This window comes from Desmodus rotundus, chromosome 7, assembly GCF_022682495.2.
Source record: "Desmodus rotundus isolate HL8 chromosome 7, HLdesRot8A.1, whole genome shotgun sequence".
In the NCBI taxonomy this organism is placed as follows: Eukaryota; Metazoa; Chordata; class Mammalia; order Chiroptera; family Phyllostomidae; genus Desmodus; species Desmodus rotundus.
In genome coordinates this window covers 8,454,257-8,595,531 of record NC_071393.1, presented here as the reverse complement: position 1 = coordinate 8,595,531, position 141,275 = coordinate 8,454,257, and the positions used below count along the sequence as shown (strand labels likewise).

General features: G+C 50.7%; 3 protein-coding genes, 1 long non-coding RNA gene and 1 pseudogene across 8 annotated transcripts; 3 read left to right on the top strand and 2 right to left on the bottom strand.

Annotated features, from left to right (window-relative positions):
- Positions 1–1,809: 1,809 nt before the first annotated feature.
- HRK (harakiri, BCL2 interacting protein) lies at positions 1,810–20,084 on the top strand. Its single transcript, XM_053928016.1, has 2 exons — positions 1,810–2,255; positions 15,449–20,084. Exon 1 carries the CDS (start codon positions 1,924–1,926, stop codon positions 2,197–2,199), a length of 276 nt encoding a protein of 91 aa, XP_053783991.1. The 5' UTR covers positions 1,810–1,923; the 3' UTR covers positions 2,200–2,255; positions 15,449–20,084.
- A 3,470-nt stretch (positions 20,085–23,554) lies between these two features.
- RNFT2 (ring finger protein, transmembrane 2) lies at positions 23,555–78,280 on the bottom strand. Of its 3 annotated transcripts, none has more exons than XM_045200745.3 (11): positions 77,994–78,275; positions 76,145–76,323; positions 75,580–75,638; positions 71,671–72,149; positions 69,432–69,508; positions 66,329–66,429; positions 62,673–62,826; positions 32,165–32,314; positions 30,778–30,843; positions 30,530–30,631; positions 23,555–25,722 (listed from the first exon to the last, which is right to left on the bottom strand). In XM_045200745.3, the coding sequence occupies exons 2-11, from the start codon at positions 76,172–76,174 to the stop codon at positions 25,588–25,590; spliced, it is 1,353 nt and encodes a 450-aa protein (XP_045056680.1). In that variant the 5' UTR covers positions 76,175–76,323; positions 77,994–78,275; the 3' UTR covers positions 23,555–25,587. The 3 variants fall into 3 exon arrangements, with proteins under 3 accessions (XP_045056680.1, XP_024422860.1, XP_045056679.1); XM_024567092.4 differs by having other exon boundaries at positions 78,186–78,275; XM_045200744.3 differs by lacking the exon at positions 76,145–76,323 and having other exon boundaries at positions 77,994–78,280.
- A 296-nt stretch (positions 78,281–78,576) lies between these two features.
- Positions 78,577–94,590, top strand: SPRING1 (SREBF pathway regulator in golgi 1). 3 transcript variants are annotated; one of them, XM_053928013.2, is made up of 5 exons: positions 78,577–78,805; positions 86,676–86,832; positions 90,459–90,610; positions 90,997–91,110; positions 92,945–94,590. In XM_053928013.2, the coding sequence occupies exons 1-5, from the start codon at positions 78,689–78,691 to the stop codon at positions 93,026–93,028; spliced, it is 624 nt and encodes a 207-aa protein (XP_053783988.1). In that variant the 5' UTR covers positions 78,577–78,688; the 3' UTR covers positions 93,029–94,590. The 3 variants fall into 3 exon arrangements, with proteins under 3 accessions (XP_053783988.1, XP_053783990.1, XP_053783989.1); XM_053928014.2 differs by having other exon boundaries at positions 78,597–78,869; XM_053928015.2 differs by lacking the exon at positions 86,676–86,832 and having other exon boundaries at positions 78,577–78,869.
- On the top strand, positions 86,880–89,265 carry LOC112310407 (ATP synthase-coupling factor 6, mitochondrial pseudogene; annotated as a pseudogene).
- LOC139441031 (uncharacterized) lies at positions 90,219–92,177 on the bottom strand. Its single transcript, XR_011651402.1, has 3 exons — positions 91,612–92,177; positions 90,944–91,161; positions 90,219–90,465 (listed from the first exon to the last, which is right to left on the bottom strand). It is a non-coding gene; the product is annotated as an uncharacterized lncRNA (long non-coding RNA).
- Positions 94,591–141,275: the final 46,685 nt, after the last annotated feature.

The following is a 141,275-nucleotide window of genomic DNA, read 5'->3' as shown; positions in this document are numbered from 1 at the left end:
TTGGAAGGCTCCAGCGGGCAGTGGATCAGGTCCCCTCAGCAAAGACCAGGGGGGATTAAGGAGGTGAGTCCCAGGAGAAGGGGGACGTGGTTCTGGCCAGAAGCAAAGGGAAGCAAGGTTTATCCAGGGCCCACTGCATGCCAGGTGCTTGGCACACGTTTCTCCCATTTAATCTCTGCCCCGGTCCTGGGAAGGAGGTGTTATTACGCGGAGATTACAGGGGGCGGTATAAAACCGTGGTTAAGAGCTTAGAGCCCCTGCAGACCGCCCTAGTTTAGCTCCGGCTTCATTCCTCACTAACTGAGAGTTTGAGCAAGAGGCCTCACCTCCCTGTGCCTCAGTTTCCTCGTCTGTAAAATAGGATACTAATAGCCCCCCACCCCCACTCGTCGGGAGACTGACTTTCCGCAGCTAGGCAGGGACCTTAGCCCAGGAATCTACGCGCAAGGCACTCAGTGCATGCTGACCAGGATGGAGAAGGGTGAAGAACGGGCCTGGGTGCGTGTGAGGGCCGTCAGGATCACACGGCAGAGCTGGGATGTGAGCCCTGGCCAAGCTGCAGGCCAAAGGGAAGGCTCTCCTCATAATAAGCCCAGACCCCAATTAAGTTCACTGTCTTGAAGAATCTTTTCCAAGGGACCAAACCTGCTCATCAGGCCTTGGCAACGCCGCCCGAGGAGAGCTGAGAATCAGAGTCCTCGTCGGGTCCCAGGTCGCCGGCTTGGAGCCAGCCTTCGGTGTCCTCCAGTTTTCTGAGTCCCAAAGTTATCAGAATCAGAACGGATTTAATATCGGAGAAGGTCTCACTCCCACCCCACCCCCAGAGAATCCTGAGAGCCCCCCGCGCTCACCTGTGACTTCCCTAGCAGGGACAACTCCACACCTAGTCTGGAAGGACATAAGGCCGTCGGTTTGGAAGGACAGGGCTCAAGTCCCCGGGGGCAACCCCCGCCCCAGCCCCGGCCGACCCCTTAGGATCTCCAAGGCCATTAAATCAGGATCGCCGCGAGAAACTGTAACCCCAGCAGTAAAATAATAGTCACAAAAGGCGCAGACAAAAATAAGTTTCCTCCTAGAGAGCCCCTGGCGAAGGTCTTTCGGGTGCGAGTGGGGTGCGCCGAGAAAGCCTCCCTCCGCGCCCCGCGGAGGCTGAGGACCCACCCCTCCAACCCCCACCCTGCCTCCGTAGCTTCCCAGCGGCGCGGAGGGCGCTGTGGGTCCCGCGGCGCAGCGCAGAGGGGGGTGGGGAGGTGTGTCGGGTGTGTTCAAATCCGAAGCCTACAGGTGCCTAGTCAGACCCTCAAGTAGGCAAGTTGGGTTGTATCTGGCCCTCTCATAAGATTTTGAACCAACCTACCTCCCCCAGACAAAACAATAGCCTCGGAATATTTTTGAATGGTACAGCTGAATTCGATATCAGCTTCATCCAAAACAGCAAACAAGCCTGCTTTCCTGGCCAAATCGGAACTGGAGCTGGATTCAGGAAAATAATGAAGAAAACCTTTCCTGGCCCTCCATGCCTCCGCGGGGGTGCCCCGCGACCCCGTAAGCTCGAGACCTCCGCGGCCCGGAGCCTTGTGGAGTCCTAGCGCGCCACGCTCCCGGGCTCCCGAACAGTACACCCCCTCCCTGCCGGCGCTGCTAGGGTTAAAAGTTACCTCTCGGTTTCTTCTGCCTGCAGCCCCCCTCCCTCCCGGGGCCGGATGATGTAACCCCCCTCCTCAGCCCTCCCCGCCCCCCTCCACCATGTGACACTTTAATTAATAATAGCGCCGTCAGCACAACAAACGCACAACACCGGGAGAAACTTGGTGTCCAGGGGAGGCCCCCGGCGGCTGGAGCGCGGCGGAGGCAGGCGCAGAGGCCGGAGGGAGAGGAGGCGAGGGGCGGCCCGAGCGCGGGGAGGGAGCTAGGCGAGCGGTCATGTGCCCGTGCCCCCTGCACCGCGGCCGCGGCCCCCCGGCCGTGTGCGCCTGCAGCGCGGGCCGCCTGGGTCTGCGCTCGTCCGCGGCGCAGCTCACCGCCGCCCGGCTCAAGGCGCTCGGCGACGAGCTGCACCAGCGCACCATGTGGCGGCGCCGCGCGCGGAGCCGGAGGGCGCCGGCGCCCGGCGCGCTCCCCACCTACTGGCCCTGGCTGTGCGCGGCCGCGCAGGTGGCGGCGCTGGCGGCCTGGCTGCTCGGCAGGCGGAACTTGTAGGAACGCGGGGCTTCTTGGTGGGGCCGGAGCCGAGACCCAGCCGGAGCAAGCAACAGGTACGCGAGCCAGCCAGCGAGCGCCAGGGCGCGGCAGCTGGGGACTGGAGACGCTGGGCTGGCCTGGGAGCTGGAGGACAAGTTTGGCTTTCTTCCCTTCCCATCTCCTCCTTCCTCTGCTTTCTTCTCTCACAAGTATCTCCGTGTCCCTTCCATCCAGTCCCCGTCTCTCCTTTCAAGTGTCAGGCCCACTGATTCTGTGCCCTTCTCTCCTTAGGCACATCTCGCCACTCCTTCCAGCGGGGTGGCTTTGGGAGGACTTCAGCCTCCACAATCCCCACCAGCCCCGCAAGTAAACACACAATACAAGTAAAAAGTGTGCTTGCTCTGACAACGCAGTTACAAGCCACGCCAGATAATTATAATCTTTCGCTGTTTCAAGACAAGTCTCCCATCCTCTTCCAAGCCGCCTGGCGGTCCTAAGTCGCCACCGTCTCCATCACCTCCACTCCAAACGCGTTTCTCACTAAGTGTCACTCCCCCCAGTTTCTGTTGCCCATTCTTCCACTCCCGGAGCGCATCTCACTTCTTCCCCCCCCTCCAGATTTCTGGCTGGCTCCCGTTTTCCCCAAGGCCCGCGCACTTTGCAATTTTCTTTCGCTCTGGCAACTTCTTCGCTCCTCCAGCGAGGTGCCCCGTTTAAAGGAGGTGGCCCACCTTTCCCCCAGACGCCTGGAGCTGAGCCGGAGAAGGAGACGTCCCCGAAGGAGTCTGGGATCTGAGGCTCTTAGGGGAACTCCATGGGGAAGCCTCCGTGAAAGAGCGTTGATGGAGCTCCTTCTGGGGGCTAGGCCCAGTTTAGGAAGGAAATGTTTGAGAGCTTGCAGAAATGCTGGGCACTGCGCGGTGGTGGGGAGTGAGTCCTGAGCGCCTAGTGTGTTTGGTACCTGTGGGAGAGAGGTACTGATCACCTGCTGTGCCCTAAGCCCTTGGGATTGGGGGATTATTGAGTACCAGCTGTGCGCCTGGCACTGCGTGAGGCTGTTTGAGGGACCAAACGTGTAAGGAACACCTTTTCGGATCGAGGAATAGAGAGGAGAGCTGCAGAGAACGGGGTGGAGAGAATCAGGCTGAGCCCACCGTATGTGGGTTTAGGGCCAGAAGGTGAAGGTCGAAGGTGAGAAAGCCAGCGATACCGGGATGCCACGGTCCACGAATGCCGCCCGCACAGGTCCTGGCCGAGTCCCGCTGGCATGGTGCCCGCAGGCGAGGCCCAAGCGTCTGCGCCCTCGGGGAGAGGCGGCAGCCGGAGCGTGGGGGGTGGCAGCACCCGGGGAGCTGCGGGGGTGCGCGGGGTGTGAGTCGGGAGCGAGGGCGACAGATGTCGCGTGGGCCGGCGCAGCCCGGGCTCTGGCGAAGAGAGGTGCGCGCTTCGGGGCGCTCTCTGCTCGACTCGCGGAGGTCCGATCCGCTATTCCCCACCCCCACCCCGGGAAGAGGGGCTCCATCGGCCAGCAGCGGCCAGGCTAGAGCTGCCAAATCCCAGGGGCGGGAACAACATTTTGGATTGGGCGCAGGGAGAAAAAAAAGTGGGGCGCTGGGGGGGGGGTCGAGAGACCCGAAGCCCAAAGCGTGGAATTTAGGAAAAGGCAGAAAGAAGGTGGGGTGAGAGGGGAAGAAAAGCGGGCGTCGAGGCGGGGAAAGAAAGGAAGGTCGGCGGAGCTGGAGAGAAAAACCTGCCCGAAGAACAAGTGGGAAAGTGGGTTGGAAGGAAAGGCAGGAAGCGAGGGTAATCCTTTAGAAATGGGGAAGAGGGGGAGGACACGGCTTCCTCCGGTCTTGGGATCCAGGTGAGGTTTGGGAAGGCGCTCCCTTCCCAGGACCAGGCGGGGCAGGATGCTGGGCGCCCCGCCCAGGGGGCGAAGAACGCCGGGCCCGAGCCTCACCGGGCGAGCTCAAGGTGGCCCGGTGCTCTGGGGGCCCAACGGAGGAGGCTGCGGGCCGCGAGGGGGGCCCGCCCCGGCGCGGGGGAAGGCCGGTGCAGCAGGCGAGGGGAGCGGGAAGGAGTTTCTCTGGTGCGGCGTCGGCAGATAACTGTCGCGGTAGAGTTCATTTTCCCTTCCTCACCCGGCTTCTGCCCCAGAGTTGCGTGCTGCGTCCTGACTCTAGGCCACCTCCTCACCACACCCCTGGGTTCTCCTCCCGGCTGCTGCGTCCTGCCTGGGCGTCCCCAGAAGCCGCATTCTCCAGGGTTCTCCCGCCTGGGGTGCCCTGACCCCAGGATGCCCCTTTCCTCCAGCGCCGCCCCTCACTCCCTCAGGTCTCTGGTAGGTTTGTGCGCCGCCCCCTCCCTGCGCTCCGTCCCGGGGTTCGCCGTGCTCCAGTTCCCAGCCTTGGCCCCTCTCCCGGGGACTCCAGTGTTCTCCCCACCGCAGCGTCACCTGCGCCTCAGGCCGTGTGTGTGTGTGTGTGTGTGTGTGTGTGTGTGTGCTTTTGGCTTCACTGGGGGAACCCATCTTTCTCCAGCCTCCGGTAAGTTAGGAAGAAGTGCAAGGAAATCCACAGGAGAAAGAGCCTTTCGTCGGGTTCTGTGGGTGGTCCTCTCCACTTTTCTGCCCTACAGGAGAAGCGGGAACGCTCAGAGGGTACTTGCGGGGTTTCAGGGAGGCCTGAGTCAGCCGCATAAGGCAGGCAGGTCTTTTAGGCTTTAAGGGTGAGCTGAGCTGTACTTGGGACAACAGTTTCCACAGTCTAGTTTTGAGCCTCTACTGTCAGCAAGCAATATTTTTCTCAGAAGTCATAAAAAAAAAAAAAACCCAACCCCGGGACTCAGTTTTCCCATGTGTAAAATGGGGACAATTACAGTTCCTAATGCATACATGTTGTCAAGAGGGTAAAATGCGTTCATACACAGAAAGGCCTAGAACTGTGCCTGGGGCATGAGAAGGGGATATAATGGGGAGCTATCGTGGTGGATTGTGTATGTAACATTTTTCTTCCCCAGAGTAGACCGCATTGTGCCACAGTCATTGCCGCCAGTTCCTACCTGCCCTTTCGGAGCATTGCGGCCAGATGGGCTGGGATAGCGCAGTGGTTAAGAGCATGGGTTTGGGAATCAGAGGGAACGGGATTGAAGTCCCAGCCCAGGAACATGCTGGCGGTGTGACCTTGGGTGCCACCCGTAACCTCTCTGAGCCTTCATCAGTACATGGAAGCCCCAGGGTTGTTGGGGTGATGGTGGGACAGCGTCCACTTAAAGTGCCCAGCACAGTGCCTGGCACCGAGCTCACCCAACACAGGATGCTATGAAATGGCTAATGCCGTTCTGATTGTTTCAAAGGGGAAACTGAGGCAGAGAGCGTCCACCTGAGTCATCCCAAAGGATCAGAGGCAAAGTCAGAAGTGCACCTGGAGTTTCTGTCTTTGAGGGCCCGCAGCTTGCATCCCCCCACCCCCAGATGATTTGGGGGGTGTGCCGGGGATGGGAAGATACTGGGCAGCAAGCAGAGGGGATGGTGAGCCTTGAATTCCTGCATTGGGGAGATTCCCTTGCTGAGAGCCTGGGTGAGGCTCCTGGGAGCCTGGGGAGGCCAGGAGGAGGATGGGTGTGACTTAACCAGTCTCTGCTCTAAGATACAGGAGAGGGAACAAAAGATGCTTTATGGTGAGTGCTGGCTGGCTGAGGCGTGGGAGGGAGGGAGAAGTGTGCCTTGGGAGGGGGTGGGAAGGGAGAGAATGGAGTCAAGGAATCTGCCTGGGAGAGGGGGCCAGGGGTGAGCAGAGTCTTGCCTTGGGACTGAGGAGAAGGGGAGAAAGGTGGGCTTTGCAGGCCCGAGAGGTGACAGGGTCAGGGGCAGGGAATATAATGGGCCAGCAGGAGCCTGCTTTAATGAGTTAATGAAGGCCTGGCCCGCCAGCCAGGCTTGCTAACTGGTTCTTGGCAGGTACTTTGGGGATTAAGTGGTTAAACCTGGAGGCGCATCCCTCAGGCCTCCCTTCCAGCCGGCTGCACCCCTGCCAGCATTACTTTTAGAGCTTGAAAGCCTAGGCGAGGGGAGGGAGAGAGCAGAGCAGACGGAGACAGCTGTTGGGGAGGAACCCCCGGGAAGGGGCCAGATGTGCAGCCTTCCTGCCACATGGTCCCTGTCTGGAGTCACCCGCTTGCCTAGTGAGAGGCCAGGGCACAAGCGACTGAGCTGTGGATGTAAAAGCCGGCACACCCAGGAATAATTAAATACACCCCCAGATGTCGGCTGGGTGGATTTGGCAACTGCACCTCTGGTTTTTGAAAAGTCAGCTTTTCAGATCTGCATTGGGGGTAGGGAGGAGTGGATTGAGGGGCTTCTGTTTCCACTCTGGTCATCACCATAGGTGATGCTAGAGTTGCCCTACAGTGTCCCTAGCCCCTGCCAACTTGCTTGTCACATAGTAGGTGCACACTGCGCAAATGAATACCTGAGTCAGTCAGAAACTATGCAAGATGGGTATTATTTTTTCCCAAGTTCAGCTTCTTTCACTTATTTACCTAGTAATTATTGAGTGCCTACTGTATGCAGGGCACAGTGGACACAGGAAGGACCCCCTGCTCTCGTGAAGCCTACGTTTTAGTGGGAAGAACCAAATGACTTTGTCAATAAAGATTGTTTCGGTTACCATGGCTGTGTAACCAATTACTCCACAACTTAATGGCTTAAAACAACTACTTAATTTTACTCATAATGTATGACGATGGCTGTACATTCTGTGAGGTGGGAATTCAGACATGCATAGCTGGGTAACCCTCTGCTCCAGGCTGGCCGAGGGCTGGAATCCTGGGGATGGGAGGGATCCTCATTTGCAGATCTGGCTGTTGATGCTGGATCGCCCACACTCAGCCTTCTCCTGTGGCCTGGGCTTCCCCACGGCATGGCAGCTGCCTGGTTCCTGGATTCTCACCCCGTGACTCAGAGCTCCAAAAGCAAACATCTGGGGGAATGGGTGGGCAGCAGGTGGAAGCTGTGTGGCCTTTCCTGACCCAGCTTCAGAAGTCACTTTGGTTAGAAGCAAGTCGCAAGACTGCCCCTGTTCAAGGAGGCTGGGGTCAGATGCTGCCCCACTGGTTCTAGAACAGCATGTGGGCAGGGGGTATTTTTGTGGCCATCTTTGGATTATGCAGTCTAACACAGAGGTCATTTCAGAAAGTGCCGAGGGCTTTGCAGGTAATTCTCGAAGGTAATGTAATAGGGAGAGCCCACAGGACTCCCTACCTGCAGCGGTTAGGGATGGCCACTGGGGAGGACCAGGGCACTGGTGCCCTGACTGACAAGAGGGAGCCAGCCATGTGAGCCCCTGCAAGAAAGATGTGCTGGGAAGAGAGACTAGCACACCCAGGGACTTGGGGGTGAGACTTTGCACAGTGTGTCTGAGGAGGAGAAAAACCAGCAGTGTGGCTAATGGCATATGAACTTGGGGTAGAAGCCATCAGAAGGGTAGGCAGGGGCCAGATGGGGCCATGGTAGGGAGGCGGAGTTCTAAGCACAATGGGGAAGAAGGGGATGGAGAGGAAACCGGGTTCAAAGAGGTTTTCATAAGTGATGGGATTCACAAATGCCTACAGCACATGAAGAGACACTTCACGAGAGAAGAGTTAGATGTGATGCAGTAAAGGGGCTACAACATCCCATCATCGTGGTCTGCAAACACACACGGAGCACCAGCTCAGGGCTGGGCAACAGGATGCAGGGATACAGAGCCAGTCCCAGCTCCTGGCTGTAGATGCTCCTAGACTACAGGGACGGGAAGCCCTGGCTCTGACCCCCAGCCTCCCCACGGAAGTGAATTTGTTTACCTCCGGCCTGGATCTGAGAGGTCCTTGTCGCTATACTGATGATGCCCACACCTGGGAACGTTGTGGATATTGGCTGGGCATCCATTGCCTAAGAAATACCACCTTTCAACCCAGTAACTGCCCTCTCTCTCTCCTTCCTGCCCTAGACTGGTGCCTCTGCTGTTAGGTGGGGACCTCTGGTTTAGCCCACCTCAATGAGATGCAGCCTTTTATTACCGCTGGATCCCCTGGAAAAGGGAAGCGCCTTTACCTCCCCGTGTAGAGAAAATTGGGGGCTCCACGGGGTGTACTCATCATCCAGCCTTAGTTCTACTGACCATAGACTTGGGCAAGATAGAATTAAATTGCTTTGGGAAACTTTATGTAATATCCCCCCCCCCCCCAAATAATCCTTTCTTTGATTACAAAAAAGTTGCACATTCATTATCCAATATTTGGACAATGCTGAATAAAAGAACATTTTAGTCAATTGTTTTCATTTCAGTACCCATTGTTAATGTTTTGATTGATTTCCTCCCATTCTAAAAGTGGACTGATAGATACTTTAACAAATGGAATCACTCCAAATATAGTCTCTGAAACCGACATTTTCGTTCTCTCGTAAAGTTTCCCATGCCTTGTATTTTCTCTGACTCACTTCCTAGAGGCTGCTTAGTGCTGTATTACTTGGCTGTTCCATCGTGAAGCCTCCCAGTCCGCTCCTGCTGGGCATTTTGATCTCTTCCAACATGACGAAGAGCATCCTCACGTAGAACTCTTTGGGCCCGTTATTAAGATGGTTTTCTTAATAATACCTACAAGCGGAACTTTGATTCCAAAGCCTGTGAAAACATCCTTTCCTCAAAAAGCTAGTCTGAAGAGGATAATGTCTTGTTCTCAAGGTCCCGAAGAGCCTTCTAGACAACCATTGTCATTTGTCCCCATTTCTCATGCATGGCGCTGACCTCTGTACATAATGTGGTTATCAGCTTGGCCCTGACCATCCTCAGCTGAGTCCGTGCTGACCTTTTGTGGCATGTTCTTCGTGGATGGCGTCTCTAGCCATTGTTGGAGCACCTATAGGACAGATGACTCCTTGTGTGCGAGTCCTAACTTCAGGGAAAGGCTCCAAGTCCTAGCCGCGCTGCCAGGGTTTGGAGAGCATCCCTGCCTGCCTGGCTGTGCCTGTCACCTTGTACCATGTTCACCCGATATTCTTGGGTCTAGCACATGGTACTTAATAAATACCACAGGAGGCTAACCTACGGGTGATGGGGGAGCTTGACAAAGTGGCTCTAGAGGGGGTGTCTTCTGAGAGTGGGAATGTGTCAGGGGCAATGCGATGGATTCACGAATGATTTAAAATGTTTTAACCTGTTGGCACATAATGGGCTGAATTCTTGATTCAGAAAATTTAACCACTGGTAACATCATTTATCGTATTCATTCAGATTTCATGCCGAGTCGGGCTAGCTGGGTAGAAAGTGGCATGAACTTTTTGGAGTGAGGCTGATTTTTGGATTAGGTCCCGATCTGCCACGGACCAGTTGTGTGACTGTAGGCCGGTCCCTTTACTCTCTGAGCAGCATGAGGTACATCACCGACGTTCAGAAAGTAGTAAATGTTAGTGTTGTTCTTCCTTGGTGTAAAATTCAGTCCGTGACCCACATTCATAGTATGGTGGGAGTACATAGGGGACTTCTCTGAGCCTTTTGCATAAAGCAGTTGCTATTCTGCCTCTCCCACTCTGTGGCTTACCAACAGCCTGCTTAAGCCACTGTACCAGGGCTGGGAGCACCTCCGGGATAGGACTTCCCAATGTGGGTGACACTGGCCTCCAAGACCCATAAGGATGACAGCCAAGTCTATTTTGCCCACCACTGTATTCTAGCACTTGGTGTGGGGACCAGCACAGTGTGATCATTCGCTAAGTACTGAATGAATGAATAATGGGCGAATCTGCGGACACCTTGGGGAATTTGGGAACCCCCAGATATTACACATATAAGTGGCTGATTTCATACTCCTCTGCCTCCCCCACTTGAGAGAGAAGCCGTGGCTTTGATCTGGTTTTTAAAAGACCTATGACCCTAAAGGTCACTGTTCTAGAAACAGCCAGAGCTACACAGGACTTGAGAGACCACCTGACCCAACTCCCTTACCTTACAGATGGGGAAACCAAGGCACAGAGATAGCTACTGAAGGTTAAGATGAGGTGGGCTTACCTGCCTGCTCACTCGAAAGGTGTGCAGGCAAGGGCTGAAACCTGGTGGTCTGCCCACTGAAAATGACCTGAAGTTGACTTTTGTTCAACTTGCATTGTTCAACTTGCTTCCCTCCCCTCAACACTTAAAAGTCAGGTACTTTCCTAATACTGATTCTTCATGCAGAAGACTGGGTTTCCAGTTTTTCTTGGAAAAATGGAAAGATCTGACAACCGTGAGTCTGTATTTCCCTGTGGCAGAACCAGACTGGAGGTGAGCGTCCCCTTAGGTGGGACGTAAACTTTCCAGGTATCCCGGACCCTCCTGGGTACACTGTGCTGGGCTCACTACATTCGAGTTTGCGACCAGATTTGGGGGACCACCCTGCCGGCATCTCTTGATGCACACCCACACCCTATATGTTGCACACACGTATCCAATTTTAAATAAACGAGGTCATGCTGTTTTTGCTGTTTTGTCACCTGCTTCCCCACCACCCCAGCTAAAGTTAGGTTGCTGAGATCTTGCCATATCAACAAGGAGAGGAGGCTGAATGGTGGTCCATTGTTGGGTGGACCACGATTTTACTTACTGGGTCACCTCCCTAGGGAGATTTATGCTCTTTCCTATTTTCTGATAGTGTGAACGATGTTTAAGGAACACTCTTGTTTAGACAACTTTGCAAAACAAAGTGAGGTTCCTAGAAGGGACGTTGTCGGGTCAGAGAATGTGCAGGTTCTAACATGATGTGACGGCGAGGTTACTGTAGGAGGTGTCTGCCCGTCGGACCTGGTGTCCATCTGTGCTGAGCTACTGCCTCCCAGCTCAGAGCTCACCCTTCCAGGGTCAAGTTTGCTTGGCATTCAAGCCCCACCTGCTGTAACTTGGTAGTGGGTGGGAGCTGTGCGTTCCCTGGTTTCTCTTCACAGGCTTTACGATCTGTAACTATTCATGATAGCATGAATAGAACTAATAACTCATAACAGCATTGACACAACTGCTCACTGATAACACACAACTATTCATGATAACATTGATAACTAGTCACTGATAGCATTGATTACTATTGAGACAACAAGGGGCTGGACAGAGGGGAGCAAATGGCCCCTGCCTTTCTTACACATGCAAACCAGACTTCTGCTCCTTCAGCCCCCTCGCCCCGGTCTTCTCAGACCCAGCCTCCTACCTGGGCAGCATGAGTTACATGACGGACAGTTAAGCAATGGCACAGACCAGAGCAGTGTTTTCTCTCGGAAGATTCTACATGGAGAGTTTTGTCTCCGTGAGTCTTAGGCACCGGGACCGACCACTGGTGCCATCTGAACTCCGTAGGCAAAGTCAACCCACCAAAACCAAAGATGGAAGAGTGGGGAAGTTGCCGCCATAATTCCTGTGCTCACTTACTCTCATTCGGCTTGTTGAATTGAGCACTTACTACGTGCAGGCATTATGCTGGGCTCTGGGGACCTAATGATGGGGTGCGGAGAGATGTGGTATCTGTAAATGCACAGAATATATTCCGGAAGGGTTAGGGGTAGGTTGAAGGGGGCTTTCCTTTTATTTTTATATCCTCCATTGTTTGAATTTGTAACATCAGTGGTGCAAATAGCAAGAGCAAAAAAAATTTTTTTTTAATTAAAAATTGTGGCCTCTTAGGAGGGAACACGAGTGTCCTAACTCTTTTCAGTTAGAGGAGAGAGGGAATGGGCTTCCTGCTCCATCTAATGTGAGAACAGTGGGGTTCAGGGATTGGGCTTCCCACCTTCGGCGCCCAGATGCAGCCCGGGGGTGCAGGGCCTCGAAGTCTCTCCTTCCCCCCCTCTGCCCACCTGTGCCCTCCATTCTATGGTGAAAAGTGGAAATGGGACACTTTCTAAAGGGGTTTTATGAACCTCCTCAGTCAGGAGCTTTGGTTGTGAGTTAGCATTGGAGAAAGTTCTTTATGAGCCAAGTTTACGGGAAAACATCCCGGGGCAGGACAGTGGTTCACAGGTTGTGGGGCGGGGGCGGGTGACTTAAGGTTTTGAAAATGGTTTAAAATTGTACAGCTGTTACTTGCTCCTTGAAAAAAAACAAAAACAAAAACAAAAACTATACAGAAATAAAGCATAGAAAGTAAAGCACCGTTTACCCCCTATGTCAGAGTACATAGTAATGATAATAACAGACGCAGACCTTACTATGTCCCAGATTTCTAAGTGCGTCCCATACGATAATACTTGTAGTCTCTCCCCTTTTCCATCAAAGAAAGCTGAGGCCCAGAGAGGCTAAATAACTGGCCAGAGGTCACACAGCTTTTACGTGTCTGAATCAAGATTCTAACCCAGGTGTCAAACCCCAAAGTCTGTGGGGGGGTTTTTTGTTTGCTTTTTGTTTTTGTTTTTTGAGAGAGAGCCAGAGGGGAAGGGAGAGAGAGAGAGAGGGAGAGGAACATCATCAATCAGTTGCCTCTTGTACACGCCCTGACTGGGGATCAAACCTGCAACCTAGGTATGTGCCCTACCTGGGAATCGAACCCAGGACCTTTTGGCTTACGGGGCAATGCTCCAACCAAGTGAGCCACACCAGCCAGGGCTAAAGTTGGTGCTCTTAACCATTATAGTATTCTGCCTCTTTGCCACACAGTCATTTGTATGGAGGTATGCACACAGCCATTACTGAGAAAATGAGCGGGGACCATGTTGTTTGGCCATTTGCTCTTTCCAGTTAAGAATCATAGCCATCCTTCCGTCTCAGCGTACTTAGGTCTGCCTCTTTCTAATAGGCACGTGGCTTCATTTGGTACCCCGGCCTCCTATCAATGGGCACATGGACTGTTTCTAAATTGTCGCTGTTACAAATAAAGGCGAGAACGTCCTCGAACCCATTTATGTGACTACTTACTGTGGGCTAGGTCCCTAGGCTAGGGTGTCCAAGGCAAGATCCCCAAGAAGGCATGCACAGGCCCACTCCTTTTGGGGGAACGTGGTGACATGGTGCCCACTGGCTGTGGAGTGGTGTGTTTCACTCTGGACACCAACCCATAACCAGCACGTGAATGGACGTGGGGCTTCATCCAGGTGGCGACCCTGGAAACCTTAGAGATACAGAGTCACAGGCTCAATGACTTACAGGAAACGTGTGAATCAGTTGCTGGTCCTACCTAGTTTTGCAAGAACTGCCATTCCTTTCATGGATGAAGCTGATCACAGCTTTAAAAATACCATTTCTTTAAAAAAAAAAATAGTTTCTCTCATTTCTCCTGATGCCGTTGTTGTCTTCCCTTCGTCGTGTGCACTCAGCTCACATATCGACACAACCTTAAGGTGTGAAGGTGCTGACGGGCCCTCGCGACCGTCACCCAGTGCAGGTATCAGGTCCCGTGTGGCTAATGCTGATGGTGAGGTCTGTGTTTATCACACACCTCTTCCTTGCTGTCACCTGTATTGGTCGGGGTCCAAGTAAGAGGCAGAGCACACCCCCAAACCGAGTAATCAGAGGAAAATTTACCAGAGTGCAGGCAGGGCTTAGGAAGCCAAGCACGGAGAATACAGACGGTACTTACTGCCGGGCTGGCCACACCCCTTGACCTGAAGGGCTAAGAGGAGGATGTAGCACCTGGAGCCTGGAGGGGTCTGGAGCTGAACCAGAGAGCCGCCTGCTAGTCACCGACGGGTCCTGCTGCCCCGTTACTGCCTTCTGTTGACTAGGCCTGGTAGGAAGCCGGAGGCCAAGGGAGCTTACTGGTGCAGTTCATACAGGTCACTGTCCTGGACTTTCTCCAATTTGGAGGAACTACGGTGGTCTCTCTCCCACTCTCTCTCCTAAACCACTTGGTCTGCATTACTTACAGGGTAGCTCTTATTCCACTCGCTGTAGAATAACGTGTGAAATGGTTTTTATCTCCTCTGTTAACTTGCAGTTCCTGCTAACTCTACACCCTCCTCTCTCCGCCTCCTACTCTCTTCCTCCTCCCTGTTCTCCTCGTCCTTCTGATATAATTCACCTGCTATAAAAAATCCACCCTTCTAAAGTACACAGGTCAATGGTTTTTGTCGTATTCACAAGAGTGTGCCACCCTCCCCGCGATTAATTTGAGAGCATTTCTGTTTCCCCAGCAGGAGCCCTGTACCCATGAGCAGTCACTCCCCAGTTCTTCTCATTCCCCCCAGCCCTGGGCAACTACCAATCTACTTTCTGTCTCTGGTAAAGATTTGTGTCTTCTGGACATTTCATTTAAGTGAAATCATACAATATTTGTGCTTTTGTGTCCGGCTTCTTTTAGTGCAATGTCTAAGTTTCGTCGATGTTGTCGTATGCAGCATCAGTACTTCATTCCTTTTCATGGCTGCATAATATTCCATTGTGTGGACATACCCCATTCTACTTATCCATCCATCAACTGATGGACAATTAGGTTGTTTCCACTTTTTGACTGTTATAGATAATGTTCCTATGGACATTTGTCTGCAAGTTTTTGTGGGAGCATATGTTTTCTATCTCCTGGTGATGTGCTGTTTTTTCTGCTCTGTCTGGAGAGCCACCCCTTATCCTGGCTAGTTCCCTGGCCTCCTTCAGTCCTCAGCAGGGGTCTACCTCCTTCCCTAAGGAGCTTTCTCTGACTCCCCTTCTCCCTCACGGGCTCCCTGTCCTCTGGGCTCCCATGTTTACCCAGATTGCACGCTCTTCACAAGCACACGACACCGCCATGATCAATGTCTTCCCATCTCCCTCTGTCAGCCCCTGAGCCCCCCAAGGGCAAGACCTACGTCACTGTAATACTTAGTATGGTGCATGGTCTGTTTGGCAATGGATGGATGGATGGATGGATGGATGAACGAACGAGAGCAGAGACCATCCTGTAAGCCTGCCTTTAATATGGATCTATGAATTGAATAGACGAAGATCCTCTCCCTGATGTGGAGGGGCGAAAAGGTAGCGTGGCAATGCAGTCTCTTTTGTAACCCCCGAAGATGCCAGTGTAAACATTTAGGCCAGAAAATGGGGGTGGGGGTGGTGTGCGCCCAAATATGTGTTTAAGGAAGGCTGCTATGTGGTCTGCGCTCAGGGTGGGGAGCCCTAAGACTAGCTTTTGGGGAACCTTTCTTTCAAGAGCAGAGCTTGGTATGTAGCAGCTCTGACCGTCCCCCACCCCCCCGCCCCTCCTCACAGGCTGGTGGTGCAGAAGCCCAAGGCACTGACGTCATCCCCACTGGCTGTCTGCACGTGACGACTGACCGAAATACAAATCTCTATTTCTGCAGGTTGGTGAAAACCCTGTGTCCTTGGAGAAAGCTGGTTGCCGTTTTCCCCAGGGGGAGCCCAGAGCTTGAAAGGCGGCGGTTGGCACTTCAAGAAGGAAGTGGAGAGTAAGAACAGCGCCTGGAGCACTAGAGCAAAGCGGAATGGGCCTGGGGAAGCCCTCTGGATATCCAGCTGCAGAAACAAACACCCCAATGCTATTTACATACAGCTCGCTCTCTATATATAAAAAAAGAAAATATGAATATTGCTACTCAGTGCATGCCTTGTTGAGGACGTGGTCCCCTCCCTTCTCTGCACCTCCCGATGTGAACTTGACTCTTTCATGTCTGGGGCACCGGAAGAGAGATGCCTACCAAGTACCGAGTGTACCGAGAGAAGTCGCCAAGACTGGTGGGAATTAGCCTCAGAGCCGACCAACCACCTGGGGAGGGATGCTGGTGGAGTCAGAGGTGAAACGGCAAAAGGCAAAATAGAAAGAAAAAAAAAATGAGGAGGATTTGAGGCCAGTTTGTAGGGGCAGTCCGGGATACTTCCATTTCCAAGTCGTGACAAGTCCTAGCCTCTCTGTCCCTAAGAAAGATAGGTATAGTCCCGCTGTCCCATCGAGACAAACTGGATTCCCCCCTGCCAATCTGGAGTTTCTGGTGCTTCTCCTCAACTTTGCTGGTGCTAAGCGTGTTTCTGCTGGTGCTGCCTTGGCGTTCTGATGCCAGACCTGCGAGGCCAGGGGACGAGAGAGATTTCAGTTTGCTGTTTCAAATCTTTTCTTCTAAAGGGACAAGGGGAAAGTGTTACTGGAGAGTCTCTTCTCTTTCTCTATATGGGGACGAATGTCCAGAGGGGTGTGGGAGCAAACCTTGAGGTCTGGGAGGGAGGAAGGGCATGCTGATTATGAGGTGGAAAGCTGACCTCATAGATGACTTGTTTGCTGTCTCTTCCACCCCTGAAAAAGTATCCTGGGAGTTCAGCCCACAGCCTCCTCCACGCCCCAAGGGAATTTCAGGGATTAGGTTTTATGGATTAAAGAGCTAAGAAATGGCTACTCTCTAGTCAAGGGCAATTTATAAGCAAGGTACGTTGGGGGAGGGCATGGGTCACTTAAATGAAATGCACCAGCATCTCACTGACTGACAGAGGGTCTAATTGCAAGCACCTCCCCCAATAAGCTCCTATTTTCAGAACTTTCTAGAAGGGCTAAAAAAAAAAAGTGTGTTGGATTGAGACTTGGCTGCAAAGACTCTTCAGGGAACGATTATTTTTTGCTTTCATTTAAAAAAATCCAACAAAAACAGGCATGAGTCCTCTGTGCAGGGTATCACACTGCCGTTTCCAAAGCTGAGATGCTGAGGGGCCAGGCTGCAGGTTGAGTCACTCCACAAGGCCGGGTTTGCAGGGCACCAGCCCGTACCTATAGGCAGGGCGTCTGCTGGGCTGGTGGAAGGCGCCGTCTAGTTCCAAGAAGCCGGCAGAGGGTTGGGCTGTTGTTAACACTGACAGGGGGCCGAGTGGGAATCATTCCCCACAGGCTGGGCTGAAAATTTCCAGGTCCTTTATGGGTGCAGGACTGTTTACTGCTGCAAGCTGTCTTTCTTTAAAAAAAAAAAAAATCATGCCCGATGTTTTCCTAAATAACCCTTTAAAGAAAAATGCAACGCAAACTGCTGAAGGCAAGGGCAACTCCTGCCCCCTTCCTTGCTGGAGTGGCCCCCCACCCCCGCAGTTAGGTGTGTGGGCGTGGTCTGCAGAGAGCAGCAGGCCACATCTCCTGCTTCCGGCACCCCCACCCCCGACTTAGACACAGCAAATTAATTAGGATATGAAATACAGCCTCTGCCTGTAGTTAGGCACCAGAGTCCAGCTCACCCCTTTTGAGGGGAGAGGTTTTTCATTATTATAGTTGTATGTGATCACAGGCACCAGAGCGGGGACATGCCGACCACCTAGACACGGGGGAAAGGGGAAAGGTCAGAGAATCCCTTTTTCAACCCTGACTTGCCTACTAGCTCATGACTTTTCTGCTGGAGGATCCAAGCTCCGAATGCTGGGGCTGGCGTTTGGGGCAGTTTTGATTTCAATGAAGCCACATCGCTGAGAGAACTGGGCACCCATGACCTCCTGGTGGAGCTTTGCAGCCAAGTCCCTTGTACATACTCTCTTGTATTATTAGGAACCGTGTATTTATCTCATCCTGGCTTTTTCTTGCACATCATTAATTTGAGTGCACTTCTCAACTGCCCCGATTTTTGACAAGGGGTTGTTTTTAATGCTTGTTTTTATATGAGATTTGACTTCTTGATGGACATTTGTATTAGGAAATTGAAGCATGATATATGTATATATTGCCTCCACCGTCTCTCCTGTTGCATTACTTGGATTGCATGAGATAGTGGGGTGGTGTTCTCTTTTCTTTTTTTTTTTTAATATTTCCACAGTGTGCAAAGTGCTGGCACTATTCCCCCCTCCCCCCCTTTTCTCCCGCTGCCAAGGAGTCATTGATTTTGATTAGTTTCACTGCAGAGCGTCTGTGAAGAGAGAGGGAGGGAGGGAGGCTTTGAAATAAATTTTAAAAAAGACCTCATATCGGGTTTCAGCAGACAGCGGAGTGTGTGTGAGTGTGAGTGTGTGTGTGTGTGTGTGTGTGTGTGTCCAGGCCTGTGAGATCATTGTTTAGGTAGCTCGCTGCATAATGAGGTGAGGAGCAAGCGGAAGGGCCTCCTCCTGAGGGCTGGTTGCTCTCAGAGGGGGGTGGGGTCCGGGAGCCATGGGGACTGGAGCCTCCTGGGACTGTAAGGTTCCAAAGCAGATCCATTCCCCACTGGAAGCTTCTCTCCCTTGCCCCAGCCTCCTCAGTCTCTTTTCCCCGTTGCAGACTTGGGGCTCCGTTTCCTATTCCATTTGGCACAGATGCAGCTCGAGTAACAGGTTTCTTTGGGCGAGCCCCTGTGCCGCTTTGGCTGCTGTCCAGGGTCCTGGGCCATGAGCGTCTGGGAGAACCCAGTTTCTGTTTCTTCCTCTTTCCTCGGGATACTGGAGACTTCCTCCCCACTCCTTCCAGTGGTCTCATGTTACAATTCTTTTCTACTGTGATGGCAAATGGTGATTGAAAGAATGCTGTCACAGAACAATGGGGCTGTGACTTTGATGTCACAATTTATGTAGCTGATCTCATGTTCTCCTGGCTCTATTTTATCATGTTTCTGACAGCGATAAAAATATCTCCTCGCTGTGAAATGGGGGTGGGGGGGTGAAGTCCTTCTCTGATGCCACATCTTCTGGTGACACTGCCTTGCCATTGTGGACTTCCTGAGTGTCCAGCTGGTATTAGAAGCTGCAGTGACCAGAATACAGGTTTTGTTCTTCTATGTTGAAAACAGCTCCTCTTCTGAATGTTCCCTTAAGTGCCCCCAGGCCACTCAGGAGGTCTGAAGCTTTGGGGGGAGTACATGGGGGGCAGACTAGATACCCTGGCCTAGTCCCATGGGAGCTGATAGAGGAAATTGATGTCAGAGTGTCCTTTTAAAGCTTAAACCGAAACTTTCTTTTTGAAATGTTAATTCCTTCCTTCAACACCTGTTGATCGAGAACCTACAGCGTGCCAGGTTGTAGAATCCCATCTGGGGAGAGACTCACTTATTCATCGCGGAGGGGCAGCCCCGCTTAGAACAAATGCGACATGCCCCTTCCCAGTCTGGTTCCCAGTTTTTAACAGATTTGTGGGGTCATCGCTATGACCCCAAGCCTCGCTGGCAGATTGGTCTAGAGTATGTGTATTTACAGAGCACCACCTATCACGAAGGCCATGAAAAAGCCTGCGATCTCAGCTCACTCCCAGCACGGAGGGACGGATCACTGCTGCTCCACACAGGAAGGAAACAGAACCCGCCGTTTAGGGAGTGCTCGCTACTCCGCGGAGTGCTTCTCACACGTTGCCCCCTCGGTTATGCCTCCCCCCTTCTGGAAGACGGAACTATTATCATTCTGATGTTACAGTTTAGGAAACTGAGGCTCAGAGAGTGAAGTGGCCGGAGCCAAGATCTGAAATCATGTCCATGTGGCGCCCCCCCCCCCCAAGCTCATGAGCTGATTGCCCTGTTAATGCAGGATTCCTTCCTGAGCTGGTTCCAAGGGCATTGCTAGTTCAAGGGCAAGCCCAAGCCAGGGGCCCAGCAGGGAGCGGGGGAGCCTGACTTAGGTCCACTGCAAGTAGTGTTGCATTTGGGGACACCGCAGGGCGGGCTGGATGGTTTAGTTGAGGTTCTTTGTATTTGTCCCCCGCCCTTTGTGTTCCTGGTTTCTGTCAGGTGCCTGGGAGGAATTTGTAATTTGTAAACAGGGCCTGTTTGACTTACTTCCTAGGATGTGGGAAGCTTTTCTGACCTCCTTCCTGTCCCCTCCCGGATGCGATCCCCAAGTTCCTCCCGAGGTCTTTTGCACTGTAAGCGCCCGGGAGCCTGCGTTGTGGTGGGGACAGCTGCGGGGCGTTGGGAACCTTAGGGGGGCCTCTGGCTCAGTCAGAGAGGCAATAAGCTTGGGGACATTCCGTTCTGGGTTCTGCCCTTGCTGGTTCGTTTGCTCTTTTGTAAGAGGAATTTCATACCTTGGAGATGCTTTGTACATATTTGTAATGACTTTATTAAAAAACTGGTTGTGCACTTCCAGCTTAAGGCCTTTGCGTTTTCATTTCCTTGTGGAAGGCTGGTCCCCAAAGACTGGGAGGATCTGGCCGCGCACCCATCCTTCCTGGGGGCAGAAGGAAGGGCACACACTCACCTCCCTTCTCTGTCTCATATTTCTGAGAAGCCCCCAAGGGGATGGTGGGCCCAAACAGTACCCTTGGACTGGGCAGTGGGTTGGGGGAACTTGCCCAACAGTTCAAGTTCAAGGTCCTGCACAAAACCATGACTTACTTATGTAAGTCATCAGGTAGATACACTAATGAGCCTGCACACTGATACTCCAACTGTGGGCAGATGGGCCATTCTGGTGAGGTACTTGGCCCTGCGATTACCTGGTCTCAGTGAGAGGTACCGACAGACCAAGTTCTAGTCTCTCCCTAGGAATAGTGGGTTGAGGACAAGTTGTTTTTCTAGATAACAGATCTTTTTTCTTTAGAGACCTACCCCACCCCCACTCTCATGTGCTGATTGCCCTGTTAATGCTGGATCAGCCCAGGTGACTCAGAGCCATTGAGGACTCCATCCTCCCACACACCTCTGTTCCCACCTCCAGGGCTCAACACCCTACCCAGGGGACACACTAGGGAGTCAACCTCCGACTCCTGCTGGAGCTCTGGGGAAGCAGAAGTTCTCTGCTGGGCTGGGGAAGCTGGAAGAACCTAAGCGCCACGTGGGATCTGACGGCCTGAAAATCAAACCACCTCCGAGGAAACAGCACTGAGGGCTGGGAAGGCGGGGTTCTAACACTGTCCCCAGAGTCTGACTCTAGCGGCACCGCAGGCCTGTCCCATCATGAGATACAAGTCCAGTCCTTCTATTTAAGCCATGTTTGAGGTGGTTTCCAAGTAGCTGCAACCCAAAAGCTCTGCCTGACGATGTGCTTGTGGCGGCTTCATAATGTTGCCCCGTGAGACACGAATTGTCACCTAATGCTGTCAGTGACACCTGAACAACTCGGGTTTGAACTGAGCCGGTCACTTACACGTGGGTATTTTTCCGTTCTGTAAATGTATTTTCTCCTCCTTATGATTGTCTTAATAACATGTTCTTTTTTCTAGCTTACTTTATTGTAAGAATACAGTATATAATACCTGTAACAGGCAAAATACATGTTAATCGATGTTTATGTTATCAGTATTCTGGTCAATAGTAGGAAATTAGTAGTTAAGTTTTTTAAAAAATACTTTTTTATTTTCAGAGAGAGGAGAAAGGAGGGAGAAAGAGGGAGAGAAACAACAATGTGTGATACAAACATCGACTGGTTGCCTCTTGCACACCCCAACGGGGGACACGGCCCGCAGCCCAGGCATGTGCCCTGATGGAGAACTGAACCAGGGACCTTCTGGTCTGCAGGCTGGCACTCAGTCCACTGAGCCACCCCAGCCAGGGCGGTAGTTATCAAGTTTTGGTGGAGTCATATATGTAGATTTTTGACTGCACGGGGGAGAGCGGGTGTTGACACCCTGAACCCCTGTGTTGTTCAAAGGTCAACTGTAATTTACATTTTAATTTTTTTTATCTTCACCAGAGGCCATTTTTTCCATTGCATTTAGAGAGAGAAGTGGTGGGGGAGGAGGAAGAGATAGACAGACAGACAGACAGACAGAGAAACAGCAGTTGGCTGCCCTCTCACACACGCTTTGACCGGAGATTGAACTCGCAACCTGGGAATGCGCCCCAGCTGGGAACTGAACCTGCAACTTCTTGTTCTATGGGATGACGCTCCAACCAACTGAGCCAGACCCACCAGGGCTGTAATTTACATTTTAAATATCCCTCACGATCTGGCACCCAGAAAACCCTTCTTACACCAGCCTCTACATTCCAGGTCCAGAAGGCCTGTAGTTAACCCCTGTGCTGGGCACTGTAGGTGCCGCAGCCACACCTCTTCTGCCAGGTCTGAGCTCCGTCTTGTACTTTGTGTGCTTTGTGGTACCTGGCACCTTCCGAGGCTTGGGGCCTCGCTAGTGGAGTGCCTGAGAGTCCCCCCTACCCTGCCCCAATCAACCCATTGTCAAGGACGGAGCACGGGAGTACAAAAACCTCAGGGTGGGATCAACTCTTCGATGCAACGGACACTGCAGAGCCCCTGGGGGACCCAGCTGAGGACCCACTTGTCGGGAAGGCTCCCTCTCGCTTATCCCCTTTCCCTTCCCTCTCCCATCTCATTCATCCCCTTGCTGGTTTCTCCTGGAGCCACTTCCTGAAACTGTCACCTGCCACTCAGTGGGACTGCTCTGGGGAGATCCAACGTCAGGGGCCACCCACCTGGCCACCCAGGAGCTTCCTTGCATTTTTCCCAAACGGTCCCACCCGGCTTCCAGAGGTGACTGAAGACTCAGGACCACGAATGTTAGGTTTTGTCGACAGATGATATTTATTGGCAGAAAGAAACTTCGGGGGGACATTAAACACACCAGAGGCGGCTGTCTGGCCCAGCGCAAAAGTACTGACAGATTCCGGGACTCGCTTCACATCTCCTCTTTCCAGCCCGAGTCTCAGCAGCCCCGAGGTGTCCAATGCCTCTCGACCCTCCTCTTTGGAACGCGAGGAGTCTGTTACATCCAGGCCCGAAGCTTGCTGTTTTAGTCCCTCACATTCATTATACTCAAGATATTTTACGTTCAGAGGGCCAGTTCCAAGGACTTCATGGAACTTGAGTCAGCGAGTCATAAAATATTAAGAGCAGGGTACTCCGCTCTGACACTTGATGAATCCCGCTCCTGATAAATGAGCTGCAGAGCCCAGATGGGTAAAGGAGAGCAGCACCGTGCTTTTCGGATGGCTCTTGGTGGCTTCACGCTCGTGTTGGGGAATACACTTGGCTTGGCATTTGGAAAACCCGGCACCGGTCACTGTTCCTGCCTAGAGCAGAAGTTAAATCCTCCCACCCAAAAGGAAGTTTCTAGACAGGACTTTCCCTGGAGGATAGGGGATGAATACATAAAATCCCACCTTACCCTGCGTGTCCCCCACATGTGACACCCTCCATTGTGTCAGAGGCATGACTTGTCATGTGCAGAATGTCAGAGAATTGTGTGTGTGTGTGGGGGGAGTTTGAGTGTAATGGACTAAATCACTGATGTATTCACGAGTAATCCACATTGTGAGTTTTCCTGGTCCAGTAAATACTACACTAGGTTTGATCACCATGGAGATGGCTACAGGGAGGTGAAGTGATTTCTCAAAGCTTCACAGAGTTAAGAAAGTAAACAAACAAAATAGAAACAGACTCAGAGAACAGACGGACAGCTGTCAGGGGGGAGGAGGGTTGGGGGAGCTGGGTGCAAAAGGTGAAGGGATTAAGCAACACAAAGCAAAACAAGAACAAGTTACAGACACAGACAACAGCATGGTGGTGACCAGAGGGGAGGAGGGGTGGGAGGAGGAAGAAGAAGGTAATGGCGGGGGGGGGGGGGGGGGGTTGGGGGGGGCGGGGGAGAGGTGATGGAAGGAGACCTGACTTGGGTGGTGAACGCACAATACAACATACAGATGGTGCGTTATAGAATGGTACACCTGAAACCTATATAATTTATTAACCAAGGGCACCCTAATAAATTAAATAAATAAATAAAAAGAATCAGAACTCCAAGCCTGACGCCCACAGACTGCTCTAGCTGCTTGGCCACCTCCTGCCACTTTAGTAAATCTTTTTTAGCTCCAATGTCTTGTGCCTCTTTGACGGCACCTGCAGGCAGGGAGATCTGACCAAAAAACAAAACAAAACAAAACAAAACAAAACCCAAACAAAACCAGTTGCAGAAGCTTGTATTCCTTCCCTTCGGTTCTTTCTCAATGTGAGGGGAGCAGAGAAGCCACGTCCACTGGGCTGTGTTTCCCTCCACTTCCCTTTCCAACTTGATTATCCAGGCAAGTGGGATTGTAACATCGCAGCCATTGCCATAGTAACAGAGCTTGAAAGATGCCACGCAACCCTGGAAGGGGTATCTTGCTGGGTACCAGGAAAGAGCCAGGACGTCAGGGAAAAGAAAAGGTCCTGGCTTGATAGCACACAGGAGAAAATCTCCTGAATCTGCTGGGGATGGGCCGGCCACGTGAGCACTGGGCGAGAGCTGGCGGTCTGCAAGGTCCCCACCACGTGCCCTGCGGCTTTCTTGCTAATCTGCTCACTAACCACCCAGACTGCTCTCTCAGAAATGCCACTGGCGCCAGCCCATGGTGCTGAGGTTGTCAATGCGAGAATAGGGTTGGCAGAAAGGGTGGGGCAGGCACGAGTCCAGTGGCTTCTACGGGATCACCTGTGCCACCTCCTCCCAGATCTCAAAGCAGGGAGGGAGTGGTTCTGCTGCAGAGATTAGTGGCTCTGACGGAGAGGTTACAGGAACACTGATTGCTACTGTGCTCTTTGCCACCACCCTGGCTTGTGGGCCAATCCCTCACATGGATTGTCTCTTTCAGGTCTGAAGGCTACCAGGGGAGAGGTAATGTCTGGGGGGTGGGGGTGGGAGGCTGTGCTGTTGACAAATCTGAGGCTTAAGGGAGGGAGGGGACAAGGACGGAAAGAAACTCGGATGGGGGTGGAGACTCAGTGCTGTCTGCATCTGGACCAAAGCTGGCCTGTCTTGCTACTCACACTCGATTCTGCATCCCGGCCCAGAGCTTGGGCAAAAAGTGATTTCTGGACAAGTCTTTCCACGGACCTGGCCTCAATCATTCACCATTCGCATTCTCGACGCAGTCCAAAGGAAATATGCTATGCGCCTGGGCCACCGGGGGCATCAAGATCACCTCTCGTGCTTTTAAAACACCACGTCTGCTGGGCCCCACGCCTGCAGCGTCTGAGCAGTGGGTCAGCACGCTGGTTAGGAGCGCAGGCTCTGAGGCCAGACAGGCCTGGGCTGGCAACTCAGCCCACCTCGGTGAGCGGGGTGGCTCTGGCCTAGTGGCCACGCGGAGCTCTGTGCCTCTGCTTCCTCAGCTGTGCAATGGAGGAAACAACAGTCCCTCCACCCCGCAGCTGCTGCGAGGGTCCGAGGTGTCCATCCTCCAGGCAGGATGCTGGATGTCTCTAGCAGAAGACTTCACAGTGATCCTCACCTGTAGACCTAGGCCACCCGGGGGGAGGCAGGGATCTGCAGGCCCCTCCCCACTTTGCAGCATTAGGTATTTGGCTACCTCGAGTTAAAATAATTAACAGGCAGGACTTTGTCTATTCCAGCTTCCTTGACTTGGAGTGGGGGGAGGGGGCAGACCTACCTGGGCAGAGAGCAGGTCTGGGTTAGGCTTCCCCATTTGTAGGGAAGGACGCACACACCATGCCATGGAATGGGACGAAGGTGAAGGTGAGGAAGACAGGGGCCTGGCTTTAGGGGAGGAGGTGGAGAGAGGCAGCAGGCAGGACAGTACATGCTTGCGGCCTGTTTTCCAGGAAGTCCCCGGAGCTGGACCCAACGACACTGACCCTGTGTCATCTCCCCACGCGTGCCAGAGCTGCAGTCCTAGTACACCTGGAAGTGTGCCGAGGTGGCCCCGTCCTTCCAGCAGCGCAGGGTGTCCACAGCAATGGAGCGGCACAGTGGGCAGGTGCGCTCGCGGTCCAGCCAGAGGCAGAGGCACTCCTCGCAGAACACGTGCTGCAGGGACAGCAATCAGCACAGTCAGGACGCTTCACGGGGCACCCGCCATACGCCCACCTTGGTCCTAGGAGCTGGGGACGCAGCAGCAAACAGAACAGACGATTCCTGCCCGCCTGGAGTTTGCACGCTAGCTGGCGTGACCACTGTCCAAATGAATCTTTAACATGTAGAGTATGTCAGTTGTAAGTACTGAGATGGAAAGGCAGGGAAGGGGGAGAGGACATGCTTGGGCGGGGGGCACTGCAATGTTAAACAGGGTGGCTGGAGGACTTCACCGAGATTCTGACATTTGGGCAAAACTTGAGGGAGGGTGAGGAGCTAGCCCCGGAAATATCCGGGAAGAGTGTTCCAGGTGGTAGAAACAGCATGTGCGAAGGCCCTGAGGCAGGAACTGTGCCCGGCATGCTGGGGGACATCAAGGAGAGGGTGGTTGGGCCCCGAGCGTGGTGGGTGGGGGAGCAGATGAGATCAGAGAATGGATGGGGGAGGGCGCAGACTGTACAGGGTCTTGCGAGCCATTGTGAGGGCCTTGGCTTTTGTTCTGAGAGAAGCAGGGAGCCACCGCAGGGCTTTCAGCAGAGGAGTGACGGGATACGATTTGCATTTTAAAAAGATCCCTTTGGCAGCTGGGTTGAGAACAGACCACAGGGGTCAGGAGAGATGCAAGGAGATTGGAAATATCGATGAGTTCCCCCAGTTTCTGGCTTTAACTTGGACCAGGGATTTAACCTCCCTGTGCCTCAGTTTCCTCATCTGTAAAGTGGGGATAACAGCACTCCCCTCACAGCAAGATTAAAAGCACTTAGATGTGACAATTCAATGCAGAATATGATTCTAGATTGGACCTTGGATAGGGGGAAAAACCTTGGCTATGGAGGATGTTTTGAATACAGTCGGAGAAATTTGAATATTGGGACTTTATTTCCATTTCAAGTTTCCTGGGCATGCTAGTGGGATTGTGGTTATGGGAGAGAATGTCCTTGTTCTTGGGAGATGTAGGCTGAAATATTTAGGGATGAAGAATCAAAGTGTCAGCAACTTATTCTGAACAGGGTTAGTGGGGACAATTTACATAAGAAAAGCAAACGCAGTAAAATGTCGATGGTTAGGAAATCTAGATGAAGGACAAAAGGGTGTTCATTCTACTATCCTCCAACTTTTCTCTACGTTTAAATTTCTCAAAATAAAACTTTTAGGGAAAATAATATAAACTGTTGTTTACAAAGTAAAAGAATAAATAAACCAATAAAAAAGGAGGCACTTAGAACTATGCCTGGCCAATAGTAAGTATTCTGTGAGTGCTGGGTAACATGCATGTATTATCATATACAGTAATAGGGTTGTGTTCTGCCTACTGTCTGTCTATCACCTGTCTCTCTCTGCCAGACCGGAAGCTTTTTGTAAACCCATTCCCAGCACGGTATGCAGTAGGTGCCCAATGATGGAGTATTCTAAAGGAGCTCAATGGTATTATAGGGGTATGTTACAGGGGGGCCAGTTTGACCTGGGGGGTCCTCAAGGAAGGCTCCCCAAGGTAGGGACACTTGTGTTGAGGCCTGCGGAGTTAAGGGGGGCAGTTAAGGGGGAAGGGGTGGGGCAGAGCACTGCAGGCCGAAGGGAAGGGCCGAGCCAGGGCAGCCACTGCTCAGAGACACAGAGCAGGCTCTCTGAGTTACCTCAGAGTTGCTCCTTCCCCACCACGGAGTCGGCCAGGATGGAAGCAGGGAAGGCCCATCGCAGGGCACCAGGTGTGAGGCACTGCACAGCACAAAGGCGACGGGAGGCAGCCTCCTCCTGCTTTCCTTTCCTTTCGGTCGTCAGCACTCTGAAGAACAGACTCGGGGTGGCCGAGGACTGGGGGGCGGTTTGTTTCCCAGGCACACTCTGACTCTTCTCTTTGGCAGGGAGTCCTTTCCACAAGCCAAGTTTCTGTCTTTGTGTTCGAAATGCCTCTTCCCTCGCCCTCTGGGGGCTGGCAGGCAGCACGCAGTGAACTCCGTGGGACCGCTAGCTGTGGGGCAAGTGTGTCCTGTCGGAGCTACAGCGCGAACCTCCCAGCTTGCCCAGAGTCTGCCTGACCGGCTTCAGTGGCAGTCTGCTTCCCAGGCCCTGGCCCTGGGGGGCGGGGGTGGCTGGGAAGATCCACAGGGATCTATTAGCCACAGAGCTAGGAGCACCAGCGAGTCTGGGGAAGCAGAGCCAGGGAGGCCTTTATTAAGACACATTTGACTCATACATTCATTTCTTCACTCATTCAGTGCATTTAGGGACTGACAAGGCCCTTCCACCTGGGGACATCCTGTCTGCCATTCCTGGCCTGGCTCACAGCAGCGAAGCGAGACAGAGGCGTGTGCTCCGCCTGCCCATGGTGGTGGGCTTCCACCACCTTGACTCCTGGGGACAGTGGTGTCTTGTGCAACCCCTTCCAAGAATTCTAATCCAGCTATGGGGAGACGGCATGGTGCCAGGAGAAGAATGCGAGAGAGACAAACGGACTAAGGCTGGGAGAGACTGCCAGAACGGAAGAAGAAAGACTTTCACCTCGACACCAAGTTCGAACACTCGCTGCTACCGAGAAGGAAATACGGATGGCTTGGAAGCATAGGAAAAGATGCTCGTAATTAGGGAAATGCACGTTAAAACTACACTGAAATAGCATTTGTCACCTGTCAGATTGGCAAAGCTCAGAAAAGACTCGATAATGCAGCGAGTCGATGAGGGCAGGGAGCAGGAGGTCATGTCACACTCGGCACTGGGCGCGTAAGCAGACTCGCCCCTTATGGAGGGCAGTTCAGCAACATCTGTCAAAACTGTACACCCTCTGACCTGGTGACACCGCCACCAGGAATTTATCCTACCAAGAGCTCACACGTGTGTGACACGGAAGGCTTGCCAATGAGAACTAATAGTTATTGAACCCCAGGCCCGTGCCAGGCGTGGTTCTAAAGGCGTCACTTGAATGAATGCATTTATTCCACATGCTGGGCCCAGGCAGGGGTTAACCCTTGCCCCATTTCCGAACTCTCAGGGCAGCCACATCTGTGACGACAAAAGAGGACCAGCCACCCAATGTCCACCGGGAGGAGAATGGTTGGACAACCGGGGGGCTATCCAAACACTGGGATGAGAGGTAAGTAAGCGGCAATGTCTTAAGAGAGTTTTAAGTCAAAAAGGGAAGATGCAGGATACAGCTTGGGTAGAATATGCTCAACTTACATCTTTTTGAAAAAGACGTACGTGTGTGTGTGTGTGCATGCGTGTATGTTTATGAAGTATCTCTGGAAGGATGGAGGAAAGTGGTAACAGTAATTGCCTGCAGGGGACTGGGGAGTTAGGGACAAGGGTAGGAGGCCTTTCACCACTTTCCTTTTTATGTCTTTAAGGCATTTTTAAAAATCAAATTTCAGTTTTGGAATAATTGGAGACTAACTGAAAAACTGCAGTTAGTCCTCACATATTCTTCTCCCAGTTCCCATTCTGCCTAACATCCTCTCGCAACTCCACTGTCCGTTTGTCAGGGCTAAGAAACCCACTGTGACGCATCCCCATCGACTGAACTCGACTCCATCAGGATTTCGTCAGACTAGCTTTTCTACGCGTGTCCTTTCTCTGTGCCCGGATCCAACCCGGGTCTCAGGTGGATTCAGTGGTCACGACTCCTCTCTCTTGAATTCCTCAGTCTGAATTTTGGATCATGCAAACATATTCTCAATTTGAAAATAAAATAAAAAATGAAAAACAAACCTGCTACACTCCCCAAACAGCAAAAGCAAAAAAAAAAGTTGTCAATGCCAAAAAAAGGACCCCACCTCCTGTCTTCTCACCCCTGGAAGGTGGTGCTGGTGGGAGAGCCATATGCTCTCAATTCCTCCTAGTCTGCAGGCTCTGCCTCCTCCCCAAAGCCTCTCCAACCTGGAGCTCATCTCCGCCTTTCCCGGTCCCCTGGGGTGCTGCATGAATCTCTCTTACACAGCACTTATCACCGCCTGCCTTGTTTCATAGTTATTTATGTATGTGTCTGTCTCCCCAAGGGGACCGTGAGCTTCCAGAGCAGGGGACAGGGCCTGCATGCCCTCTGCCTCTCCTCCCTGGTGTCTGATAGGATGCTTGACTCATACACATTTGCTGAATTGACATCTTAGCCCCTGATGTCAGGAGGAGGAGGAGGAGGAAGAGGAAGAAGGAGAAGGAGAAGGAGGAGAAAGAGGTGGAGGAGGAGGAGGAGGAGGACTACAATCAGGAAGTTAAAAGGGACTACCCAGTACTCACTGCTAAGGGTTGGTGACCCACAGCTAATAATAATGAAAACAAGTGGTAATGGTATTATAATGATAATTCTATAAGAATAACTTTTAGGACTAAATAATTCAAATTTAGCTCTTTCCAGAGATGATCTCATTTCATCATACTAGCTCTCTGAAGTAGCTATGATTGTGACATTCGCTGTATAAATGAGAAAAGCCAGGGCTCAGAGAGATGGAGTGGGCCACTCCAGGTCGAGAGTGCTGCTGGGTTGCACAACCGGAGTATTCTGATACGACGCCATACCGAACTGTTCATTTTCGCCACTGAGTCTGAGGTTCGGGGAGGACCAGTAACCTGCCCAAGGCCACCCAGCTAATGAGAGACAGAGGTGAGATTTGACCACGGATCTGACTGACTCCAGTCTAGACCACACTGCTCAAAGACCCATCCCAGAGCCTCAAGGTTTGGTCTAGGGACAGGCACTGGAGACTTTTGCCTGGGCTGGGGCCTGCTGGTCCCCTAGCCACAGTATCTGGGGTCCCTGCCCAGCTCTGCTCACCTGGCACATGAGGATCAGAGGCTCCCGGAACTCAGCCTGGCAGATGGCACAGATGTCACCAGCTTCTGTGCACTGCTGCCCAGTGGCCCGGACTCCGTAGTTCTGTTTGCAGGAGGGGAGGGGAGAGAGGCAAACACAGCTGTGGGCCCTTGCTGGAGCCGTACCGGGAGAAGCCTGATGAGATCTGTTCCCGGCATCTGGCTCCTAGTTCCTATGATTTTGGCTAGGACCACATGAAGCTGACTCACCTGAGAGGTGCAGAGAAGCTTCAGGGCTTTCCTAACTCCACCCACACGGCCACAGATGTCAAAGGACTGAAAGGAAAGGGTGATGGTTGAAAAGCATCCAAGGATCTCTCTCACTGCTCCTGAGCCACCCCCCTGAACCCCTCGTCTTTGCCACTGAGCATTTTCATGGGACATTTGAAACTCTTCCTTCCCACCAGTCTTACTTTGGTCTTCCTGCTTTACATCAGCAGCCTCCCCTGTATCTGGGCCAGGAGCCAATACATAGCTGTATTGGCTATGTACTGAATTGCCCCCACCCAAGCCCAGGGCAGGCATTGCTAATCGATCACAGGACTCTTCCTCTGAGCCCAGCCTGAGCCCGATAATCCTCCTCCATCCAGCATTCCAGTCAGCCACTTCCAGTCGATCAGGATCAGCAGGCAAGAGAAGCCCCAGTGGCTGACAATTGCATGGACAGCCTGGCTAGGCCTGCTGGGAGGAAGGACAGAGAACACAAGAATTCCACCTGGCCCTGGATTCTCTAAGGCCAGAAACAGTGAAGGAAAAAGAAAGAGGAGGAGGTACTCATTGTTGGGGGAGAAAAGCTGATTGGTACTAATGACGAAAAGAGAAGCGCCGCACACCGATGGGCAGAGGTGGGGGTGTGCACTTCGGGAGGAGAACACTGGTGTGGCGGCCCCGGTGCGGCCCGTAGGTTAGGGGCTGCGGGGACTGGAGGCAGGCTGCCTGGATCTGTCGCGCGTGCTATTACCGCATTACCAGCATGGTTACTGGGCAGGTTACTTCTATCAGTCTCGGTTTCCTCGCCCATAAAACGAGAGTAATAATGATACGTGTCTTGTAGGGTTGTTGTGAAGAAGATTATGTGAAGGGATAGCATATGGTGAGCTTTGCGGGCGGGAAATCAGGGTGGATTTCACCGTGAAACAGTGAAGTCCTGGCACATGCTACAATGCGGAGGGACCTTGGAAACACGATGCTGAGTGAAAGAAACCAGATCCACAAGGTCACGCATTGTGTGATTCCATACGTGTCCAGAATAGGCCCATCCATACAGATGGAAAGAAGACTAGTGATTTCCAGGGGCTGGGGGTGGGGAGGGTGGAGGGAGGGGGAGTGACTGCTTTATACGTACAGGGTTTTTCGGGCAGGGATGGTGATGAAAATACCTGGGAATTAGACAGAGGTGGTGTTTGCACAACACTGTAGTTTGGCTAAATGTCCCTGAATTTTGTGTTGTGTGAATTTTACCTGAAGTTAAAAGGATTAAGGTGTCATTCCAAGCTCCCCCCTTCCCCCTCAGGCCGGGCTAGTGAAGGGGGCCTTCTGTAGGCCAGCCCTTCAGCCAACCTCCCCCCGGCCCCCCGCCTCGCCTGCGCCACCTCACCTTGCAGAGGCTGTAGAGGACCATCAGGACCCCACCCAGAAAGTGGCTATTGGAGGACTCATCACCCATGATGTATTTGTACCACAGCTGGATGGGGACAAGTGAGCGGAACAGCTGGCTCAACTCCTCAATGACCAGATAGAACTTTCCCTGCAACCACACAGAAAGCATCAATTACCGTTAGCAGTAAAGACCCAAAGGACCCAGCCAGGGGGTCCCCGGCCCGGGCAATAATGACATTCCAGGTCACAGGCAGGCCATTAATCAGCTCTGGAAAGCACTCAGGCCCGCTCCTAATGGGCTTGAGATATGGCCGGGGAGACGCAGCCCCTGCCCGCTGCCCTCACCCGCTGCCCACCAGCTCGGAGGATCAGAGCCCTGCAGATCACGTTTCAGGGAGGGAGAAACCAGACACCTTCGGTAGAGAGCTGCAGTGTGGGTCACCCCCTGGTGCCTGCTGTGGCTTTAAGGGCTCAGAGCCACATGTGGGGGCCCAGTCCCAGCCCGGCACACGGATCACCCCCATCTCTCAAGGGCTGACCCGGGCATCATGGAACCGCCCTCGGAGGCATGGGCGGGATGGACCACAGGGCGCAGGTAAGGACAGGCCGAGAGGTGGACAGGGGGAAGGTACAGGTCCTTCCCAGCTCCATCACCTGCTGTCACCAAGGAGGCAGGCCATATCTGGTGAAAGAACATGGGCTTGGGGACTCAGACCGGGCCACGTTCGACTGTGATCTTGCTGCGTGTCCGCGAGCCTCCGTGTCCACACCTACAGCACGGGAGTCACGGCTCCTACCTCACGGGCTCGCTCTGAGGGTCCGAGGAGATAAACACGGACAGCACCGAGCCTGGAACAGAGCGGAGCTCCACAAGCCCTATTTCCCTGCCTCCCCGTGCCCCTGGACAAGGCCCCCCAGCCTTCGGGGGCCTGGGCTGTAAAACAGCCCTGAAAATAACCCCACCCCGTCCTGTCTAATGAAGTTAAATTTACACCTACTTACGACCTAGCAATTCCACTCCTGGGGACACGAAAAACGCATGTCCACTTGTATGCTAATGGTCGTAGCAGCTTTGTCTGCGACACCCGGGACTGGACACAGCCTGCGTGCCATCGGTGGGAGGGCGGACAGACAGATGGGGCGTGTCTGCACAGCGGCGTACTACGCAGCCATGAAAAGGAACGAGTGGCTGCTGCTCACAACGACATGCATGAGGGTCACAGACATCAGTTTGAACCAAAGGAAACGGTTACAAAGAGGGCATACTGTACAACTGACTACAGGAAGTCCTCGCACAGGCTACGCCAGCCTGTAGTGACAGAAATCAGACCGGTGCTTGCCTGGGGGCGAGGGGGGCGAGGACTGACTGCCGGGGGCATCAGGGAACTTTGGGGTGGGGGCAGTGACAAAAATATTTTATCTTGTGGTTGCAATGGTGGTTACACGGGTACATACATTTGCCAGAACTGACTGAAATATATGCTTTGAATCTGTGCGTTTTACTGTATTTAAATTATACTTCGACAAAACTGAGTAAAACAAATGAACAAACGTGGGAACAAACAAACAGCCCTGCCTCAGGCACGCACAGCCTTAAAAATGTAAATAATCATTGCTCTAGCAATTCTACTTCCGGGAATGTATCCTAAGGAAATAATCAGATATGTGTACTAAGATGTGCCAACAAGGGATGGTCAGAGTAGCATTCTTTGTAACAGTCCAAACCAAAACAAGTTACAATCTAAATGTACCCAAAGAGGGTCTGATCATGGCAGAGATCTAGGATGCAAAGCCAACAGCCATTCGAATGTTACCCTGAAAAGTAGGTACCACACCGGGCCGAAACCCAGCACACACCACATTCACCAAAGGTTAACATCCTCCGTAACTCATCAAATTGACAACCTGAACCCCCTGATAGGATGTACTGGGAGAAACACAGTATCACTTCTGTGGTTTTCTGGTCAAAAACGCATAACCCCAGTAGAATTGTGAGAAAACAAAAGGCGAATCCAAACTGAGGGACACTCTACGGAATAACTGTCCGGCCTCTGCAAGGGTCAGGGTCCCGAAAGACAAAGCAAAGGCCAAGGAATTGTCAGATGGGAGAGGATTAAGGAGACACGGCAAAATAAATGCGGTGTGGGGTCTTGGGTACGACTGTGGATTAGGAAGAAGGCGTGAATGGGACAGCTGGCAAAATCTGGGCGAGGTCTGCAGTTGAGTGAACAGTTAACTGTGTCCATGTAAGTTTCCTGGCGTTGCTAACTGTCACGTGGTTACATTAGATGTTAACATTAGGGGAAGCTGGCTGACGGGTATGGCAAGTCCCTGCTATTTTTGAAACTCTGAGTCCAAAGTTATTGCAAAATAAAAAGTCAGAAATGAAATCATCCCGGTGATGAATATCCATGGACTCGGGGAAACACTCACAGTTCCAAGTGGAAAAGATACAGAATATAGAAACACTCATTTTTCTGTCTTTTCCAAAATGTTTTGTAAGGAGCATGTGGTATGTTTAAATGAGAGAAGGGAGTAAAGGTTATAAAGACATGTGTGTCCATCAAATGGACAGTGTGCAGGACATGACCAGAGACTTCATAGCCACCCTGTTATACTCTGTCTTGATGGGCTGGGCACTGGTCACTTGGAAGGGGACCCCTGGAAGCAGATGTGCCCACTTCTGCTAAGGACCAAGGAAGGGCATCCAGACGTCCACTCTCCCTGCTGCCTGACCTCTGTGACTGTTTGGCGGCCCCCTCGTGGTGAGGTTGTTTCCCATGGGGCCTTCTTCCCCACTCTGGACGTGCACCAGACCCTGACCACTGGAAATATCCCCTGGAGGGGAAATGCTGATTTCCCTCTCCAGCCTGTGGGAAGGTGGTGGTGACCGGGGAGCAGAGATGTGGGGTGGGGCCATGATGTTTGTTTCACATGCCACAGGTGTGATGGATGTTGGGGCAATGGAGCAGCAGCTCAGTAATGCCAAGGGCTGCCCAACTCTGTCCACGCCCTGGCAGCAGGCTCCAGGCTCTTCAGGATACCCAGGCTGAGCCACCCAGCCTCAGCTGCCCCATGCCTCCCTCAATGCTCTCAGCTACTGCATGCTCCATCTCATTCTGAACCAACAGCCCAGTCTCTCCCAGCTTCTGATCTTAACTTGCTTTTGTCACTCCCAGAACCTCCAAAGAACTCTCCTTCCTTCCTACTTCTCTCCCATGCATCCATCCAGGCATCCATGCATCCACCCATTGTGCATCCATCCATTGTGCATCCATCCATTGTGCATCCATCCATGCATCCATGCATCCATCCATGCATCTATCCATCCATTGTGCATCCATCCATGCATCCATGCATCTATCCATCCACCCATTCATGAATCCATCCACCCATCCATTCATTCATCCATCTTTCCTTTCTTCCCTCTCTCCCTCCTTTCCGTCTACTACTGATGATGGGGACTGTAACACAACCCCAAATTGCAGAGCAGGCCCAGGCACCAGCTTCTTGGCCCTTTCAGTGATTTCTCTGAACAGACCGAACTCTTCCTCTGCAGATGGCATACTGGTCCCCTGTCCTTTGCTGAGCTAACAGCTGTTCCTCTTTTGGGTCTTAGCTAACTGTCACCTCCTATGAAATTAGGAGCACCATGAAATTAGGTGCTCCTTCATATCCCCAGCACCTAGCACATAGTAGGTGCTCCTGTAGTAACTGGGGGCCACTGAAGCTGAAGATCCTACCCTCCCCACTCACACCAACGTCCCAGAGTTTGCTGATGAAGAAGAGGAGTTTGAACATCAGAGACAGAATGTCTCTTTCTGAGCCAGCACCAATGTCACAGAAAATAAAGGGAGTGACTGCCTGTGTGGCATCATGCTAAGGGTAGCAATTAGCTGCTGGGGGGCGGGCCACTTGGAGAAGGAGATAAAACCACCGGGGAAAACTGGGCATATCCCAGTGAAACCCTCTCTCTCTAATTAAGCAGTTTTATAATTCCAGGTTTCTTAAGCATGTTATTTCTGACGACCACCAAATGGAATGTGCAGTTTTTCTACGGTGTTGGAGAACAAGGAAAGTGATCAGATTAGGAGCTGTCTGGCCTCCCTGTCACCCAGGAAGGGGGACCAGAGCACCGAGAGCTCTCTACACTGAGATTCTGATAAAGGGGGCGGGAGCAGTCAAGGCGGGAAGGCAGATTCTATTCTGACTTCCTTACTGCTAGGTTGGGGGGTAGTGGGGGTGGGACAAAAAGTGAAATGGGAAACAAGGAAATAACAGAGTGCTGACTCCGGAAAGGGGTGGTAAATGGAGGAGAGCGCGATTCTGAGAAACAGACAAAGTGAAGAGAGAAGGAGAATTTTTGAGGATGCAGCTACATGGGAAAGATGATTTGAAGTATGGGGGTGAGGAGCAAGGGAGAAGGGACATAATCAGATCATTGTTGGCCATGTAAATGGGTAAAGAACAGGTGGACAGTGATGAACTACTTTTTCTCTCTTTTTTTATCAAGCTTAATAACGAATATTTCTATAGCTTTGACATTTATGGATCTCTTTTATACACACTTTCTCATCTACAGAAGGAGGACCACACATTGGGTAAGGGCATAGGATCTGGGGCTCCACCTACTTAGTTGGTTGATTCTGGACAAAAATTTAACTGCTCTGAGCCTCAGTTTCTTCATCTGTAACTGGGTACACACACACACACATGTGTACTGGCAAATCAGCTCTCTGGAAAATAACAAAAAAGGGCCTTGATTTCTGTGTTTACCAATTACTGTGGTGTAAACACTCCCACCAAGCCTATTACAAGGTGCCAAGGGTTTAACAACTGTTTGCAAATTTTCTGAAAATTTAACCAAGCTAAGGCAGCCTGGCTCCAACACACCAGGGTGGTTGTGAGGATTAAATGAGTGAATGAACCAAACTACAGTGCCCAGAAGGGCCTGGGGTATGAGGAGAGCTAGGCATGAACCTGCGGATAATCAGGCGATGTGGGCATTGTTACTGGCACCTTCTCTTAGCGATGAGAAGCCGCAGGTTCAGAAGAACTAAGGAACACTAGGATGAGGCGGATAGTGCCCGAGCCCAGGCCTTGAGAAACCTGAGCATTTTCACTGCCTTCCTGTTGCTTGCCCCTCCTCCGCCAGTCACCACACTGTGAGAAGCCCCCGTGACCAGAAGACCACGTGAAGAGCCTACATGGAGAGGGAGAAGCGCTGAGATGACACAGGGAGAAGCAAGCAATGCAGCCAACAGTGAGAATGGAGGCCCCAGAAATAGGACCCTGGGAAAGTGGTTCCAACCCTTTCAGCTGAGGCACTGGACCTGCGAGTAAAGAAGCCCCCTCGGGTGGTCCAGTCTCAGTAGACATCACGTGGAGACCAACTGTCCCTGTGTGCCCGGACAGAACTCCTGAGCCACGGAATCGTGGGAAGTGATGAAATGGTGGTTGTTTTAGCAGAAAGAAAGAAAGAAAAAAAGAAAGGAAGGAAGGAGGGAAAACTCATCAAAGGCTACTCAGCTGGCTAGTGCTATGGATGTAGCTGTGTCCTTACAAAATTCACACGTTCAAGCCCTAAGGCTCAGTGTGATGGTGCCTGGAGAAGGGAGGGGCCTTGGTGAGAAAATTAGGAGATGTGGGTGGAGCCCTCACGAATGGGATTAGTACCTTTATAAGAAGAGACAAGATCTCAGCCTCTCTCTCTCTCTCTCTCTCTCTCTCTCTCTCTCTCTCTCTGGGGGGGGGGTGGTGGGAGCTGCGAACCTGATCATGCCCACTACAGAAGATAACTGGGAGCATCCGACTAAACCAGCATTTCTCGAAGTGTGCTCTGACACATCCTGGGGGTCGCCAAACCTCTTTCAGTGGGTCTGTGAAAACTATTTCCATAATAATTCCAAGACATTATCGGATGTTTTTACTAGCAGGGGTACAGTAGGGAGGCTATATGACATGTGAGGGGTGATGTGAAACCGTGTTAAGAGTGTGGATTTGAAGTCAGACAGCTAGGTACGCATACTTCCTAGCTGTGTGGCCTTGCGCAAGTTGCTCTTGCTGAGCCACACCGGCCAGGGCTGTCTGTTCTTCTACAGGTCTGTCTTCCTGTCTCTCCTCCTTCCCCCCATCTCTCAGCTCAGGCTGTCTCTGCTCCTTTTCTTGTCTAAGCTTCTCTTCTACGCTTCTCAGAGCTTCATTCTCTCCTGCCGGGAGCAGGCTCTCTCCTTGAAAACAACCATGAAAAAGACGATGGTGATTACTTTGTCCTCACTAGGTGATTGGCCCCACTCCGTGCACAGACCTTAGAGGTAGGTGGGATTAATGCTCCCACTTTACAGGTGAGGAAACTGAGGCACAGAGGTGACAGGTAACCTGCCCTAGCTGGCATGGCCAGAAAGTGCTGGACCCACCTACATGTGGCAGGAAAGAGGAGCAGTGGCAAGCCTCCAGCCAACGCTCTTCTGGTTGGAACTCCAACAACATGAGACCCTATTTCTCCTTGGGCCGTTTTACCAAACAGAATGGCAGGATTTGGATGGCCCTTCTGTTGTCAAGCCTCCACCCTTGTAACCAAATTCAGAGGCCAAAGGTAGCCATGGAGTTCTGTGACTGGTCTGCCTGGGCATGTGGCCACAAGGGTGTGCAGGGAGCCGTGACTGACAGCCTCATCAGAATCGCAGGGAGGCAGTTCCCCTAGTAGAAAGGGGGTGTCAAGAAAAGAGGCCCCAAAGCCTCCCTGAAACAAAGCACCCAATCATAGGGACTTGTCATTGCACAACCCTAAGTGGAATACACAGGAACTGCATCCAGCCTCCAGGGTGGTTTCCTTCATTTGCTTTCCTTGCCCTGGACTACTGGTTAGCTCCCACCGCCACCGGGGACAGGGCCACCCTTCCTGCTCTGAAACGGGTGGGCTGGGCAGGAGCAAGGGACTGAAAACAAAGACTTGTTTTCCTGGGAAAGTGGCCTGCGGGTCTGTTATGATTGTAGGCTGCACTGGGGACGCTGGGGACACAGCTGACAGAGCCTTTCAGAACAAAACAGCTGGAACAGCGACCTCAGAAGTGCTGCACCCATCAGCTGAGGGGCAGGCAGGCCAATCTGGGTCTTTTCCATGTTAGGGAGGCTGGGGGAGGGGGAGAGCTTGATAACCGACTTCAGAACAGTGTGGCCAGGAGTGGTGGGAGGAAGAAGTGCCCAGGGGTCTTGGAACGGAAGGAAGGCTGCATATGGGAATGCAGGCTGGGGGTGAGGGGGTGGGGAAGAGATAGGCGCGGAGAGGAAAAATGGAAAAGTGGGCAGAAGAAAGGAGAGAAATGACTGAGTTAAAAGCCAGGAGAAAAAGAGCACCCAGGAGTGAGAAACCAGGCAAAGAGGGGGACAAGAAAGAGGGGAAAGAAGAAAGTACTCACCAGGGCCTGGAATTATACATCAAATGCTCCCTGGTGGAGCAGCTGCGATCATTCCCATTTCTTAGACCGGAAAGCTCAACAGAACATGGGAGGGAGGAATGGAGTGTGGGAGATGCAGGAAGAGAGAACTAGGGGGGCTCACAGTTTGGTGACGGAAGTTCTCTGTGGAACACCTGCATGCTGCCCCCAAACTCTGACAACCCCAGGAGGTGGATGAGCTCCACTTTACAAGAGAGGAATGAGAGGCTCAAGAGGCAAGGTAAGTGGTCCAAGCTGCTAGACAGGGATAGAGCCAGGATTTAACTCCAGTCTGAATTCCCACCTTGGGCTTCGAGCCACCAAGAGGAACAAAGTAGGGGAGACTCTAGGAGAGAGGTGTGATGTGCGGAGAGAGAAAGAAAAGGTGCAGGTGTGAGTGGGGGGTGAGATGAGAAAACGCAGAAGAATGGGTACCCTTGGCAGGGGTACTGACCTCCCACGAACTACTAGAAAGGTTCTACATCCGCCCAACCCAATACATTAGTCACTTGTCACATGGCTACTGAGCACCTGAAATACGCCTAAATCTGAACTGAGATGTACTGAAAGCATAAAATACACTGGGAATTTCAAAGTCTTAGAAAAACAGTAACAAAAAGGTAAAATCTCATTGAAATGTTTTATCTTGATTACATGTCGAAATGATAATACTTTGGACATACTGGGATAAATAAAACATTATTAAAATTAATGTCACCTGTTCCTTTTTACTCGTTTAATGTGGCTACTAGGATATTTTGAATTGCCTATGTGGCTTTCATTATAGTTCTATTGGAGAGCGTTCATATCTTGAAACATATGGACATACATATGTAAAAATTAATCGATCTTGTGTACTTATAATTAGAACACTGTACAATATGTAATTTATATCTCAATTTAAAAAAAGGGAATGAGAACTGCGAGCCTGTAGGGATAGAGGGCTGAGAGGAAGGAGGGTGGGGGGCGGGGCCGGAGGGGCGGGGCCAGAGGCTGGCGGTCGCTCGTTACCTGGCAACCGGTGCAGCAGGTGACGTCACCGGCAGGCAGCGGCCGTTAATCTCCCTCCGGGAGGCGCCGGCGGGCGGGGCTGCCTTCCTCCTCCTCCCGGGGGCCGGGATGAGATCACTGTGGCGGGCAGCCGGCTGTCCCCGTGCTCCCAATAAATCGACTCCTCGCGAGCGCCGGCATCTCATGATCTCATGGCCCCGCGGGACGGCGCCGGCCGATGAGGTCACAGCCCCGCGCCCCCCAGTCGCCTGGGTCTGCACGCCGCCAGGTCCGGGCTGCGGCCACCGGGAGACCCCCGTGCCAGTACCGAGCCTAGAGACCGTGGTCATTCGGCTTCCGCGGACAAAGGAGGTCGCTGACTGTGAAAGGCAAAGCCGCCTTTTCCACTCTTTTGAGCCCTCTCTATTCACCTTCTTATTTGGACATTTATGCCCTAAGGCCATGTGTGCAGCAGGGAGTGGCCGCACAGTTGCCCCCAGACTTGAGGTCACGAGCCACACGAGGTGACTTGCCTGCATGATTTCACAGGCACGCGGTGGTGCGGTGAAGGAAGTGCTATTCTTAGCTGTCTTACAGACTGGGGCACTAAGGCTCAGAGGGGTAAGGGGCTTTCCCAGGTTACCCAGCTAGGAAAGGATGGAGCGAGGCTTTGAACCGAGATTGTGTGAATCGGCCCTTAGCCTCTCCTCTTCGTCCCCCTGGCTGTACCCCACACCTTCGCACCTTTCTTCCAGTCCTGCCTTGCTCTGATGGGAACAGTGGGAGTGGCCCATGCTTGCTGGGTGCTCACCATGTGCTGGACACCTTATTAAAAGTCACGGTTCCACATGACACACCCACTGGAGAGGTGTGATACGGATTAGTTTGCAGATGAGAACAGGAGGCTCAGAGAGGAAATGACTTGCAGAGCTGGGGTATGACTGTCCCCTACAGCCTTTCTATCACTCGGTACCATCTTCTCCAGGAAAAGATGAAGGCTTCCTGTCAACAGTGGACAAGAAACCCTGTCTCCTCTCTCCCTCCTCTAGAGTCAGCCATCAGAGGCAGTCAAAGAGGGGCCAGTGAGTCCTTTTAGAGGGCTTCACAACTCGCTTGCCAGCAGCAGGTTCGCCATCACTTACTAACTGCTCATTTACACACTTCAGATCTACAGGGAGACACACGGGCAGGGCTGACAGGGGGACAACGACATTTACCGAGCGCTGTGATGAGCCAGGCATTGAGTCAGGGACTATTACCAAGGGCGAAGGTGTGAGGGGGTAATTTCCAGTTCCATTTTGCTGATGAGAAACCTGAACTTTTTTAACCGAAGTCAGATGGCAGGGAAGTACAAGTGTGAGGTCGGATGTCATTGCCACAGAGAAATGAGTTTCCCTAAATGAGTCCTCCCTGAGCTGTTTTCCTTTCTGCCCAGTGCTTATTGCCAATTGAAGTTTTATGTTTGTATGTCTCTTTGTTTAATGGGGATCTCCCCAACTAAAGGAAAGCAGGGACCCTGTCTGTTTCGCTCACCACTGCATCCCCACACTTAGGCTGTGCCTGTCATGTACAGTCGACAGGGAAATATTTTTGGAGCGAGTGGCTCAGGCTGGTGGGCAACGCTGATACTCCAACCCAGGTTTGTTTGCGCAGAAAGCCTGGGCTTACTCCATACTTTCTAGGAAGTCTAAGCCTCTTGGCACCTGTACCTTACAGTAACATCCCTCTGGTGCTCACTCAGAGCCTATTAATTGTTACTTTACTGCGGTACTGACAAGCGTGAGGTCCCGGTTCCCCAACCAGCCGTGTTCTTGCTTGGTAACGGAGAGGGGAGGGCAGGAGGAGGAACTTGGTCACTAGATCACTAGTACATTAGGTGTGGAAGGGAGGAAGTTGTACAAGCTTATGCCTGCTCTGGTCTTTCATAATAGCTCTGCAAAGAAGGAGATGAAAAAACTACAAAAAACGAGACTCCAGGAACATGAGGGAACGGAAGACACAAAAACTGGGTTTTTTATGGGCAAAGTGAGGGAGGGCGATGGATGGAACCCAGGAGGCAGGCACATATAGTGCTTCTATGGCACTATTCATCTTCTACTTTTTAAGCTGAGAATATGAGAGTTTGTTATTATAATTTCTTGATACCTTACATGTGTTATTTTTTTTTAAAAAGCCACAAACTGAAAATTTGCTTGCCCACTTTTTAAACTGACCCCATGAGGCAGGGGGCAAATTAGCACCCCCAATTTGTGTATGAGGCTCCATTTCTGAGAAGCTCATCATTTGAACTGAGATCATGGGGTGAATAGGTGGGATTCGAAGCCAGGTCTGTGGGATGGATGTAGGCATGGGTGGTCCTGCCTCCTGGTAATGGGAGACTCAATTTTAACAACCACAGGTGGTGAAAAGCCTGCCAGCTTCTCCCTCCCACCCCCAATTTCCTATAGAGGTCTTCTCTCTGTTCTTCTGGCTTCCATGCCCAGGATGAGGAGGAGCCCAGAAAGCACACTAGTGGCTGGGATTGGCCTCCGGTGCTGTGGTCCCAGGGGCCAGCTGACAAAGAATCCCTGGGGCCAGGCTGCGGCCCTATAGGAGTCACGAGGCTGGAAGGAGGAATCTGCCCCTCGGCAGCAGCAGTCCCCAGTTTCATTGGCTGTGGTGCCCTTGACTCGAGAGCCTTGGCCCGATGGGTGAAAAGGTCCCAGGCCACGTGTCCCAGCAACATGCACATCAGGAGCTTCTTTACAAACAGGGCCCTGCTCCCCGGGACCCAGGAGAGGCCTCATTATAAGGTGTTGATGATTAAGCCTGAAGTGGCCTGGGACCCTGTTAGCTGCACAAAGGTGGCCTCTGCCTCTGTCCCAGTCCCAGGTGAATGGATGTGCTTATCTGTCCCCATGTCAGCTACAAGCGCAGGCACAAACGCTCTGGGCCACAACTGTCCAAGCCTGTCTGCCTCCTAAAGCACTAGGGCTCGGGTGCGAGGGAGAGGGAGGCAGAGAGGGGCAGAAAGTGCCTCCTCTCCTGGGGGTCTAGAGCCTGTGACTTGGAACTAGACAGACAGGGCCCTCAAGGGCAGGTCTGTCCTTTTCCTGGGAGGGTGACTTTGCCCATCACTCACCACTCTGGGCCTCAGTTTCCTCATCTGCCAAGTGGGGAATGTGGTAGGCTGAATAATGACCTCCCAAAGACATCTGCACCCTAATCCCTGGAACCTGCAAATATGTTACCTAGCACGGCACACGGAATTTTGTGCACATGCAGGCATGATTCAGAAGAGGACTTCGAGGTGGGGAGATTATCCTGGAGTATGTGGGTGGGAGCCATGAAGTCCCAAGGGTCCTTATCAGAGGGAAGCTGGAGACATCGAGTAAAGGAGGCAAAGGCTGGGAACACGTGCTTTGACAATGGACAAAGGGGCCACGAGCCAAGGAATGCCAGCAGCCTCCAGAAGCTGGAAGAGGCCGGGGAACAGACTCTCCCCTAGAGCCTCCGGGAGAAACCGTCCCACTGATGCTTGGACATGAGCCTCATGAGGCTGATTTTGGACTTCTCCAAAATACATCTGTTGTTTCTAGCTGCCAAATTTGTGGTAACGTTACAGGAGGAACAGGGAATGGATACAGGGAAGAAACAGTTTCCACTGTCACGAGGACAGCAGCAGGATCAAGGCCTGTCCCCGCAGGGCTGGCTCCACGGCAGGATGGCAGGAGGCCAGAAGGCAAGCCTGGGCTGAGAGTGGCTCCTGCTGCTTCTCCCAACATCCCTCCTACCACTAGGACTGGCTACATCATTTGGGATGCTCAGTGGAAAATGAAAATGTGAGGCCTCTTGTTAAAAAATCATTGAGAATGTCAAGACAGAGCCGCAGAGCAGAAGGCCAGGTGTGGGGCCCGTCTGCAGAGTGTGCTCGCCCATGATGCTGGCGCGGCCCCCCCGTTCCGATCCAGCCGTGCTGGTGTGCTGCTCCCTCAACTCCCCGAGCCTCCACGCCAGGGCTTTGGCACACGCTGTTCCCTCTCTTGCCTGGAATATTCTTCCCCAGGTACCTGCAAGGTATACGCCCTTGCCTTTCTCAAGTCTTTGTACGCCTGCCACCTTCTCGGCGCGGCCTTCTCTAACCGCCGTCTTTAAGGGAGCAGCCCTGCCACGACGTTCTGCTGGCCTTTTCTCCACCTGCCATATTGTTTATTCATTTCAGCATCTTCTTTACATCAAGTCCCTTGAAAGTGAATACTGGGTCTATTCCCTGCTGTAAATAGAACCTCATACAAAGCCTGGCACAGCGTAGGTGGTAAAAAAATACTGGCTGAGCGAACGCGTAAGAGGACGGATGAACGTAAAGGGACTAGGACGGAGGTGGGCACGTAGTATGTGAGCCGTAACTGACTTTTGCCATGTTGCAATGACCGTATTATCAGGTGCTGTCATACGTGCAGGGCCCCCTTTCCTCTGCTTACTTTTGTTTTTTCCCACTAAATGCTACATCGTGGCTACCACTGACTGAGCTGCAGCGATTGGAAGGCTTTGCCCACAGGCGCGATCCTGTTAATCTTCACATCGGTATGACTCTCATCCCTTCTCTACCTGTGACGAAACTGCGGCTTACGGAAGTCCACTGACTCACCCGAGGTCCCCGGGCTGTTAAGTGGAGCAGCCGGGATGGGACCTGCCTGTTCGACGCCAAGTCTAGTGAAACCCTCTAGACTGACTGCACCCGGCCTGCCTCAGAGAACACAGGCCTGTGCGACACTCTCGACTGATTCCTGCGTTCGACCTGTATGTTCTGAGTACCTACTACGTGCGAAGCACTGTGCTGGGATAAAAAAACATCAGCAACCTGGTTTCTGCTCTTACCAAGCACGAAGTCTGGGGGGGGTGGGTGTGGGGACAAGCCAGGGGACAAGCCAGGGAACAAGTCAGCACTCACAACATTGCCTGAGGCACTAAAAACAGAAGTGACCCAGGGACTATGGGACCATACAGGAGAGTTGTCCAACCCTACCCAGGACCAGAGTCCAGTCTAGGCTTCCCAGGGGAAGTGAGGTATAAACAGGGACCCGAGGGCAATTAGGGGTCAGGCAGACGGGGCCAGGGGCTGGGGAGACAGAGTTCCCAGCAGAGGGAACAGCCATTGCTAAGGCCTGGAGGTGACAGAACAAAGAGCATGATGGGGGAAGAGGAAGGACCTAGAGAAGTTCAAAACATCTGGCAGGTGACGGATGAGACGAGGCACAGGCAGGCAGGTGTTCAAAGACTGGCGTGCCTCTGAGCGGCCTCAAGATGACAGACAACGCACTAAAACCTAGAGGGGTGACGGTTCTCCCCTCTTAAACTAGGGACAGCCCTAAACACAGAAGCCTGGCCACAGGCCCCCTCCTAGTGTGGGGATAAGTCTCTCCCAGTAACTAACACCAAGCCCCAGGTGCCTGTAGCAGCCTAGTCAAGCCCCCAAAGGGACAGAGCACACCCCTCCCCTTCTCCATTCTGGCGCCTCCCCCTACGCCCGCATCTCTGCTGCCATTACTTACTGTGAATGAGGACTTATCCTCGCGGCAAAGACTTGGCAGGCCCTGAGAACCCTGTGCTAATAATAAGCCTTTAAATCCATGACCTTGTCCGCCCCTCACTGGGCCCCTCCCTGAGGCAGGTACAACTACCTGTCAGCCCCATCGTAGATGTGGCCACGGAAGCTCGAAGCTGTGAACTCACTGACCTGAGGATACACAGCTAGTCAGATTCCAACCCAGACGTCTCTAAGACGCAGCCGAGGGCTGGGCATATATAGGGAATTAGGAAGTGTAACATTTCTCTCCTTCTTTGGCCCGTTCAAGGTCTGACTTTGGCACTTCTGGGCCCAAAAAAGAAGAGCCAGAAGTCTGCCAAGCCTTAGTGGGCTCTCAGCCTCTGAGCAACAAGGCCTGGATTTAACCTCCAACCCCCAATCTGCAACCTGCGACAGAGTCCTGACCTGTGAGGGTCACGAGGAGAATGCACAAAAAGAAAAACGTAGACCGTAGTTCCCTCGTACCCTCGGGGGATGCGGTCCCAGACGGGCGGCGGATGCCCGCAACAGTGCAGAGTACCAAACCTAAACACACTAAGTTTCTTCTTATACACACACGTATGATGAAGTTTAATTTACACACGAGGCACAGCAAGAGATTACCAACAACAACAAAACACTTGTAGCAACACGCTGTAATAAGAGTCATGTGATTGTGGTCTCTACGGTAACCGAGCTGATAACCAAAATGGCTACTAAGTGACTGACAGCAGGCCAGGTAGCCCAGGAGACCTCAACGTGGACACGTGCTGGACGAAGGGATGATTCACGTCCCGGCTGGACGGCGCAGGATGACGCAAGATTTCATCATACTGCTCACTCAGACGGGCGCACAACTGAAAACTTATAAATGGTTCATTTCTGGAATTTTCCATTTAATATTTTTGGACCACGACTGGCTGCGGGTAACCGAAACGGTGAAAAGGGAAACCATGGGTGGGGGCGGCCTACAGCGTGCACACACACGGAGCTTCCACTGCGTGTCGGGAACTGCTGAAAAGCACCCCACCTGCACTGTCTGAACTTATTGGTTAGCTCACCTCAAGTCTCCCCTAAAATCCTGAGAGGCAGACAGCAGTACCTGTTTTACAGATGAGGAAACTGAGGCACGAAGTGGGGCAGTGCCTGGCTGGAGGCGACACAGATGGAAATGGCAGAACGAGGGTGCAAACTGGGACCTGCTTGCCTCCGCAGCCCCAGATCACCTCTGAAACCTTTCTGGACACGCTGAAAGTCAAGAAATGTAAGCAGTGGGCTTCCCGGGGCCAGATCCCAGGTCCAAGCCCCTTTCTTCTCCCCAGGGGCAGAGGAACTTCTGGGGGAAACGTGAGCCGGGACAGCCCCACCCACAACAGTGAATGCCAAGGACAGAAAAACTGTGGAGAGGCCGCCCCAGCACAACTCCAGGTCCCCGCTCAGGGAGAGGAGGTGAAGGGGATACTTTCTAGGCCACCTCAGGGAGCCCGGCAGCCTCCCTAATCATTTAGCTGGAGAAGAGCAAAATAATCACCACTTAACTGGCTAATTACTCCCCGCAGCAGCCCAGATAGGGGTTGCCACCTCATTCCCACAATGTGGCTGGGATAGGCGGGGCCTGAGAGCCAGGGACTGGGGTCTCCCTGCCTTGTCCCATATACAAATTCATGCCAGCCACCTATACACATCGGCTGTTTGTCTGACAGTCACCACACACCTACCAGGTGTCACTCTGCCTAAGCAGAGCATGGCAGATATCATCCTTGGAGATGTTTAACAGTTACCTGGAAAAAGGCACAAGCCAAACTGTTCCCACTTCTGTGCTCCGGTTCCGACTGTCCCCTCTCCTGGCGTGCCCTTTTGGCTTTGTTTGCCTGGCTACCTACCACCCACCCTTTAGAACTCAGTTCCAAGGTCACCCCATCTAGGGAGACTTTGCTCAGGGCTGGGTTAGGCGCTCCTTATCTGTTTTCCTAGAGGGCCCTGGAGTTAACTACCTGTAGCCCCACAGGACTGTGAACTCTGATCTCAAAAGCCCCAGGTCTGGGTAGCTGCCATGCCTAGCAGGATACCTAGCACCCTGTTGTTGCACAGTAAATATTCATAGAATGAATATATGACTTGGTTAAATCACGTGACCTGAAACCAGTAACTCTGGGGCCTTAGTTTCTTCTTGGGTAGACTACGAAGGTCTTTCTGGGTCTCACAGTCTGTGAACAAGAGGGCAGGGGTGTTGTCCAGCCTCTGAGGGATTGGAGAGGCCTCTGGAATGTTCTAAGTGGGATTAATCATTGTGGGTTGGCCCCAGTCAAAGCCAGGCCAAAGGCTTTTGAGTTCCCCCAGCCTCAGCCCAGGAGGCTGGTGTACACATTCAAGTTCCCGCCACCTGCACGGAACTTAAGGGAGACTCTGGCTCCCCTAAGCCAAAAGGGGGCTTTGGAAGAATACTGGCTTATCTCAGGCTTCAGAGGAGCTCTGGACCACCAGGCCACCCCACAGCCCGAGTGGAAGGACCTCTCCCCTTGACTAGAGTGTCTCCAACTTTCGCACACGTGTGAATCTGGTTAAAAGGCAGACTGACCCGTGATGCTGCTCCCTGGTGCTGAAGGAATGGATACGCCCAACCTCTGTGTTCCCTGGTTCCTGGGGGAGGCTCCAGGTGCCCGCCCACGGTTTTCACTGATGGGCTGGGAAGCCGGCTAGGGGCACCGGGAACAGCCACGGTCCCGGTCCTGCTGGTCCCGAGTATCCAGTGATTCCCAGAGAAGGGCAGGCCTTGGGATGGGGCGGCCGCCCTAAGAGGGGTTGACTGCAGCTGGGATGGAGCCGGGGCCAGCTCTCTCCACTGTGACCATCGGTGAAAGGTATCATCTTTCAACCTGGAAAGTGATTTGCAAAGGCCCAGTGCTGGGGAGAGGGGGGTGGCAGGAGAGTTTAAATAGCAGCTGTGTTCCTAATTTCCCCAGGAGGAGGCCTGGCCGCCCCTCCTCCGTGCTGAGTGTTTGCCATTAAAAACAAACAGTATCATTTGGTTCAATATAAAATGAATTAAAGGAAATTAAACCGAAGGGGCCATGTGGCAAGCCTTGTCTCCCATTGTCTGAGGCCGTTTTTCATCTTCCCCAGTGGGGAACGACAGCTTGGGGGGTGTGGAACTGAGCAGAACTAGATAAATAAATAAATAACACAAAACACCCCCCCCCCAACCCCAACCAGGTGGAAGCTGGGGTTTGGGAAATCCCAGGTGCCCGCTCAGACCCTGTCCCTTCTGTGTCCCTTGGCGGTAGAATGTAGCCTTTGAGAGTCTCCCAGGGAACAGAGTGAAGGAAAACAAAACAAAACAAAACATGATCAACGACAAAAAATGATGCGCGGCCCTGAGACAGAGGGGGGCAGGGTAGCGAAGCTTCTGGACCAGAGGGCCTGGGAGATGAGGGCGTGCGGCGGCTGGACTGGCGGGGAGTGATTCTGACCGTCCCTTGGCCACACAGGGTAGTTGCTGCTGCTGTCTGAGCTGGGGTGACCCGTCAGCAGGGCAGGGGCGGGGAAAGGTGGGCAGAGAGGACTGCACAGCAGTCCAGAGTGGGAGTTCTGGGACTGGACTGCCGGAGTTCACATCCCAGCCCTGCCACTTACAGCTGTGCGCTCTTGGTGAGTCACTGACCCTCTCTGTGCCTCAGTTTCCTCATCTGCGAATCGGGGATAACAACTAGTTTACATCTACGAAGCACTGAGAACAGTACTAGGCACGTTAGCTATTTGTTATTACTCTATTATATTATCATAGAATATTTTTTAACATTTTTATTATGGGTCTGCTGGCATCTGGAAGACCTAGCTTCAGTCACAGCTCTGCCACAGACTTGCTGTGTGACCCTGGGTAAGGGAACACACCTTGCGGGACCTCGGGTCCCTCGTCTACAATCATTCTGGGACAGAGTCTGCCCTTGCCTCCCGACGTCCACTCTCCCCTTCCTCCTCCAAAGTAAGCGTCCTGATTGCTGCTCAGGTCCGCTGGCACCCGGCCCAAAGAAGCTGCTCCCTAGCGCCCCACGTGGCAACTGTGACTAAGCAGTGGCCGATGCGAAGTAAGCGAATGCAACCGGAGCAATTTTGGGGAAGTCACCTACAAAGGGAGAGGAACACTCAAAAACCCTTAGTAAAACTGGCGCGCGGAGCCCAGAAGCGCATCAGAAGGGAAATACGCCCTGATCCAGCGGGGCTTGTTCAGAGAATGCAAGGCTTAGTAGTTCTTCATGTGAACGGCTCTAAGGAGAAAAAAAATTGAATGACTTTTGATCCAAGTCAACAACCATGTTTTCTTTTAAAAATTTCAGTAAATTGGACTGGATGAACACTTCCTGGGCCTCTGGCCCCAGATTAGCATCTTGTTTAAGGGGTGTTTGTGGTGGTTCATTGTTACGTTTCAATTTAGGGCACAGTATCCAGTTTTGCAATTTCGATGTTGCTTTGAAGCTATTTTGTAAATATGGTTAATATCTATAATCGACTGACTTTAAGTAAAGGAGATGATCCTTGATAATCTGGGTGGGCTTCATCCAATCCCCTGAGAGGCCACAGAGTTCTGCAGATGCCAGAATGGTCCATTGTCTCTGCAAGGAACAACTGAAGTTAAGGCTTGGGCTTCCTCTTACACTCTGATTGGTAGAGGCTGCTTGGGTTGCTGTGTTGAGAGAGGAATCAAGGCGAGGCGAAGCCATGACAGGTTCGTGATGCCTGACACAGGCACAGGTTGGCAAACGGCAGCTCCTAGGCTGTTTGCCATTTCAGACCTCATACTTCTCCAGGGAATAGTTTGTATACTTAGCTACCAACTGGAAGCAGAGCAAAGGACAGAACAAATCGTAGGGATCGGTGCGATCACAGGGGGCCTTGTTGGCTTGCCTGCTGCCTTTGGGGAGGACTAAAAGTCAGCCTGGCAATTTCGAATAGTCGGGTCCTTAAAACTGACGTGTGGCCAAACTCACTGCTGCTGGTTTCCAGCAGAGCCTCCTGGCCAGATGTCCCCCCTTGGCATCTTCTAGCTCCCCAAAGGTCTGTCTGCTGCTGAATACCGACTTCTCTCTTAGACACAGCCCTCCTGCAAAGCCCAAACTGGAAGGAATTAGGAGTGCCAACTCCAGGCCAGGGTTAGCAAACTTATTATTCAAGGGCCAGACACTTCATAACTTAGGCTTTGTGGGTCTTCCAGACTCTGTTGCCACTACTCAGCTCAGCCCAGGCAATATGTAAATGATGGGCGTGGCCATGTTCCACTAAAACTTTATTCACCAGAACACGTGCTGGGTCCACAGGCTGTAGTTTGCCACCCCCTGACCTCGGTTCTGCAGCATGCCGTACCCCTCAGTTTGAGGGTTCCATGGTGAGAAGTTGGGGAAATGTCAAACAAGATGAAACGAGCTTCCTGGCTGCAGGCCTTCTCAGAGCCTTCACTGAGTTGCGTGCCAGGGGTGACTAATGTGCACAGTGTCCCCCGAAGGCATCTGACCACGGAATGCTTTTCAATAAAATGCCCACTATCACGTTCGCAAGGCCCCCGCATCATAGTTTAGTAAGTGGTATTTTGTTCCATCGGATTTGGGCTAGATTCTGACTTTCTTGCTTGTTTTAACCTATAAATGGATAAGTGCTAATGCTCCTGATCGTCTTTAGAAAAGCAATAATGAACTAACAGGCACTGGTATTATTTTAACAGGGTTATGAAGTCCGGATACTCCGCTTTTTAAAGACAGACCCTGGGGCTCAGCGAGGTTACTCCAGGTCCCAGAGGCAGCGGGCACCGGGGCCAGAATTTGAACCTGTTAAATTTCAGAGTCTGTGCTCTTTCCGTGACCCCGCAGCAGCGCTTCCAGGGAAAGACGATTTCTCGCTTGTCCTTCTTACTTACATGCTCTAGAGTCTTCTCGGCAATGACCGAGGTGGAAGTAGTGTTTGTAAAGCATAAGGCCCACTAGCATTAGGTAATACCAGGATTAGCATCTTTGCTGTGGGCTTTCTTTTCTGCTCCAGTGAAACCTGACGACGAGGAAAGGTCCAACAGCTTCAGGAACAGCTGCAGACAGAGCTCCCGCCAGTCCGCCAGCCTGGCCTTGCTGCTCAGCGGCTGGGGGTCTCCCCTGGGTGACTGTGTCCTTGTCTGGAAAGTGGGAATAGCAGCAGCACCTAACTCACAGTGCTGTTGATGGGAGGACATGCAAAGATGCAAATAAAGCCCTTTGCAGGGCGGACACGTGAAGGAATAGGAGAAATATTACCTGTTATTCTCACTGTGATGTCTTAAGTCAAAAGAGATGGGTTTGGGCCTCAGCTTTGCCACCTACAAGGTGAATTGATGGACTGTGGACCCTCTCTGAGCCTCAATTTTATTTGTAATGTAGGTTTAAGCAGGCATGGCCATCTCCCTCACAGGGTCACTGTAACAATTTTTTTTAAAGATTTGGGCCACATCCGTGAATGAGCAGACATGTGTCCGCCCCTTGAAATTTATGGTCCAGTGGAGAGATAATAACCCAGATAATTACAGAGCGAAGTGGTTAAGAGCGAGGGAAGAGAGGGCCATAGGAAAATAAGCGAGGGGACTGATACTGTCTTAAGGCAGCGGTTTTCACCTGGTGGGCTGCAAGAATTTTTAAAGCATGCAACACCTGACTATTTAATCAGGGGCACTGACCTCTGTCCCCTTAGGTTGTCAAATAGGAAAATGACAACAGCCAACGCAGCAACAGCCGTCCAGTGTGAATGAATCAAAATTACACCTTTTGTTTGGTCAGATCGGCAAAGACTATGGTCTGTGTTTCGGTGAGCGGCGGCAGAGTCCTAGTGCTTAGTTCGTGTGTGCCGAGAGATGAAGATGGCTGAAACACGGTGCCTTCAGGGAACCGGGGGGGAGCTGACAGCTAAGTAAGCAGAGGCCAGTAGAACCACAGGATCACAGGTCCACGGAGGCTAAATAATCCACAACTACCAAAGCGTTCTTAGAGGCTCCCTTTATAAAAGCCCGCAACAGCCCTGGCCAGCGTGGCTCAGTTGGCTGGAGCGCTGCCCCATGACTGAAGGGTTGTGGGTTTGATTCCCAGTCAGGGCATGTGCCTGGGTAGCGGGACTGATCCTCGGTCCAGGTGCGTAAGCGAGGCAACCAATCAATGCTTCTCTCTTCCTTCCTTTCTAAAACAATGAAGAAATGTCCTTGGGTGAAGATCAAAAAACCCCCATAATAAAGCTAAACAGTTTCCACAATAGAAAATGCAGCTGTGAACAAGCTAACTTGTATAGATTGCACAATCTGAGCGCCACAATCAAATCCTGACATTCCCCTTTGAGGTAGTACGCTGTACACCCCCCAAAATTTTCCACTTTAATCCCCAGAACGGTGACTAGGATGAGATATTTCACTTGGATGATGTTATATTATAAAAAGAGTTTTGCAGATGTAATTACGGTGACTCATCAGTGGACTCTGAGCTCATCAAAAGGGAGACTATCCCAGTGGGTCTAATCTAATCACACGAGCCTTTTAACAGCAGAAGGGAAAGTCGGGCAGAAAAGAAGCAGGAGCAGAAGGGACTCCACGTGCTGTCATCTCTGGCTTGAAGATGGAAGAGACCACGCGAAATGACCACAGAATGGCCTCTGGGAGCTGGGAGGAACCCCTGGTGACAGCCAGCAAGCAAATGGGGCCCCAATCCTGTAACTGCACAGACCTGAATTCTTCCAAAAACCTGAATGAGCCTGGAAATAGATCCTCTTCCAGAACCTCCAGGTTGGAGCCCAGCCTGGAGGACACTTGGACTCTGACCTTGAAAGACCCTACGCAGACAGCACAGTCACACCCCCCTAGCTTCTGACCTGCAGAGCTGTGACTCACGAATGGGTGTTTTTAAAGCTGCTAAATTGGTGGTGATTTGTTAGGTAGCCATGGAAAACTAATAGTCTGTTATTATGTCACGTTACAGATGAAGAAATGAAAGCAAGCAGACGAGGTGCAGGGCCACACAGCTGGTAAATGTCAAAGAGCTTCTCAAACAGGATGTGAACCCAGGCCCTCCGGCTTCTAACCATCATGCTGCTTTCTGTATGTATGTGCCTGGAACGATCTCCAACATAAATGGTTAAATAAAATTAAAAAAACAAACTTGGAGCTGCCTTCGAATGTTGCTGTGTATATGTAAAGATCAGGTGGGAAGGACATATACATGCATCTGTTTGCACAGTTGACCTTCGAACAAAATGAGAGTTAGGGTCACGGACCCCCTTGCACCATCAAAAATCCGTGTATAACTCTGGACTCCCTGAAAACATAACTACTAACAGGCTACTGTTGACTGGAAACCTTACCGATAACATAAACAGTTAAAGAACACACATTTTGTGTGTTACTTGTATTATATACTGTACTGTTACAATAGAGTAAGTTAGAGAAAAGAAAATGTTACTAAGAAAATGGTAAGAAAAAGACATCTACTGTACTCATTGAAAAAACCCCATGTATACACGGACCCACAAGGTTCACACAGGTGTTGTCCAGGGTCGACTGTGCGTGCGCACAACTGCTGGGAAAAGATGCCGGGAGGACGTATCTCCCAGGAGAGGAGGTGGGTGTCTGGGCACAGGAGAGGGGAGGAAATTCTCCACCACACACTGATGGTGGAGTTTCGACTTCTGGACCCTGTGACTGCATAACCAATCACAAAAATAAAGTATCCTCAACAAACGGGGGGGATGGTAAAACGCTGGGAGACTTCTGAATGGCTGTAAGGGCACTCTCAAAAGAGCCCAGGACTGCAGGTAATGGTACATAGGTGTACAGGTTTTCTCGGGAGGCCGTCACGGGGAACTGCAGCCTGGAGGGCTGATGCAGACATGACGGCCATCTTCTCCCTGTGTCCCCACATGGTCGTCCCTCTGTGTGTCCACATTTCCTCTTCTTATAAGGACACCAGCCATTAGATTAGGGCCCATTCATTTTAAATTAATTACCTCTTTATCGACTCTCTCTCCAAACACAGACAGTGTGAGGTGATGGGGTAACAGGCCTTCAACATGTGCCTTCTGACCGGGCACAATTCAGCACACAACAGCAGGGCAGCTGAGGCAGGGCCGTAACGCAAGTGTTGGTCCCAGGGCTTCTCAACCTCTGCACTGCTGACATTTGGGGCTGGATCGTTCTCATCTGTGTGTGTGGAGGGGGGAGAGGGCTGTCCCGAGAGTTGTAGGATGTTTAGCAGCATCCCTGGCCTTTGCCCACTAAACGCCAGTACAGCACCCCCTCCTGGTTGTGACAACCAAAAATGTCTCCAGGAATTGTCGAATGTCCCTGTTGCTGGGACCGCTGCTTTGACCCCTGCTAGCCCCACTGTGGGGAGTAAGGGCAGGTGCAGCTGGCCCTTCGAGAACTTCTGTGTCTACATGCTCAGAACGGTGTGCTGGGAGGACCACAGACCTGCGGAACCCAGACCTGGCCTGGCGTAGACAGGTGTCTGCTCAGGGGCATGGGGAGAGAGGGGAATACTTGACTCCGGGACAGAAGAAGATGCAATCAATGGGAACCACCAGAAGCTATGATTTCAGAGGTGGGAAGGGCTCCCCTTTTCATATTTTCATGGGAAAGACAGAAAGTTGGTCCAATGTTCATTTTTTGGCGAAAACAGTTCAGCTAAGCCTTTTCTTGTCTTGGAAACAGCTAGTCCTAGTAACTCCCCAGTAAGTAGATACCTGGCCATCTCCCTTCTGATAACCTTAAGGGGATGAAAACAACCACTTTAGCGATGAGGAAGCTGGGGGCTCCAGAGAGTGAGGTCACTTGCCCAAGATCACACAGGTAATAAGTTCAGGGGTCTGGATCTGAACCCAGTTTCGCTGGCCCACATTGGGTGTTCCTTCTCCTCTGCAGTGCTGTCTCCATTTCATGGCCACCCACCAGAAAGTTCTTCAAAGAAATGCCTGCTTTTACTTTTTCTCCACCTGAGAAATGCATGGAATGACAGCTGCTTGCTACCCTTACTCTTGGGAGGTTGAACCAACCTTGTCCGGAGAATATTCTAGAACAGTGCTGTCCATGGAATGTTCTATGATGATGCTCATGTTCTCTGTCTGAGCTGCCACTAGCCATGTGTGGCCATCGAGCACGTGAAACGTGGCTGGTATAACCGAGAACTGAATTTCAAGTTTAATTAATTTAAACAAAAAGAGCCTCAGGCGGCTTATGACGGTCATATTAAACAGAGCAGGTCTAGAACCCTGGTGCAAGAGTATTTCCTTTTAATAAAGGAAGGAGTAATGCGGACAAGTCCAAATTCTAATTATTATGACCATTTACAGTAGAAGTTGGAGTCTATGATTCTGGGACAAGAGATTGGCCTTCTTAACTAGTTTGGGTTAGATTAATACAAAAACGAGCTTCATCTGCAGAGATGGAGGTAAGAGAGTGAAGTTGGATGGCACCTTACTTATGGTTACATTCTCAGGGTCCAGCATCTTCGGGTCCTGGGCAACATCAGTGGCGTTAATAAGCGAAGGGGAGCCAAGGAGAGCTCTGGGTGGTGGGGAAGCAGCAGGCTGGTTTGAACCGTTGGTGGATAATTAACACGAGGCTCCTTATTCAGAGGCTCCTTATTCAGCCCATCGTATCTATTGTGCATTTCCTGGGAGTCGAGACAGACCTAATGGGACAGACCTAAAGGGCCTCACTCTCAGGAGTCCACACTCCAGCAGGGGGCGGTAGGAAATGAACACAAAGCCACCCCATCATCTCAGATACCAGTACGTGCTAGAAAGGAAGTAAAATGGTGGAGTGATACTGCAGGTTGACGGCCACTTTTCAACAGGGTGTTCAGGGAGGGCACAGGGTCTCAGAGGAAATGACATGGGAACGAGCCTTCACTGATAGGTCGCAGACGGCCGTGGGAGCACAGGGAGGACTTCCCCGGACACAGGGAGCAGCAGTGCAAAGGGCCTGAGAAGGAAGGCGCTGGCGCACTGAGGGTACCGCCAGGCTACCATTGGCTGGTCCAGAGTGAGCAAGGGACCAGAGTGAGGAGGTTGGAGACGTGGGTGAGAGCCAGACCAGGCAGGGCCGAGATGTACGGGTTATATGAGTTATCCGGATTTATGATGACAGGTGGCCGCCCTAGACACCCGGGGAGGCGTGAGGGTTGGCACGGAGGTTGGAGATCAGTGGTCACCACCGTTAACCCCACACCCGTTTTGGCCAGCCGACGGCCATGGCTCTCCTGGGAGGCCCAGGTGGCAGAGGATTCTGAACAGATCCTCGGTGTCAGAAGGCACGCGGGAATTGGCGGCCCCCTCAGCCTCACACGTCAGGGACTGTGGGGCCATCAGGCAAACCCGAACACCAGAAGCCCTTCCAGGATGACGGCTGTAATATTAAAAACCCACCCACCCTCGCAGTGGGTGGCGTGGAGGCGCAGGGCGGCGCATCTGCGCCGTGAGCCATTAGGCGCCCCTGACAGATGTGCTCTTCCCCCCCGCCCCCCAGCTGCAAATGAAGACCCGTCCTTTTCTGCTGCCCAGACAAGGATTGATGAGGATTCGGGAGAGCACTCAGACAGGCAAGGAAAGGCTGTGAACCTTTCCCAAGCCTGCAATTTATCTTGAGAAGACTATTCACATCACTTTTTACAGGCTGGATTACGCTCTGACCTGGCACATTAATCTCGCCGAATAAAATAGTAATAATCAGAAAAAGGGAGCTGGACAGTTGCCAAGGGGACATTAATAACTGTCGCCTACACCTCGGTGGTGCAGGGACAAGGTGCCGGGTGCCATCTCCGCCCCTCGCCCCCGGCAGTGCCCAGTTGAAGGAGAAGGAAGTGAGGTAGGTATGGCCTGAACTTGGGGAGATTTTGTATAGATGGTGCCCGGGAACTCCACTCCTCAGTCAGCTCTGCAGAACCTCCCTAACAAGTCCGGGGAACTCAGATGGGAGGAGTATTGTCTAGTAATTCAGAGCAGGGGTTCTGGAGTCAGACTTCCTGAGTTCAAATCCCCACTCAGCCACCTCCAAGCTGTGTGGCCTTGGGCTGCTTTCTCGGCCTTTCACTGTGTTTGTTTTCTCCTCTGAAAAACGGGGATAAAAACAGCACTTGCCAGGAGTGCCGAATGGTGTAGCTGCTGTGGGAAGCAGTTGGGTGGTTCTTCAAAGTCAAACAGTCACCTTAGGACCGAGAAAAATTGTGTTCAGAGAGATACTTGTCCACGAGCATTCAAAGCAGCATTCTTCACAATAGCCCCAAAGTGGAAACGACCCAAATGTCGGCCAAGAGATGAATGAATACACAAACGGTGGTCTGGCCACATAATGGAGTATCATTCAGCCACAAGAAGCGATGACACAGGCTACAGTTACGGGTGAACCTTGGAAACATAACGGTAAAGGGGGGAAGCCGGATACAAAAGATCACATGATGTATGATTCCATTCACATGCAATGTCCAGAATAGGTAAATCCACAGACAGAAAGCAGACTCGTGGTTTCTGGGGGCTGGGGGGAGGGGGAGTGACTGCTAATGGGTACGAGGTTTCCTTCTGGGCTGATGAAAGTGTCTTGGGATGAGACAGTGGTGATGGAGCCGCGACACTGTGAATGCAGTGAATGCCGCTGAATTGTACACTTTATAATGATGACTCGTAAATTTTATGTGAATTTTATCTCAATGGAGAAACCTGCAACACAGCAGCACCTGCCTTGTAAGACAGATGTCGGGAGGGAACGAGTTTGAGCCTCCCTGGCTCAAACAAAGGGCCGACTCCCCACTTGAGCTGCGCCTAATGCTATCAGCATTGTTACTATGAGGTTTGCAATCCCTGGCAAGTTATTTAACTCAGCTTCTGTTCTGTGAAAAGAGATATCAACAGCATCTACCCCCGTCCAGAGTTGTTAAGATTAAACAAGACAATGCCTCCAGTAGATGGATTTTTGTCTACTTGGTTCACTGATAATCCCCAGTGTCCAGAACAGTGCCTGGCACATAGACGGCGTTCAGCCAATACTCCTCGAACAAACGGCACTGCCTAATGCTGCGCCCGGCTCCCAGTGTTGTTTAGCCATGCTTAGCTGGAGTGACTACTACTAGTTTGACTGCCGGGTTTCTTTGGTCCTTTCTAGCACAGGGAAGCAAGTACTCCTTGGCCTGGTGGATTTCTGTGTCCTTGTGACAGAGGTGTTCGAACACCCACCACATACAAGAGGTTTGAGCTGAGCTGAGAATACAAAATAAGCTCTCGCTGCTGTTACAAGAGGAGTGGTGAAGGGTTAGTGTAGCTGATGAGACTGTCAACACATCCATCCATCCATCCATCCATCCATCCATCCAATCACTTGCCTACCCATCCACCCAACTATAATACATACATACAACGAACACGTTGGTGTACATATCAGATACTAGTGATCCATCAACAAACAAGCTAGATGCATCCATTTCCTGCTGGCACAGAGGTTACGCTCGAGCAGGGAAGGCAGACAACTAGACAAGCAATTACAGTCAGGGTGGTGAGGCCTGGAACAGGGGGAGGACAGGGCGCTGCGAGAGTCCTCGGCAGGGGCACCGTCCCTAGCCTGAAGGGAAGATTCCTAGGAGGCTGTGATCTGCAGGAGCAGGAATTAGTCAAGATGTGAGTCAGGGACAGGTTCTTTGAGGCAGGAGGATCGGGGTGCAGTGGGTAGGAGGCAGGGCCACACACCGCCCACTCTGGCAGCTGTACAGGGGAGTTAGCATGCAGTGCCTCAGTTTTCTCATCTGGAAAATGGGGTAAGAGCATCTAGCACATGTCAGATTAGTTAACGTAAGCAAAGAAAAGGAAAAAGTAGGGTCTGGCTGGAGCACAAAGAACAGGGCTGAGGGTGGGGGTGGGAGAGAGGCAGTGGAATGAGTACAAGTGCCAGTGGTGGGAAGCCAGCGGTGCCAAAGGTCTGGGAAGCCTTCCCTGCTTCTTCTCCAGGCGGTGACCAACCCACCCCTCCATGTGTCCGCATACATTAAGTCTCCCTATCGTTTCCACACATCTTGGGCCTCCCGTCGGCTCAGCCCAAGCGGGAGCCAGGGGCCAGAGGAGCCTGTTGACACAGTTCACCCAGGCCAGCTTCCTGGACAGACAGCAGGTTGAGAAAGGTGGAGAGAGTATCTAGAGGAGGAGAAGGAAGGCATCCTGCACAATTGTCATCCCCACTTGACAGAGGAGGGAACTGAGGCACAGAGAGGTTAAGCAACCTCTCCTAAGTCACACAGCTTGTTAATACAGAGCTAGCAGTCATAACTAATGCTTAGAAGTGTTGCGAATCATTTAATGAGTATTTGATCTGTGCTGGGCATGGGGCAAACCACTTTCTGTTTCCCACCAGCAAAAGTTGTTACGAGGTTAATACTTGGGAGGAAGGTGCTGTTACTCTCATCAGTTGACAGGTGAGACTCTCATTGGTAAGACTCAGAGAGGTTTGGTCATCTGTACGAAGTCACACAGCTAGGAAGGGGGATAGCAGGGATCTGAATGTACACATGTCCAATGCCCAAGTCCACATGCATCACCTTAGGCCACGCTGCTTCCTGGCGTCAGGTCCCTGGTACCCACCTGGTACGGCGTGAGCTCAAGGGCCAGATGATCATGGCTATTGTGACCTAGGGAGGGCACGTGGGAGGCCTCTCAGGGTTCTTCAGACCTACTGTTTCCCCTCTTGTCTTCATCTAAGCAAATCTCAACAGCCTAGGACTTTGGCTCATATGGGTAAATCACAGGTGGAGGAGGAGGGGAGTTGAAAGTGAAGTGTGTGGGGAGAGAGGGGGATAAAGTCGGACTCAGATTACCCTGGTGTGAAATAATAATAAATACCCACATCGGTCTCTATCCTCTCTCCCAGCATCCCTATTTACAAGAATCATTTGCTCTAATATTTAGTCTTTGACCCCAGTGCCTGACACACAGCTCCTCAGACTGCTGACATTTCCGGAGTGATGGGAGCATCTCCCACCGAACTCCTGAATCCTTTGAAATTTCCTGGAGCTTCTTCTGTTCTACTGTGGTGGCTCTTAGTAGACTCCTGGATGGGGGCTGGTCCCCAGAAAGACCAAGCCGTAAGTAGCAGCTTGGGACTTTCGGCGGCACCACCGGAGAGGGGAGAGGGGCTGGAAATGGAGTTACTGATTGATCGCGTCTACCTGAGGGAGCCCCCATGAAAAGACCAACAGGGTGGGGTTCAGAGAGCTTCTGGGTTGGTGAACACATATCTACACACTAAGAGGGCGGTGTACCCCAGCTCCATGGGACAGAGCTCCCGTGCTCAGAACCCTCCCAGGCCTCGTCCCCTGTACCTCTTCTTGTGGCTGTGCCTGGGTCCTTCATCACATCCTTTATTATGAATAATGGCCACACACTTAGTAACCCCCTAATAAAGCCTATGAAGTACGGTAACACGAAGACGGAGAGAGGAACGCGGCCCCGCCCATGCCCCGACTTCAGCTCAGTGGAGCCCATTTTGGAGTCCGACCTCCAGAACTGTAAGACACCAAACTGATGTTGCTCTCAGCCACTGATGTGAAGTCTCTATGTAAGATACAGGTATAATGTGCAGTCTGTAATAAAAATACATGGACTACAAAACAAATTATATTTCTAATAATTGTATGTTTAATAAATATAAAAGAGTAATTAACAAACTGGTAAATTAAGTAAGTATTTCCCTGGGTTCTGTGAGCCATTCTAGCAGACGAATGAAGGAGGAACACAGAAGGGCGGTTTTCTCATACACCTGGATGGGCAGCCAATTCCACACCAGCTCTTCCGCCAACCCGACTCTAAGCTTTCTGAAGCTGAAAAGATGGCTGTTTTCACAGCATGAAAAGCAGGAGTCTTCAGTCCACCTGCCTCTGCCTAGACTCCCTGCTTGGGATCTTGCTGCAGAAGCACTGGCCAGACTTACCTCCTAAAGGTGCTGTGGCCTCTCCCTGCCCAGTCCTCTGAATTACAGTGGTTATCCCCACACCAGACCCCTGCAACCCGACACATGCCTGCAGGCCTTCCCCTACAGTGCACTGCAAGAAGTCATCGCCATCACTGCCCATGCTGTGTCCACAGCAGACATCACTAGTCAACCATAGAGTTCTCTCCCTCTGAGCCTTGGTTCCCTTTACAAGACAGGCTCCCGGAGCCACAAAGCATCAAAACCTGTGCGAACCATCCCTCCCTGGGAGAAATGGAACCAGGGCATGTCGACATGGCTTTTTTCCTTTTTCAGGTGAAAATCAAATCAAAGTCAGCTTGGAACAACAAAACTGAGAGAAAAATGCACTTGGATTGGAGGCGCCACAGGCAGGTGCTGACAGCTAAGAGCCATGCTCGGCTCCAAGGAACCTAAGAGGTGAGTGACAGATCCACTAGCTCAGGCTCTGCTCATCTGCTACGATGACATCAGCTCTGCTCACACCCACTCTTTCCTCCTCCAGAAAGTGCCCTGAATCCCCCGCATGTATGACTATGGCTGCCTAGTGGCCGCAGCCAGTGCCTACCTTGGACTTGACAGCCAGGATGATCTTGGGCAGGGCCGCGACGAGGCACTTGAGGGCGATCGTGATGTACTTCAGTACAAAGTCTGCGATCCCCACGATCCACAGCAGGTCGAAGAAGTCCAGGGTCTCCAGGTTGGGCTTGAGAAATATGAGGCTGCGGCGGGGAATCGGAGAGTCAGAATCCTCACTTTTGCTCCCTGGCCATCCGCAGCTCTTTCCACTCACTCTGGGAGCCTTATAAATATGACCTGTACAAAGAGCACTGAACTGGGAGTCCGACATCTGTGTCCTGTTTCTGAATCTGCTAGTAACTTGCTGTGTGACCTCAGAGGGGTATCTTAACCTCTCTGAACCTCAGGTCCTTTGAGGGTTAAAAGATGAGATTGGCCTGGAGTATCATTAGTTAAGGTCCCCTACAGTTTCATGGGTCCATAACAGGTTTCACCAGAGGAAGCAGAAGAATGGAAGGAAGAAAGGCCAACATTACGAAGGAGGGGGGAGAGAAGGAGGGAAGAGGAAAACCATGTGCCTGACGCCACGCTGAGCTCTTTACGCTCTGTACTCTCCTGCGCAGTGTGCTTATCCCTACCTGATAAAGCAGGCACTGGGGCTGGGAGAAGTAAGTTGCCCAAGGTCACACTGCATGCTAACGGGCATTTGTATCAGACACACTTGACTTTGAATCCAGGCTTCTTCACTTATCAGACCCTGGGTAAATACTGTTAGCTCCATAAACCTCAGTGTTCTCATCAATAACATGGGAATCATACCTCCCCTCATAGTATCACTGGTGGGATTCAGAGATAATGGAATCACGAGAGATCTGCCCGCAGCCGTGACGATGACGATAATAGCCACTCTATGAGGCCAGCATTGTTATCCACCCCATTTTGCAGATGAGGAAACCGAGGCACAGCAAGGTAAAGTAACACACACAAAGTCCCGCAAATATGAAGGGACAGAGGCAGATTGCAACCCGGGCATCCTGGCTGCAGTTAACGCTCTCAGTTCTCACTATGGCAGTGCTACTCGGCGTGCGTAAGCCCACTTTGCCCTTCTGTGCTAAGCTACCTTCATGCCGAATTTCTGCACTTACCTCATTGGAGGCTGATGACAAACTGGCTCAAACTGGCGCTGGCCCGCAGACCACACGTGGAGTAGCACTGCTCCCCGCTGCCTCTGAGGGTGTGTACACTGCACCCCCGATGTGGCTGACTCCCTGCAGCTTCCCAAAGGCTCTACGAAGTAGGTGCTAAGGTGTTCCCATTCTGAGCTGGGGAAAACGGGGCGCTAAGAGTGGCGTTGCCTGCCCGAGGCATCTAAGGTGAAACTGGTAGTGGGGACTGGAGCCAGCACCCACTCTGTGCTGGACCCCTCACGTTCCTTCCCGTCAGGTTAGAGGCTCCTAGCAAAGGGCAGACAAGGCCTCGCTGTGTCCCCGGAGAGCAGGGAGCAACGCACGCAGCCCAGAGCGGATGCCTCCTCAGTGCATCATACACTAATTCCCCCTTACACGCCGTTTCACTTTCTGCGTTTCAGTTATCAGTGGTTAACCACGAAAAAGTCCAGAAATAAACAATGCGTAAGTTTTAAACTGCATGCCATTTGGAGTAGCGTGACGACGTCCTGCGCCGCCCCTTTCTGTCCCACCTGGGAAGCGAATCATCCCTTGTCCTGCATTTCCACACCATAGATGCTACCTGCCCGTCCTTAGCCACTCCGATGTCTCGGTTAGAAAAGATGGACTGTCGGGACCTTGCAGCGCTTGTGTTCAAGTAACTCTCATTCTACTTTAGAATGGCCCCCAAGTGCAAGAAGAGTGACGCTGCCAATTGAGACACACCATAGAGAAGCCATGAACTTGGTCACAGGTATGCACGTGGGGAAAAAACAGTGTGTATAAGGTTTGGTACTATCTGTGGTTTCTGGCATCCACCAGGGGGTCTTGGAATGTATCCCCCGCGGACAAGGTGGGATGACTGACTATACTCCGCTGGTCTGGTGGGAAGAGGTGCAAAACCGAGGCTTCTTTACTATAGTATCCTAGGAATGAACTGGTCTCTTTTTTCACTTCTATTTTTAAAAACCTATTTCTACTTGTAACAAAAATCTTTAAAGAGCTAGCTAGTGTAGGGCAAAATCAATGAAAACAATCTATCTGGGCAATTTCTCACAACACCTTCAGGGGCTCCCCACTCCCCAGCCCTGTCTTGGTGGAATCCTTTGCATCCAAGTTTGAGTGGCTGTTCACGTTATAGTACAGGGAGAGGGTAGCAGCCCCGAGCTCCCTTCTCCACCTCTGCTCTGTCCTTCTCTGGGGACACCACGGGTTGGCTGGTTGACTTCCACGCCCTTATGCTTCTAGGACCACAATCAAAGGGAGATCTGCCTTCCACTTTCCACTTTATCTCGGAGACACCGGCTGGTGATAAACTCACCCATCTGAGCCTTCGTTCACCGTGTCGGTACTTCTTCTGTTTTGCACTGTGTTCGTTTTTGTGTTTGGAGGAGGCGCAATGCAAATGTTCTTCCACAGATTAATCACTAAGTCCATTTATTTATAACATAGGCCGTGAACTTCAATAAACTGATCTATTTTATTGTCAGTGCTGCTCAGTAGGCACTAGCACCCATCGGTACAGTAATTCATCATAAAAGAACAATATTATGATGTGATTATGATTAGATCAAATGTTTCCTGGCTCACCCAGTACGTTCCACGTATTATCGCATTTGGCGTCCCGAATAATTAGCCCGCTCAGGCAAAGATGAACTGGGTCCCAGTTTCATGAGTGAGGAAACTCGGGGGTGTCTCGAAGGGGTTCCGTAACTTGCCACAGGGCACGAGGCTGGGAAGGGGCAGGACGAAGGCTTTCTGACGTTGGCCATCAGACTGCAATTCCTGGGGAGATTCGGGCTTGCTGTTAAGGGCTCCTTACTGGCACTAAGTTAGCCTCAGTTTCCTCACCTGTGAAATGGGACAGCGACACGCTGCTGGAAGGACAAGAGGACATAATAGCTGTGGGTGTCTCTGGACCAGTGGCATCCATGAGGGAGGGGGTACAGCCCTTCTCTGTCCTCCTCTACTCCTCTGGGCTGCAGGTCTGACTCAGCCCTGGTCTGGTGGGGCACAGTGGGCTGGGCCGGTGTCTCTGATGGGGCCCAGAGAGCGACACGAATTCACCCAAGATTCTGGGAGACTCCACCTTCGAGCATCTGTCAGGGTCTTGGAATTCCGGGCCAGACAATGAACCCGGTGTGTGGGATGTGCGTTGACACCCTGGCGCTTACTCCCTAAACTGCTTGTGTGGGGTGGCCCCAGAACGCAGCGAAACGGCTCGCTCCTCACAGTCCACTTTTGGAAGACATGTACACGATCGGAAAGCTTGGCTCGAGTTTCAAGCTCATCCTGCAGCCCTCACTGGCAGGCCCTCGCCCCCGGCCACTATGTGGCCGCCAGAAAATTACACATGGGGCTGGCGTTGTATTTCTACTGGAGAGCTCCGCTCTACGCATGAGTGCTTGTAGCGCCAGGGTGGCGTCTGGAGGTCACAAGGGGACACAGAGTTGGTGCCCGCTCCCCAGCGAAGGGCTGTGTGTCCCAAGCCCGCCCACGTCCCCCACTTGCCCACTGGGGGGCAGACTCCCCTGCTCACCTGTTGTACAGCTGCTGGGAATTGAACGTATAGAGCACGTATAGGGTGTTTCCCGCTAGAAAGGCCAAGATCCACAAGATGACCAGCACCGACCTCTTCTCCTGCAGACAAAGGGCAAGGGATCTATGGGGGCGCTGCCACGCCAAAGGTGCACATGGTAGGACATTCCAGAATGTTTTCTGATACGGGACAATGTTTCCCTTTTCCAAGGTTGGGAGGATGCAGGGCTCGTGGTGACAGGAAGGGCACCAGCATCTGTCCTTCCTGCAGGAACCCAGGGGAGGGTTACAGAAGAGGTGACAGAAAAGTGGAAACCTGCTTGGAGAATCACCTGGAAAGGCAGGAGAGCCAGGTTTTTGGCAGCACAGTCTTTGGAGCTGGAAGCCCAAGTTCAAATCCTTGGTCTGCCACCTGGGGACTATCTAACCCTGGACAAGTTACTTAAACTTTTCATTTCCCTTTCTTCATCTGTAAAATGGGTCTATACTGTATCTGTCTTATAGAGTTGAGAGAATTAATGTACATAAACACTTAGAACGGTGCAGGAAATGTGAGTTCATATTTACTGTTAGGAACTGAGGCACAGAGAGGTTAAGTGACTCTGGCCCAAGGGCACATGTTTTAAGCCTCTGTGCCCTCACTTAAAATCAGGGTTTCATGAAGAATTAAGTAAAATTCATAAATGTCCACACTGAGTCTGGTACAGGCTCATATTTCAGGCTCACTAACTGGTAGGACCTCCTGCAGTACTCAGAATTTACAACCCAGTAGACAATTCACAACTACAAACTGGAAATTCCTGTTCTCACTTTTGCTAGCACAGGCCTTGGGGCGGCTGCCCTGGACCCACTGTTCAATGCAAGGTGCCTCACTTACAGGATTAAATTCAAAGTCGTATACTTGGCCATCAAAGCCCTGGCCCCAATTCTCTTTCTCCAGCCTCATTTCTGTTTGGTCCCAAGGAAGAGAAGCCTTGGTCTGCTGTTTCCCAGAAGCTTCTTGGCCTGAGAGCAATCCCCGGAAATTTCTGGAGGAGGCGCCGGGCTGGCGTGTCCCCGCCCCTGTACCCAGGGAGACATATGTAGACCCCCGTCCTGCTGATTTTCAAAAGCTCGTCTCTTCCTGGACCAGGGCGGCTGCTTTGCTGGAATAGGATGAGATCATATCTTTCCCAGTGTAACCTTCCCTGCGGTTTCAGTAAATGCTCCACTGTCTCCAGACACAGCTCAGCGCCCCACGCACCCTTACGATGCATATTTCCAGAGTAGACAGAATAAATGCATCTCCATCCACCCATTATTCCAGGAGCGGTCAAGGTTAATGACCCTAGAAACCACCTCCAACCAACCAACTGCTCTTATCAATGTGATTAATCCACTCGGCAGCCCTTTTTACCCAATAAATAATGGATTCCAGTTGAGTCCTCTGCAAACCCAAGCCAAAGGTGGAAGAGAAAGAGGGAATTAGCATTGCCCCAAGAAGCCAGACTCTAGGGGACCAAGAGGGTAGTTCTCCAATACTCAGTTGAGATTCCTAAACTTACTAAGAGTCATGGAGACTCTCTTTCACAGAGAGTACGTGCAGACAGGCGAAGCATCACCGGTGGCTTTACTTCATAAGTTTCAAGGACCCCTAGAGGCTTGTCCATAGATACAGGTATCGTCTTACCCCCTAAAATTCCAGTCAAGCCACCATCTGGATGTTACTGCATTTGAGGGACAGCCAGCCCCCGAAGGCTCCCATCAAGGTGTCCATCAACCTGCTGTTCAAAAAGCAGCAGAAAGGAGTTTGCATGAAGAAGACACTAAGGGTCAGGGAGGACCTCTGGCTCCACGCCCGACTCTGGACATCAATGCGCTTGTGTCACACGGAGACTGAGCCGCCCTCCCTGATGCATGGTGGCCCAGGTGCTTTTGAGAAAGCAGATGGCCCCAAAGAAGGATCGGAGAGGATGGTGGCTGTCGGGGGTCACATGCACAGCACAAAGCACAGGCCTGTTAAACACAGCTTGATTAAATGTTACCAATGTGCCAGGCACTGTGCTAAACACCTTGTCTACATTATCTTATTTGTTCTTCTCTACTGGTTAAGAAGTTGGTGTGAATAGTTCCTTTTCCTGAGGCTGAGGTTACCAAGGTACCTGAAGAGCCTGTAGGTGGGTGGAGCTGGAATTCGAACCTGGGGTGAGTGCAGCCTAGGGGTCAGTGCCTGGGTTCATACCGTGATACCACCACTGGCACGGGCTATGGGACCTCAGGAAAGGAATTTAATGTCCCTGAGTTGCTGTGTCCTATTGGGAAAATGAGGTAAGAATGACTGCCTCCCCCCGTCCCCCGCCAGGTTGCTGGGACAAATCTGCAAGATGAGCCGTGCAATAGGCCAGCACTGTGCTGGGCATTCAGGAAGATGGTGGTGAAGCTGTACGGCCACCCAGCAGTGCCGGTGGGGTGGCCTTAACCATGAGGATGGGTCGGAAGTGAGCCAACCGGTTGAATGCCAGGTGGGTAAAGGCACCAGGCTGGGAGAACCCTGTAGGTAGAAGGGCTTGGAAGACGGATGGCACATCAAGGGATCTGCCTGGGGGTGGCAGGAGAAGAATGGTCTCCAAAGATGCCCCCATCCCAATCCCTGGGAATATGTTAGATCACGTGGCAAAGGGCAGTAAAGGCTGCAGCTGGAACTATGGCTGCAAATCAGCTGCTCTGCAGATGGGGAGCGAGTGTGGGTTATCCAGGTGGCCCCGATGTCATCACAGAGGTCCCCAAACATGGAAGAGGGACACAGTGGAGGAGAGTCAGAGGGGGTGTGACTATGGGAAGATGGTCACAGAGATGCACTGCTGCTCAAAGAGGAGGAAGGGCCAGAGCCGAAGAGTGGGGGTGACCTCCAGATCCTGGGAAAGGCAAGGAAACGGATCCTCCTCTAGACCCTCCCATCGGAACACCATCCTGGCAACACCTTGACCTTATTTAGCCTAGAGAGACCCGTTTCAGACTTCCGATGGACAGAACTGTAAAATAACCCACCGGTGCTGTTTTAAGCCACTCAGTTTGCAGTCACTTGTAACAGCAGCCATAGGAGGCTAACTCACCAGGTGACTCACCTTCAGAGAGACCTGTTCTCGGAGTGTGGAGTTGGCATAGGCGAAGGTGGTGGCCATCCCAATGCACACGGCAATGCCTGCGGGACAGAGGAGGGCCGACACCGCCACTTAGATGCATCAGGCCTGGCCCTGGCTTACTGGGGACGGGGTGCAGCATTCAGCAGAGAAGTCCCTGCCCTCTCGGGGTTGACAGACTAACCTCAGAAGAGAGAAGATCTCACTTCTGGGGCATTTGGGCTGCCATGTAAATCACTGGGCCCCCCGAGCCACTCTGCACGTAGGCGCCTGATGTGGGGAAGGGTTAGAGGCCACTCTCCAGTATTGCACTGAACAGGGCTAGGAGCATGGGCTGTGCAGTGTGGTAAGACCTGGGTTCAAATCCTGGCTCTGCCACCCCTCTCTGTGTGAGCTTAAGCTAGTCACTGCACCTCTCCGAGCCCCACTTTCCTCATCTATAAAGTGGACAGAATAACAGCAGTTCTTACCTCCTGGACGGAAGACGCTCACAGAGCACCACCGCTAGCAGCTAGTAAGTGGTACCTATGGTTATTCCTACTTTCAGAAAGAACCTGAGGTGTGTTATTCGTAATAAAAGCATACATAGAAAAAGACTGTGACACCATAAGGAATAAAAGTTTGATGTTAAAGGGGAAAAAAAAACTCCTGCTGACCGAAAAACATGACCCTGGCAGATGGAGGAACAGAACTGAATTTTATCCTAATTCCTTCAGTGCCGCTGTTTGCCAAGCTACGATCTCGGAATTCTCCCTGAATAGGGCCTCGCGAATCCTGCCGCTCACAACCTCAGACAGGATTCTGCCCCCACTCGACGCATGCAGCTTCACAGGCTCGCGGTTCGCTTTTACTTTTTTAATAAGAGGGAGTGTGCCCCCGGTATTTTTCTGGATCTACTTTGTCAAAGATATACTTCTTCACTGGAAATATATAAAATAAAAACTAGCAACCCTACAACTCCTTCTTCTATGTCCCCCTCGGATTACCAAACAAATAAACCAACCTGCCACTTGAAGAAGAAAACGACCATACTTGAGAATAAAAGGAAGGTTGTGGGTTTGCTGGAATTCCACATAAAAGGGGAACAGACAGGCTTCCATTTGTAGGAATGGAAAGGGAGGGGCTGCCGTGGAAGCGCCCCAACAGGGAAGGTGGGGGGTGTGAGTCAGCCAGGACTCACCAGAAAGGGGCAAAAAGACACAAAGCATGGCCTACGCTCCTCTAGATACTGTCTGTGGGACGTCATAGGCCACGAGATGGCTTGCACTACTGTGTCACTCCTCCTGCAGGGCCAGAACAACGCGCAGAACTCTCCAGGGCACAGCAAGACCACGGTAAGTAACAACGAGAACAAGAGCAGTGGTCCAGAGACCACTTACTGAGTGTGAAGTGCGTGTCAGGTTCTAGGCTAATCACTTCATGAGTCGTCACCTTACTTCCCAATCATCCCAACAGCATGGAGCATCCGCTGAGCACCTGCCCTGTGCCAGGCTCTCTGGTACGTATTTTATGTGCATTAATAATGAATATAATGAACATAGTCACCTCCAGTTGCACAAAACGATCCAAAGTGCTCTGCACATATGAAGTACGTCTTACAATGATCCTCCTTGTACGGATGAGGTACGGAGAGGTTAAACGTTGTACCCAGCGTCACACCGCTAGGAAAGGGCAGAGCCTGGGCTCAGACCCAAGCAGTCTGAACTCTTCGTCACTACGCTCTGCTCCTTGACACCAGCCAACCAGCCGAGGAAGCTTCTATCAAAACCCGCAAGGGGCAGATGAGGAAGCCGATGCTCAGCGGTGAGTGACTTTCCTGAAGTCACATAGCCAATCCGTTGGGATTTGAACCCAGGTCTGACTCAGAATCTCATACTCCTTTTTTTTTTTTTAAATCCTCACCTGAGGACACCTTATTGACTTTAGAGAGAGGACAGGGAGAGAGTGAAACATTGATGTGAGAAACATCGATCAGCTGCACCCCTAACCCCCAACATCCCTAAGAGTGGACCAAACCCGCAACCCAGGTATGTGCCCTGACTGGGAGTTGAACCCATGAACCTTTGGTTTATGGGACGATGCTCCAACTGAACCACACTGGCCAGGGCCAGAATCCCATACTCTTAAGCACTCTGCGTGGCGAGGGCCTCTGCTGCCTTCCCCTGGCATTTGGGATGGGCAGCCCCCTACCCAGCAGCTGAGTCCCCATGTCCCCGGGACTCACCGAGCTTATGCTGGAAGCACAGTTTGGCCAGGAGGATCAGGATGAAGGGCAGCCCTTTCTGCAGCCAGCAGACCACGGCCTTCAGCTCAGACAGGGCAGGGGCGGGGGTGCCCGGCTGCTCATCGCCCCCGTCATCTGAGTGCGCCCGGTGGTCCCCACCCACGTGCTGCAGCAGTGAGCTCCCACGGTGGCCGCCGTGGTGGAAGTGGTGGTGGGGCTGGCGGTGGTGGTAGGTGCTCCCCTCGCCCCGGCCTCCACCTTCCTCCCTGGACGCTGGCATCTGGATGAACACGTCCGCTCCACTGGCAGAGGCCCCCAGCACCAGGCCGGACGGGAATGGGGTGGCAGGAAGGCTGCTGGCTGGGAGGCCGGAGAGGCTGGAGAATAGCGCTGGTGGGGAGGCCGCTTCTGCCTTCAGACTCTCAAAGACGCCCCCTTCATCCACGCTTGCCTCGGAGCTGAGTGCTTGGCTGCGATTTCTGGGCCAGAAAGGGAGAGAAAGCCCCACCAGGTCAGGCGGCTGGAAAGACAGTCACCCAGTGGGGGTCGGGGGACAAACAACAGTATCAATAATGTTAGGTAAGCTGGACCGTGTCTCCCCACAAACTCCCATGTTGAAGCGCCAACCCCCTGGCACCTCAGAGCGTGACAGTATGTGGAGGCAGAGTCTTCGCAGAGGTGACTAAGTGAAAATGAGGTCGCGAGCGCGGGCCCTGATCCAGTCTGACTGGTTCCAATCTGACCGATGTCCTCGCAGGGGGAGGAAATTTGGACGCTGACACATACAGAGGGAAAAGGGTGCGGGGACATGGCCATCTACAAGCCAAGGAGAGAGGCCTTGGAGGAAACCAACCTGCTGACACCCTGACCTCCTTGACCTTGGACTTCCAGCCTCCAGGACTGTGAGAAATAAACTTCTGCGGTTTAAGGCCCCCAGGCTGCTATCCCCCCAACAGGGCTTCCCATTCTAAACTCCTTCCTGAGGCCTCAGGTAAACCCTGCAGCTTGGGAGTAACGGCATTCCCAACTTACAGATAAAGAAACTGAGGCTCAGAGAGACACACTTGCCAAACACCCTGGATCATCTACCCCCAACTCCGGTCTCCTCGTGTGCCCCTCTCTCACTACCCAGGGCTTCCTCCTGCAGGGCCTTTGCTCAGGCTGGCCCCTTCACTGGGTGTCTCCCTCACCCTGTCCCACCCATCTCAGTACCTGTGCTCATCCCTCAGATCTCGGCTGAAATCTCTGTTCCTTGGTGGCGCCTGCCCTGCCCCCACCAACAATGACAGTCTCCTCATTCCTAGTTGTCATTGCCTCCCAACCTCGGCTGCAAGGGACTGAGCGCAAGTCACCGTTTACTGTTTACCTGTGGCTCTCAACCCTGGCTGCACGTTGAAATCACGCAGGGGAGTTTTTGAAAAACACAGGTGCCTAGGGCCCAGCATTGAGCAACTGAACCAAAATCTTTGGGGGTGGGGGCTGGCATCGCTATGTCTTCAGAGCCCCCTGGCGATTCTAACGTGTAGTAAACATTGAGAATAACACTTAAACTGGGCTCTGTGCCACGAAGTCCAAGGTCATGATTGTTTGCCCCCATTGGCTACCCCTCCTCCCCAGCACGAGGAACCTGGCATGCACACGGGACATGCTCAAGAAGCGTGTTTGAAAGAATGAATGAATGAATGAGCATACTAAAGGCTCTGAGAAGGCCTGCAACTGAAAACTGCACTCTTGCTTAAACCTACTGTTTCCCAAACGTGTTTCAGCATGGAATATTTCTCTGTGGAAACCCTATTACTGTCTTATAGGACACCTGTGAAACCAGCAGGGGAAATGCTGGGCTGGAGAAGTCTCAGGGTTAGTTGCTCTGGCTTCACCGACTTGACCTGGGGGTAAGTTATCACACACCTGCTGCAAGGGAGGGAACTTGCAGATAGCTACCTACCCCTCTACCACCTGGCCCACCCCTGCCACCTCCCAAATCCCGGGAACTGTGTGGTCCTACTCCCTTGGGTTTGGCTTTATAATAAAGACAATCTTAATCATGACAACAACAACTGACACCATGGCTATGGTCCTCCAGGGGCCTTGGGCTTTCTCTGCACTTCAAGAAGCTACGCTAAGAAAGGAGTCCTGGCAGGTGCCCATGTTGGCCCCCACCATCTCTCCTCCACCGCCCCACGAGGACCTGGAGAGTTTTCCTGGCCCCCATAAGCTCGCCAACACTCTCAGTTCACTGGGCTCAGGGGACCTCCCATACAACCAGGGAAGACTCAATCCACCAAGGGGCTTTTTATAGCTGGCCTCCCTTCCCCGGGCCCCAGCATCCAGCTGAGATTTTAGCCTAAATGGGAAAGAATATTCCTCGGGGAGGCAGAGGCTGTGCTTCTAACTTAACCACTTAAGGGCTAGAGTAGGAGGCAGCCCAGGAGAGGGGTGGATCTGCCCAGACAGAAGAGCAACGTGTGCTGGGAGGGGGTGTGGCAAATGGACTGGGGTCCAGATCTCAGTCCCTCTGCTTCCTGGCTGTGTGACTTCAGGTAATTTACTTCCACTCTCTGAGCCTCAGTTTTCTTGTCTGTAAAATGGTGATAAAAAATAGTCCTGACCTCATCAGTGGCACAGAGGAAGTACGCGACACACGGTGGCCATTCTTTTTCTGCCGCCAAAGATCTCATGGTCCACTAGGCAGTTCTGTCTTCAGAGGCTCCAGCCAGCGTTCTTATTGTTTGGATGCTGTGTGTGTGCATTTTTATATTCATTCTCTCCTTCGTAAGCAACCTGAGTTTCATTATCTGCCATTTATGGGTGGAGAAACTGAGGCCTGGGGGTGAACACTTTCCAAAGGCATCCTAGGGAGAAAGTGGTTGAGCTGGGATCTGGCCAAGGGTTGTGTGATTTAAGGCCAGAGTTCTTCGCTACAGAATAGGCAGGCTTGATGCAAAACTCAAGTTCCCAGCACCGGGACCGGTGGGTTCTCTGACTTTGCAGCCAATCTCAGAGTTGCATGGGAACTGGAATGGGACATAAGGGAGGAAAAGCTTGGCTGCCTGCTCCTGGGATGTAATGTGCCAGCAGGGTGGGAGGTCTGGGGCTGGGAGACTGTGACAACCTGAGAACAGGTCCCACGGTGCGTTCTCTTTTGGGCTTAACTAGAGAAATTCTAGCTCATGAATGTTTTAATGGTGTTTTCTTAGATTCTGTGTTTTTCTATTTGCTGTCCAGTAATTACAGGGTCGAACTAATAGCCAAAGTTGTTTAAATCTTCCCTGCAATCCAGAGCCCATATCCCCAGCCACCCCCTTGATCTAACACTCCCACATCCAGCCAGTATTTCTCCTGCCCTGAATCACCCAGAGCCAGGCACCAGACAACCAGAGACTGCCCTTATAGCCCAGCGCTGGCTGACATTACTCAAAGCAGACAACGCTAAGCTGCTTCTCCTTCCCTGCTTTGATTTGTACAGAAAACACAATAAAAACGGTGGCCTATGCTTTCCCTTTGCTCCTTTCTGCCTCCTGGGGGCTGCCCCATGTGGCCCTACATGGTGTGACATGCCCCTTGCTCTGGGGAAACATAAGTAATAATGCTCTTTCAGTGGCATTAGCCTCTCCTCCCCATGTTGTCTCTCAGTCACCTCCATAAATTAAAATCTCAGGGGTACCATCATTGCCACAAGTCAAGTGCATCACCTGTCACAGACTTTAAGAAGTATCGCAAGGGCAATAACCAGCTGGTATGCATTGAGCAGTACGTGCCATCACTGTGCAGAGAAGTTTCCAATCGGATCTCCTCTGCTCCTCAAACAAGTAACGCTGAGAGGCGGGTATTCTTCAATCCGGTTTTGGCCTGCCCCCGACCACTCGAAGCCCAGAGCCCTCAGATGGAAGGAAACCAAGAGATGCCTACCTTTCAGGTGGAACGTTATCCGTGTTACTGCTGTGGCGTCTCTGCATTTTCCTTAAGACCTGAAAGCCAACACATGGCATAAGCCAGAGTCTTCCCAACATCCCCACCTGCTGTCGGGTTGCCATGGTAACCATAACTAAGGATTACTTATATCTCACAGCCCTAGAGCTGTCTGACATTTTCCAAACCTTGTTTCTATCTGCTATGCCATTCAACACTCAATCTTATGGAGGAAAGTGTTATCATCCCATTTCCCAGATGAAGAGGTTGAGACCCAGACGTGGAAGAAATCCTCACAGGAGACAAGGAAGCAGTGAGTTGTGCGGCAAAGAGGTGATGGATGAGGTGACGTGGCAGCGGACTGGCAGCAGGAGACATGGGTTCTGGACTGGTGTTGCCCCTAACTTGCTGTGTGACTTTGGGCAGATTAGTACCCTCTCTGTGGCCCCAGATGCCTCATCTGTTACATGGGAGGGGGTGGAGTGGCTGAACCTGAAGCTTCTTTCTAGCGCTCACACTGAATAAAGTGGTGATGAAGATGTGAATTCTCATAGAGACACGTCACCTTGTTCCCTGTGAGGAGCCACATGGACATCAGAACTCCATGCTGACGACACCTGAGGCAGGCATTCAGGGGTCCTGACGGGGATGTGACCACTGGATTCCAGAGAAAGCAGGCCTCCCCCTCCTCTTCCTCTCCAGATGGATGCACGGGTCAGGGGAGTTTATGAGAGACTCCAAACCCTGGATGGAACAGAACACTTATATCAATAGTCCATGGATATCTTGGACCTCTGAATAAGTCTTAGGGCATCGTGGGTAGTTATAAGAATATGGCTCTGTCTACTCCAAATCTGTGGTTACTGTGGTTAGCCTCTCATTGGTTCCCTTTTTTTTTTTTTTTAAAGAGACTTTATTTATTTTTAGAGAGGGGAAGAGAGGAAGAGGAACATCAACATATGGTTGCCTCTCACATGCCCCGCACTGGGGACCCGGTCAGCAACCGAGACATGTACTCTGACCGGGAATCGAACCGGCAGCCCTTTGGTTTACAGGCCTGCACTTGGTCCACTGAGCCACACCAGTCAGGGCTCACTGAGTCCTCTTTAGGACTCCTGAGAATGGTCATGATCTCAGCATATTTTGTTCTACTGTCAAACTGAGTCCTAACTGGGGAACACAGAAACTATGTTTTAGAACCCCCAGTGGCTTTCCACTGTAATCAGAATAAAGTCCACTTTCAGTTCATGGCCTACAGGGTCTATCTTATGGACCTCACCTGTTTCCACCCTCATTCCCCTCCACACTCCCTTTCACCACTCCCTCCAGCCACAGTTGCCTTTCTGTTCCTCAAACCTGCCCGCTGTCCCTGCCTCAGGAGCTTTGAACTTGCTGTTCCTTCTCTCGGGAATGCTTTTGCTGGTGGCTAGTTCCTTCAGGTCAAATGTCACCTCCTCCCAGGGGCCTACTCCTCTCACTCTCCAGACCCACCATAGCATTGCCCTGTTTGACTTTCTTCATGGCACTTACTATGTGCACGTTTGCTTATTTATGTATGATGGGTCTCTCATGAGAAGCGAATGCCCTAAAAGCAGGGAGTCTGCCTGCCTGGTTTGCCCCTTTACCTCAGCATCTGGAACACTGCCTGGCACAGAGTGGCACTCAGCAAGTTTTTATTCAATGAGTCAAACATCTGTGGGTCTCTCAGTTACCTTTCTCTACATCCCTGGCACCCTCTCAGGCCTTTCACCCAAGAGAAGAAAAGAAAGTAGGAGACTTCCCATGAATAGGTTTAGAGCCCTTGAATATTTTTTTTATATAACCAAATATACTATCTGACTATTTATTTTAGTTCAGGGCACCTTAACTGGCTGTTGAATGACTTCCTAATGCTGACCAGCCTTTTTCAGGGATCAGCATTGGTGTTACTGAAGCCACTGATTAAAGAGAAAACCCACTAGGAAAGCCTCCTTTCTCTTTTAGAAAATCAGCTAAAAAATGGGTCAGTAGCACCATCTTCATATATGAAAGAAGGCTTATTATATAAATATTTCTCAACTCTCAGAACTTGCAAGGTCAGCTTAATGCACTCCTCCCAAGTCCCTTGGAGAAAATAAAATATAGTATCCCAAAGCTTCCATCCACAAATCTGACCTAGCCCCCTAAATGCAATGCCCAACATTCTACTTTCAGATGTTTGATTTCAAAGGAGCTCCAAATTTCTTGTTGGAAGCAGGCCGTAAAAAATCATTATTCCAATAATGAAGTGTGGAATAAATTTTTGCACGTGGGATGCATCTCAATGAAACGCCTTTGAACCCTGTGCTCCATGCATCGTACTACATCCCAATGAAGAATTACACCAAGACTTTTCAATACATGCTATGTTTTAAGTTGAGGGCTCGGGCCGTTACCTGACTGAAGCGAAATGCATGCAAGAGAGCATCTCCTGCATTACTTGCATCGGAAGAGGCCAGGTGCACTTTGGATACAATGCCGCGAGCGTTTTTCATTCCTGCATCCGACGGTCAGCGTCCAAGGACTGGAGGACTACACGGACCATCCCGGAGGGGGAAAAAAAAACCAAAAACGCGTTCTCTTTTTACCTGCCGAGACAATTCAGCAATCACTGAGGCATCCTTCACGTCCCTCTAAGCCAATCACTCTTGCAGCCCGGGCAGCACGTGACTTCCGAGTGCTTCCGGCTTCTCCTAGGATTCTTTCTGGGGTGGACTGGAGCCTCACTAATATCCCGGCACGACTCCTCCGGCCTCTCGCACAGGATTGCCCGCCTCCTTCCCAGGGCTCAGCCAATGGGAAGCCGCTTCTCCGCGGGGCCCAATGGCCGTGAGGCTGAGTGAGGCGGACTGGTAACGCCAGTGGGAGGGGGTGGGAGCGCGGTCACACGGGGCGGCGCAGGCTCTAGGAAGCGCTCTCCGAGGGGCCAATGGCCGTGAGGCTGAGTGAGGCGGACTGGTAACGCCAGTGGGAGGGGGTGGGAGCGCGGTCACACGGGGCGGTGCATGCTGGCGGTCGGGAGCTGGCTGGACCGAGCGCGGCGGGGCCGGTTCCCGGCGGGAGGGATGGGGCTGCCGGCCGCGTAGGGGCCATGCCGCCCGGGCCCCGGGCCCCCCGCGTTCCGCGCCCCGGCCGCCGCCGCGCCCCGCGCCCGCGCCGGCATGGTGAACCTCGCGGCCATGGTGTGGCGCCGGCTCCTGAGGAAGAGGTGGGTGCTCGCCCTGGTCTTCGGGCTCTCGCTCGTCTACTTCCTCACCAGCACCTTCAAGCAGGTCAGTGGCCGGTCGCCCTCCCGCGTTTGCTCCGGGCGCCGCAGGCAGCTCTCCCGGCCGCCCGGCTTCCTCCCCGGGCCGGGGGGCTGCCTCTGCGGCCGCAGTGCGCCTGTGCCCGCGCAGGGGGGCCCTCCTGTCCCGGGACCGAGGACGGGCGGAGGGACCCGCTCATGCGTGGGTGCCTGGGCGAGAAGGCGCTGCTGGGCCCGCGGCTGGGCCTCGAACCCGGGGCTGCGCGCCCTTCCGCCCGCGGTGCTGACCCTCCCGGCCTCTGCCTGCTTTCGCTGTGCCCCGCCCGTGTGCGCTTCGCGGTGCATCTTCGCCGCAGTCGTGGCGGGTGGTGGCCCCGTGTGACACCGCGAGACCGACACTGGAGAGCGGAGTGGGCTGGGCCATCGAGCATGCAGAGCCGCGTGTCTGCCCTTCGTGTAACTCGGGGGCGCGGCGGCCCGCCCGGGAGACGCCCCGGGGCCCCCGGGGCGCCCTGTCTGGGCACAGCTGGGGTGGGGTGCGCGTGTCGCCTCCTCGTCCCCTTCGAGTTAACTCCGTGTGAGCGTCTGGCAGGAGAGACAGGGTGGGCTTCGGTGGGAAATGTTACCCAGAGCAGCAGTTAAGTTTAGAAGTCCCTCTTGGACGCCAGGGCTTAGAGAGGGGTGGACTTACCCCAGGATGTTATAGTTATTAAAAAACCCCTTTCACTCTCACGGGTCAAGTTCATGAATAAAACACATCGATGAATAGAAAAGAAATAAAGTCTGTGGTCACCCTAGTTTTAGCCGGTTGGCAGGGGAGCCGGGAAAGGGGAAGATGGGGAACCGAATCCCACCTCCCACCGTGGGCAGACGGAGGCTTGGTGTTGGAAGCCGCCTTTTATTGACTGGGGTGCGTGGGTGACATGTATGTAAACCTCGGTGTTTCCTGCCACCTCACAGACGACTTCTCGTGGTCACATGCCGTCCCGTCTCTGCCCGATGGACCCCTGAGTGTTGCGAGTGAGCCACACTCTGCCTTCCTCCTTACCTGCCGCAGGTGGCCTCTGGCATCATTGTTCGAATATCAGCTCTGTGCTCCTGACATCCCAGCTCCTGACTTCGGCCTACTCCTGCCCAGGAAACCCCAGATTCTGCTGTCTTCTGCCTGCAGGATCTGTGTCCTGAGTCTGATCATGTCTCCTAACTGTCACTGCTGCCACCTCAAGTCAGGCTCCCCACATCTCCAGCCGGGACCGCTGCCACAGCCGCCGGCGGGTCTCTGCTTCCCTTCTTGGCCCCCAGTCGGTCCTCTGCCGGGCAGGACGCCGCCCCTGTGTGTGAGTCTTTGGGTTCCTACTGCAGACTCACCGCAGACTCTGTCTGTCCCAGCATCACGGGGAAGCTGTCCTGTGGCCTCAGGTCAGGCTACCTGTTACCGCCCCGGGCCCCTGGGGTGACTCAGTGTCAACTGCTTCCCCTTGCCCACCGACCTGCTTGTTTTCTTTGGGGTAGACAGCGACCATTTCTTGTTCGTTTACTTGTGTATCTGTCCCTGCGCACTCGCCCTTCCACAGTGTAGTTTTCTCGAGAACAGTAACTTGCGCTGTCACAGAGTCCCAGCCCCTAGATTCTGCCAGGCGCCTCACGGGCACTCAAATATTGGAACAAACAAGGGAGGCTTTTTCACTGGGATGGCTTTTCCTCTCTGTCGGGCACATTCCTGCTCGTTTTTCATGTCTTGAGGCAGATGCTGTCTCCGCTACAATCTCCCTTTAAGTGCTGTAGTGCACCTTGTACATTTTTTTAAATTGACATTCTTTTTGTTTAAACCTGTGATTTATGACAATTGGCTTCTCTGGGGGGGGGGGGTGAGGGGCAGTGATTGTGATTTTCCTAAAACTGTTGGTAAAATTTTTGTTCTGCAGATTTCTCTGGGTCTGATCCCCCCTCCCCCCGCCCCCCCCCCCCCCCAGCCTAACAAACACTAAGAGTAAGAAACACTTGAGCTGTAACTTTGTATCCCTGGCAGTCAGCCCCTGACAGGCACTAGTCAACTTTCTGTCTCATGGATTTGCCTGTTCTGGACATTTCATATGAATGAAATCTTACGATACATGGTCTCCTGTATCTGGCATCTTTCCGTGAGAAGCCCGTGATTTCAAGGTTCGTCCATGTGGTAGCAAATGCTGCCACTTTGCTTCTATGTCCGAGTAATACTCTGCTGTACGCACCTGCCACATTTGGTTTTTCCTTTCATCCGTCGGTGGACACTGGGGCGGTTTCCACCTTCTGGCTGTTCTGAACAGTGCTGTTCTGTGCATTGGTGTACAAGACTGTGTTTGGAAACAGGTTTTCATCCTCCTGGGCTTGGCCCTAGGAGGGGAATTGATAGCTCCTACGGTGAGTTGACGTTTCACTTTTTGAGGAACTGCCAGACTGTTTTTCTAAAGTGGCTGCACCACGTGCAGTGAACATTTCAGAAGCTCTGCTTGTCAGGTTCTGATGCAGTTTTAAAGAAGATTATACATAATTACCTGGAAAAGCCATTAAAACGTTCCTCCCACTTCCAGCAACACATCTGTGTGAGGTGCTTTGCTTCCTGTGCGCAGATGGAGTGCAGGGGGAGCTAGGAGAACCCAGCTGTCTTCCCTTACGCCAGACATTGAGAAGATTTGCAGAAATGTAAAAACATTTTCTCAATTTCTTCTTTAGTTTCGAAAAGTATTTTTTCCACGCCCACAAAAAAAGAACAGTTGGCATGTAAACGGGTTCATTGTTATTGTTAAATGGATAAGTAATGTGCTGAAAACATGTATTTTTAAGAATTTGTTTTAATTTTCAATATGGTAAATATCAACAGCCATACCCTCTAAACCCACATTTTGGGGGTCCTCAGTAATTTTTAAGAGTGTAAAAAGATCCTAGGGACCTAAAACTTGGCTGACGTTCTCCCCTGTGCATTTGAGTGGGCTGCTCCTGCTTTGCTCTCCGCTGGGGAGCTTCGTTTTGCCTGGCCTCAGGTTCCTGGTCTGTAAAATGGAGATGGTGATAAGGTTGGGGGGTGGGGGGGGTGCTTAGGGTTAATTGAGAAGAGGCTATGGAAAACTTCAGAACTCCTTATGCTCCTGAGCTCTGCTTCAGGGAGACCGTGAACTCCTGGAGCAGACGTGGTGCCTTTTGCCTAGAGAGTAGTTGATTACCCTCTACTGCTTTGAATTCCTCCTTTGTTTTTTGTTTTCATGTTAATTAATGCTTTGGGGGATAGTTTAAGTTGTAGAGAGGGGAGTGTAGGAGAAATTGGTGATAATGGTGGGGATGACATTGGGGGAGAGCACTGGGAATGGTGAGTGGTGCCAGGTGACTTGGAGCGTTTAGTTAACCAACGTGCAGAGAACGCACTATGGGCTGGAGGAGGAAGATGCAGTGAGAGGCGATTCTCTCCGAGAGCCTCTGTTCCGCTGGGGGTGGGGAGGGACGGCAGGAACGGCAAAAAGGCAGTTATTTCACATAATGATGTGTGATGTGAAGGAAACAAAGTGAGATGCCGTGATAAAGCTGCCGGGTGGACACTGCTCTCTGTGTGGGGCGTGTGAGCCGAGACTACAGAAATCCAGCCTTGGGGTCAGAAGGGCCATGAGAGGCCCTTTTGTGTTCGAAAGTGGTCTCGGACTTGTTAGGTGGCCAGTTCCTGAACTTCCCAGGCTGTTTGCCTAACTCCTTGAAAATCTATTCACGTCTTCAGCTGGAAAGTAGTTAACTATGTAAGTTGATGCCCATTTAGATACTGTCCAAGGTAAAGTAGAATAATCATAAGAGTTGCTAACCTGTTTTTGCTTTTCACTGATCAGCGCCAGTGTCCGTGTGTTTTCCAGAGAGTTTGTACAGCATCGCACAGAGTAGAGGAGGGAAACCACCTGTGGTCTTTCCAGCCAGAGGGCTTCACTGGTGACATCTGGGCGTATTTTCTTCCTTCATTTTTCATGTTTTAAAAATATAACCAGGGTGTGCCGTTTTCTTCATTTAATATGTATGCATTATCTTTATCTTTAAAAGTGTTTTGTAAGTATAGATTTTTTTAATTAAAAATTTCCACGATCTGGTTACATTTAGCCATTCGTCAAACATTAGGCATTTGGGATACCTCCTGGCCTTTATCTTTTTTTTTTTTTTTTTTTTGCGAATCATAAGCAGATCTTTTCATGACAGTGCCTTCTGTTTAAGTGCTTTAGTACTTAGATGGGGCATTTATCTCATTTGACCCTTATAACTCCTGAAAAATAGGACAGTTAATTAATATGCCCCCTTTAAAATCAGAGGTCAGTAACACACATCAGTACTAAAGACACTTCTGTAGCTCCTTCCAGCTTATGAAAAAAGTTCTTGTGTGTGTGTGTGTGTGTGTGTGTTCCTTTCTGTTTCCGCTCTTTGTGCCCCACTGTAGCCCCTGAGGACATCTGTCATGGTTGATTGCACTGATTTGATACCTCTTTATCAACTGCTCTGGAGGTTTTTTGAGAATAGAGAACCTGGCCACCTTTGTCTCTATTTCCTTAAGGCGTTGTAAGGCCTCGGTATCTTTGAGTCTTGCATGAAAAAAATATAGATAGATAGATAGATAAAAGCTGAAAACTGAGACAACCTAATAGGGTAGGTAGGTGGAACAGTTTGGGACGGGTTTGAAACTACTGGTGCCTGTCCAGTAAAGGGACCCGTCCGTGCTCCTTCACCACACCCTGTGGGAGACGGAACTTTCATCCAAGTGACCTTGTGCTAATTCATTCATTACATTGACCGTCTTACCCAATCTCTCGTACAGTCTTTTTTGATTGTCTAGGTCTTATCCAGTCCTTTTGGCAAGGTCTTGAATATTCATGTTTGAAAACAATTTCAAGTGCTGGGAGAATTGCCTTCCTGTTTACCAGGAATGCAGTTATGTGGAAGAGGTCCTTCTGGGATGCACTTGTCCATGAACTCTTGTTTTTTCCTTTTCCCCCGGAAGAGTAACAGGATGGTTCCAGAGTAATGTGAAGAGCCCTTTCAACCTTGTAAGATCCAGTTTACTGTACTTTGACCAGCCTCTTAACAGTCTTTATGGCTGTTAATTTATCTAGGGTAGCACTCACTCAGTTGCGTTTGCACGTAGCTTGATTATGCAGTTAACTGATAGGTCCCAGCAGAGCCGAGGAGTATGAATTTGCAGGTAGTTAAGCAGGATGCACCTAAGAGATTTGCCCCGTATTCCCAAGGCTTCTGCACTTAGCTCCTCTTCTTGCACCAACGGAATACAGATGTTGTTTTGTGTAGCCCATCCTGTTCCTGCTGATGCCGGGTCTTTCCTTTAAAAGAAACAAAAGGGAGGGGCAGGACAGAAACGAAAGCCACCTTGAAGGATTGCTTTACGCTTAGTGAATTAAAGGACAGAATCCAGCCTCAGTGTGGTGGTGGTGGAATTGTAAACATTGTTATGTAAATGCTGGTAATAGTACAAGTGATATATATAAATTTGGGGAAGTTATTTGGCACCGTATGGCGTTGACTACTTCTAATGATAATTATTACTACAAATTATTTAAGAGAATAAACAAAAACTGCATTTTTATTGCAGTGTTATCTATGATAAAAATCTGGAATGGGCTAAATGGCCATCTGTAGAGGAGTGTTTACTCAATTGTGGCCCATCAGCGTGATGGATGATTAGATAGCCTTAAAAATGTGATTCTCAAGATTAGGTAGGTGCTCGAATGGTTTACCATCTAATTAGTGTGGAGAGTGCTAAATGCAGAGCATCCTCATTTGTAAGTATAAATGCCGGGGTCACAGCCTGGAAGTTAATACGCAAAAGTAGATGCAGCTTTATTTAAGTGATGACAATTGTGGGTAATTTTTGTCTCTAATGTTGGTAATTATGTTTTTTTTTTAACTTCTTGTTTTGGCATAATTACAGATTTACAGAAGAGTTTCAAGGACAGTACAGCATTCCTGTAGATCCCTTACTTAGTGCCTCCAATCGTTAACGATAATCGTGTTTTCAAATCAAAAATGAAAAGATTCCAAAGATGATAAGAGCTGTTCACAATCCCTCACGTCCCTCCCACGGTACTAGTCTCCAGCGGACCCTTCCACTCTGTTATGTCGGAGCGCTAGCAGATCTGTGTGTGTATATTAGAATATAATTGTGACAATGTGCACATTATTTTGCAACTTGCTCTTCTCACTTAATAATGTACCATACACACCCAATGGTCTGCAGCCCTGTCTGTGCATTGTCATCTCCCTGCTTTTGGTTCACAGGCCCTGCTCAACCCACTGAGCTACACCAGCCAGGGCCATCTCACTGCTTTTAAAAAGTCTGATTTCCAGGTCCCATCCACAGAGATTTTACTCAGTCTGGAGTTGGGCTCAGGAATCAGAAGTTGTTTTAAGGTCCCTCCATAGTCTAATGTGAAAGTCAGGTTCAAGAACTACTACTCTGGACAAATACATGTCAGTCATACCCAGGTTTTTTAACAGCCACCTTGTACCAGGGTTTATTCACTCACTTCTCTGTTGTTGGGTTTCTGGGTTTTTTTACCCCTCCCCCCTTTCATTTATTTTTTACCCCTTCCCCCGGTGTCTGGTTTTTCCTACCACAGGAGCAGTACTGTGTAAACATTCTGGTGCGTCCTTACACACGGTCCTTTCCACAGGAGGGGCCTCAAAAATGTGTTTGCGGGGCCCAAATAGATGTGGGTATATTTTAAGTATTAGTAACGCTTCCCAGATTGCTTTCCTAAATAAATCTTGGAAACTAGAAAGGTCCTTTCCATTGTTTTCAAGGATATAACCTTTGCCAGCACTCTTTCAAGGTTCTATTTGCTTAGTGACATTTGACAGATTATTTTAAATTAATCGAGGTAACATTGGTTAATAGCATTCTTACATGGTAAAAGCCACAGAACTCTCTTAAAAATGGTGGAACGTTGGAAGTAGATGAAAAGCCCTCTCAGGAGGGACTCTTTTGTAAGAATTCGGAAGGGGGCTCTGTGTCTCGAGCTTGGCTCGTTTCTGGCACTGCAGCACCGTCCTCGTAGTGTCTTCAGTGGTGCCGTGTAGGGAAGGCAGTTCTGCAAGCTCAGCACAGCCTGAAGGCCGGTGGGAAAGTTCTGAACTCTTATTCCTGGAGCAGCTCTTCACTTTGTGTGTCCAGGTAAAGGGCTGGCTGGCGGGTATGTCTTTTGTAAAGAGAGGTGTGTGGTAAGGATTAATACACTCAGTATTTTTTCATAGAAGAAATTTACAAATCGACATGCTGCTTCTTGCCCCCAATCGGCCCGATTCAGTAGTCCCGTAAGTGTCCCACTGAAGTGCTCATAACTAACTGTACATGAAAGTGACCTTGTGCTCTAGATGTGTCTGGGTATTGTTTGAAATGAGAGTTGTGAAATGTCTTCGAAGTTGCTTCTGCTTTACGTTCTATTCCACAATATGTTTGTTTTAATATAAAAATATATTTTAAATGATTTGCCATCAGAAAGAAAAATGATAAAACTTATTTCCTCCAAATTTTTTCACAAACTTGACCCTTCTGTACACATTAATAATGTGCATGTCACCCGGGGGCATTCATGTGAGCGCTCCAGTTGGGAAGCACAGCCTGAATTTGTCACCTTTCCCTATTTTCCGGCATTTGAGTTCCTGACTTTGGCTCAGATTTTGCGCACACCAGGGGAGTGCAGATGCCTGTTGTGCAAGCTTTTAAAAAATGTTTCTGCCCTGTTGTTGTAGTTTCTATGAAAAAATGGGTGAAAACGCAAGAAATGATCCTTTAACCTTCTCCCTTATGGTCTCTTTGCAGGAGGAGAGGGCAGTGAGAGACCGGAGTCTTCTCCAGGTGCAAGACCACGACCAGCCCATTCTGTGGAAGGTGCAGTTTAACCTGGGCAATAGCAGTCGGCCCAGCAACCAGTGCCGGAACTCCATTCAGGGGAAGCACCTCATCACTGACGAGCTAGGTCGGCTGGCTTCCTTCTCCTCCTGCAGGCTGTGAGGTGCTCCGTTGTGGCCGCTCGCAGGGTTTTTAAGTAGGGATTTTACACAGTGCCTGTGCCCTTCTTGCTCGTGTCCAACATTTCTCACACCTCTGTCTTCCATGCTTAACTCATTATTCAAGGCTCCCCGCCACATCAGGGAAGCTTGGTTTGGTAATTCTGAAGTTCCTTGTGCCTGTACTGTAGAGCGGTAGCATTTCATCATGCAGCAGCCCCTAGGCTACTTCCGGCCAGTGTCTTTATAGCTGCCAGTCTTTCTTCTCGTCTTGGTCAACTCTAAGATAGGAGCTCAGTTTTCCGCCTTGGCGACCTGAACTGTATTCACATAGTGTTGGCACGTAGAAAATGCACTGGTTGATGGCGGACTGGATAATCTCAAGTGAACTGTAAACTCATTAAAAGTACCAGTCTCACAGTTAAAATATTAGTCTGTTTCTGTTGGTGCTTTCTCTCAGTGTCCTTGCTTCCTTTCAGTCAGTGAGGAAGGTGACTCCTGTGCTGGTGAGGGAGTTGGATTAGACAGCTGCTGAAGTGCTTGTGCCTGTAGGACTGGCTCAGCCTTCCCGGAGAGAGACTCCCACGGACCCTCGGCCTGCCTTCGCTGAGCTCGTCCTGTGTGCTGGGCGTGGGCTGAAGCTCTCCTTGAAGGTCTCATTTGAGGGCTGCAGCCCTACGAGGTCTAGTATTGCTGTAATCCCTCTAAAGATATTGTCACTTTATAGGTGAAGACACAGGCACCAAGAGGTTACGGAGGTTAAGGGAAAGGCAAATAGCATTGTAAATAACCTGTATTTTTTTTTTTTAATGATAAAGTTTGGCAAAGGGAAGTTATGTCCATAGGATGACACAGCTAACCAGGATGCAAGATGAGACCAGGACCAGGACTGAATGTGGAGTTCAGTGCTTTTTTTTCTTACACTGTTTTGTTTGTGTGACACTTGCAGTGAGAAAACATAAAATCTATGCCTGGGCTTTCATATTTACTGTCAGAGTGGAGTGGCGGCTCTGGTGGCGGCTCTGGTGGCGGCTCTGGCGGCGGCTCTGGCGGCTCTGGCGGCTCTGGACTGAGTGCAAGTCACAGAGTCACCGTGATTCTTCAGAGGCTCTTCAGGGTGTCCTCGGCCACTCAGGGTGCAGGCTCAGTCCCTTTGCGGAGGAATGTTGGTGTGATGGCAGTGGCATTTAATACGGAACTTGATCCCGTACAGAAACTCTTCCTGGACAAGAGTAGAGAACACAGAGCTAAGCGACAGTCGTCTGGAGGACCTGTTGACACTGGCCCAGGGCACCCGCAGGATTTGGAGAGGGAGCTGTTTAAGCTGAAGCGGATGTGTGGTGAAGCAATCATGAGTGCCTCCCCTGACTTCAGATTTGAGGGTCCCAAATTTGAAGTCGTCGATAAAACTCCATCCTGAAGAAATATAAAATTTATCTGGTAGTTTTCACTCAATAAGTTGTACAACTGATCAGAAGGGCCAGAATAAACATACATTTCAACAACAACACCACAATATTTAGTATCATATTTTGAATGACGATTTGTCATTTTGTAGCTAGCCAAAGAATAATTTTCTTCTGATTGATTTGAGTGAGACAAAGAATCTCAGACTTCTTAAGTAAAAAGTTGCAAGAATCAATTAAAAGGTCAAGAGCCATAGATCATATTTTACCTTCATGAATATGGGAGGAGAGAGAAGCAATTTAATAAAGAAAACTTGCAGGAATTGATGCCTTTCAGGAAGCAAATGTCGCCATGAATATTGCCAGGGCTACACGTTATTAAATAAGACAACCAATTAGAATTTCAGGCCTTTCAAAGGTTAGAAGTTAATTTCTCAGTCAACAGCAACGCATCCTGCGGTTGCGATCCTACATGATTCCGTGTTGGAAGTGATGTTTGCTTGGCTAGATTTATGATGCACAGGGTGAAATCTTGATGAGCTTTCTTTCACCAGAAATTAGAAAGACCTGCGGTTTCACGGCCACTGGCAGTTAGCACTGGGTGGGAAAAGAAGGCCTTAGAATATGGAAAAGAGAAAAGGGCCGAAAGATCATTTCAACAAGTGGCGTTCAGGTCACATTATATTTTACATCTTCCTGGCACCGAAGTGATAAGTTTGCTGTGTATTTATCATTCATGGCAGAATTTTGAGAAAAATGTTGGCTTACTTGGATTTTTGTTTTACCGTCACCTGAGCACATGCATATTGATTTTAGAGAGGGGGGAAAGGAGGGAGAGAAACATGGATCGGTGGCCTCTCTCTCATACGCACCCTGACCCGGGACCAAACCCGCAACCTCGGCTCGTGCCCTGAATGGAAATCCAAGCCAGGGACTTTCGCTTTACAGGATGATGCTCCAACCAACTGAGCCACACCTAGGTTTTTTGTTGTTGTTTATTTATAATTGCTATGAAGAAAATGAATAAGAATAGTTAGGAAGAATGTCAGAAACATTTGCAATGGCATTAGAATGGCAAAAAGTAGCAAAGCACACCAGCTCCCTGGTGAGCCTCAGTTTTTCAAGTGTGAGAGCTCTTTTAGACGCTTCCATTGTTCTATTGTCTCCTGCTCTTGCCCAGACTTTGTTTTCCAGAGTAGTTTCTGAAAACAGCCTTACGCTTCACCAAGTCTCATTCTCTGAGGGTTAAGAAGCTGAGGCATTTGGAGTGGAATGACCTGGGAACAGCTGCTCTGCACCTGTGGCCCGGGCATGCACCTGGGAATTTCCCAGGGGCCAAGTGGTGTCCCTTAGGCACTTCTCTCATTTTTCTTTCCCATTCCCACAAGTGTGTAGAGAAATGTCTGCTCAGCAGCTCTGCACAATAAACTTTTGCAGGGCCACTCTTTCCTTAAAGTTGAGCATGGATTGGCTGGGTTGGAGGAAGTGCGTGTAAATATTTGATGGGATTTATAGGGAGTGAAGGGACTGAGGATTTAGAGACTCCCTTTCCCTGATACTGAGGGGTAATTGAAGACTTGGCATGTATACTTAAAAACAGCCTAAATCAGTTTATAAAGGTGAGGTGTGACTTCTATTTGAAAAGATCCTCCAAACTGCTACATAAACGGAAAGCATTTGAAAGATAGTTGCAAAGGGAGGTGTGTGTGTGTGTGTGTGTGTGTGTGTGTGTGTGTGTGTTTAAGTTTAACCTAGAAGGATCTGACTTTCTGGAATTAATGTCTTTGTTTTTCCTATTTTCAGATTTTTTGTTTGAAAAAATGACGTTTTTCTTTAGGCACAGATGAAAAAGTGGCTTGCCTAGGTTAGACCAGGAAAACACAGGTGTGACTTGCAGGGTGACTCAATCACATGCACAGCAGCAGGCTAGCAGGTTGTTTCAGGTCGATGAGGAGGCAGAGCCTACTCACAGTATGGGAGTTTGTGTGTTTTGTAAAGGACCGCACTGGGGAAGTGAGTCCTCACCACGTAGTGTCTGATTCCTACCTGTTCGGTGCTGTGGATGCCCTGGACTCCGGATTCTGTCTCTGTTCTTCGTATGCGGTGCCTTCATTGCTGCACCCGGATCACCCCTGGGAGGGGGTTGGAGGCCTGCTGGATTTATGCTCAGGGTAGTCTCTGACTTGCAGGGTACGTCTGTGAAAGGAAGGATTTGTTGGTGAATGGCTGCTGTAACGTCAACGTCCCCAGCAGCAAGCAGTACTGCTGTGACGGCTGCTTGTCCAACGGCTGCTGCAGTGCCTACGAGCACTGCGTCTCCTGCTGCCTGCAGCCCGGCAAGGTACGGAGGGCTGCTCCTGGTTCCGTGTCTGCCCTCCTCTTTCTGCCTTTATTTTACCATGGGCATTGGGTTCTTCTGAAAGTAGAACTGAAAGGGAACTTGTAGGTGTCAGAAATCTCCACAGTGAGGTAGCCTTTGTCTCCGAGGGAGGAGGTGGCTCCCAGTTACTTGAACGGTTCTTTTGCAGATCGGGCCATTGTGTTGCTAATCAGATTTCTAATGAGTTAGATGCCAGTGCTCTGGCCCCTGGCAGCTGGCTGTCTCCCTCTCTCTTACCTCCAGCCCTAGCCCCCTTCAGCAGTCTCTTAGTTTAGGACAAATAGACAAGGTTACCTTGTGCTGCTGAGTCTGGAATTTATTACAGGTGCGTGCTTTTGTTTCCATAGCAACTTCTCCTGGAGCGGTTCCTCAACCGGGCAGCTGTGGCATTCCAGAACCTCTTCATGGCAGTCGAAGATCACTTTGAATTGTGTTTGGCTAAATGCAGGACCTCATCCCAGGTCAGCAGCTCTGATGTTTATAGCTGGAGGCTGGGCGGGTGGGAGTAAGGGCTAGAAGAAAACAATTATGATAATGGAGGGATGATTATGATAGGGTGTATGTATGATACGGATGATAAAGGAGAAGGGTTTCAAATGAAGCTTTGATAGAATGATAGTGATGAGAATGTCACCGTGAGATTTACACAAGTTAGAGAAGTGAAATATTTATATTAAATCAAGATATAATCAACTTGCATCTCCCCTGTCTGATTGGCACATGTACACTTTAAGTGGGACCTTCAAATTATTTTTACGTCTGGGTGGAATCCAGACGTCCAATTTCTGAGAGAAGTTCTTTGGTCTTTGAAATTTAACTAAGGCTTTCCAGCAACCACTTAATTGACACTATTAATTTGCTCTGGGACAGAGTTACGGTGTGTTTTAGGATTCAGAGGATGGGGCAGGTGGTATTTAAAGATACAGGAGTAGATTGTAGGTTGTCAAGCTCTCAGTACTTACTAGCATGCTGTCGTTAGATGCTTCGCTCTTTGGGCGCTGAACCTTGCACCTGCTGCCGAAAGCACCGGGAAGTCTTGCTTTCCATCACTCTGTGGCCTCGGCTCTCCGCTTCCGTGGTGGGCAATTGTGGGGCTGTCTTTGTAAAATCACCAGCCGTGTTTGCTACACAAGCACACTTCTCCTGGCTTCTGTTCACGGTGTCTCCTAGATTGTACTGGCTTCATCTGAGATAACTGACTCATTTGTCATTTTCGGGAACTCTGTACCCTTTGCCAGATTTCTGCAGTCCACCTTTTGATTTTAGCCGCTTTTCCCGTCTCTGGTCTGCTCTTAGAGCCCTCAGCCTCATTGGGTAAATGTTTCAGGGATTGTAATGAGCATTTGAAAACATGAAGAAATTCCTGATGGGCTTGTTTTGTTGTAAGAGCTTTCCACTTGAATGGGCCTTAAAGGAAACGTGGAGGAAGGCTGAACACATGACTCATTTTGATTCAGATCCTCTCTCATTCTACGAACGCCAGAAAAGGCGAAATATTTTCTTTCCTTAACTGATAAAACTCAAGGGTTACTTCCACTTGTGAGTGAAGATGCTAACTTTCTGACTTAAGTCCTTGCATTGTAAAGAGAGATTTCCCAGTTGCCAATTGTTTTGATAGTATCCCTAAGAAAGGGAAGCTTTTGGCTACACATCTGTAAATTGGATTAATACTTACAACATAGATGTTTAGTATTGGTCTTGGGCTAATTAATGAACTGCACACTAGCCAAAAACTCAAGTTGCCTGTATGAAAACAAATTGCTGAAAAATTAGCCATCAGGATGATTGTCTGTTATAAATCGCACCTCCCATTTGCTTAGCCAAATGAGGCTTGTCTGGTATTGCGGGATTTGGCTTGCGTGCCAAACCTAGAGGTACACGAAACTTTATGAAAGCGATTGGAAGTGCATCTCCTCCATCCCTGCAGGCTTCCGCACCAGCGGCTGAATTTTTCTGAAGCACATGGTCAGTTGCAAAACATCAACTGGATCTTACTGTAGTATAAAATAATTTGAGGAAAAAATAGTCGTCTTGAGTTGCCCAGGCCACAGCGAGGTCGTTAAAAAACTCACTAATGTACATAAAAAGCAACAGTCTTGCGGTGATGTTATGTCCATTTTCATGCTCTTCGTTGGCATTCTGCACTGAGCAGCCGCCGTGCCTTGGAGCCTTCGGTGACGTCTGGAGGCGGACTGGGCCGGGCTCCTGCAGGGAGGCTCCGACGGCTCGGGCTCTGAGAGGGAGGGGTGCGAGCCTGCCCCCTCACGCAGCTCTTCTCTTCCCTTTTGCCCACAGAGTGTGCAGCACGAGAACACCTATAGGGATCCCATAGCAAAGTACTGCTACGGAGAGAGCCCTCCCGAGCTCTTCCCCGCGTGACGGCTGCGCAGGATCGGCCGCGCGCACTGAAGCACTTGCAGCGCGAAGCTGTCGTGTGGAAACCTTGGATTTGACCACTTCGTGGGTTGTACTCTTTGGCTCACTCCCCACCAGGCTTTACCCTGCGGGACTGACCTGTAAAGCAGCTTGGAAACACCAGCGGGTCACATTTGCAAAAGACAGAATTGCAGGCGACCTTGTGGAGGGGTTGGCACTTTGGGCGCCTCTGCCATCGCAGCTGCTCGGGGACCTGTGGTCACTCCCAGTGCCCATCGGGGCCCCTTAACTGTAAAGTTATTTATTGGATTTCTTTGGGTTAGTGGGAAAATTACAATGTTTTATGTGGGAAAATGCCTTGCCTTGATTGTTGAATATATTCCAGGGTGTTTTTATTGTTGTTGTTTTCTTGTGTTCTTGAGTTTCATGAGTTTTAAATCATCCCCTCACCCAGAAGAAATGTTCAGCCTTTTAGAACGTACATGTTCTCAAGGTAGTGGTTTTGGTTTTGTTTTAACAGCATCCTCAGGAGTGGGCCTCGAACAACTTATCTAAAATTCTCTAAAATCTCAAAAATACTGTTCCATTCCAATCTGGCACCAAGTGCTCTCAGATTTTTTTCCTAGGGGTGTTTGGGATGAACTACATACCTGTGTGTGAGCATCATTTTAACCAGACATTCTGACTTTCTGCCCTGGAGGATTTTGTTCTTGTTTCCTATGAAATGACTGGTTTACTCAGCTGTGGTCCCATGGCAGCTTCAGCCTGTCTCCACCCGTGTCGCAGAAACCCCGTGTGAAGGAGATACTTCTAGCAACTGGCTGTTAGCGGTCGACCTTTGTGGCTTTCAGCTTCAGGAGCTGTGACAGGTACAGACGTTCGGTTTCCCTGTGATTTGAGAAGAAAAAGAAGAGGAAGATCCACATTTCTAGCAAGGAGCTGTAAGAGACTTAACATCTGCCCTCAGTGGGATGAGTGAATGAGCGCTGGACGTGCAGGCTGCCGGTCCGCACGCTCGGGTGGGCCCCGAGTTTCTGGCACTACAGTCAGTCTCTCTGGGCCCAGCCCCAGAGTATTGGGCCCTCAGGTCAAGGCACGCCCCTTGACCGGCACACCCTCCGCTCTCAGGAGTTCCTGTAATGCGCGGCTCTTTCCTGGAGTCCCTCGCCGTCCCCAGGAGGATTGGGCAAGGCCTTTTTCATTTTTTTCATTGTTCAAGTTGTTGACCTTGGAGCTCTGCACTAGTTTTACAATCTGTTTTCAAAATTTTTTTTTTCTCCAGTGGAGGTTTTCCTTTGGGCCATGCTTGCCTTTCAGTGTGTTTCTGCAGTATGGAGTGGTCATTTCCCTAAACTTCCTCCTGTTACTCCTTACACTTACCTTCCCAACGTAGTTTGTCCCCAGAAGCAAGTTTTCTGCGAGGGTAAACTGTTTGTGGCAATTGTTTTTAAATGTTGGACCCCAAGAAATGTGTTCAGTTAGCAATGGACTTTTCGGGGTCTCTGTATTCATCGGTGCTAAATCAGACTTTGTAACGTGAAAGAAATGTGCGTGTCAGTATGAGACTGGAGTTCGTTTTCTGTGGTCCCTGGTATCGGCCTCTCCTTTGAGCTCGCTTGAACTCCGGAGCAATAACACAGCTTCAATGTGAAAAGAGTTACATCAGAGGTTAACACGTGGCTGTTTACTTTGTGCTCGAGTGTGCACTAAGCATGCTTTGCATTTTCAGTGCTTTCACAAACAGTATCCACGCCCTTGTGATAGAGAATTAAGCTCGCCTGTATTTCCACCTCCTAGATGAGGCAATAGTAAGAGGTGAAGTGACTTCCCAGAGTCCCCGCTGAGATTTAATGACAGACCAAAACAAGAACTCCTTCTGGGGCTCCAAGTCCACCGTCCTTCCCACCCCCTCTGACCGGCTCCAACGCTGACTCATCCGCAGGCATCCCCCCTGAGAGCGTATAGATTTCAGTTGTCCAGGCCACAAGAGGGGAGAGGTGGCATAAATAGCCAACTTGGGTTGATAATGCAACGGTCATTTTCATTTGGCCCTGGAATATGTTTTTTGTACTTAAGTTAATCAGGGGCGTGTTCACTGTTTTGGAAACTTCCAACCTGCAGACGACATAATGAAATCACCCGAGGACCTGGCCTGGTGTCCGCAGCCTTCCAACCTAGGACAGACACCTCCCTGCTGTCCAATCCCTGGTGTGTTTCTGGTTCCCCCGAGTGGAGGTTTCTAGAATTAGAGACCTTGTTTTGGTTTTGTATGCCCAGAACCTAGCAAAGTGCATGATACATATTGGAATTTTAGGCAAAGATCAAAGAAGGCAAAAACACCTTTGGTTTAGAAAAAAATTATTAAATATTGAGTGTTTGGGGCTAAAGGTTATTGGGTAATTCAAAGCTTTCCCCCGATGCCGAATCTCAATGACTTTGCTCCTTGCTGAGGCAGTAAGGATGAGATATGTCCCCTGGGAATCAGGAACCACCAGTAAACTGGGGAAGGGTGCTGAGATGGGCATGTGCAGAGGAGAGAATGATCTGCCTCTACTGGGCCAGGGACTGGCTGGCCCTGGAGCTCAGCTCTTGGCCAGCGGAGGGTAGGATCTTAGAGCAGTGATTGTGGTTTTCAGCCTGCCGATCCCAAAAACTGAGTTGGAGGGCCCTGGGGCTGTGTCTCGGTTGGTGTAGCTGCAAAGAACTCTGAGGAAGGGTCTCATAATTTGCTGTTTCCATCATTGAGATTCATAGATAAAGTGTAGACGTACAGAGAGGCCGCCTGTTCGGTACACTCACAGGCAGGGGGGAATTCGTTCTGTCATTATTCACTAGCACTTACTAATGCTTGGCTGTGGGTACTCAGGCCCTTCCTCTGTCAGACAGGGTCACGTCTGCCTCTGCGAGGGTGCGAGGTGTCCGCGAGGCCCAGTGCCGGGCAGGAAGTGCATCTGCACCCAGCAGGGGAGTGAGTGAGTCAGACGGTCTGCCCGGTGGGGGTAGGCGGGCCCTCTGGTGGAAGGGCAGTAACCGCAGAGCTCTTAGTGTTGTTTTTATTACTCCTTTTTTTAACAACTCATGCTAAAGGTAAACAGTTTCAAATAATTCGGAAATATGTAAAGACGATGAAAGCAGTAATCTAAAATCACACATCCTGGAGAGAAGCGCCAGTCTTTTTTCTCTTCCCTTGTGACTTTTTCTAGGTAGGAATGAAACAACCCTATACGGGACATCCTTGTATATGACGTATAGGCCCATACAGCTTTTTAATGACCACATAGTGTCAGTTTCAAGGGATATACAATACTGTCGTTAATCCGCTGCTGAGCACAGTTAGCTTATTGCCATTTTCTGCTACTACAAGTAAGGCGTTGTTGAAATGCATTTGCATGTATACATTTATGTTTATCTGATAACTTTTTACCAGTTTTTATTCTCACACCGCAGGAGAGTGTCCCTTGAGAATCCTTTGTTACTGTTTTTCAACTTTTTGCTAATGGATCTCCATGTTCTAACTTACATTTATTGAATTACTAGTGAGGTGAACATTTCCCGAGTTTTGATTGGCCGTTTGTCGCTCAGATGGGAAGTGCCTGTTGGTGACCCTTACAGAGGATTTTTACACGAACCCCTTTCCTTCCTCAGCCCAGTGTCACACCTACCTATTTTGTATACACAGGCAAGTGGCTCAGGTGTCAACTAACCTTTCCAGGTGATCTAGGGCAGCAAATGGGGGCAGTTTTGTCTGGAGACATTTTTGTCACAACTGGGCAGTGTGGTGCATCTAGTCGTGGAGGCCACGGATGCTGCAAAACACCCTTCAGTGGCCAGGTGAGTTCCCGTGACACAGAATTACCCGGTTCCAAACGTCGGTCGTGCTGAGGTGGAGGGGCCCCGCTCGCGGGTCCTGTTTCCCCCGCAGGGGGAACAGAAGAGCTGCAGGAGCTGCGTGCTCACTTTATTATGTCCCTGCCCTTGCTTTCTGCGGTGCCGGAGAGCTGCTGATTAAATTACCCCGAAATCCCTCAGGACCTGCTGCCTCCGTGCAGGTCTCCCGCAGCCCAGTGCTGCCTCCAGGAACGACGTTATTACTCTGCCACGGTGTCCGCACCCTAACGTAACCGAGTGCAGACACCCTCCCATCTGCAGAATGGCCCGGAGGGTCATCAACAGCAGAATCGTTCTCGCAGTACCCCTACAGCAGCCCTTTACACGGAGGGAACTGTGGTTGGGGAGTGGGGGGCATGAGAGAAATGCCACTACAGGTTCCATTTGGAGAACTAGTCGTTCTACTACAAAGAGGCGCCGCTGAAGTAAATAGTGATACCTGTTTTAAAAAGCCAGCAGGATTGTGAGAGTTCTTTCTACACAATCAGTCCTCCCGACTCCGGCGTGTCAGTGCATGGCCTCCCGGGCCCTTCCCCACGTGGACTTTTCTGGTGTAGTTTGTTGTTCACGGTGAGGGGCACAGCTTGGGTACCAGTATCCCTGTTTGCACACAGTCACGTGTCTGTGACGTTCCTCGTCCAGTCTGCTTTCCCATGAAGGGGAACAGCTGCCGGCCGCTGTCTGCCGGGAGTGGGAGAATGTGGGTCCCGCTTGTGCAGCGACGCCGTGTCCCAGCGGGGTCTCGTCACTGCGTTGTGTCTGTACGCCGTGATTCGTGTCTGATGTTAAAGCCGGACTGCTGGACTTGCTATAAAATGAAAGTCTAACAAAACAGTTTGCTGGTTACAACCAAGGGGGGAAGCAGTTCATCTAGATATTTGGACAGGAGTCCAGTTTTAGGTTTTCCGAGGACTGCCCAATCTGTGGGCCCAGAGGGACCAAAGCATGTCACCGCCAGACGCACATCGTTTCCAAGTTGGGTACTGGGAAAGCTTTTGGCGAGGGTATAAATAGTTTCTGCAGTCTTCGGACCTCCGTAGTTCATGAATTTTTTAGGCAACGGAGAGCAGGCCAGCGCCGGTCAGCTCGCATCCAGTTATCCCAGAATCCAAGCAGTGTTGGCTAACTGAGAAATCACTATTACCAGCGAAATGCAAGATTCAGGCTGTTGGCCGCACGTCCCTGTTGCCAAGGAGCATGTGGGTGTGGCAGCAGCGATTTGCACGGTGTGAGTAGCGCCCGAATTTCATTGACGAGCACAAGCATTTTAACAACCTTGAGTAAATGAACCTCTTGTGGCTTTGGTTTCCTCTTGCTGAGGTATCTCGCAGAGCCCAAATTCTGATTTTTGTGACTAGCCAAAGACTGCCCTGTGTGCTAAGGCAAGACCAGAACCCGTGTCTCCCAGTGGCTGGGTCTTGGCTTTGACTCACAGCGTGAGTGGAGACCAGCCGTCTGGAGCCCATTTGCCTCAAACCAGGGCTTCCCGTCTCTGGAAGACTACACCTGGGGCTAGTAGCCAGTTTCTGCCTCTTCCTCCTCAAATTTTAAATAGACACCATATCCTCCTCTGCTGGGACCAACTTATCATGTATTGCTGCTCTGCACCTGTGCAAACAGCTGCTGTGTTTTCCATCATAAAAACAGCTGCCTGGTGGCAGGGGAGCGCAGGACTGCACTCGGTGGCTGCACCTGAACCCGGCGCTGAGTTATTTAGGGGTGCTTCACCTGAGGTACCTGGAGCGTCTTGGAATTCCTAATAAGGGCTTCTGCAGTCATTGCTGAGGGAAAGGTCTTCCTTTCCTTTCCTTTCTGATTACAGGGCAGAAACCTTAACATGTAGGGAATTACATTTTTAAATGTATGAAATTACAAAGAAATTACATTGCGCCCAGTTAGATTCCTAGCCCCCAACAGATAACCCTCATTAAAGTTTTGATGTGAATTTTGGCCTCTATTTTGCACATAAATGTGTATTTTGTGTTAGTACATAAATTAAGCTAGAACCCTGATAGTATTTTTGAATCAACCGTTCCTATTAAATTGAAGTTACAGCTAATCAGCCGACAGAGCAGGAAAGTGCACGTATTTGTATCATGCAGCCTCTACATTAAGTCAAATGCGAGGCGAAAGCCCTTTTATAGCTGCGCACAACCTTGGCTTTGCCTTTCTGTATCTCTTTCCTTGTCTGATTTTTACCCAGTGGGGAAGGAAGCCTTTTTCTTCATGAATAAATTAAGCTGGTCACAGCAGACTTCCACTTTCTTGAGGGAGCCGAGGGAGAGAAGGGGGGAAGCCCTGCTCCAAATGTAAGCGTGCCATGCACATTGGTGAACCACTAGACGCAGGGAGTTTTTAAGATACAAAAATGTGTAAAGAGGTAGGGAAGGACATGTGGACCGTCTTGCTGGATGGCTGTGGGGGGAAAGGATGACCTGAGCTCAGGGCAGCCCAGGTCTCCCCCAAGGTCAGGTCTCTGTCAAGTGGTCTACAGGATTGTATTCGAGTTTTTGAAAGATGTCCCCAAGCGCTCCGTGGGCCCCACGGGTGGGCACTATGGAAGCTGCCGTGCTCTCTCTCCGGAGGCTCAGGCCTAGAGTCGCCCCTGTAGGCTGGACTCAGTTTCTCCTGGGAGGCTCCCATTCAGGCAGCAGCAGTTCAGGGTGTGCTCCTGGAGCTCGGTCCCTGACATCCGTACCCTTCCTGAGCTTCGCCTGCAGCCTGCCAAGTGCCAGCTTGGAAGCCCAAGATAAATAATAGTCTTGCAGCAGCTTAGCAGTCAGCTGGGCTCATTTATTTGACACAAATAAGCTCATTGACCTGATTTAGCTCAGGGAGGAACTAGAGTCAAGTCAAATGTGATCTTTTAAAACCCCATCTTTTCACTGCAGCCTTTTCAGACCTGCAAGGACAGCCAGCCGCCCGGTTAAATGATGCTCGTGGGCGCTGTTTCCAGGGAAAAAAGGGAAGAGGACAGAGATCGAGAGAATGAAGTGCTTGGTGGCATCGGCACCAACAATTGCTTTCTGTGCCACTTGGTGGCACCAGTTCCATAGCTTTTCTGTCCTCAGCATAGTCTTTGTCAAGAGATTGTGGGACCCCTGCCTGCAAGGACTCTCTCTCCCTAAAACAAGGAAGCCGTCCTATAGCATGACCATCTGGGAGAGATGACACATTGGTACTCTCCCAGTCTCGTCGAGTCTGTGCCCAGGGACTCAGAGAAGTAGCCTTTGGTGAGCTGCGGGTGCTGTCAGAGACCCGAGGCTTAAGCAGGTGTGCATGGCTGCCCCTTCCTCTGCCTCCCCCATTCACCAGGGGAAAAGGAGGGGGCCCGTGTGACGTGCTCACGCTGTGCCACGCTGCATACACACCGTCACTTTTAAGGGGAGGCAGGTGTTCTTCCTCATGGTCATTTTACAGAGGAAGGCTCCGGTGCACGGGTTAAATTTTGCTGGAGATTGCACCATGAGGTGGGGAGCCACATGCAGACTTCAGAGCTCTGGCGGGTACGTGCAGGCCCAGTGGGCAAGCACCCGGCCTCGGCACACTGATTGACAGTGGCCGTTTGCCAATCATTTCCTTCAGGCTTCTTATTAAATCCTAACGGCCACTCTCAGGAGGTAGGTAGGCCTCTTCCTCCTCACTTTAAGGAAACAAACTCAGAGATTAAGTACTTTGCATAGGGACACACTGTCCTGGTGCTGTAAACCAGAATATCGGTTGAAGCCAGGTCTTTCTTCCTCTTGGACCTGGACTTTGAGGCCGTGGGGTGCAGGAAGCCCTGCACTGCACTGGGCTGTGAGTGCTGCGGAGAAGGAAGATTTGCATTTTTCTCCGGTGTGCTGTTGGGCCTTGGGCTGGGAATCATCCTTGATGCAAGCGAAATGTTTCCCCTTCTAGCTGCTGGCCCTGCCAGGAAGGGTCTTTGAAGAATGTACTGGAAGCGGAGCTCAGCCTTTCACTGCAGCCCCGATGACAGGGCCGTGCGTTAATATCCACTGAGCAGAGTCCGTGTAACGGGCTGACTGGTGTCCCCTCACTCCCAAGTTCATATGCTGAAGGTCCCACCCCCAGTGCCCCTGAGCGTAACTGTATCTGGAGATAAGCCCTTCAAAGAGATGGTTACTGGGAATGAAGCTGTTAGGGTGGATTTTAATCTGACAGAATTAACTCCTTGTGAGAAGACGGGTGGGGGGTGGGGGAGGGTTAGGCCCCAGAGCTGCCAGCCAAGGTGGAAGGACTGAAGAGAAACCAGACCTACCGACACCTTGATCCTGGACTTCCAGCCTCCAGAACTGGGAGAAAATAAACTTGTTTAAGCCACCCAGTGTGTGGCGGGTCCAGGTGGCTGATCCTCCAGGCCCCAGTGTGTCCCACATCTGGGCCTGTTCGCCCACCCGGGAAAGTGTGGGTACAAGGGTCCCTCCTGAGCATTCTGGGATTCTGGTTGGTGCCTTCCAGGACCTGGGAAGTACTGGTTTAAACCAGGGCTGTTTAGTTGGAGGGAGAATTTGTGCACCCCCACCCCAACCAGGGAACATTGCCAATGTCTGAAGACTTTTTTAAAAAAAATTAAGTTTTTGGGGGTGACACTGATTAATGAGATTACATAGGTTTCAAGTGTACATTTCTGTGATACATCATCTGTATATCACGTTGTTTACCACTGAAAGTCAAATATTCCATCACCATATATTTGAGCCCTGAAGACATTCTTGTCACCAGTGTGTAGGTGAAGGTGCTGTTGGCATCCAGTGGGTAGAGGCCAGGCAAGCTGCTCAATATCGTGTGGTGCACAGGACCCCCCCCCACACACACACAGAATTATGTGGCCCCGGGTGTCCCTAGTGCCGAGGTGGAGAAACCCTGGGCTAATAAGCTTTGTTGCCCTTGGGATAGTGATGACGCTGAGCCACTAGCCCGTCACTTCTTCAGCAGGTTCTCCTGAGCACTCGCTGAGTGCTGCGTGCTGGGGAGATGGGACCGAGAGATGGCCTCTGGAACTTAAAGTTGAGCCGACCGAGTGGCTGCACCGCTTTACATCCCCCCAGCGACCCATGAGGGTTACAGTTTCCCCACGTCCTCCGTCGTCCATGTGTTTGACTACGGCCATCCTAGTGGTTACGATGTGGCACCTCGTTGTGGCTTAACTTGCGTGTGACTGACGGCTAGTGATGCTGAGCATTCATGTATTGACTGGATCTTTGTATGTCTTCTCTGGAGAGAGATCGGTCCTCATCCCTTGCCCGTTTTTAAATTGAATTATTTTTTTCTTCAATTATTAAGAGTTTTTTATAAAGCCGTATTAGATGTGTGATATGCATGTGTTTTCTCCTATTCTGTGGGTTGTCATCCCACTTTCTCGGCAGTGTTCTTTGCATCATAGAAGTTTAATTTTGATGAAGTTCAGTTTATGTAATTTTTCTTTGGTTGCCATGCTTTATCTAATACCACTTGATTTTTAACGATCATATTCCTTGGAACGGCCATAATATAGGGGAACTATTATTTGATTGTAACTTACTTAAAGCTCTTTGTTTCAGTTGCCATCGGCACCTTCCTCCCCACCCCCACTGATATCTTTATTCTAAGGACACCTGAAATCAGACCGCAAGCCACCTGCGCATTTCGTCAGGTCCCTGCAGCCTTTATAAACAGGTCACGCAGGCTCCTCTGTCTTCCCCGAGGAGGTGTTTAGCAGTGCTCACATCTCTGCAGAACAATTGACAAGGTGCACCAGTGTCCCAGCACTGCAGCTTCGGGAGCCCTCTGTCCTCCTCAACAGCGGCCACCAGGGCCACCTTGCAGGACCACGTTGCCATCTGCTGGCAATGATGGGAAAGTGCAATGCCAGGAGCTTGAAGATTCTGCAAGCGATCTTTTCCTTTTTTCTCTTATGCATGACAGACGGTCAAGTACCTGCTCATTCTTTTCTTTCTGGCTTACTCCTGTTGCTCTGAAAGGCTTTTGCCCCTGTGGAGCCAGTGTTTAAATGCCAAAACACTTACTGAAACGGAATCTCTTCTTCGAGGCAAGGAAACTTGTGTGGTTCTTGCTCCATGGGCAGCTCCTGGTACGTGAAAAATTTCATCGTGGAGTGGGAAGCAGTGTGTTACCCCAGGAGAGGAGAGGAAAATGAGGAACGTCGTATGTTGTATCAGGTTGGTAATATTGTAATTGTTGGGCCTCTGACTCCCTGGGATTCTCTCAGGGGTATCGTTGTAGCTGCTTCTCCTGGCCCTCCCAGGGAGGTGCACTGTGAGGAGGAGAATGCAGCCCTGGAATAGGTAAGTGCCTGACCTTCGTCTTCTAGAACAGCATGGGCAGCAACTTTCGACTCTTGTGACGCATGCTGGAACGTCAGGGTGTGACATCACTGGTACCGAGAGTGATGTCTTACACCCTATTTTCGTGCGTATTCATCGAATGAACACAAAGAGGAAGTAGCTTCTGTGTCCTGCCTCCTGGCCCCCTCTCTTCTCACCGCACTCAGACGTCCGTCTGTCCGTCCGTCCTGAAGGCCTTGGTCGTTCAGGTGGATGTTTGCGATGTAGTGCAGTGTGAGTCTCCATAGCTTCTCCTTCAGTCTGTACCAAAGGGGGGTTTGCAATGTGCCTTTAAATTAATGTGCGGAAACACATGGGCACGAGTGTTCACGGCAGCATTATCCACAACAGCCGAGAACAACGCGAATGCCCATCAGCAGATGAACGGGTGAGCAAATGCGGCCCCTGCGCACGATGGGGTGGAATCTGGCCGTACAAAGGCATGGAGTACGAGTGCAGGGTGCAGCAGGGCTGGCCCTAAAAACGTGATGCTGACTGAGAGAAGCCAGACACAGAAAGGTGCCTACTATATAACTCCATTTCTATGAAACATCCAGAAGGCAGATTAATAGTTACAACGGCTTCACTCTGTTACTGTAGCTCAAGGGCAGCCATAGACATATGTACACAATGGGCATGGCTGTGTTACAATAAAACTTTATTTACACAGGTCGAGAGCCAGGTTCAGCGGTGGGCCATAGTTTGCTGGCCTCTGGTGTACTGCACCAGCCTTATTGGCCCAGACGCCTTTGTCAGTGTGGATCCCTTTTTAAAGAGACTAAGTGCTAGTCTCTTTAAAAAGGAAAAAATGGCATCTTTCCTTCAGTGCCCCGAGAAGGCTGCAGAAAACAACAAAAAGCCACCGGTTGTGGTCGGAGAAAGACCACAACCAAGTGGGAGCAACAGGGACCTGGAGTTTTCATCCTACAGCAGATGCTGAGAAATGCAGATTCTACTCTCTTCCCACTGCCCCTCAACGGAAGGCTGGGTGTTTTTAATTAGCTAATGTTGGCAAATTGCTTTGAAGAAAATTGTAAAATGTTTCATGCTACAAGTGCCAAGACTCCTAATTAGCTTTCCTTAAAGATACCACCTGGAAGTGTGATATTTTGCTGCGTGAGGTCCACGCCAGCAAGAATAACCTGCAGATCAAAAACCGGTTTTTAAGCAAACATAACTGAATATAAACGGATCTCGGCAATCGACATCACATTTTCTTCCTTCTGTCTAATCCGATTCCTAGCAGCTGGGATATTAAACCCCGTGAATGGAGATCTTTTGTTGTTGGTGTTTTTTTTCCTCCAAGATCCTGGTGGCAACGGGGCATGAAACAAATTAACCCATCCATTTGTTGCTGCCGACATTGCCTTTTGGATTTTTAGCTTGTGTACTGGAGGCCCTGCCCCAGCGTGTCAAGGTTACAGAGAGGAGGAGGCTGGCAGGCACTCAATCATCCGGCAGGGCTGGCTCTCAGGTACCCTAGTCCGGGAGAGAGGTGTGCATGCTCTGTCGCTCTTAACAGCTGGATAATGAATTTGCTCTCCAACATCCTTGTTTCACGTGGAGGCGGCGGCGACAGCAGCAGCATCTGATCTGTGTCACCGGCAGAAGCAAGTGAGATGTAGTTCATATGGACCTTAGCCACCGATGTGCACTGATTTGGAATCTCCAGGCTCTGATGAAGCCTGGCTAAACTGGGGGGCCAGGCCTGCGGGAGAGGAGGCAGCAGGGGGTAGGGGTGGGCCAAGATTTCTCAGCCTTTGCACTGTTGACATTTGGGGCCAGATGATTCTTTGTGGTGGGGTGTGGGACATGGGAAGGAGGGGAGGCTGTTCTGGGTACAGTAGGTTGTTGATTAGCATCCCTGGCCTCTGCCCACTAGATGTCCACCCTTCCCCAGTTGTGACAAAAATGTCTCCAGACGTTGCCAAGTGTCCCTTCGGGGACAGTTGCCCCTAGTTGAGAACTGCTGGGTTAAGGGAGGGGTAGTGCTAGGAGTCAACACTTTTCAGGGAGGCATTTGATGTAGGGACCAGGCTTCATTCTTAGCTCCTTTCTGTGCCCCACACCCCCATCTAATCCATTAGCAAGTCCCACAGGCTTGCCCTGATGGTACGTTCTGAACTTGACCACTTCTTGCCAACCCACCTCTCCTGCTCTCGTTCAAGCCCCCACATCTGTGTGGATGATGCCGGCAGCCTCCCATCTGTTCCCCCATCCCCTTGGCTTCCCACAGGCTGTTCTCCATGCAGCAGCCAGGGGGACCCTTTGGAAGGTGCCTCTGGAGCATCTCACAGTCCCGCAGGGAAGCCCCAGGCTCCAGCGCACTTAGGCTGAAATCCCTAGTTCTGCCAGGTGGTGTGGCCCACATGCACCTCCCCTGGTCACTGTGCCTGTCCCCTCTGCCACAGGCACCTTTCAACTCCCCTTGGGTCTCTGCTCAAACGTCCCTCTCCAGAGACCTTTCCTGACACTGAAGAGCACACCGCTGTCCTCTCTGGCCCAGGGGTCCTCAGCCTCGGCACTAATGACAGTTAGGGCCAGACAGTTCTTTGTGGTGGGGGCTGTCCTGTGCATTGTATGTTAAGCAGCATCCCCGGCCCCTCCCACCAGATGACAGTGGCATCCTTCCACCCAATTGTGACAACCAGAAATGTCCCCTGGGGGGCAACATTGCCCTGGCTGAGACCCACAGTTTCCTCATGGCACCCCAATGGGATGCACACCCTACCGAAACCAGAACAGTCAGCGTTCATGCTGCCTGTTACCACCAGAACCAGTAAGCAGAGACAAGGGTTGCGTCTTTATAGGCGCTTTATTCAGATGCCAGCGATCTGAGAAGATGAGGGGTTACGTACCCTAAAAAACTGTCTTAACATCTCATTTCAGGCCAACCTTTTTTATAAGGAGAAGAGGGTAGGCAAGGGGTTTGGAATTCGGGGAAAAGATTAGATAAAAGCTGCAGCCTGCAGTTTTCCTAGCATCCCTTCCTCCCTGACTGGTGGTTCATTATGGGCATCCTGGTGGCTGGGCCTTCCCTCCCTGGAGCTTGCAGTCCTCCTGGAGCACAAGGTCCAATTGCAGTGGGTCTCCGGGGGTCAGGGTAGGTCTGGCCATACATTCCAGTTCCTGGAACAATAGTTTTCCACCTGCATTAGTCACTAAGTCTATTGGCGATAACTTAAGCTAAACGTGTGACTCTTGTGTTCCCCCATGACTGTCTGTTTGTCGTCCTCACTGGGAAACAAGTTTTGTGAAAGTGGGGACTTAGGTCTGTCCCCTGCGCACTTCCAGGGCGAAGAATGGAGTTTGGTGCAAAGTAGATGCTCAGTAAATGTGCTGAATGGTGTGGACTCCATGCTTCTGAGCAGCCAGTGTGGCGATGGGGTCATGGAATCGGGCAGGACTGGCCTGCAGAGTGTGCGTTACACTTCTAGACAAGTTGGAATGCTGGGTCTTGGGCTCCTGCGAGTTCTTTAAAGCACAGAGGAACCCTCAGGAAACCTAGGCCAGCCTAGGGCCCCGCCCCGGAAGTGCATGTTGGGCAGGTCAGAGGCAGAGCCCAGGAAGCTGCATTTTCCCACGGACACCAGATGAGCCTGCAGGCCACACTTGGAGAGACCCTTGGCTCTGTTAAGAGTAACCTGTCCTGGCCTTCAAGCCTTTGCAAACTGAAGGGTTTGGGTGGTCTGGGAATTTGGAGAGCACTCTAACCTGTGTTTGTGGGTGCACCGAGGGTTTTCATTCTGGCTGCAGGTGGTCCCTAGACTTTGGTTGGTGAGGGTGGCTTTCTCCCTCCTTTCCTCCCAGCATCACCGAGACATCAAGGGGACGGCGGTGGTGTAGTGGGGTGGGCGCCGCTGTTGTGGGCCCACATGCAGAGCCACTTCCCACTGTTTTGCTCCTGCTGTGTGAGTCCCTGGTGCTTGCACGTCATCTCCCCGCCCTCCATCCTAGCTGAGGTGGAGTACCGCAAAGTGGAGTGATTAGGAGAAGCCTGGCTTCAAAGGGAGGTTCTTCCACTAGCTGTGTGACTGAGGGCAGATTACTGGCTAAGGCTCAGTTTGCTGATCAGTGCAACGGGGATGATACTGAGCTGTGTAGTCAGGAGGAGGGGATGACATGAGCAGAGTTCTTCACCTGGCACGGCCAATATAAGTATGTGGGCAGGAGTCGCAATTATTTCCTCCGTAGTGGGGCTCTCATTTAACCCACTCAGCCCATGGCAAGGTTCACCTGCCTCCTCTCTTTTCCTGGAGAGTTCTGCTCCTGCTGCCTCTTCTGTGTCATCTGTCGCCCCCCAGCAAGTGGCTTCCCCCTCCTGACTATGCCCCCCTCCCCTCCCAGCATTCGTATCTCATCACTGATTACACCGTATTAGCCACCGTGATTGTTCTATGGCTTGGCACCTCATTACTGAAATAAAGTTAACATTAATGGGAGTCCTGCAGCTCATCCCTCTGCTCACCTCTCCTGGAAATGCATTCCAGTGATTAGCAGGAGAGACACATGCATATATTCATTTGAAAACTGCTCCCCTTGTCTCTCCCCACCCCCTTCCTCCCCCCGCCTCCCCCCGCCTCCCTTCCCATCTACCCACAGTCACTGCTGAGATGGAGGCCAGGGGGCCTTTTAGCTGCCAGCAGGTGGAGAAGGCAGTGAAATCGGTCTAAACCGGGTCAGGGCAGGGTTTGGGGAGCAGCCAACTTTTCCCCCAGAAAAAGAAACTTACCTGTTTCCTTTGGGTGGGTGTAATTATAAACAAATCAGTGCATAAGACAAAAGGCCTTAAAGTGTGACAGACCTGGGGGTGTGGCCCCTTTCTGGCAAAGACACCTCGGCGGAATTGCTTTAACCTTGATGCGCAGTTGCCTCTCTGGTGGAGAGGGATGCCAGCTAGCATGGGAGGACCGTGCAGGTGAACATTGCCCAGCATGGTGGTGCCTCCATTGCCTGCATGGTTCACTTCCCTCCCCTGGCTCCAGGAACCATGGGTCAGGTGTGTGCATGGGGCTCCTTGAGGCCCCCAGTGTTGGGATGGCCGGTTTCCTTTTCCACTGCAGAGCCACCCCGTGCCAAGCACAATGGAGACTAATTGCTCAGTGGTATATTATCATTTATAAGAAGTTGGGAGAAACTCACTCCACTGGCCCCTAGGGAATCTGCAGACCAGCCAGCTTCCAACCCGAAGACAGATGATCCTCCTCCATGTAACTCTGGGGCAGGGCTCCCAGGGCCGCTCAGGTAACCCACCTCCTGTCCTGCAGCTCCTGCGTCCTGATCAAAATTGGGGGCAGGATGACCCCCTGCCCCTCCCACCCAGCAGCAGCCAGGTCCAGGGAGCGGGAGAAGAGCGGAGGGAGGCGGAGGGCTGTACCGAGAGTCCCAGGCGCCCTTCCTCACCCTCCATGTCAAGGAGACATTTTCAGAAAGATTTGACACAGCATCCTCGCGGAGCCCTTTGCCAAAACACAAGGTGGAGGCCCCTGGAGTGCTTTAAGCCGGCTTCTGTTAACAGAGTAGTCCGTCTGCATTTTATAATCATGCCGCTCCAATTCCCCGTCAAGCAGCTGTTCCCACAAAGAGGGACAATAGCCCAGCCCCACCCCTTTGAGAGCTGATTTCAGTCTTGTCTTTGCCAGTGCCAATTCTTTGATCAGTTTTCACTTAGGATCTGGAGGGCATGTTACAAAGTGCTTTGGGCTGGCTGCCAACAGGCACCTCACCGGAGCGTGACAAGGGCCCTGAAGTGTCAGTGTTGGGAGGGGGACAGCGCTCACAGGACGCCTTTTAAAAAATAATTATATTGGAATTTTAAAAGCAATCTTCATATATGTTAGTGGATTCATTTATATGGAAAACTATGCTGGTTCCTCCACCCTTTTAATATTTGATGTTGCGTCAGCCTCCTTCATAGCTGGGATAAGCATTCCGTGGCTTCTTGGGGACGTTTTGGGCTCCTGGGTTAAGGGGGAACAATAAGAGGGCCGGATGCTGTCGTTTCCTTACCATCCATTGCTCATCTGCCCCCCTTCCTGTGGTACTGCACGTGGAGGAACTGGACATTTGGTTGCCTGCCATTCATTGACGCTTATGGTTTGCAGCCAGCCACGTTAGGTGTTCCCCCACGCACAGACTTCTAATTTAATTCTCAGCAATGCCATGTGGTCGAGGAAAGGAAGCATGGAGAGATGAAGGGCCTTGCTTGAGGTAACCTGCTATTAATTAATGGATCTGAAATTTGATGTTAGTGCTGTCTGATTCTGAAACTATCGTTCTCAAGGGTTCCAAGACTATGCAGGGGAGTCTGTTAAAAATAAAGATTCCTGGGCCTTGTCTTTAGCTCTTCTGGTTCAGAAGGTCTGGAGCAGGGCCCAGGGGTTTGTATCTTAACGTGTTCCCTGTGCCCATGTAGGTTCCAGAACCAGACCTTGCTCAGCGCACTGTACAGTCTAGGGTTTTGACTCCTATGTTACTTGACCTCGTTCCTCGGGGAATTGGAGGCAGCTTCCCCAAAACATTTTAAGATACGATAAGCAAGTTTTCTGGGTGGACTTGCATGTTTGCCACTGAGCTTCTTAGCAGCCCAAGCAGAGAGTGAAGCAGGATCAGCCACAAGATGTATCCGCCTCCTAACATGAAACATGCCACCAGGAGCCAGCTACTGTGCACATTTTGCACTGAAGTCTTCCCATTGAGAAGACCCCCGTGCTTCAATGGGAAAGCGTCAGAAATGCCCTCAAGTCAGTGTGCTAGGCCATTACCGGGCTGTGTCTTTAGGACGAGCCATGGTGCCATGCCAACACGCAACCGGGCAGAAACAGACCTGGAGACAAAACCACACTGAAGGGTTTTAAGCCTGCACTCCTTTTTCCACAGGGTGTAACGGTTCTGCGTGTGCTGAAATAGACCCACGATTCCTCGTGAGTGGGCTGGCCTGCCTCCCCTCTCCTTTCTCTCCAGTTCCTCTCCCGCGCCTGCAGGTCCCCCGAACCCGAACCCGGAGAGAGGAGCCCAGCGGGGGCCTCTGCTTTGAGGACGAGGACGCTTGTCTTTAAAGTTTGCAAAGCCTCTGGCCTCCAACCAGTGGCCAGTCTGGCCCTCCTTCCTTCGGCATGCAAGAAAAGCGGCTGTCTGGTTGAGTGAGCTCTGCTATAAATCAAAGTGTCACCACTTAGCCAGTAGAAGTGATTTAATTAATCCGCTGTGTTGTCCCCTGAGCACCCCTCCACCTGACTGCTAATCAACTTCCATCAGCAGGAGGAAAATACAGGCCCCCTTCTTCTGAGCCACATTGCGTGAGATGAAGGAGGAGAGGGAGGGGGAGAAAAAGTTAATTGCAGCAGGGAGCTCAAACTGTCACAAGAAGAAAGTCTCTTGTCTGGCATCTGCCTCTTTATACACTGTCGTCCCCGTCTCGGGTGAGCTGCAGGAGAAGACCACGTCTTAGTGATATTAATATAGACATTATCTATTGTCCATATCTATTTATCAGAAATAATATCTTGCCTGGAAACCCATGACAGCTGGCATATTGCAAAAAGGAACTGTTCTTTTATCATGCACCCTGTATTTAGGCCTTTAAAAAAAAACACAGAAAAACCTTCACTGATAATCAGATAAAATGGAGAGTGTACGAGTCTATCTCTTAGGCACAGGAACATTTTTGACAGATGACCGCCCCGCTTCTTCTGTCACAGGCAGGTGCAACAAACGCAAACCATTTCTCTGCGACGTAATTAGGCAGGCCTGGTAAGTTGCCCGCGCCAGTGCTTTGCGGGTGAAACAGGCCGCTGTAGTGAGAATTCCCAGCCCAGGATACCCAGAAGCTTCTTTAAGAGTGTCCATGTTCCTTGCCTCTCGTGGTGAATCATAGCTAGTAATGTTCCATTTTATAGATAGAAGAGACGAAGGCAAACAAGGGTCGGGGGAATTTCCAGAAAGGTGCAGAGAGCGTTCTGAAACTGGGATCCATCCCTTGTTGGGGGGGGGGGGGAGGGGACTGGGGAGGGGGGCCCAAGGTTCCATTTCAAAAGCGCGGGTTTATCTGGAGTTGTGTTCTTTTCTGATGACTGCGTACTTACACTGTGAAAGGAAATGCATGGAGAGTCTCTTTAGTAGGATGAAGACCAGAAAACCTCTTATCTGATCCAAAACCCGGGACATCTTGCATCAATTACACAGGAACTGTGGTTTTTCCCACTGGAGGTAGTCCCACCCCACCCCTCAGGCAGAGATGGAGTTCCTGCCCTAGCGGGTGACTCACTCTGTCTCTAAAGATGGGGCGGGGGCAGCATCTGCCTGCCCGGAACACTGTGTTTTGGCGCAGATGTGCCTGTGAGCAGAGCCTCTGCTGTAGAGAAGTTGATGGACATGCCTTTTACAGGCAATCTTGCGCTGGAATCTAATTCCACTAACTCCCAGTACCCAGGGCTTGCGAGGACTCTGCCGGGCACTTCCACACATGGCCTCTTTTGTTTGTGCATAATGACCGCTGGGCCAGGGCCACCTCTAGAATTTTGGATGGACGACAGGGTGAATGACAGAGTGCTTCTCCATTATTAAGTCGAAATCTGGTTAATATGGAAATGTAGGGCAACCTTAAAGGGAAAGAGCCATCCTCGGAGAGCACAGGCCCCCTGAAACACACGGGGGGCATCTGGCGAGCTGCGGAGGTGTGCATGGTTCATCCAACACCAGGGGGCAGTACCACCCCCTCCCCAGCCTCAGGACGAGGCTCCTCTGGGAACCACTTTCCCCTTGCCTGAAGGAAGAGGAGGGCTGCCTGGGCAGGGGAAGGCGCAGAGCAACTGGCTTCTCGGAAACTGGAGCTCACGGGCACCCAAAGGGGGAGGGCCTCCTCCTTGAGAGGGTGAGTTCCTGCCCCGACTGTGGCTGGGAATACTATGAAAAGGGCTGGGATTGGAGCCACCCCAACCTGGGGGAACGTCTGACTGTGCTGCGGACTGCTGGTCTCGGGCGTGTCTCTCCGGACTCAGTTTCCTTACCTGCAGAATGGGAATACCCATCTCGCGGAGTGAACGCATGGTGAAATGAGATCGTGTATACAAAAGTCCCTGCACAGCACTAGGCCCCTCGCTCGTTCCTTTCACCAGCCCTATCATCTGTGCTAAAACATACTTGGTGGGACAGCAGGGACCCCAAAACCCCAAGCCTGCCACCCCAGTCTCTCTCTGAGGCAGGCTGTGGAGAGTGCCGGCCCCTGAGCTCAGGGCTGTCGGACCCCTCCCTCCCTGCGCAGGGGGCTATCGCAGACGCAGTGGCAAAGCCCTGTTCCTGTGCGGACCTCTAATTTCAATTTCCAGGGTTTGCTCTACGGCCAGGAATCGCCCTCCAGGCTGCTGTTGGGTGTGGGGGGACCAGCCAGAGAGCCCTTTCGGGCTGCTTTGTTTATTTTTATACACAGTTTAGAAACCTCTGTTCCCACGTTTGCTGGGGTCACAGACAGGAAGAGACCAGGGTTGATGTTTCTCCAGCGCCGCTGCCGTGGCACACCTGTAATTGCAAAGCAGAGTGGTCCCCCTCGCCCTTCCACGTGGCCATAAACATTTCATTTGAAAGGGAAGGCAGCCTTACTGTGCCCAGGGGTTACATCGCATGCAAACAGGTACACGTTAAAGGAGGCCTCATAAGTGAGAAATGGCAAAGTGCGATGGCGAAGGGCCGGGAGCCTGCTTTTAGACAACCAAAACCAGCCGCCGCGAGTTGACTGCGGCTCTCTTCTGCTTCCGTGAACTGGAAGCGTATTTTCTTTTTCTCAGTTAATCACCTTCTCAAGAGGAACGTGATAAAGTTGGTGCCCAGAGGTTCACGGGGGGTCGTATTCCCTCAGGGAACATTTGCTGAGCACCTGCTCTGCCCGCATCTGTACCAAGTGACAAATAAGACACGGCTCATGCCCTGTCACATAATTTTAATACCGAATGGCGAGTGCCACCCTGGGCAAGTGGATTAACAACATGGCAAGGCAAAGGGGCAGTCAGGAAAGGCTTCGTGAGAAGTTTGCCAGGTGGAAAAGGAGGAAGATTTGGGGGCAGACGGAAAGCTTCTGCAAACAGCAGGAGAGGTACCAAAAGGGCTAGAGCCATTGAATGGCGCGGTTGGCCTGTGATATGCCCTCGTGCACACCAAACAGCATGCTAACTGCTTTAAGGTACATCATCTCTTTGAAGTCCTCAAAGACCTGCAAAAAGTTGGGGGTATTATTCCTATTTTTCAGAAGATGCTGGGAGAGACTGCATTGCTTGGCTGAAATCAGGGCTAACGAGCGAGCGAGCGGAGAGCGGAGATTTCCCCCCAGGTCTGCTCCCCCCGCCCTCCCATGCTCTCCCCCAGCATGGCACTGCTTGGTATGGCTGGAACGGAGAAGATGGAGCTGGAGAGGTGTAGGGGACAGATTGCAAAGGACTTTTCACGCTGTGCTACGGAGTTTGGACTTTTTCCTGTAGGCAGTGGGAAGCCAGCAGAGGTTTTTAAGTGGATATTGATTCCGTTACCGATGGGAGATGGATGGGAGAGACACTGTGTCGGATTGCAGCCCAGAACTGTGGCTCTCGGTGCTGCCTGCCCAGCTCTCACCCTGCTCCCCGTAGGGCCAGCTCTTCAGGGAAGACGAGCCTCTCTAGCAAAGTGGAAAGGGAGCGCTTATTCATTTGTTTGTTTATGTATGTATTTATTTGTTTTTAGCTTAGATATGCTTTTCTATTTTTTGCTATAAAGCTCATGCAAGCATGTAAGTTTTTAAAAAAAGTGGCATGAAAAGAGAAATGAAAGGAAAAGTCTCCTTTCGACTCATGTCACTCCCCAGATGTAACCGCTGTTAACAGTTCCTCTTATAGAAATATGTATGTATAGCCTTCTTTATTTATCTATTTGTGACTTGTTGATACATGCGCAGCGTTCAACATTGAAAAGGGCTTTATGGTGAAAACTCTCTCTGCCACTGCTGTCCCCAGCTGCCCTGTTGTCTTCCGATGTCACCACTTGCTTGTGCTTATGCAGAGGTAGTGACACATATGCAGACTTACACTTGCACGTGTCCTTCCTCCTCTTCTTTTAAACGCAAAGCTATATTGTGTATTATCTGCACTGTTGTACTTCTTGCCCTTTTGTAAAAATAATTTTTTAAAACTCTAATATTTAGATAGTACTTGCCAGGTACCAAGAACTCTTCTAGCCGTTATCTATGCCTTACCCCATTTACTCCTATGATGTAGGTACTGTACAGGCCCCATTTGCCAGGGAGGAAACTGAGGCACAGAGAGTGAGTGCCTTACCCAAGGTCACATTCAGTCAGTAAGTGAGCCCTGACACTGGGCTGGAACCGAAGTCCGGCAGGAGAGGAGATGCCACAGCCAGTCAGGGCTGGTCTGATGATGTTCCCATCTGGCCTTTTTTTTTTGTTTTCCTTTCCACATCAGCGTATCTTGGAGAGTTTTCCAGATCAGCACATATAGGTTTCTTAATTCTTTTATGTGGCGGCCTACTTAATTTTAGCTACTTTATCACTTGCCCATTGATGGATATTTGGTTGTGTCCGATGTCCTCACAAATAGCGATGCTGCTGCAACATCCACGCACGCACATCGTGGAGCGCCGGAGCAGAGGGGTCTGTAGACTAAGTTCCTAGAAGCAGACCCGCTGGTCTCGGGGTGTGTGTACTTTACATTTAGTGGATATCGTTAAATTGCACGCCCAACAGCTGCACCAGTTTACGCTCCCCCAAGCGTGCGTGGAAGTGCTGGTCTCACATCCTCGCCCGGCCTGGGCCTCATCCACCTGTTTAATCTTTGCCAATCCGGCTGCTGAAAACTCGGCTCATTTTAATTCGCCTGCATTGTGAGTGCGTTTTTTCATGTGTTTATTGGCCATTTGTTTTTCTTTTATGAACTGTGTTTTCACGTCCTCCGTACGTTTCGTATTTTGGCTTTGTCTTTTTCATGGAGGTACGTAAGTGCTCTCTGAACACTAAAGAAACGTGTTGCAAATATTTTTCCAGTTTCTTGTTTGCAGTCGTAATTTTTTTCCACCATATAGAAGATTTTAACTTTTATGTAGTTGGATTTATTTCTCTTCTTATGGCTTTTATGTCTTGTGTTTACCTTTTTCTCTCCACAATTATGTATTTTTTATGACCAGTTTGTTTTATCCTTAGCCTTTTTATGGTTTTAATTTTTAAACTGAATGCTACTCCATTTGGAATTTATTTTGGTGTAGGGAGTGACATAGTGGTGCAGCTAATCCCTATCAAAATCCTGGCTAGGATTTTGTTCTTCTTGCAGAAATGTATAGGCTGACCCTAAAATGCACGTGGAAATGCTGGGGCCCCAGCTGGCCAAAACGGTCTTGAAAAAGAACAAAATTGAAGGACTCCTGACTTCAAAACTTACTACCAAACTACAGTAGTAAACACAGTGCTGGCATAAGCATTTGCACGAGAGTCAGTGGAATAGAGTGACGTGGCCGGAGATACACCCTTACATTTAGGCCGATCGACTTCTGACAATGGCGGCAAAACAGCGCAGTCGGGGAAAACAGTTTTTTCAACAAATGATGGTGGGGCAGCGGAACAGTCCCATGCAAGAGGTTGGATCTGGACCCCTGCCTCACACCATATATAAAAACTAGCTCGGAACGAGTCAAAGACCTAAATTAAGAGCTAAGCTGTGAAAACACTTAGAAGAAAATATGGGTGTAAATCTTTGTGACCTTGAGTCAGGCAGTGGTTGCTTACATATCCCAAAAGCACAAGGGACAAAAGAAAAAATAAATTGAACCACACCAACACAAAAACCCTTTGTGTCGCAAGTGATACCGTCAAGAAAGTGAATGACAACTCACAGAATGGGAGAAAACACTTGTGCGTCATCTCTCTGATAAGGGATTTGCATCCTGAATACATTAAAAAAATGTTGACAACTCAATAATTCAAAGGCAACCTAATTGACAAATTAGCAAAATATTTGAGAGCCATTTTCCAGAAAAGATACACAAATGGCCAATAAGCACATGGAAAGATGTTCAACATTCTTAACTGTTAGCAGTATGCAAATGAAGTCCACAGTGTGATCACACCCACTGGGGTGAGTGTAATAAAGATGGACAGTAACAAGCGTCGGTGAGGTTGTGGAGAAACGGGCACACTCCTGCGTTGCTGGTGGCAGGTGCCGTGGAAAAGTCGGGCAGTTCCTCAAAGAGTTAAACATGGAGTTACCAGATGACGCAGGACTTCTACCCCGAGGTGTATCCCAAGAGAAGTCATAACATATATCCACACAAAAACGTGTCCACGAATGTTCCCAGCAACAGTATCCATAATGGCCCCAAAGTAGAAAAGCCCAAATGTCCATCCGCTGAGAAACGAAATGTAGCTTTATCTGTATCACGGAATCATATTTGGAAATGAACGTGAGTGAGGTGGCACTGATAGATGCCACAACGTGGATGAACCTTGAAAACGTCCTGCTAGGACTTCCGGTCAAGTTGGAGGTGTAGGCAGCCCCGCTTCGCCTCCTTGAGCAACCACGACAAGGAATTACAACTAAATCTCAAAACAGATTAACAGCCAGAACTGTCAGAAAATCAAACTGTATGGAAGTGCGACAGCCAAGGATTTAAAGAAGCCACATTGTCCAGACGTGTAGGAAGGGCGGGTGTAGGAGGGGCGGGTGTAGGAGGAGCGGAGACGTGGAGCCAGGGCAGAGAGGTGGGGAGACGCGGTGTGGTGCAGAGAGGCAGCAGTGGAATGGGCATGGGAGGTCCCACATTCACGTGGGGTGGATAAAAGTCAGGAGAGATAACCTTGGGAGCAGGTGATCCCAGGCCCAGGCCAGACCACACAGCCCAGGGTTCCAGTGCCGGGAAGATAAGTCGCCATGACTTCCAGCTGTAAAAGTCAGTGGGGGTGGGGTGGTGGAAGAAACTCTGGATTTTCAGAAAACTTCGCTTAAAGGGCCTGCATGGTCTTAAAACATATGCGTACCCACCCACTCTGGAATTCAACACCAGGACAACAACTGGAAGGGCGCCGGTCACACACCAGGCGTGAGTGAAGTGACTGGAAATGGGGCGAGCGCCAGGAGAACCCCCAGAAGCCAGGCAGCAGCACAGGTCGCTCTCCAGGCCCTCCCCCCACACAGCCACAAAGCAGTAAAGTGGGTTGCCCTACCCTGGCAATTACCAAAGGCTCTGCCCCACACAATTTACAGGTGGCTTTTACAGGGAGTCAGAGCAGCTCTCCCTAATACACAGAGATAAACACAGGGAGGCCACCAAATTGAGGAGACAAGGAAATATGGTGCAAATGAAAGAACAAAGCAAAAACCCAGAAAAAAACTAAAAGAAATGGAGATAGTCAACCTATCAGATGAGGAGTTCAAAACACTGGTGTCAGGATGCTCAGAGAACTCCTTGAGTACGGCAACAGCATAAAGGAAGAAATGAATGTTACATTGAGTAAAATAAGGAAAAATCTTCAGGGAACCAACAGTAAAGGGAAGGAAGCCAGGATTCATATCAGTGATTTGGAACCTAAGGAAGAAATTAGCATTCAACCAGAACAGAAAGAAGGAACGAGAATTCAGAAAAATGAGGATAGCATAAGAAGCCTCTGGGACATCTCCAAATGTGCCAACATCTGAATCAGGGATGCCAGAAGGAGAAGAGGAAGAGCAAGACATTGAAAACTTATCTGAAAAAACAATGAAAGAAAACTTCCCTAATTTGGTGAAGGAAATAGACATACACATCCAGGAAGTACAGGGAGTCCCAAAAGAGTTGGACCCAAAGCTAACCACACCAAGGCACATCAGAAGTAAAATGCCAAAGGTAAAAGGTGAAGAGAATCTCAAAAGCAGCAAGAGAAAAGCAGAGACTTACCTAAGGGGAGTTCCCATAAGACTGTCAGCTGATTTCTCAAAAGAAACTTTGCAGGAAAGAAGTATTCAAAATGATGAAAAGCAAGGACCTACAACCTAGATTACTCTATCCAGCAAAGCTATCATTTAGAATGGAAGGGCAGATACAGTGCTTCCAAGGCAAGGTAAAGCTAAAGGAGTGTATCATCACCAAGCCCTTATTACATGAAATGTTAAAGGGAGTTATTTAAGAAAAAGAAGAGGATCTAAACTACGAACATTAAAAAGGCAACAAAATCACAAGTATCAACAACTGAATCTAATAACCCCCCCCCAAAACCCCAAACAATAACAAACTAAGCAAACAATCAGAACAGGAATAGAATCATGGGTATGGAGATCATTTGGAGGGTTATCAGCTGGGAGGAAGGAAGGGGAGAATGGGGGAAAAGGTGCAGGGGTTAAAAAGCATAATTGGTAGGTACAGAGTAGACTGGGGGAGGTTAAGAATAGTAGAGGAAATGGAGAAGCCGAAGAGCTTATATGCACAACCCATGGACATGAACTAAGGGGGATTGCTGGAGAGAAGGGGGGTACAGGTTGAAGGGGGGCATAGGGGGAAAAAGTGGGACAACTGTAATAACATAATCAATAAAATATACAAAAAAAGAAAACATCATGCCAAGTGGAAGAAGCCAGTCCCCAAAGACCACATTGCACTGTTCTATCTACATGTAACGTGTGGAAACGTAAGCAAAGCCACAGAAACAGAAAGGTTAGTGGTTTCTAGGGGATGCGAGAGAAGGGGAACTGGGGACTAACTGCTGTCGGTGCAGGGTTTACAGGGTTTCTTTCTGTCTTTTTTATTTTATTTTTTTCAGGGAAGACAGAAACATCCTCAAATTAGATTGTGGCAAGGGTTGCACAACTCTGCAAACATACCAAAAACCATTGAATTGTATGTATGGTGTGTGAATGATATCTCAAGAATCTATTTAAAGGAAAAGATTATATGGTTCGTTCTTTGGTGATCTTGGCCACATGCAGGGACAATATCGGTCATCTTCATCCTTGAATACAAAAGACAGTGACATAATGGCTGATAATGATGACCTATTAAATGCGTTAGTAATTGGTAGCCATCGGCAAAAATGACTGCAATTCAGATATTGGGTCATTGGGTTTTTATTGTACTATTCACCACTATGATACCACAACTCCGCATCCAGCTCTGGAAACAGTCGTGTTAATTTTAGGCCTGTGAGGACGGGAATTTTAAGAATGCTGGCTTCTTCCCATAATCTGCCTGGTTCCAGCAAAGGGAAGCCCTGGCTGCTGTGCCACTGAGCTGAAGTCAAACATGAACCCAGAGGATCTTGGCCCGTGGCCACCTGTCCATCCTGTTTGCTACCAGTTGGGGGTTTTGTGTTTGTGGTTAAATTTTCTTTTTGGCTGTCAGTCAGGCCTTCCCCTTTCACCCTCATCTCCCTCCAGCCCCACCCCTCCCAGAGCACTGCAACCCCAGAGATGAGAACCCACGGAAAAGTCCCCGCCATCCTCGTGGAGCGAAAATGAACGAGGGCGGCCAGGTGGCAAAAACCAAGTCCCACATCTGGCAACAGCCTCATCGGCTTCCTCCTGATGGTCTCCTGTTGTCCTCCCTCCAACTGTCTGTCCCAACACGTTTTCTGTCCTTGGAGGGCCAGTGGTAGCGCTGAACATCCTGTGGCGAAAGCTCTGGCCGGCCCTCACTCCTCTTGCCAGCTCCTTTCAAGAGCATGAAGTCAAAGTCATTCTCACCCCTGTCCCCCAGAGCACATTGTCCCGGGCTTCAAGCTGCACTTGGCCAGGTCCCCAGGTTCATGTATTTGTTTTGTTCCTCCTCCTTCTCTGAACACCGAGGTCAGCGCTCCTTCCTATTGCTTGTTGCTTCCTTCGCAGGCTCACTCTGGACTGTCGCTTAGCGTGCTGCCTGCCTGCGCAGGACGAGCCCTTCCAATGAAAGTCCCTCTTCACTCCGGGGGCTCTTGAGCATGAATGGCCTCTGGAAGCAGATATTGTCTGACTTCCGGGAGTCTAAAGCACTTGGCCTGCCCATAATTACAAAATGACCTACCAGACAAGGAAATGTTTGTTTATGCTCCCTCTCGGTGCCCCTCACCCCCGCTCCCCAAGGGGAGAAGTTTGGCACCGTCCATTCTTCCCATGTCCATTGTGAGTCTTTACTCTTGGTTTCCATCCTGTCCCCTCCCCTTGGACCTGCAGGCGAGTGGAGCAGTTAAAAGTAGCCGGTGTGAGTGTTCGTGCTTAAAAAGCATGGCGACTTGTGCAGGTGGACTGCCTGCACTCAGTCTCACCTGCAGCAAATACTCAGTGTGCATGTGCTGTGAGCCAGGCCCTGTGTTAGTCAGGATGACGTATGGAAAGTAAGTCTGACGTGGTCCCCACTCTTCTCGGGCTTGCAGTTGAAGGGACAAATGCACAGTGATGGCTGTGATAAGGGCTCTGATGAAAGAGTTCGGGGCGCCATGAAAGCATTTAATGGGAAGACCTGGCCCAGTGGTGCTGGTAGGTTGCAGGGAGGTCAGGAGAGGTCAGGGCCACATTATTCATGACTCGCTGGGCCCGGTTCCTATTTTTTAAAAATTACATTTGCAACTGCATTAGTTTAAGTCCAGGCTGGGTTCTTCATTATATATAATCATTACTGTAGACTTTGTGTTCTTCTAATTTTAAAAGAAATTCCACTTATTTTCTCATGGGCCCTGGGCATTGTACTTGCTGCGTCTCACGAGGAAATAGCCCCTGAAAGAGACAGCTGAGTTGCCATCTGAAGACTAAACGAGAGTGAATTCAGTGAGCCAGGTGTGAGGTGGGGCCTAGGCAATGGGAGTGGCACAGGCAAAGGTCCTGTGGTAGAGGGAACTAACGTGGAAAGAGTGCCAGCGAGGAGTAGTTCAGAGAACAAGGGGACGCCTGGATGAAGTGAAGCTAGAGGGAAGCAGGACCGTTTGGGCTATGAAGATCGTAGTGACCCTTTCCCTAGAGCAGTGGGAAATTTTTATGTTTCAAAAAGGGGTGTTGAATGACCGACCTCTCATACCTTCATATGAGTAGGGAAAGCTGATCAGGAAGCCAGAATGCACCTGAAGTCTCCCTAGTAAATCTAATCGACAGAAGGAGAACCAATCTGGAAATGATCAGGTGCGTGAATGATACATTAAGAAGAAACTGACACTTGGCTACTGGTCTATGGTTACTGGAGCAGAAAAGACAATATTTTCTCCTAAACTTCATTATGTCCCCCATCCTAGACCAGGTCCCCAGGAAATAGATTCCGAGGCAGAGATTTCATGTAGCTTTATGAGGCTAGTTCTTGGGAATAGCATCCATTAGGAAGTGAGGACAGGATTGGACAGATGCAGGGCCTCCCTGGAGCTGGGATGGCCTTTCAGAAACATCATGCATGAAGGCCAGGGAGCCAGGCCTCTGCACCTCCTTGAACGAGGGTTGCTGCAGGGAGGGCGAAGAATCTTGGGCGAGCAGGTCTCGGACTGCGAGCAGTTCCCATGGTGGGTTTCAACCTCCAGCCTCCAGTATTGCAGGTCCCGGTGAATGCCTTCTGTCAAGGGCCAGACAGTAAATATTTTCAGCTTTTCAGGCCGTACAATCTCTGTTGTAACTACCGAATCCACCATCGAGGCACGAGAGCAGCCATAGGTGCTATGTAATGAGCGGGCATGGCTGTTGGCCAGTACAATTCTTTATGGACAGAAATTTTAATTTACCATTTTCACATGTCATGAAATAGTGTTCTTCTTTTGCTTTTTTTTTTTTTTACTGGAGCCATTCAAACATGTAAAAACCATTCTTACGTTGCAGACATTGAACCTGGCTTGGCCTGCAGGCTGCACTGTGACAGCCCTTGGCCTGAAGGGATTCAGGAAACGCGGGAGTTGCAATCTTTGGTCATGGAGTTGTCAGCTGTTGGCTGGTTGACAAGAGACATTTCCCTTCTACCTTCAGCTTCCTTGTCAGTAGAATGGGAATGAGTACAGACTGAGCTCCCCAGGGGAGGCCGTGTGAGGCTGGGAGGAGCAGGGTCTGTTAAAGCAACCACGAATCGCACGTCAGAACATCAAGTATCATGGATGCGTTTAACCGATAGCACCATCCCTCAGGCCAGAGTCACGCATGAGTCTGAAGGAGGTGAGTGTGTCTGACAAGGAACCTGGCGACATCCTGTGGGCGTGCGAGGGGGAAATGCAGCCGCGGAGGGCACAGGATCTTCGGGAATTTCCCCAGTGTGAGAGTGTCTTGGAACCAAAACCCAGACCGGAGGATTTCCTTCCCTTTTTCTTTATGGAGGAACCAGCAGTCTCCCTTCCCGCCTCCCACCCTCACTTGCCCCTCCCTCTCACCCTTTCCTATTGGATGTGCCCAGCTGCTGCCTTGCAAGGTGCCCCCATGACAGGTTGCATTCCACGGGGCCTCCAGGTTCTTGCCGATGAAAGGTCACTGTAGCCATCCTCCTCTGCCCTACCCCCACACGGATGCAAATAATAGTCACACGGCCCAGAGGGCTCAAAGGGGGCATGTGGTCTGAGTTTGCCACCCTAGGACCCATGAATACCAGGAAGAAACTAATAATACAGACAATATTGGCCTCCAGTTCCACCCCTGACTCCGACCCCTCTCCTCTGCAAGGATATGTCCCCACAAACTGCACACGTGGTTCACGTCACCGTTGGCCGCTGTTTAACTGGAGGGGCGAGAACGTGGTCAGGAGTGGGGCAGAAGGCCATTTCAGGGACCGCAGCTCCCCAGGCGCACTGTGGAAGTCATGCCTCGCTCTGAATGTCTGTGGTCACACCGACTTGGGGTGCCGGTCCTTTCCTTCCGGCACAGCACAACTTGGCGACTGCCGGGCATCTGATAATTTGTTGTGCTGTTTAGCTTTTTCTCCCACCCCACCCTCTTTCTTGTTCTGTTCAGTTTCCTTCCTGTCTCACACTGGAATTATTCCGGTGATCACAGGAGTGGAAAGGTGCAGCGTTTAAGTGGCTGGCGGGGCCCCCGAAGTGAGCATTCCCTGGACTTTGCAAATACTGGAGTCCATAACTTCCACTTTTTGGCTTGAGTCAGTTTGGTGGGGTTCTGGCATTCTGGCACCTGGCAGATCTGCTGCCTGGTGTTCAGATGTTCCTGGACCGTGCGTGGGTGGGCACAGCAGCCCAGCTCCCACCCACCTTCATACCTGCACTGTCTTTCACAGGGCTGGCAGGCAGGGCACATGAGGCGTGCTAAGTGCGTGAATGAGTGAGAGTGTGAGTGGGTGGAGGAGCCCTCTCTCACTCTGCATGCCCCTGCCTGCCTCCAGCTCCCTACAACCCCAGCCATGGCGAATCCCTATTCCAAGCAAAGTTCTTCTCGTTCAGCATTTACCTGCATTTACTGCAAAATCCTCCTCACGGAAGGGATCCAGAGGGTCCCAGCATCAGATGAGTTTGAGCAGTGCTACTTATTCTTTCCACGTGCTGAGGGCGACCGTGGACTTGGGCCTTTAAAGACTTTAAGACAGGCCACATTTAGAGACCTCTTTAGCTCTGCTTAACCCCCAATTTCTCACTCCTTTGACCATGGAACGTTTTTCCTCAGACCATCTGCCAGAAGGAGTCTTCCATGATTTGAGAGGTTACTATGTACTCCTTGTATTCTTATTTATGAAATATAATAACATAACTCCTGGTGCTGCAATTGAGTTCTCGTATCAGGTAGCTCCTGAATGCCTAGTTAGGTCATCTCTAAGAATAAACGGTCAGTCCACAAAAACATGCATTAGCAATGCAGACAGGCACAGAATTGGACATATTAAAATAGTACAGATGTAGGAATTCATTCTCACAGATCCCCATGATGCAACACTTCACTGGTAGATCCTTTCACAAGTTCATTCATTCGTTCAACAAACATTTACTGAGGGCTCATTTCAGGCCAGGTACTATTCTGGCCACTGGGGATGTAACATCGAGCAAAGCAGACATAGTCCCGAGCAGAAGGGGGCTTATGTTCTCCATGTGGCTATAAAGAAATGAATTGATGGAACTGTGCCTCCCAGCACATATGAGGAGGAGCAAGTCAACTCCCCGAGTCCTCATCCCTATTAAAGGAGACTGTTGGAATCTTTAAAGGTCGCTTTCTACTCACAAGCAGATCGTTCTATGAAATAAAATTGCTTCCGCAGAGGCAGGAGCATGACTTAGATGCTTATTTTATATAAACAATGTGTTCTGGATCTAATTTGTATAAATACAAAATTTTCAAAATATAATCCTATGCTCTAATAGAAGTACATATTCTTTTCTGAGGTGTTTAAAACTCATTTCTAGTTGATCTGAAGGTCACCGCGCTATAGAGCAGTTAGCTTAACCTCCGCCCTCTCCACCGCAGGTAATTACTGCTTTTATTTTTACTGTGGTGAACAACAAGTAACATCAAAGTTACCATCTTAACCACTTTTAAGTGTGCGATTTAGTAGCATTAACCATATTTACATTGTGTGCTACAAATCTCTAGAAAGTTTTCATCTTGCAAAACTGAAACTCAGTACCCAATAAACCCTCATTCCTTCTGTCCCCTCCCCCCAGGCCTTGGCAACCACCTTTCTACTCTCTGTTTCTATGATTTTGATTATTTTAGATACTTTATGTGGGTGGAATTATACGCCCTTTGGCCTGTGACTGGCTAATTTCACTGAGCGTGCAGTTAGTTCATCCATGGTTCATCCATGTGGTAGCATGTGCCAGGACTTCCTTCTTTCTTAAGGCTGCATAATATTTTAGTGTATGTATAGACCACATCTTCTTGACCCACTCTGCTGCTGATGGACATTGGGTTGCTTCTACATTCTGGCCATTACGAATAATGCTTCAGTGAATGTGGACGTGCAGGTCTCTCTTCGAGACCCTGCTTTGAGTTCTTTTGGGAACATGCCCAGAAGTAGGATTACCAGGTCATATGGTAGCTCTGTTTTAATCTTGGGCGGAACCTCCACACTGTTTTCCACAATGGCTGCGACATTTTGGATCCCCACCAACAGCGCACAGGAATTCCAGCTTCTCTACACCCTGGCCAGCACTTATTTCCCACTCTTTGGACAGTAGCATCCTGCTGTAGGTGAGGTGACATCTCCTTGTGGCTTTGAATCGCATTTCTCACGACGCTGAGCATCTTTTCATATGCTTGCTGGCCATTTGTGTATCTGCTTTGGAAGGTTGTTTATCCAAGTCCTTTGCCCATTTCAAAAATTAGGTTATTTGTTTTGTTGTTGTTGAGTTGTAGAAGCTCCTTACATATTCTCGATATTCCCTCGTTGGATATATGGTTTGTAAATATTTTCTCTGATGCTGTAGGTTGCCTTTTTACTCTGTCGATTGTTTTCCTTGATGTGGAGAAGTTTTTTAACATGATATAGTCTCATGTGTCTGCTTTTACTTTTGTTGCCCATGCTTGTTATGTCATATCCATGAAATCATTGCCAAGTCCAATGTCCTGGAGCTTTTCCCCTATGTTTTCTTCTAGAAGGTCTATAGTGCAAGGTCTTATTTAGGTCTTTATTTTCAGTTAATTGTTATATATGGTATAAGGTAAGGGTTCGACTTCATTCTTTTACATGTGGATATGCCAGTGCCGTTTGTTGAAGAGACAGCCCTTTCCCCATTTTGTAGGTAATTACTGATTTTTAAATCAGAACCGAAACGCACAAGGTCAGCAGTGGTGGTGGCAGAGGAGGGGTCTGTCAGCATCATCTGGGACCTATGCACTTCTTCCAGTAACCTCCCCAATCTGATTGCCTGGGAGTGGGGTCCACGGGGACCGGACGGGTGAGGGCTGAAAAAGCTCCCGGGTGACCTAGTACATGTGCCCTTCTTCTTCTTCTGGTTAAGAACCTAGAACCAATGGAGGAACGAAATCCTTAAGTTGTTAGAATGGTCACCGTGCAATGTAGACACTTTGCTCACCGGTGTCTGCTTTGCAAATGTGGACTTTGCTCCTACTGGGTTTTCTCAAAGCACGCACGTCTGTGAGCTGCCTGGAAGCTTGTCCATCTGGCTGGCCAGGTACCGATGAGGAAGTCCTGGCTGCCCTGTCCCTGGACGGGCCAGGAAGTGTCTTGAACATTGGCCTGCAATCTTGCACACCCACTTTAATGACCTTCCCTGGGGAGGGGGAGGAGGAGGAGCAGGGGGAGGGAAGGCAGGAGGAAGGACGGAGTTTGCTGCATGGAAGGCAGCAAGCACAGGTGTTGGCAGCAAGCACAGGTGTTGGCAGCAGCGGATGGCAGGCTGCAGCAGAGCCCTCCTCAGTCCCCCGGGCCCCACGAGGGGAAAGGAGAGGGAGGGGGAGGCCGGCCAGGCCCCTCTCGAGCCGCAGCCTCCAGCAGCAGCAGCAGCAGTCTCCGTGTCCCTAGCATGCGCCTCTGCTCCTCCCTCCAAGTATTGATCCAAGGCTGGGAGTATGCAGGCGCCTTGGAGAGCCAAGTCTAGCTTCAGGCTTACTCGCGCTCCTAAACTACTGTTGCCCAGGGGCTGTGTGACTACGTTTTTTAATACTCGGGAGGAGCTTATCAAGCCTTCACGTTGGCCAGCTGGATGAGGGAGCGGCCCAGGGCATCCAGATCTTCCTCCTGGAGGAGACCGTTTACAGGCTGGTCAGCCCTTTCAAACCCCAAACCAAGGCCCGTTTAGATCAGGCAGAGGAAGAAAGAGGCCCGGAAATGCAGCCTGAGTGGCCTGTGTCTGGCGGAGGCTCTGTTCCTTACTCCCATGAAGGCTTTGCTTCCTGGTAGGCAGAGCGGTGGGCAGGGGGTGGATGGTGAGTGGGGCAGCAGGTGGATGGCCGGCAGGCAGGCAGGCACCAGCACCCGCCTCGAGTGTTCACAGCAGAGCATCGCATGCCTATCGGCCCCTCTGCCAGCGAGCTCTGCTGTACTTCAGATTCCTCCTCGACCCTGCTCTTCAGGAAGCTAGTTGGAGTTGGCCCTGGAGAGGGGGAGGGGGAGCTGTCTTGGAGATGCTGGTCTCATGGTCTCTGCCCCCGAGGAATCCCTCTGCCCTCAGGACCTTAGTCGTCCCAGCTGGAAGGAACAGAAAGCCGCTGCACCTGAGTCAGGTCCCTTCCTCTTTGGCTGAACTGTGAAGAGGCCGCTGGATCACAGGCCCAGAATTCACTGCTTCGAAGTTCTCTCCCAGGCTTAGTGTGGAACCTGGGAAATACGGAAAATCGCCTACCCTGAATTGAAATGGGAAGGTGGGGGGTGGGGGCGTGTGCGTCCCCATCATGAGTGGCCAGGGAAAGCACAGCAGTGATGGGAAAAGCCAGCCGTCGCAGCCCTTCCGTGGGCCAGCCCGGTCCGAGCCCTCAACACATGCAAGTTCATCCAGCCCCCCCACCCCGCTGTGATGGAACAAGGGCACCCTTCCTTTTCGGCACAGGATGACACAGACTCTCAGCCAGACTGAGTGATGGTCCACCCGGCTGCCACTGCTGCTGCTGCCGCTACTAGGCTATGGTCAGATGGCCCGCGAGCTGGGTTCAGAGTTCACGCTCCCAGCCACTGAACTACGCTACAAAACAGACAAATAAACCAAAAACAACCCCAAAGCATTTTTCACCCACCAGACTGACGACAAATAATAGGTGCGATACAATCAAACGCTGATGAACTGACATGAAGGAGCTGCACCTAATTACCTCCAGGAAGGACTGGAGGGTGAGGATCAGGGCCAGAGGTTGGGGTCACTTTCATCATCTATGTGTTTATTTTGAAATGCAGAATATAGTCACACATTATTTGGGTTTCTAACACAGAGGGGGGTGCAGGGAGAGGGGGAGAGAGAGAGAGAGAGAGCGAGAGAGAGAGAGAGAGAGAGAGAGAGAGAGAGAGAGAGAGAGAGAAAGGAAGGATGTTCAGGGGAGGTGAACTAAAGATAAAGAGACAGAGAGGGTTTTCAGAGTCCAGAACTGCCTTTGAATGTAGCCTCTTGGCGGCAGAACCGCCACTGGCTTCAGGCCTTGGGGAAGCTTGCTGCCTTATCCAGCATGCATTTGTTCGCCAAGGACCCCTATGTTCCAGGCGCCATGTGGGGCTCTTTGCTTGGCTCCTGCAAACCCAGGGAGTGTCCTAAGGGTACGGCTCCACTTCTGTCCCCGGTCTGTGCCTCCATGGCAATGAAGTCATGGCTACATACAGGGAGGAGCCAGCTCACCCCTCGGCTTCGACTCGCGATGGGCTGTTCCCCCAGAGCAGCTGCGGCAACAACATTTACTTTGTACAGCGGCCAAGTGAGAGAGGAGGGAGAGGGAGACCAAGAGCAAGCGCTCACTAGCCCACCCCCTTCCAGAATGTTTCTGACAAAATCTGGCACTCCTGGTTCTAATCAAAATACTGAACTTTGGAACAAATTAACATCACACAGCCCTAGCAGGGAAGGCGAATGCAGCCTAGACAACTTCGGTTCACAACCACAACAAAAATAGCTTCTCCCGGGGAAGACGCACTCTGCTAACAAGGTCACTTTTGTTTTGCTTCCCCTGCCATCTGGCTGGGTGGCACCAGGGGCTGGATTTGGTGCCGGCTTATTCTGCTGAGAGTGGATGGGAGCCGGGTGGCACTGCAGAAGGCTTCTCAGGCTCCTGGCAGAGGGTGCCGGCACTGAGTTACCTTCAGACATCCCCCAGAACGCAGGCGGGCAGATGGAGCCCCGGTTTTACCCGGCCCAGCTCTGCTCTGAGCTCTGAGTGTGCAGAAGGTGTGACACCAGCAGACAGCAACAAGCAGGTGGGAAGCAGAGGAGAGCGAAAAACACGACAGGATGGGAAAGCTATCTTCCTCCCCAAAAACATTACAGGACTCAACGTAACGCTCGCTTCAGAGAGTTGGGAGTCTGAGTTCCAGAAGGCGAACAAAGAAGCGTGCACTTGGTTTTGTTTTATTTTTTCTTTCCCCTTCTACTTCCAAGGTCGAGCCTCTTTCAATTATTGGTCAGGGACGTTCAGTGGCCGCCCTTGGCCTCAGTTTCCTTCTCTGTAGGGTGGGGACCCCCTGTGTAGACAGCATGCAGCGATTAGGAGGGGGAAGAGATGGGGATCCTGGCCGGGGCAGAAGGACCCCTCAATAGCCCTGCACAGAACTCTCAAGTGACGGCAGGGACCCGCCCAGAGTGACTTTGTTCGTCAGAGGTAGAGCTGGAGTTGCAACTCAGCATTTTGGTTCCAAAGATGCTGCTGCCCCCACTAGAGTCTGTCACAGTAGGGTCAAACCCCACGGACATCCACAAGGGGTTTGTGACCTACGAAAGCCACATACCTCCTCGGAGGAGGCCAGGGGCCCTCGTCAGCTGTCACAGTAGACCCTCTGGGAAAGCACACAAAGCTTTCAGTAAAATGGAGATGGAGTCTGTAAAGGTGACCCGCATCTTTTTTTTCCCCTTAAATATAGGAAAATAAGTTCACTAGAGCATCTCTGTAAGCATATTACCCCCGCCCCAGCCCCCGCCCCTCCCCGCCCAAAAGATACATAAGGCAACTGATTTCCAGGCGAGTTGAATCTGGTCTCCCAGAGTTCTGATGTGGTGTGAGGGTGGGTCAGGTCCCTGGGACCCCATGGTTGTGTGACTCGGCCCCGGAGAATGGAGTGAGCACGGGGAGGGAGCACAGGGTCCCACTGTTGCAGGTACTTCCCCAACCAGAACTGAGTTAGGACGTCTGGTGCAGGATGTCAAAGGTCCACGGTGGGGCCATTTGCAAGTGCTAACTGGCACCAGGTCTGAGCCGCTCTCCACTGCTGGTACCCATGGGGCTTGTCCCCAGGTCACATGAGGAAGCCTTTCCACTGCCCCCCACCAGGGAACATGAAGGGCAGTCCGCTGCTCCCCTCTGGCCTAGGACCTGTTCATCTGCCCACTTGTCTTAACCTGCCTCTTCCCTTCTGCTTGGCAGGCCTCCCAGATCTTGGATGAACTTTGCTAACTCCGGGAACGGGACAGGGTGGCATTGGGCAGAGATTGATGTTCTAGGTAGAGAAACAGGCCAGCGGAACATTTTGAAACAGGACAGAACAATGGTAGCTCCAGAATTTTCTATCTTAAAGACACTTGTTGATAACTTGTCCTGAAGCTAAGTTTAAAAAGCACTTCCCTTGGCTTTGAGGAAATGAGAATAGTCTAAATCCAAGTTTGCACGTGGGAGGAGCTGACCGAGACCTGGGCTGGTGGCTGAGGCCTGTGCGAGGCCCTCCTGGGCCCCATCATTGGGAAGGGACTTTGTGCCTTTACAGGAAAGAGAAGGGACTCATGCACTTGGAGGTGATGTGCCAGGGGAGCGTGAGCAGCCCCGGATGAGAGGAGAGGCATGGGAAGCTGATTGGGAGGACAGAATGTCTGAAGCAGGAGTCGTGCGGCCTGAGCATCAGGCTGATCTCAGGGGCTTGTCGCCAAGGCAGAGATGCTCGGGTTCAAGTCCGACTCCCGGAATCAGCATCTCTGGACAAAGCCTGGAATCTGCTGAGTAAGCAAGCTGTAGGGAATTACTTTACACATGGGGCTCCATAGAATTAAAGCTTTCTGGATATTTTCCTAAGATGCAAGGGAGGGCACTGAAGGGTTTGGAAAAGAGAAACGGTGCAGTCCACTTTAAGGACGTTCCGCCTCTTGGGGAGGAACTGAGTGGAGTGGGATGAGGAGGGAGGGGACGACTAACAGAAGTCTACACCAGCTCTCTGGTCTCTCTGGGTCCCCGCCTGTCGCACTGCGCAGACCAGCTTCTGACTTCCTTAACCGGTCCCCGGCGCCTGCCACATACTCCCCAGTTATCTAGACCCTCAGGCAGTGGCTGCCTGGACCCCAAAGTGACAGGTGGATTGACCCTGGGCTTTGGATTGTCCACATCTTGAACCTCAGATTGAACATCTGACATAGTCACTCACTGTCAACGTGGCAGTTGGCTGTCCAAGGACTCATTTCCCCCCAAGGTGTAGGGCAAATTATCCTTTCACCTGTCCGGGGCGGTTTGGATAGCATCAGGCCTAGCAGGAGGGTGCTTTTAGTGGCGCTCAAGATTCTGTCTGGTTCTGTGAGCCTGTGACATAGGCTTGCATGGTAGCGAATCAGTCAATGAGACAGTCACTTCCTCATGGGTCAGCTTCCTTCCACTGGGTCCAGGTGACCCAACTGGCTCTTCTGGTTTGAAGATCGTCAAGGACGAGCCAAGCATCTCAGCTCTTCCCAGTCAGAAGCTGTGCTAAGTGGCTCTTGATTCAGGCGGGTGCTCACCCAAACTGGCCTCCTTCTTTCTTTCAGGTAAATGACAAGTTCTTCATTCCGTCTGCGTTTTCCGAGAGAGGCTGGCAGAGAGAGAATGTGGTGAATCACAATCAGAGTTTCCTGCCGCAGAGCACACAGATGAGAATTGATCTCAAACCTTTTACTCTCATCATTTACTGAGTGCTGGAAAGACACGCACATAAGTCAGCAGAGAAAAACTCAGAATCCCGGTCTCTCGCTGCATGTCAACAAAACGCCCGAATCATGTCGCTAGCTGACACACGCAGCAGAATCAGACCACAGCCCAGCCAGACCTCCTGGGGCTCCAAAAATGTCAAGGAGACCTTTGCCTCTGCCTTCGTTATTTTTTAAGTCAACTTATCAAGGTATGATTTACATAGGATAAACAGCACTCAGCGTAAGTGTATGGGGTGATGTTCTGACAAATGCATACATCCAAGTAGCCATCACCTCAGTTAGAGAACGGAATATTTACATCATCCCCCCAAATTCCTTTGAGTCTCTTTGAAGTCAATTCCCTTTTCACCTCCGGCCTCAGGCAACCACCACCCGGTCTCCTTCACTCTAGATTTACAATTTGCATAATTTCATATAATGTAATCAGATGATATGTACTCTTTTAAGATTCAACTACGTTGTTGCATATATCAGCAACTCGTTTCCTTTTCTTATTGAGTAGCATTCCATACTTGTTTCTCTATTCACCTGTTGTTGGACATTTGGGTTGTTTCCAGGTTTTAGATAAGTAAAACTGTTACAAACATTTTTGTTCAAGTCTTTTTATGGACACATGCTTTTTCATTTCTCTTGGTAAACACCTACCAGTAGCTGGGTTGTATGGCAGGTGTATCTTTACTTTTTAAGTAAAAGATACTTTTTAATTTGCTTTTACTTTTTAAGTTGCCACGCCTTTTTCCGAAATAGATACGCCATTTTTAATGTCCCCACTAACTATGTATAAGTGTTCCAGGTGCTTCACATCCCTCGCTAGCACTTGTTATTATTGTCAGTCTTTTAATTTTAGCCATTCTCATGGTGTGTGGTGGTCTCTCGTTGTGGTTATTATTTGCATTTTCTTGATGACTAGTATTGAGCACTTTTCCTTGCTCTTATTGGTCACTCACATACCTTCTTTTAGTAGTGTCTTTTGTAACTTTTGCCCATTAAAAAAATGAGGTTGTCTTATGAGTAAGTTATAAGGGTTCATGTTCGATTCTGGCCACAAGTCTTGTCAAATGTGCGTGTGAGTGTCTTCTTTCAGACCATTACTGTTGTTTGGGTTTATGTTTTGGGTTTTTTTTTCATTTCTTAACTGTGTATTTTACACAGCAGAGTTTTAAACTTTGATAAAGTCTAATTATCAATTTTTCTCTTATGGTCTGTGTTTTTTGTGTCCTAGAAATCTTTGCCTGTCTTAAGATCGCAAATATTTCATCCTATGTTTTATTCTAATTTTATAGTTTTAGCTTTTACATTTATGTCTATGATCCATTCACAGTTGATTTTTGTGTGTTATGTAGTGAGGTTTGGCGTTTACTTTTTCCATGGAGGCACTCAGTTGTCCCATCACCATTTATTGCTGGCCTCGTCTTTCTTCATTTGATTCCCTCCATGCTTTTATCAAAAATCAATTGGCCACATGCCTGTGGGCATATTTCCAAACTCTCTCTTCTGTTCCATTGTTCTATATGTCTGTCTTTTCAACTAGTACCATATGGTTGGATAATTCCTTCACCTTTGCTCTTTTTTTTAAAGTAGCTTTTTTTAATTCTAGGTCATTTGCATTTCCACATACATTTTAGAATCAACTTGTCAATTTTTATTCAACTCTGCTGGAGTTTTGGTTGGGGTCGTGATGAACCTATTGCTCTATTTGGGGAGAATCAACATCATAACTATTTGATTCTTCCCGTCCATGAACATGGTATATCATTTTATTGATTTTAGTCTTTTAACATTTCTCTCAGAAATCTTTTATAGCTTTTACTCTCCAGACTTTATACGTACTTGGTTAAACTTATTTCATTTGGTTTGTGTGGTAAATGGAATTGTATTTTTATGTACTGCCAGTTGTGTGTTGCCTCCTCCTCCCCGCCTTCCTCCTTTTTCAGTTATCTCTTCCTCCCCAGTGGTGACCTGCACTGAAGCCATAAGCACAGCTACTTCTCCTGGACACTGAGGGTGTGAAAAGGCCCCAGGGGATGGCTTAGTCAACGGCTGGCATTGATGGGAGAGTGTACACTGCCTGTTATCTCAGAATTTGCAGCTACTCTTGGTGTAAGTCTCAGCCCATCAGGACCCCTCCTTCCGTCACTTCCCGCCTCCTTCCCAGCTCCCACTATCACGCTTCCTCCATGTAGCCTTCAAAGAAGTGACAGGTTCTCCGGTATCTTCTCCACCTCGAATCTTCCTTTACTCACCACATTGATCGAAACAATTATCCAATTGTTTGTGGAAAAGGAAGGAATGTTATGTTGTTCAGCTCTATGTGAATATATTAGTTTCCCAGGACTGCTGTGGCGAGGTGCCACAAACTGTGTGGCTTAAAACCACAGAAATTTATTTTCTCACAACTCTAGAGGCTGGAAGTCCAAAATCAAAGTGTCGGTAGGGCTCCGTTCCCCCTGACACCTCTAGGGGACAATCCCGCCTGCTTCTCTGGCGGTTCTCCGCAGTCCTTGGCATTCCTTGGCTTGCACCGGCACACCTCAATTTCCCCTTTCACCTTCACGTGGCACCTCCCCGTGCGTCCGTGCTTCTTCTCGCATTGTAAAGACACCTGCTGTATCGGATTCAGGACCCACGTGTTTCACTATGACCTCATCTTAACTAATTACTTCTGCATCCACAATGACCCCGTCTCCAACTAAGGTTACAGTCTCAGGGGCTGGAAAGTCGGAATTCAATATATCCTTTTTTTGGCGGTGGGGGACGACAATTCCATGCATGCCGATGTCTTAGCTTTCTCTCTTTCCCAAACGTTCTCCCTCCTGTGGTTCTCTCTAAGAGTTCCTGGAGGACCCAGTTCACCGTCCACCTTCCTGGTCATTTTCCCTGAAGAAGCTAATCGCCTCTTTGCCGGTCTCCACAGTGTGTAGCATGTTGTGCTGGACAGTCTGTCCCCCCCCCCCCCCGAGGGCAGGGCCCCCCATTCATCTGGGAGCAGAGCCCAGAGCCCGATCCCGTTTAGACCTCTTCCCCGGAGCGGCTGTTTCCACCTTGGGCATTTCGGGTGCATGCCCCACAATCCCTAGCCTGTGGGTTTGCAGACTGGTGAAGAGGATGAGGACGCTTCCAGGAATCTGCGTTATTCCATTTCCTGTTTTAGGGATTTCATCAGTAGAAACCACTCTGGATAACCATTTCGGGGTCTGTCTAAATGCCTTCCTGCTCGACTAGAATAGCTTCCAAATAGAAAATAAAAATAGTCCTTTACATAAACATGGGGCAGCTGAGTGTTTCAACCTTGGCCCTGTTGCTATCCCGGGCCAGATTGTTCTTTAATAGTTGTACGGGGCAGCCGTGTGTATTGTGGGGTGTTGAGCAGCATCCCAACCTCTATCTGACATTTGCCAGCAGCACCCCCTCTCGGCTGTGACAACCCTAAAGGTCTCCAGATGTTGAGAAATGTCCCCTGGGGGCAGAATCACCCCGAGTTGAGAGCCACTGCAGAATACTCTAAGGTAGTTGGAAATCGTAACGTAAAGGTTGTGAAAACCATCCGAGTTTCTCTGTATTCTTCTTTCCTTTTAATATTATCTTGACCCCGTGAGTAGATTCGGGTTTTCGCTGCCCCTGCCTCTATACCTCCGGGAGCTGTGGGTGGCCTCACTCGCACGGAGGGAGAAATGAATGCCCTGCGTATCGTGAAGACCCAAGGACGTGAGAAAGCACACCAGTGCTCGCCCACGCAGAGCGTTCGGGCTTCACTCTGGACACCCGAGTCTCCTAAAGCCCTCGCTGAGTTTCTTCTCAGCTCATCGCACTAGGAGGAATAAGCCTGTGGTTGCAGGAGAAAGACTAAACACCAGGGTGGAAATCACCGGGGTGGGCTTGAAAACAGTGTGTGAAAGGGAGGACTGGAGAAAGGACTCAGGCCGTTGCCCTGAGCTTTCCGGAACCAGCAGCACTTCCTGCTGGGGTTTCCAGAAAATGGAACGGCAGCCCCAGGTCAGAGGGGAAGCCACACAGCCCCAGGCAGAACAGATCGCCACCGATTTAGACATAACTTCTGTTTAAGCAAGTGGGAAGACAAGGCTTACTACTTGGAAATGGCCTTGAACCTGCCTACTTCACACAACTCTTACCTTGGGTTTCACTTGAAAGCAGCAGCCTTGTCAGGTGCAGTGCAAGCACCCCTGCTTTGGACTGGCTGGCAGGTGTGCTCCCAAGGACTCGGGAGAACGTTGCATCGGAATGAAGGCTCTGCCCTGGGTCTTGGGTCTGCTCAGCGGTGTAAGCCCCTTAAACTGTAGGGTAGAGATACATGGAACTAGAAAGCTATTCCACGTATATTTTAAAAAATTGAGATACAATTCACATAACTTAAAAGTAACCATTTTAAAGAATATAATTCAGTGGTATTTAGTACATTCAAAATGTTGTGCAACTATAACCTGTATCCAGTTGCTAAGTATTTTCGTCACCTCTAAAGGAAATCCCAGTCACTCGCCATTCCTTCCACTCCCAGCCCCTGAAAATCACCCGTCTCTATGGATTTGCCTGTTCTGGACATTTCATGTAAATGGAATCATACAATGTGTGACTGTGTGTGTCCGGCTTCTTACACTTCACATGTGTTGCGGAGGTTCGTCCAAGTCGTAGCCTGGATCAGTACTTCATCCCTTTTTATGGCTGAGTAATATTCCACCGTAGGGGTAGGCCACACTTAGTTGGTCCGCTCAGCTGTTGTTGGACAGTTGGGTTGCTTCCACTGTTGGCTATTACAAATAATGCTGCTATGAACATTTGCTTCTCCTACATAAAATTTGTTTAATTGTGGTAAAACATGCCATTTTAAAGTGTAAATTCAGCGGCACTAATGACATTCGCAGTGTTGTACAGGTATTGCGACAATCTGCTTCCAAGTCTTTCCCGTCACCCCCAAAGGAAAGCCAGTCAGCACTAGCCCCCGTTCCCCCACCCCGGCCCCGGGAATCTCCAGTGTACTTCTGTCTCCAAATTTGCCTGGTCAAGACAACTCCTACAAGTGGAATTCCACAACGTTCGCTCACTGTGGCAGGCTGCTTTCGTTTAGTGTCGTGTTCTTGGAGTTCATGCCTGTGTCAGAAGTTCGTCCCTTTTTATGGCTGAGTAATACCCGTTGTAAGGACACATCACAGTTTGTTTACCCGTTTATCTGCTGATGGGCGGTTGGGTTGCTTCTACCATCTGACTGTTGTGACTAGTGCTGCTGTGGACATCTGTGTCTCTCGTGGGCATTTGAAGAGTGTCCATAGCTCCCAGCGTCATGTCCTGACTCCTCAGCATGATGCTCCTCAGGAGCTGCCCCCCTGCCCTGCCCCGTACATGGCATATGACCTTCTTCAGGCTTGGCCAGCCACGACCGCTTCTAATGCCTGGAATTAGACTGAATGTGCTTCCAGCCCTTGTGTCTTTGGACAGGTGTGCCCTTGACTTAAAATTCTTTCTTCCTTCCCTTCTTCACCTCTCATACATCCTTCAAAACTAGGAGGAAGTGTCGCCTTTGCTGGAAAGACTTCCCTAAAAGAGCATCCCTTGCTTTTCCACCCAACCCCAGGCTGGCTGAGGCAGAGCAGCAAGGCAGAGAAGAGGAACGGACCCAGGAGCCCAGGTATTGGCTAACAGGTAGGGTGGTGGAGGGCATGATGGCCTGAGGCCAGGGGACATTGTGAATGGCATTGGGATGACAGGGACACTTGTACTAGGGGTGGCTTTCTGGCTTCAATGGGTCAGGCAGGCTAAACCTATGTGAGCTCTGCTGGTTCCTATTGTGTTCCTGAAGCTCTTCCTGCTCCTCTCTGTCACAGCTCTTATTATGTCACCGTGTCACAGTCCATCAACCTCACTGTCTCCTCCAGTAGACACGGAGCTCCTCGAGAGGGGTCCCGTGTGATAATCTTTGTGCTTCGTATCCCCCGCTGGTAAGATGGACCCAGGGAGCAAGGGGGCCGGGCTAGATTTCTGGGAGGCATGATGTTCTTATAATAGAACTTATTAAATCACTAGCATTTATTTATGCTAAAGTAAAGAAAGATGCAGCCTTTTGGATTATCAAGAAAACAGGAATACTTCCTAAGGAAATCTGGTCTGTTCTTATTTATTGAGCTTATTAGACTGAGTCTTTTTTTTTTTAATAGCTTTGTTGAGAGATATCGTACCCATTTAAAGTGTACCGTTCCGTGGTTTTTAATATATTCACAGAGTTGTGCAACCAACCCCCAAAATCTCATACCCATTAGCAGCCACTTCCCATTCTTGTCCCTACCTCGTCCCACCCTGGGAAGCCACTTCACCGCCTTTAGACTGTGGGTAAATACTCTGAGCATTGGACAGCCCTCTCCGCTTTGGGTATCGCGTCTGAACATCTGTGTTACTGAGAAGATTTTTCCAGGCAGGGAATGAGAGAGAGGAAGGTAGGAGGGGACAGACACGGGGGCAGAGAGGCAGCAGATTTATAAGAAACTGGAACGGTCTGGCTTAGAAGATTCTGAGAGGAAAAGAGAGTAGACGATGCAGAGGAGCAAGCTGGGATCAAGCCAAATGCATTCCTTTGGGAAAGTTTGCAGAGCTCCTTCCTACCCAAAGAAGCGATGATGTCATGGAAATGGGATGGTAGGAAACACGGTTGGGATGAATGTTCCATTGATTACAGGAGCTGCCGACAAGCAGCAGCAGAAGTGTTGCCGGGTGATAATTCTCCTAACTTTTGAAAGAAAGTGAGGAGCATTATCTGAGGTCCCTCCTACTGTCCCCATTGTTATCTGTATGAGGCTAGTCATCTGCCTGTTGGATTCTGAGTCTCCTAATGTAATAGGCTCCTGAACACATGAAAGTGTCTGCTGGGTATAAATATTGTATTTAAACGCACATCTCTACCCTGGCTGGTGTGGCTCAGTGGATTGAGCGCTAGCCTGTGAACCAGAGGGTCGCCAGTTTGATTCCCTGTCAGGGCACGTGCCTGGGTTGTGGGCCAGGTCACAGGTGGAGGGTGCGTGAGAGGCAACCACACATTGATGTTTCTCTCCCTCTTTCTCTCTCGTTTCCCCTCTCTCTAGGAATAAATAAATAAAATCTGAAGAAGAAACAATTTTAAAAAAAATACACATTTCCATCTTTTCCCACTGAATTCAACTGGGAAAAGACCCAGGCCCATTTGTAGTACTTCTCTTCCCTCTGATGGATGAAGCAGAGCCCCAAGTTTCTCTGTTGTAGACAGAATTATGGCCCTTAAAGTGTCCACATCTTAGTAATCCTCAGAGCCTGTGAGTATGTTACAATACCTTACTTTGCAGGTGTGATTAAGTTAAGGATAGAGCGAGTGTCCTGGATTTCCCAGGTGTGCTTCACATAATCGCAAAGGCGTGTATGCGAGGGAGGCAGGAGGGTCGGAGTCAGAGAAGATGCTACGACAGAAGCAGAGGCTGGAGCGATGCAGGGCCGTGAGCCAAGGGACAGGAGGGACCTCTAGAAGCTGGAAAAGGCCAGGAAATGGGTTCTCCCCTCAAGCCTCCAAAAGAACATGGATGGCCCTCCCAACCCTTCCAGCCCTCCGACTGCAGACGGTGAGCTAAATCTCTTGTTTCAAGCCACCCAGTTGGCGGTCAGGTGTTATAGCAGCCCTAGGAGACTCATCCAGATTTCTACCTTGAGTCTGAGTTTTACTTTTAGACAATGGCTTTTCCTATTGTGACAAGTGGCGTGCAACTACTGAGTGGTAATGAGGTGCCAGGAACTGTGGCAGACCTGGAGCAGGCATCATCTCGGTCCTCCCAGTGGCCCTCTGAGAGAGGCACATCGTCACCCTTGTTTTTGTGTGTGCGTGTATATGCAGCATGTGTGCGTGCCCAGGTGGTGCACGTGTATTCAGAGTGAAGGTGTCGGTAGGGCCGACCCCCTCTGCAGGCCCTAGGGGAGAATTGTTGCTTGCTTCTTCCAGCCTCTGCTGGCTGCTGGCACTTCTTGGCCTGCGGCCCCATCATTGCCATCTGTGCCTCTCTTCACGTCACTTCCTTCCTCTGCGTGTCCGAGTGTCAAATCTCCGTCTGCCTCTCTGTCATATTTAGGGCCTGCCTGGATAATCCAGGATGATCTTCCCACCTCAAGATCCTTAACTTAATCACCTTTTGCCATATAAGGTAATAGTTGCAGGTTGCGGGAATTGGGAAATAAATATACATCGTTGGAGGGCCACTTTTCTGCACACCACAGGGGCATATGAACTCTATACATCTTTACCTCTCATTTCAAGCCTGCTTTTGTAATTTTACGGATAAGGCAATTGAGGCTCAGAGAGGGTTGCTGTCTTGCCCATATTTCTCATGCAGCTTCTCAGGGGGATGGGCTCCTTCTGTGACCCCACATAATGTCCACGGGAGAAATACTGGATCATGCTAGACACCCCCATGTAACTTCAGGGAGTTCTCTTAGTTTCTCAGATCCTTGAGTGTCTGAGTTTTTATCTATGAAATGAGAATCATAATATACTCTTCCGCATCTAGGTCAGATGACATTAGACAATATTTGTGAAAATCCTTTGAAAAATATTATGCTGTATGGCTGCGATGGGTTATTGTTATCTAGAGTGGGTTTGTAGAACGTCTTCATATAAGAGAAGAGAGATGACTTGACTGAGCATCATGAATGAAATGCCAAAATAGTCACAGAGACCATCCCCTGCCTGCCGTGGAGCACTGAGTCATCACTTAAGGTTCTGATGTAGACACATTTAAAAATCTTCCCCGTTTGAGGAATTATGCCTGGAAGCCACTTCCCAAAGGACAGGAAGCGATGCTGAATTATTTCAAGCTGAAAGACTCCCTGGCTGATGTGGTTCAGTGGTTGAGTGACGACCTGTGAATCCAAAGGTCAAGGGTTTGATTCCCAGTCAGGGCACATGCCTGGGTTGTGGGCCAGGTCCCCAGTAGGGGGCGTGTGAGAGGCAACCACACTGATGTTTCTTTCTCCCTCCTTTCCCCTCTCTAAATAAATAGATAAATAAATAAATAAATAAACAAATAAATAAATTTTTTTAAAAAAGAAAGGGACGGGAAGGTCTGATTTACTTTTGTGACGCTCCTTCTTCTCTTCCTGCTTCTAGGCATTCATAAATGTTGGCATTGGATCGTAGTCACGCCACGTGTTGTTTTTGTCTGTTAACTTTCTCATGGTTTCTGTCATCTGGGCAATAGAGAGAGGACGGTTCAAGAGAAGTGTACGTGGCAGGTTGCCTACGTAAGCAGGAAAATGACACCAGGAAGCAAAAGTCAGGCACGATGAAGAGCATTTAATAAGAAGCCAGATGTCTTTATCCAAATCGATTTTTGACTGGACAGGCCTCTGCTCTGCATGCAGGTCGTATTTGTAAATCTAGATCAGATGTGGAAAACATGCTGACTCAGGATAGACCACATCTGGTGCCCACGCAGACATCACTAATCAATCATAGCAACCCAGTGCTTACCTCAAAAGACCTTGACCTGTGGTTTATACCCAAGCTTATGCTGCTTGCTTACTATTTCAGCAATCCTGGTTTATTTGCAACCCGATAATATCAGCTGCTGCTCACTCACTCCCTGGGTACTGAGTGCTGTACCTGTAATCCTCACAAGTGTTA

Excerpts from the sequence above, each read along its gene's own strand:
- HRK (XM_053928016.1), top strand. The coding sequence starts at position 1,924 with ATGTGCCCGTGCCCCCTGCACCGCGGCCGCGGCCCCCCGGCCGTGTGC.
- RNFT2 (XM_045200744.3), bottom strand. The coding sequence starts at position 78,092 with ATGAAAAACGCTCGCGGCATTGTATCCAAAGTGCACCTGGCCTCTTCC. Across the intron at positions 69,509-71,670 it reads GTGCTTCCAGCATAAGCTCG|GCATTGCCGTGTGCATTGGG; the intron begins GTGAGTCCCGGG and ends TCTGTCCCGCAG. Across the intron at positions 66,430-69,431 it reads GAGAACAGGTCTCTCTGAAG|GAGAAGAGGTCGGTGCTGGT; the intron begins GTGAGTCACCTG and ends CTTTGTCTGCAG.
- SPRING1 (XM_053928013.2), top strand. The coding sequence starts at position 78,689 with ATGCCGCCCGGGCCCCGGGCCCCCCGCGTTCCGCGCCCCGGCCGCCGC. Across the intron at positions 86,833-90,458 it reads CCTCATCACTGACGAGCTAG|GGTACGTCTGTGAAAGGAAG; the intron begins GTCGGCTGGCTT and ends TCTGACTTGCAG. Across the intron at positions 90,611-90,996 it reads GCTGCCTGCAGCCCGGCAAG|CAACTTCTCCTGGAGCGGTT; the intron begins GTACGGAGGGCT and ends TTGTTTCCATAG.